The sequence below is a fragment of the Cnephaeus nilssonii genome (genome assembly GCF_951640355.1).
Source record: "Cnephaeus nilssonii genome assembly, chromosome: 3".
Taxonomy (NCBI): Eukaryota; Metazoa; Chordata; class Mammalia; order Chiroptera; family Vespertilionidae; genus Cnephaeus; species Cnephaeus nilssonii.
In genome coordinates this window covers 108,677,414-108,821,592 of record NC_137074.1, presented here as the reverse complement: position 1 = coordinate 108,821,592, position 144,179 = coordinate 108,677,414, and the positions used below count along the sequence as shown (strand labels likewise).

General features: G+C 38.9%; 1 protein-coding gene across 1 annotated transcript; it reads right to left on the bottom strand.

Annotated features, from left to right (window-relative positions):
• Positions 1-23,737: 23,737 nt before the first annotated feature.
• Positions 23,738-90,932, bottom strand: PLSCR5 (phospholipid scramblase family member 5; the record flags this gene model as incomplete). Its single annotated transcript, XM_079766347.1, has 7 exons — positions 23,738-23,776; positions 43,343-43,504; positions 54,329-54,490; positions 58,094-58,314; positions 59,252-59,294; positions 78,907-79,070; positions 90,647-90,932. 7 exons carry the CDS (start codon positions 90,930-90,932, stop codon positions 23,738-23,740), a joined length of 1,077 nt encoding a protein of 358 aa, XP_079622473.1.
• Positions 90,933-144,179: the final 53,247 nt, after the last annotated feature.

Genomic DNA, 144,179 nt, shown 5'->3' with positions numbered 1-144,179 from the left:
ATACAAAAGATCAACAAAACCGAGAGCTGGTTCTTTGAAAAGATAAACAAGATTGATGGACCTCTAGCCAGGCTCACCAAGAAGCAAAGAGAGAGGACCCAAATAAACAAAATCAGAAATGAAAGAGGTGAAATAACAACAGACCCCGCTGAGATAAAAGGATTGTTACAAAATACTACAAACAACTCTATTCCAACAAACTGGACAACCTGGACGAAATGGACATATTCCTAGAAAAATATAACCTTCCAAAAATCAATCAGGAAGAATCTAAACAGCTCAATAGGACAGTAACTATGGACGAAATTGAAGCAGTCATCAAAAAGCTTCCGGCAAACAAAAGCCCGGGGCCTGACCGCTTCACAAGAGAGTTTTACCAAACATTCAAGGAAGAACTAAAACCTATCCTCCTCAGATATTCAAAAAAATTCAAGAGGAAGGAACACTTCCAAGCTCCTTCTATGAAGCTAGCATCATCCTAATACCAAAACCAGATAAAGACAACACAATGAAAGAGAATTACAGACCAATATCCCTCATGAACATAGATGACAAAATCCTCAACAAAATTCTAGCAAATCAGCTCCAGCAGTACATCAGAAAGATCATACACCATGACCAAGTAGGATTTATCCCAGGAATACAAGAATGGTACAATATCCACAAATCAATAAATGTGATACATCACATAAACAAATTGAGAGATAAAAATCACAGTCATATCAATTGATACAGAAAAAGCATTTGACAAAATCCAACACCCTTTCTTGTTAAAAAGTCTCAACAAGGTGGGAATAGAAGGCTCAAACCTCAACATAATAAAAGCTATATATGATAAACCCACAGCATACATCATACTCAATGGACAAAAACTAAAAACATTTCCCCTAAGAACAGGAACAAGACAGGGTTGCCCACTCTCACCACTCCTGTTTGACATCGTACTGGAAGTATTAGCCATTGCAATTAGACAAGAAGAAGAAATAAAAGGCATCCATATTGGAAAAGAACAAGTACAGCTGTCTTTATTTTCAGACGACATGATATTGTACATAAAAAATCCAAAAGACTCCGTCAAAAAACTAATAGACTTAATAAATGAATTTGGCAATTTAGCAGTATACAAAATTAACGCCAAGAAATCTATGGCCTTTCTATACACCAATAGTGAAATTACAGACAGAGAGACTAAAAAGGCAATCCCATTTACCATAGCACCAAAAAAAAATTAAGATACCTAGGAATAAACTTAACTAAGGAGGTAAAAGACCTATACACGGAAAACTACAGGACACTGAAAAAAGAGATAGAGGAAGACGTAAACAGATGGAAGAACATACCATGTTCATGGATTGGTAGAATCAACATCATTAAAATGCCCATACTACCCAAAGCAATCTATAGATTCAATGCACTCCCTATTAAAATACCAACGGCATATTTCACAGACTTAGAAAGAACTCTCCAAAAATTCATCTGAAATAAAAAAAGACCCTGAATAGCCACAGCAATCCTGAGAAAGATTAAGAAAGTAGGAGGTATCTCAATACCATATTTCAAACTGTATTACAAAGCCACTATTCTCAAAACAGCCTGGTACTGGCACAAGAACAGACATATAGATCAGTGGAACAGAATAGAGAATCCAGATATTGACCCAAACCACTATGCTCAATTAATATTTGACAAAGGAGGCATGAACATACAATGGAATAAAGACAGTCTCTTCAAAAAATGGTGTTGGGAAAATTGGACAAATACATGCAAAAAAATGAAGCTCGATCACCAACTTACACCATACACAAAAATAAACTCAAAATGGATACAGGACTTAAACATAAGACGGGAAACCATAAAAATACTAGAGGAATCCACAGGCAGCAAAATCTCAGACATATGCCAAAAGAACTTCTTCACTGACACTGCCCCTAGGGCAATGGAAGCTAAAGAGAAAATAAACAAATGGGACTACATAAAAATAAAAAGCTTTTTTACAGCAAAAGAAACCATCAACAAAACAACAAGAAAGCCCACTGCATTTGAGAACATATTTGCCAATGCTATCAATGATAAAGGTTTAATCTCCAACATCTACAGGCAGCTTATACAACTTAATAAAAGGAAGATAAATGATCCAATAAAAAAATGGGGAATGGACCTAAATAGAATCTTTTCAAAAGAAGACAGAAGGAAGTTAAAGGGACACATGAAAACATGCTCAACGTCACTAATTATCCGAGAGATGCAAATCAAAACAACAATGCGGTACCATCTCACACCTGTCAGAATGGCTATCATCAACAAATCAACAAATGACAAGTGTTGGCAAAGATGCGGAGAAAAAGGAACCCTTGTGCACTGCTGGTGGGAATGCAGACTGGTGCAGCCACTGTGGAGAACAGTATGGAATTTCCTCAAAAAACTGAAAATGGAACTCCCAGGAATATACCCTAAGAAACTGGGAACACCCATAAGAAAGGATATATGCACCCTATGTTCATAGCAGCACAATTTACAATAGCTAAGATCTGGAAACAGCCTAGGTGCCCATCAGCAGATGAGTGGATCAGAAAACCATGGTACATCTACACAATGGAATATTATGCTGCCATAAAAAAGAAGGAATTCTTACCATTTGCAGCAACCTGGATGGAATTGGAGAACATTATGCTGAGTGAAATAAGCCAGTCAATGAAAGAAAAATACCATATGATCTCACTCATTTATGGATAATAAAGAACATTAGAAACTTGAACAAAAAGATAGATACAGTGGCAGTAAAGCATCAAACAGTGTGTCAAATTACAGCAGGAAGGTTAGGGAGAGGTGGGGGAGATAAGAGATCAACCGAAGGACTTGTATGCATGCATATTAACCTAACCAATGGACACAAAACTCTGGGGGGTGAGGGCATATATGGGAGTGGGATGGGGGGGGCAATGGTAAGATATGTATACATATAATAACTTAATAAAAAAAATGGAAAAAAAGAGTAATATGCAAATTAACCACCACTCCGCCACACCAACAAGTCACGCCCACAGCCATGCCCATAATCCAATCAGGAGTGAGTAACCCAACCAAGATGGCTGCGTTCACAAAGAGAGCAGGGGGGAGGCTTGGGTTTCCCTGGCAATGGAGGAAGCCAAGCTTTCCGCCTGCCCTGGCCAGCCCAGGCCTCCGCTTAAGGCTAGAAAGTTTCAATTATAGAAGATAAATAGATCCCCTGCTGTCATGGAGGGAGTAGAAGGCTTAGCTCCACTCCAGGCTACAAAGTTTCAATTGTAGAAGATAAATAAATACCAGATACCATGGCCTCCACTTGGGTCACCAGGGGGCATGGCCGGCCTGCAACCACCATAGGCCCCTCGGTCAGGCCACCCCATGCCCCAAGGGAATCCCCATCCTGATCTGGGACACCCTTCAGGGCAAACCAGCTGGCCCCCACCCATGCACCAGGCCTCTATCCTATCTAATAAAAGAGTAATATGCAGATTGACCATCACTCCAACACACAAGATGGCTGCCCCCATGTGGTCAAAGATCCTGCCCCCATGTGAACATAAGATGGCCACCACAAGATGGCCAGCAGGGGAGGGCAGTTGGGAGGGACCAGGCCTGCAATGGAGGGCAGTTGGGGGCAATCAGGCTGGCAGGGGAGCAGTTAGGCATCAATCAGGCTGGAATGGGAGTGGTTAAGGGGTGATCAGGCTGGCAGGCAGAAGCGGTTAGGGGCAATCAGGAATTCAGGCAGGTGAGAAGTTGAGAGCCAGAAGTCCTGGATTGTGAGAGGGATGTCCGACTGCCCGTTTAGGCCCGATCCCACCAGGATAGGGCTAAACGGGCAGTCAGACATCCCTCGAGGGGTCCCAGATTGGAGAGGGTGCAGGCTGGCCTGAGGGACACCCTCCACCCCCGCCATGCATGAATTTCGTGCACCGGGCCTCTAGTTTAAAATATAAGAACTGTTTAATATTTCTATTAGTTTTTCTATGTATTTTCTACAGCTAGCTTTAAACATACTTAAAAATATATTTTAAAACATTGAAAGCATTTGTGAATATGATATAGATGCTAAAATAAATACTGATATTATATTTATTATTTGATTATGCTGAAATTGAAAAGGGAATTAAAAAGTAGATTAAAATAGTCTTTATGATTTATTTATACAAGAAAATATTTTCTAAATCTTATATATTTGACAAAGTTAGAAAAATACTCCAATAAAATTTAAACATCTTTTTCAGGTTTATCTACTTCCCACTTAATCTGTTATCTAGAATAGTAACCAGAGAGACATCCACAAAAATGACATCAAAGATATAGTCAGTGGATGAAATATTTTAAGTTGTTTTTTATATGTTGTTTTTCCAAAAAAGAGATAGCACATAGCATTGATGAGAATATTACTAAGGGGATGAAAATACTTCTCTCCTAGTTTTCTGAATTCACATTCTATGTATTCTAGAAGTTTTCTTTTTACCATTTCTTGTCTACTTATATTCTCATAGGTAGGCAAAAACCTGATAGCTCTGTAAAATTTGTCAAGTTACTTTAACATTCTTGAGCATTGATTGCCTTATCTGTGCTTTTGGACTTACAATAATAATTTTGTTGTGTTGCATTGAAATTAAATGAGAATTGTATGTGAGATGTCTAGCATAATGCCTAAAATGTGCTCATAAATGTTAGCTTTTATATATTCACTAGAGGCCCAGTGCACGAAATTCGTGAGCGGGGGTGTGTCCCTCAGCCCAGCCTGCACCCTTTCCAATCTGGGACCCCGCAAGGGATGTCTGACTGCCCGGTAGGATCAGGCCTAAACGGGCAGTCGGACATCCCTCTCACAATCCAGGACAGCTGGCTCCCATGTTCGTCTGCCTGCCTTCCTGATTGCCCCTAACCGCTTCTGCCTGCCAGCCTGATCACCCCCTAACCACTCCCATTCCAGCCTGATTGATGCCTAACTGCTCCCCTGCCAGCCTGATTGCCCCTAACTGCCCTCCCCTGCAGGCCTGATCGCCCCCAACTGCCCTCCCCTGCTGGCCATCTAGTGGTGACCATCTTGTGTCCACATGGGGGCAGTTATCTTTGACCACATGGGGGCAGCCATCTTGTGTGTTGGAGTGATGGTCAATTTGCATATTACTCTTTTATTAGATAGGATTAAAAAAACCATTTCATCACATTTAGTTTTATTTCAGGCAAAATAACACATTTCCATACTTCAGATTTTTTATATTTCTATTGCAAGTGATCTTAAAAACCAGATATTTATAATTACATAAAAAATGCCCAGAAAATGCATTTCAATTATTTTGATAATACTTTTTTTGAATACAGTCATAAAAATACTGGTTCAGTTAGTAAATCCCAATATGGTTTTCTCCTTTTTCTAACAAAATTTTAATTATTTTCTTTTTAAAATAAACCATAGATTCCATAAATTACCTAATTTAAATTACTGAAATCTGTAATGCCTGAATTTAACACCTGGATAGTTGGATGAACTCTAATACATGCCACTAAGTACAATGCTCACATTTTGTGGCAAAAAATGTCCTAGTGTACGAAACAGACTAAGCCATTTGAATTTAGAGAATTTTTATTAGAAATAATTTTTTCTAGGATAATCAACATATTCCAACACAAAATATTACAAGAAAGAAAAATATTAAAGTTTATTAAAAGGAAAACTTGATAAACTTGAGAACTCAAAATATTATAAATAATTTATTTTCCTCCTAATTTTAACAATTAAAGACTCTGTGACAGAACTGTAAAAATTAAATTAGAGAAAATTGTGAAGTACTTAATTTTTATCTTAGTTCTTAGATTTATTCTCATTTTGATAAAAACCAGATGTATAATAAATGTAGTATATAGACTGAATTTATGAATCAAATTTTAGTAAACTGCCATTTATGCTGCCTGGGCCATACACTAATACTTCAGATTACTGCTCCTCTTTTGGAGAAAAATACTGATGATTTACCATAGGAGTTTTACTTTCCTTCCTCTAGGATATTATGAATAGGGAAAGATATTCAAGGCATTTTTTCCCAGTACCTATTGGTTTACTCAGACTTCATTACTGACTTCAATATAGTTTCTAATTAAATTTCAAAGTACAAAAACAAAGTACATATGTATGCCATTTGAAGAGCTTGGGACCTTTTAAGATTTTTAAATTCAATGGAAAGGATTAAGTTCTTTCATGTCCCTTTAAATTGCTGCCAGGCTTCAAAGGAATCAGTCTGTGGTAAGTGGCCTATTCAGGCACCATAAATGCTGGAGTCTTTCCGAAGCTACAAGAGTTCAGGAATCTGGAGAAGGGTGGTGTGTAAATTGAATAAAGAGGCTAGACATGAAATATAAATTTGGGAGACATGGGGGAACCAGGGGAGGCTTCACTTTCTAGTGAAGTGGGCGCTCTGAATGTCGGGACCCACAGCTTTTTATTTGTTGGGAAACACATTGGCCCTTTAAGAATGCAAACAAGTAAAGTTTGATAAACAAGAAAAGATTACCAGATTAAGGGAAATTCCTTCAGCTATTCTGCCAGCAGCAGGTAAACAGGAAAAGATTATCAGATTAGGGGAAATGCCTTCAGCTGTTCCAGCAGCAGGTAATAATATATGCAGATTTTCAGCCCTGCTAAAGCCCCAGGATCCATTAACCTTCTGATGAACTTCTTGCATAATTATGACCTGCTGGAATTAGCCTCCAGCATACATATATCCAGGAAAATAAGCTATTCTATTTCTTTAAAAAAATCTTCACCCAAGGATCTGGTATTATTTATTTTAAACCGAGTGGTAGTGATGTTGCAGAAGACCAAAGAAAACCAAGGATGCTTCAAAGAAGAGGAGGGACACTGTTTAATACACCGGCAGACTCAGGGAACAGCCATCCAAATCTGAGTGAAGAAACATGCATGGGGCTTTCCTTTATATGTCCCTGTGGTCTTTGTCCCGCAAATATGGATTATGCTTCCGGTCCTTTTCATGGGCCTTTCAAGAAAGCTCCCAGGTGTTGGGGGTCTCCAGGCCATATCTGATGGTCTGTTCTGGCACCAGCATTAATAACCCTCCCTCCGGGGCAGTGCACTGTTCACAGTAACAGGTTCTGCAAGACCAGTATCTGGGAAGGAGGTAGTGACTTTTTTATAGGTTTGTTAACGAAAAAAACCATTGAAACCTGTAAAGAATTTTAGTGAGTTTATTTGAGCCAAACTGTCGACATATGCCGGGAAGCAGAACCTCAATGAATTGAGATAATGCTTCGAAGAATGGTGGGTTACATCTGTATTTATACATTGCCATCAAAGGAGGGACATAGGTGGGCTACATGAAATTCATTGGATAAAGTCAAATGGTGGGAAACCCCTGGGATTGGATAAAAAGTAAAATGATGGACACACACTTAGGTGGGTACAGGAACAATTAACATGATAATGAAGGAATTTGAGGCATCTGTCCTGGCGCCTACCACATTTGGTTGTGCCCCAGGGGCTCCAGCAAAAGAAGGAAGTTACAAGTTACCCTGACATCTCACAGATATGTTATCTTAGAGGCAAAAAGGCAAATGGGCTCAGGAAAGATCTAAGTTGATCGTTGTCAGGGAAAATATCGGCCTAGGACATGACTGCCCACTATAACCTGTTTGTAGTTAAATATTTAATTTTCAGACCATCTTTTGTGGTTATTTTAGGTCTCTGAGTTTTCAAGACTGCCACACAGGCCTCCCCTGAGCTTGTCAGGTTAGCAGGTAGCTTCTTTCGTTCACAGGTTATCAGGAATGTACACTGAGCTTGCTGGCTTGGATTCAGATCACTAGCCCCAAATATCAGGGTTACATTGGAATTACCCCTTTTTAGCCTTCTCATCCCCCCGCCCCCCCCCACCGCCTTGTCCCACAAGCTTCTCTTAGCCTTGTGTTACAACGATTATGGGATGTTATGGTGAACATGGACGACGACCGCTCTTAACTGCTTCCAGATGAAAAGGGATGATGACAAAGGGGTCAGCATCCCGTGAGGGGTTTGTAGGGGATTCTGAAGTTTAAAGGCATTCCCATCCAGTTTGCAGGCAGGCAGAGGTCAGCAGCGGTCCCACACACATAGAATGTTCCTGCAGGGGAGCACCAGGGGTAGGTGGTGTTTTCAGCCTTGAGGGTAGAGTTGCATAGTTCATCTGGGAGGCAACCTGTTGGATGTTGGGCCTGGGTGAAAGATGAAACAGAGTGCTGGAGACCGTGGGATACCAGGATACAGACCAGGATACAGGCTTTATTGGAGATCACCCTGTCGGGCCATCTTCCAGAGGGGGAAAGGGGAGAGAGAGAGAGAGAGAGAGAGAGAGCGTGCCGGGGTGAGAGTGCCTTTTAAGGGGAGGAAAAGAGGGGACGGGGCTTAGGGCACTCAGCACACGCTGATTGGTGGTTTCATGTTAGGTACATGGTTAGGGGCCTAGGGATTTAGGAATTGGGGGCTTAGGGTATATGGCAGGTGCTGATTGGTGGTTCAATGTACAGTCCATATAAGGTGTTTAGGAATGTCCGGCTGCAGGTGGAGTTTACATCATACTCTTTCCATCAGTTGGGGGAAGGGAGGATCTATCACTGGGTACTTCTGAAACAAATAGGAGCAACATTAGTTAGCTGTACATTGGCCGCGACAGGTCCTATTATTTTTCCATCCAATACAATCCCTCCCCGCCCCCACGTGCATTTGGTAGTGGTCCCTATGGAAGGCAAGTATGTGCTAGTTAATATTAGTGGGAGCATGTTATTCCCTCTATTTCTGTTCAGTGAGGGTCCACAACAGAGAACCGCTAGGACAAAGAGCAGTATTATGGCTATTCCTGCAAGGCAGATGTAGCCAAGGATGGCATGACAAGCTGTAGTCCAACAATTCATGATGAGGCCTTTGTTTCCTTGCTGTGTGGGAAGCAGTAATTTTATGGTGCTTCTGTGTCCCAGCAAGAACAGATGAGTTCTCCTCAAGGTACTAGCCTCGGGTTCCGGCGGCACTCATAAAAAGACAAAATGAGAATTATTAAAAAGATAAAACCAATGATTATCCAGAAATACCAAAGCAGATAAGAAAGAGAGATTAGTGTTAGGGAGAATTCAGCAGGGAGTTTCTAAATTCCTTGGATCAGGTTAATCCGCCAGATCCGCTGTCTTCTTGAGAGTGATCCTCAGGGGGTGTTTCTGGTCAGAGGTCACCTTCCACTCAGGCTGGGCATCACTCGGCTGGTGGGCTGCCTTCACCTGGGATTGGTGGATCCAGGTGTTCAGTCCTGCAACTTTGAGAGCTGTGGGGGTGGTTAATATGACTGGATAGGGTCCCTTCCAGGTAGGCGTGAAGGGCTCCCTTTTCCAGTCCTTTACCCAAACCTGGTCTCCAGGTTTATAAGGATGTACGGCTGTTCCTAGAGAGATGGGTAGTTGGTCAGTAACCCATCTGTGTACCTCAAAGACAGTTTTTCCAAGTCCTTGTAGTTGTTTCTGGATTTCTAAGTTCCCTATTTCCCCCAAATCTCCCCTTGGCCAAATTAAGGGAGGGGGTCTACCATATAGAATTTCAAAGGGAGAGAAACCTATCCTGGCCCTTGGGGCACAGCAGACCTGCAGGAGTACAAGAGGCAAGATATATGTCCAGGGTAAGGTTGTCTCTTGGCATAGCTTAGCCATAGTCTGCTTTAGAGTCCAGTTCATGCATTCTACTTTCCCTGAACTCTGAGGCCTGTAGGCTGTGTGTAGGTTCCATTTAATTCCTAAAGCCTTAGCTACCTGTTGTACTATTTCTGCTACAAAGGCTGGGCCATTATCATACCCTATGGTCAGAGGCATTCCATACCGTGGAATTATGTCCTTTAGTAATGCCTTAGTGATTTCTCTCGCCTTTTCCGTGCGAGTGGGATATGCCTCGACCCAGCCTGAAAAGGTACAAACAAAAACTAGCAGGTATTTATTTCCTCTGCTAGGTCCTATTTCTGTAAAGTCTACTTCTAAGTCCTCAAAACAAGCTTACCCACAGCGCTGAACTCCTATCGGTCTCACAGGACCCTGTTTGGCATTGTTCTGAGCACAGAGAGGCAATGTTGAGAGACTGAGGCACACAAGGAGGGAATACGGGAAATTAGGTAGTATCTGCCTAACAAAGCTTCTGGGGCAGTCTTCCCTAAATGAGTAAGTTCATGCTGCTGGAGGACTACCTTATGGGCTAACTGTTCTGGGACATAGACCCTATGATCTGGGAGTATCCACCAGCCTTCCTTCGTTCTCTTGCCCCCTTCTTGCTGGGCCCATTCCCCTTCCTGAGGAGTGTATTTTGGAGGTTCAGGTAATTCGGGGCCAACATGATCCGTGACGGTGCCACTTGTTCTTGAGCAGCCAGCTTGGCTGCGGCGTCAGCACGATGGTTTCCTTCTGATACTGAGTCTTTCCCTTTCTGGTGACCTTTGCAATGGATGACGGCTATTTTCTTGGGCTCCCAGACTGCCTCTAGTAACTATAAAATCTCATTCTGATTTTTGATTCCTTTTCCTCCGGTTGTCAAGAGGCCCCTTTCCTTATATATGGCCCCATGGATATGCATGGTAGCAAAGGCATAGCGCGAGTCAGTGTAGATGTGGGCACGCTTATCCTTACTGAGTCTAAGGCTCTGGCAAGGGCCCAAAGTTCTGCCCTCTGTGCTGACCTTCCTTCAGGCAGGGCCTGTGCCTCGATTGTCTCAAAGTTTGATACCACTGCATATCCGGCTCATCTTTTCCTTTCATCTAAGAAGCTGCTGCCATCTGTGAACAATACCAAGCCCGGGTTTGGCAGGGGCCTATCCGTTAGATCTGGCCAGCTGGAATAAACCTCCTCTAGGACTTCGAGGCAATCATGCTCAGGGGCCCCCTCAGCAATGGGTAGAAAGGTGGCAGGATTAAGAGTTCTCACTGCTTCTAATTGTACACGCAGATTCTCACTTAACAGGCCTTGATACTGAGTCATTCAAGCATGATTCAGCCAGTGCTGCCCCGCTGCCCCCTTGATTCCATCAGGGTGACAACAGCATGAGGTACTTTTACATTTAAGTTTTGCCCTAAGGTAAGCTTATCTGCTTCCTTGACTAACAATGCAGTGGCTGCAAGGGCCCTGAGACATGGGGGCCACCCGGAGGCAACTGGGTCAATCTGCTTGGAGAGATAGGCTGCTGGTCTTTGCCAGGGTCCAAACTCCTGGGTTAGAACTCCTAGGGCTACCCCGCTGTTCTTGTGAACAAAGAGATTAAAGTCTCGTGTCACATCTGGTAGCCCTAGTGCTGGGGCCTCAGTGAGCTTTGCCTTTATGGTGATGAAGGCTTTCTCCTGTTTGGGACCCCAGTCGATGGGTGCTTTCTCTTCTCCCTTTAAAGCTTCATAGAGATGTTAAGCCAGGTCTGAAAACCCTGCGATCCAAATTCAACAGAACCCTGCCGCTCCCAGGAATTCCCGAATCTACCGCGGGGTGCTAGGGACTGGGATGGCACATACTGCCTGCTTTCTTTCAGTCCCTAGCCTACGTTACCCTTGGGTGATCCGAAAGCCTAGACCAGTGATGGCGAACCTATGACACACGTGTCAACACTGACACGCGTAGCCATTTCTGATGACACGAGGCCGCTGAGGCGGCCGCATGCCGAGGATGAAACATTTGCTGCTCCTGATGATGAAACATTTGCGAAATAATGTTTTTTCCTCAAAGTGACACACTACCCGAGTTATGCTCAGTTTTTTGGCGAAGTTTGACACACCAAGCTCAAAAGGTTGCCCATCACTGGCCTAGATACTTGACTTCTTTCTGACAAATCTGTGCTTTTTTCTTAGACACCCGATGACCTGTTTCAGTTAGTAGTCTCAGAAGGGCTCGTGTTCCCTCCCAGCACTGAGCTCCTGTGGATCTAGCCAGTAGGAGGTTGTCTACATACTGGAGTAGAACACACCCCAAGTCCAGTCCTGGGAACTTAGACAGATCAGAAGCTAGTGCTCCACTAAAAAGAGTAGGGGAGTTGTTGAACCCTTGTGGCAGTCTTGTCCAGGTGAACTGCTCCTTGGCCCCTGTAGTTGGGTTTTCCCATTCAAAAGCAAAAAGAGGCTGGCTGGAAGGAGCTAATCTAAGGCAGAAAAAGACATCTTTCAGATCTAGGCATGTAAACCATTCTGCCTCTGATGGAATGAGCCCCAGAAGAGTGTAGGGATTTGGCAGTGCTGAATGCAGAGTTATAACAGTCTCATTAACAGCCTGTAGATCCTGGACAGGGTGGTAGTCATTAGTCCCAGGCTTTTTGACAGGCAAGAGTGGTGTGTTCCATGGAGACCTGCATCGTTTAACAAGTCCCCACTGAAACAGCCGGTCTAAGTGGACCTGGATTCCTAGGCGTGCTTCTCTCGGAATTGGATATGGGCAGATTTTAACAGGCTGTGCCCCAGGCTTTAAGTCAATCAGCACTGGGGTGTGCAAGAAGGCCCCCAGGTGTTAGGGGTCTCCAGGCCATATCTGATGGTCAGGCCTGGTGCCAGCGTTAATAACCCTCCCTCTGGAGCAGTGCACTGTTCACAGTAACAGGTTGTGCAAGACCAGTATCTGGGAAGGAGGTAGCGACTTAATTATAGGTTATCAGGAATGTACACTGAGCTTGTTGGCTTGGATTCAGATCACTAGCCCCAAATATCAGGGTTACATTGGAATTAGCCCTTTTTAGCCTTCTCAGTGAGAAACACTGATGTAAGAGAAACATCATTAAGTTGCCTCCCATTCACGCCTTGACTGAGGATCAAACCCACAACCTCAGTATGTGCCCTGATCAAGAATTGAACCCACAACCTTTTGGTATACAGGACAATGCTCCAACCAACTGAGTCACCCAGGCAGGGTGAAGCTATTGTTTAAATCATGATATAGCACTAATACTTGGAAGACACCTGGGGCATGGCTGAATGGGAAAGTGTGGCCTAATTGCTGAAGAAGAGAGTCTGAACTCATTAGGCACATCCTGAATTCCTGGGGCTTCTTTATCTTGGTGATAGCCATAATGATTCTCACTTCTATACCTCTGTGCTGTACTCTTGACTGGGAATGTTCTCCCAGCCATTTCCTGGCTTTGACCTTACCTGGCCTGGGAAATACACACTTATCTCATATGTTATCTACTCTCTAAGGGTTCTAATCTCACACTCTAAATGCATTGAATGTTAGTTCTTCTTGTGCCTTGATGTACATTCTTTTATTATAGCAACTGTAACACTGGATTACACCTGTTTGGGTGAGTGACACAGCCATACTTTCAGTTTCCTACAACAGAAACTGAAATTTAAGTTCTTAATATATCTTGCATTTCAAATTCAATCAAGTGTCATGTTTTGTAAATTCCTCTTCCTATCTTGACTTGAATATATAGTTAGGGCTATATAGGATCTAGCCCCCAACTACTTTTCCTAGTACAATGCATGTTTCTTTTCTTCTTGCTTACTATACTCCAGTTCCTTAGCCTTTCTGTTTCTCAAACTTTCCCATTAGGCTCTTGATTTAGAACCCTTGCACTTCCTTTTCCATCTGCCTTTCCAAAATATTGTTATAAATTGCTACTTTCCTCCCTTTCTCTGGACAAATGTAACATCATCTCCATTTCTCTCTATTTCATTATACTGAAGTCATTTTATTTATAGTTTTGAGAATATAATGTTCTCTTGCTCCTAGTAAGAAATTGATTGTTTTCCATTAGAGCAACAAGTAACAATCAAAACCATTATTTTAAGCAGGTTTAATCACTCAGTGACTGATTACAAAAGTGCATACACTTCTGAATGAAATCTAGTAACATCCTTTGCAATTAACTTCAAAAAATCAGAAAATCACCTTTCCATATGCATCCAGGCCCAAGGGAGGGAGCCATAGCTGTGAATTGCAGATAGCTCTAAGCAGGTTGTCCAGGACCAGTCACAGACAGTGTCTGACATTGGCCTGCACTAGAGTCACTCCAAAGAGGCCCAAAATCAATACATCCAATTGGATCCTGCTCAGGCAACAACAAAGCAGGATCCAATAAGCTTCATAAGCAGCATATCCACAGCGAGATATTGGCAGGCACCAAATCCTATTGAGGTGAATTTTGTGTGATCAGCACCTCCACAGCAGCTTACATACTGTGTTTGAGGTTGAGCCTCACAGTTGGCCATCCTGAGGGTCAATACCATGCACAAATGAGCCAACAGACATCAAGACTCCATTATAACAGGAGGATGCACATAACATGTACAAAGGGCATTTCTAGAGCACCAGCTCAGGTGATCAGGGAGATTGCACCTCTGGTCTCACCAAAAACCTACTATATGAGGCCATAATATCAATACTGGGAGTCATAGTAGATCTACCTAATACATAGAAAGAAACACAAAGAGGCAACCAAAATGGGAAGACAAAGAAACAGGCCCCAAATGAAGAAACAAGAGATTTCTCCAGAAGAAAAGCTAATTGAAATGGATGTATATATAGAGTTCATATATAGAGTTCAGAGTAATGATCATAAGGAAGCTCAACAGCATAAAAAATAACATAGAAACCATAAAAAAGGACCAGTCAGAAATGAAGAATGCCATTTCTGAAATAAAAAATACACTGGAGGGAATAAGCAATAAGCTTGATGAAGCAGAGGTCATCAACTCAGTGACTTGGAAGACAAGGTAGAAAAAAACACAAAAACAGAGTAGCAGAAAGAAAAAAAATATTTAAAAATGAAGATTGTTTAAGGGACCTTTGGGACAACATGAAGTGTAACATCTATGTCATAAGGATACCAGAAGGAGAAGGAAGAGAGCAAGGTATCAAGAAAATATTTGAAGAAATAATGACTGAAAACTTCTCTAACTTGGTGATGGAGAAAGGCATGCAAGTCCAAGAAGTGCAGAGAGTCCCAAACAAGATGGACCCTAAAAGGCCCACACCAAGACACATCATAATAAAATGGGAAAAGTTAAAGACAAAGAAAAAAAATTTAAAAGCTTCAAGAAAAAGACAGTTACCTACAAGGGATCTCCTATAAGACCATCAGATGATTTCTCAACAGAAACATTTCAGACCTGAATGGACTGGTATAAAATGTTCAAAGTGATGACAAGCAAGGTTAAATAACCCAGGATATTTTACCCAGCAAGGCTATCATTTAAAATTGAGGGATAAAGAGCTTCCTAGGCAAGAAAAATCTAAAGGAGTATTTTACCACCAAACAAGTATTACAAGAAATGTTAAAGCGTTGCTTTAAGAAGAAAGAGAAGAAAAAGAAAAAAACCACAGAGGAATATAGTAAACAAAATACAATGGTCATAAATACATATCTATCAATAATAATTGTAAATGTAAATGGTGTCAATGCTTCAATCAAAAGATATAAGGTAGCTGGATGAATAAGAAAACAAGACCCATGTATATGCTGTCTTCAAGAGACCCACCTCAAAATTAAAGATACACATATACTTAAAGTAAAGGAATGTAAAAAATATTTCATGCAAATGAAAGGGATAAAAATCTGGGGTAGCAATACTTATATCTGACAAAATAGACTTTAAAACTAAGGCTACAGTATGAGATAAAGAAGGAAACTACATAATAATAAGGGATCAACCTAACAAAAGGATATAACCTTTGTAAACATTTATGTACCCAACATAGGAGCACCTAAATTTGTAAAGCAAATCTTGATGGACATAAAGGAATAGATTATTGAGTATAGTTATAGCCAGGGATTTTAATACCCCATTGACATCAATGGATAGATCTTCTAGGCAGAAAGTCAATAAGGAGATGGTGGCCTTAAATGAAATACTAGATCAAATGGATTTCATTGATATCTTCAGAGCATTTCACCACTAAGAAGTAGGATATATGTTCTTTTCAAACATTTTCTAAGATACACCATAGGTTAAGACACAAAACAAGTCTCAATAAACAAAAAAGATTGAAATCATATATAGCATCTTTTCTGACCATAATGCTATGAAACCTGAAATCAATCATAGGAATAAAAGAGAAAAATATGCAAATATATGGGAATTAAATAACATGTTTCTAAACAACAAATAAGTTAACAATAAGTTCAAAGAAGAAATCAAAAGATAACTTGAAATAAATGAAAATGATAACAAAACAACCCCAAGTCTGTGGGACACATGGAAAGCAGTCCCAACAGGGAAATTCATAGCATTATAGGCCTATCTCAGGAAGAACGAAAAGCTCTAATAAAAAAATCTAACTTTACACTTAAAGGAACTTGAAAAAGAACAACTAAATAAACCCAGAGTGAGTATAAGGAAGGAAATAATAAAAATCAGAGCAGAAATAAACAAAATAGAGTTAAAAAACACACAATTCACATATCAATGAAACCAAGAGCTGGTTCTTTAAAAGATAAACAAGATTGATGACACTTCAACCAGATTCATCAAGAAAAAAAGAGAGAAGACCCAAATAAATAAACTGAGAAATAAAAGAGGAAAAATAACAACTGTTACAAAGAAATACAAAGGATTGTAAGAAAATATTATGAACAGCTATATAACAACACATTGGACAATCAGGATGAAATTGGTAAATTCCTAGAAACTGAATCTTCCAAAACAGAATCAGGAAGAATCAGGGAATCTGAATAGACATATTACAACTAATGAAACTGAAGCAATAATAATAATAATAATAATAATAATAATAATAATAATAAAACAACCCTAACAAACAAAAGAACCCAATGGCTTCACAGGTGAATTTTACCAAACATTCTCAAACTATTCCAAAAAATTCAAGTGAAGGAAAGACTTCCAAGCTTATTTTATAATGCTAGCATTATCCTAATTACAAAACCAGATAAAGACACTACAAAGAAAATTATAAGCCAATAACACTGATGAACATAGATACTAAAATCCTCAACAAAATATTAGCAAACTGAATCCAGCAATACATAAAAAAGATATACACTAAGATCAAGTGGGATTTATCTCGGGATACAAGGTTGATACAATATCCACAAAATAATAAATGTGATACACCAAATGAACAAAATGAAGGATGACCATATGCTCACATCAATAGATGCAGAAATAGCATTTGATAAAATTCAGCACTCATTTCTGATAAAAACTCTCAGCAAAGTGACAATAGAGGGAACATACCTCTATTGTCTTACACGACAATACCACTGCCAACCTCATACTCAATGGGCAAAAACTACAAGGAGCCTTAACCTTTTGCACTCGGATGTCGAGTGTGACTCGACACGGTTAGCATTAGAATAAAGGAATCGAGAAAAAAGCAAGCGAGTGCAAAGGGTTAAGATCAAGAACAAGGCATGGATGTGCACTTTCACCATTTTTATTCAACACTAGTGGCCTGGTGCACGAAATTCATGCCTGGAGGAGTGGGAGGGTGACCCTCAGCTCAGCCTGCACCCTCTCCAATCTGGGACCCCTAAGGGATAACCGGCAGTTGGACATCCCTCTCACAATCCAGAACTGCTGGCTCCTAACCGCTCACCTGCCTGCCTGATTGCCCCTAACTTCTTCAGCCTGCCAGCCTGATTGTCCCTAACTGCTCCCCTGCTGGCTTGATTGCCCCTAACCACCTCTGCCTCGGCCCCGCATCCAGGACCCAGGATTCCCTCCTCCAGCCGAACACAGGCACCTGGGATCTGGTCTTCCCTCCCTCTGGTCAGCCACAGGCCCCTAGGCCAGCTGCAGCTGCAGGGGATGGTGGGAAGGTGGCTTCACCTGGGCTTCAGCCTCAAGTGCTGGTGGCCTGGGACCGTGGGGTGGGTGGCTTCTCCGTCTCCCAGGCCACAGCCAGCCACAGGTACTGGTGACCGGGTCTGTGGGGTGGGTGGCTTCTCCATCTACCAGGCTGTAGCCAGCCACAGTTGCTGGCACCTGGACCACAGGCGGGCGGCTTCTCCATCTTTCCTGAGATGCAGCGTAGGTGACTTCTCCAGCTGGCTGTGGCCTGGGATCATGGGGCAGGCGGCTTCTTCCTCTCCCGGGGGGCTGCAGCCAGCCTCAGGTGCTGGGGCCCAGTTTCTCTGTCTCCCTAGGACGTGGGGCAGGCGGACGTGAGGCTTCTGTTGCTGTCTGCAGCCTGGGATCAGGGGGCAGGTGGCTTCTTCCTCTCCCGGGCTGCAGCCAGCCTCAGGTGCTGGGGCCTGGTTTCTCTGTCTCCCCCAGGACGTGGGCAGGCGGATGTGAGGCTTCTGCTGCTGTCTGCAGCCTGGGATCATGGAGCAGGCAGATTCTTCGTCTCCTGGGCTTCAGCCAGCCTCAGGCACTGGCGCCTGACTTCTCCAACCCCCACAGGCCCGGAGCGACGGGGGGCGGGGCTGCCGCCATGTTTTCAGGTTAATTTGCATACTCACTCTGATTGGGTAGTAGCATAGCAGAGTGACGGTAATTTGCATGTTTCTCTTTTATTAGTGTAGATGATACAAGAAAAAGAAATAAAAAAACATCCAAATTGGAAAGAAATAAGTAAAGCTCTCATTATTTACAGAGGACATGATACTGTATATAGAGAAACTTGAAGATTGCACTGAAAATCTACTAGATTAATTCAGTAAAGTAGCAGGATACAAAATAAATATCCAGAAATTAGCTGCATTTTATACAATAATAATAAACTATCAGAATGGGAAAGTAATAAAACAATCCTATTGTTTCAAAAATAGTAAAATATCTAGGAATAAATTTAACAAGGATGTAAAAGACATGTACTCAGAAAATTATAAGACACTGAAGAAAGAAAATGAAAAATATACAGCTAATCTGCAGCATATCCCATGTTCATAGATAAGAAGCATTAACGTCATTAAAATGTCCATACTACCCAAAGCAATCTACAGATTCAACTCAATTCCTATCAAGATACCAATCATGTATTTCAGAGAACTAGAACAAGTCTTCCAAAAATTTATATGGAACCACAAAAGACCCCAAATAGCAACAGTGATCTTGAGAAAGAAGAACAAAGTTGGAGGAATCATGCTACCTGATATCAAACTATACTACATTGGCCATAGTAATGAAAACAGCATGATACTGGCATAAAAACAGACATATAGATCAATGGAACAGAATAGAGAGCCCAGAAATAAATCTATGCCTTTATAGTCAATTAATATTTGACAAAGGAGACAAAAACAAACAATAGACTAAAGATAGTCTATTATAAATGGTTCTGCTTTTATGCAAAAGCAGACATGTGCAAAATAATGAAACTAGACCACCTTCTTGCACCACACAAAGAATAAACTCAACATAGATCAAAGACTTAAATGTTAGACTTGAAACCATAAAAAGCCTAGAAGCAAATATAGGCAGTAAAATCTCTGATATTTCTCATAACAATATTTTTTTCTGATATATCTCCCTGGGCAAGGGAAACAAAAGAAAGTATAAACAAATGGTACTACATCAAACCAAAGAGTTTTTGCACAGCAAAGAAAACCATTAAAAAAATGAAAAGATAAGTTACTGAATGGGAGAATATATTCACCAATGATACATCAGATCAGGGGTTACTATACAAAATTTATAAAGAACTTATAAAACTCAACACCAAAGAAACAAACAATCCAATTTAAAAAAATGGGCAAAAGACCTGAATAGACATTTCTCCAAAGAGGACATACAGATGGCCAATAGACATATGAAAAGATGATCAATGTCACTAATTAACAGAGAAATGCAAGTTAAAACTATAATGAGATATCACCTCACACCTATTAGAATGGCTACCCTCAATAAATCAACAAACAATAAGTGTTGGTGAGGATGTGGAAAAAAGAGAACCCTAGTGCACTGTTTGTGGGAATGCAAATTGGTGAAGCCATGTGGAAAGCAGTATGTAGTTACCTCAAAAAAAAAAATTACCCATCAATTCCGCTTCTGGGAATTTAACCAAAGAAATCTGAAACACCAATTCTAATTGCACCCCTGTGTTCATCACAGTGTTATTTATAATAGTCAAGATTTGGAAGCAGCCCAAATGTCCACCAGTAGATGAGTGGATAAAACAGCTCTAGTACATTTACACAATGGAATACTACTCCACTGTAAAATGGAAGAAAAAAAAATTACCCTTTGGGATAGCATGGATGGAATTAGAGAACATTACGCTAAGTGAAATAAGCCAGTTAGAGAAAGTCAAATACTGTATGATTCATTCCTATGTAGAATTTAATGAACAAACTAAACTAACAAGGAAAATAGAGACAGACTCTTAGCTAGAGAGCAGGCAAACAGTTTTGGAGGATGGAGGTGGGGGTAGGAGGCAGGGAGGGTTTGAGCAAAAAAAGGAAAAAAAGAAAAACTCATGGGCACTGTCAGCAGTGTGGTGACTACAGGAGTGAGGGGGGTGGTGGAGGTGGGAGAGGTTATAGGTAGGGTAAGTGGTGATGCAAATAAAAATAAACAAAGAGAAAGAAAATCAGCAAATCTGCAACATATTCAGTCCAGCTAACAGATTTCTGACCAGCCAGTCTGCAACACTCATGTTTCCACAGCTAATGTCAACTCCTATTGCTTTGTTCACTGCTAGAACTTAATGCTTGATATAGGCACATAGAACATTATATGAACTTCAGAAATATTTATCAAATGAATTTTTAGATTAGGAATAATTTCCACTAAGCATAACATCCCACTGCCTGAAACACTGCTTGGTGCATAGAAGTAATTTCATAAAACATTAGTTAATGAATGAATGAGTGAAATCATTGTCCATGCATGTTTTAAAATAATTGCGAGGGATATCCTTGAAGTAAACCAGTGATTATTCAGATATCTGTGGGTTCATATAGATCTCATAAACTCATCTTTCTTTTCAGAAATACAAAGATGCCCACCTGCCTATTTGGGAGAGTTAAAAACATTACAAATTCAATATGTTTAAAACTGAACCCATGCTCTTTATTCTGTTTACTCCTGAACCAGATCCTCTTCTAATGTTCCTTATGTCATAAGGGATAGGTCAGAAATCCTCTTTCTCCCTTGAATTTCCATTTCCTACTCAGCATCAAGTAATGGTAATTTTGCCTCCTAAATATATTTTGAATATTCTCAGTTCTCTCCCTTTCCATGAGTGAGGAGACATTAATCCAAGCTACCATTAGTTGTCACTTAAATTACTTTAGTAACCTACTAATTGGTCCATAAGCATCCTCTCCAGCCTTCTTGCCACACTTACCTTTTACCAGTCTAGTCTCTCCTAATAAACTTTTATCAGATAATTTGCTAATAGAACAAAGTCTAAAATATTTAACATGGCCCACAGGCCCCATTCATTCTCATCTGGTACCACATTCTTCCTCACTTTCTGAACTTTATTCACTGGCCTTCTTCAAGTAACTTGAGATTGTCATGTCTCCTCTTCTCCCATCAGAGAACTTTTGCAAATGTTAGTACCTCAGTCTGAAACATTCTTCCTTCTGCTCCTACTTATTCTTTATATATTAAATCCCCATCAATATTTCATTCCCTGACCAAGTCAAATATCCCTATCTTAGCCCTTTGTCTATTTCCTTTAAACAATTCTCATGTTTGAAATCTTTTGTTTGTGTCATTATTGAATTAACAGCTATTCTTTAACTAAACTATAAGCTTTAAGAGGGGGAACTATACTTTTGGCATATAAAGAGGACTCAAAAATATTAAATTAATATAACAATGAATTAATGAATGAGTTAATGGGAAGCATTTGAATCTGGTTAGGTCTTCTCTACAGTAAAAGTGAACAGTTAGATCCTGCCTTCTGAGAGGGTAGTGGGGCAAAGGGAAAGCAATGATGCACAGAGAAGCCACCTCACTTAGCTGCATTCTTTTCATTGAAAATTTCACTGAACAATGAAAGTCTCTCTAGTCTCTCATGGACTCATGTTTGGTGGTAAAGCAAAAATTAGAACATAGAAGACATATAAAGGTCAATTTCACCTTTACTGAGGAAGGGGAAGATGGATTTGTCATAGTGTGCTAATTCAGGAGTAAAGTACTACAGCAGGTTTTACTTAATAAAATAGCCAATTTAAAAATGTTTGCCATAGTGTAAGAAGTATTTCTACCTTTAAGGAGTCTCTTTATCTTTAGATGTTATGTAGCTATTTTCACTTCATTTTAGGGTTCATTTGGATAGTTTTTAAAAATCCAAAAGAGATTGTAATTTTAAAATGCACCATGTATAAGTGGTATTTTTTCCTCCTATTCTTGCCTCGCTGTGAAAGTTTCAATCACTGCTGTTATGATATCAGCAACAAAAATGTTTCATCTTAGAACTCAAAAGTAAAAGACAAGAAGAAGATATGAAAACAGGATTATCCTTAGGAAAAACATTTGGGATCTGAGCAGGTCTTGCACATACTTCCAGATTTTCCTTTGTTTTCATATCATTCTGTTACCCCATCAGGAAATGTTATCTATTTTCCTCCATTTTATTAGTTAACTAGAGGCCCCGTGCATGAAATTTGCGCATGGGTAAGGTCCCTAGGCCTGGCCGGCGACCAGGGCTGATGTGGGGGGAGGGGGGGCGGCCACTAGCCAGGGCCTCTCCTCCCTGGCTGCTGGTTGCCAGCCGGACCTTCCTTCATTCCATGCCACCCCCTGGTGGTCAGTGCACATCATAACGAGTGATCAAACTCCTGAGAGGACACTTTGCATGTTAGCCTTTTATATATATAGATATGCATCAACTTTTAAAATGCCATTTCATTTAGCTTGTTATAAATTATCATAAATCACACACATTATGGTTAAAATAGATAAGGGGAATGGAGAAAATATTGGGTTCTTAACTATCAACACAGCTCTGCAAAGTAGCAAATGGAAGAACTGAGGAGGGTCAGAAAAACTACATGTTTATGTTTATTCCTAAGCATCTTAATTTTTTTGTTGAAATGGTAAATGGGATTTTTTTTTTCATTTCTCTTTCTGAGAGTTCATTATTGGTGTATAAAAATGCCAGAGATTTTTTGGTGTTAATTTTGTATCTTGTTACATTGCTGAATTCACTTATTAAATCTAGTAGTTTTTAATGAACTCTTTAGGGTTTTCTATGTACAATATGCCCTTAGAACAAATTGATTTCATCTATCTTCCTTCTCATCTTTAAACATATTATTTAACTAACTTTTAGCTTTTCCAAAATAAAGTCTTACTACAATAAGATTAATTAATGAAGTAAAAAAAAAAAAAAGACTACTTACAAAAAGAACATTTTAGAAATCCAGTTCTTTTGATTAGTAACCAGCTTTGGTACCAAAAAAAACTTCAAAGTGCTCTCTAAACATTGAATTTTCATCAGTGATACTGCAAGCCTTAGTTCTCATCTTTCATGCTTACTCATGCAATAACTTCAAAGGAATCAAATAAAAGGATGGTAATCTCTCAAAGCAACATTGTGCTAGGGCCAGTAATCTTGTTTTAAGCTATCATGCATTTACAACCAAATAATTGCTTCAATATACTATACTTTATTAAATATAATAATTAACATTTTGTTACAAATGAGTAAATACTCAAACCATTAAGAAATGAAATCCAAGCCCAAGGGTTTCTAAAAAATATGAAAAAGAATTAGGGTCAAATGTCAACATCTTCAAGAGAAATAGATAATTTAAACTTGCCTTTTACTTACAGAAATATGTTCTGCATATTTTATTGTTTTGTCATCTTGATTGTTATAATCCAGCCAGTGAATGTTCAAAGAACATAAAATCCTACAAATAAGTATACTGAGTATGAGCGATTAATTTACAAAAAGGCAATTATTTAAAACCAAGAGTTTCACATATAATCTTTGATCACATAAAGCAATTTATCTTTCCTAGTGGTACTCCAGTAACATGTGATTTATCAGTAGAAAAAAAAATCCTATCTAATAAAAGAGTAATATGCAAATTGACCGTACCAACAAGCCACACCCACAAGCCAATCAGGAGTGGGTATGCAAATTAACCCAACCAAGATGGCTGTGGCCACGGAGTGAGCAGGAGGCTTGGGTTTCCCCAGCAATGGAGGAAGCCAAGCTTCCTGCATACCCTGGCCGGCAAAGGCCTTCGCTCAAGCCTACAAAGTTTCAGTTATAGAAGATAAATAAATCCCAACAAAAATGGCTGTGGCCATGGAGCAAGCAGGAGGCATGGGCTTCCCAGGCGATGGAGGAAGCCAAGCTCCTGGCCTGCCCTGGCCTCTGCTGAAGGCTACAAAGTTTCAATTATAGAAGATAAATAAATCCCAGATACCAGGGCCTCCACTTGGGTCGCCGGGGGGCGTGGCCGGCCTGCAAACCACCACAGGCCCCTTGCCCAGGCCACCCCACGCCCCAAGGGGACCCTCACCCTGATCCAGGACACCCTTCAGGGCAAACAAGCTGGCCCCTACCCGTGCACCAGGCCTCTACCCTATCTAATAAAAGAGTAATATGTGAATTGACCATCACTCCAACACACAAGATGGCTGCACCCATGTGGTCAAAGATGGCTGCCTCCATGTGTACACAAGATGGCCACCACAAGATGGCCAGCAAGGGAGGGCAGTTGGGGGCGATCAGGCCAGCAAGGGAGGGCAGTTGGGGGTGATCAAGCCTGCAGGAGAGGGAAGTTAGGGTGACCAGGCCAGCAGAGGAGGGAAGTTGGGGGTGACCAGGCCTGCAGGGGAGGGCAGTTAGGGGCAATCAGGCTGGCAGGGGAGCAGTTAGGCATCAATCAGGCTGGCAGGGGAGTGGTTAGGGGGTGATCAGGCTGGCAGGCAGAAGCGGTTAGGGGCAATCAGGAAGGCAGGCAGGCGAGCAGTTGGGAGCCAGCAGTCCTGGATTGTGAGAGGGATGTCAGACTGCCTGTTTAGGCCCGATCCTACCATGAAGGATCCTACCGTGATCGGGCCTAAACGGGCAGTCAGACATCCCTCGAGGGGTCCCAGATTGGAGAGGGTGCAGGCTGGGCTGAGGGACACACACCCCCGTGCACGAATTTCATGCACTGGACCTCTAGTAAAAAATAATTTGTAAGCTTCATGACACTTGTATGTCTAATTTTTCAGAGCAAAAGTAAGTTGAAAACCTTATCTGAATCAGCATGGTATCATCAGTAAAAATTTGGGTGATCAAGACTTTGTAAAATTAGATTGTAGAGCATTCTGAGTCAGTGCAGAAAGCTGTAATAGACACTGACTTTTGTACAAGAATTAGTTATATCATCATCAACTTTGTGGTCAGTAACTATCATCTGAGGAAGTACTGAAAACTATACCAGAGGGAACTTTAGAGGCAAAAGGTTAGATCTATGGGTTGTGGAGTGGTAGCCTTGAACCACAGGAAAACAAAAATTACGATGTACTTAAGAATTTTGCTGTTCAGATCAAGGAATGTCCTCACACTAGCAGCTTTTAAAGGTCTCTTATAACAAGGTCATGAAATGGAGACAGCATTTAAAAATTAAAAACATAATTATTCCTATCAATTTATTTTTATAAGTCAGTAATTTATGTTGGTATTACAGGTGAGAAATTGTTTTAAAAGCTATGTTGGCAAAAAGTGTAAATGTTTTATAATATTATGGTAAAAAAGAAAAAAGGAAGGGAGCCATTGGATGTTCTCTGTAGTATCTTTCTCCCTCAAGACACTGGAGTTCAAAATTATCTTTTAGTTGATTGGGATATTATCTAGGTCGGTGCTTCTCCAACTTATAGTGTATAGAGAATTACTGATAGTACATTTTTGCCATCCCATCCACCAGTTACATATAAGAGGCGGTGGGGGCAGATTAAAGATGATCTTTTTTTTTGATATAAACATTAAGTATAATGATTATCAATAATGCCGAATTGAAGTTTTGGAAAGGGGGTATGTGTATGTGTGTGTTTGTGTTGTGTGTACACACATGCATGTGTGTATTTGGAGAGATTGGTTTTGAAGTGCTAAATGATCAAAATGGAAAAAGTGAGCAAGAAGTGGCAAATTAAAAAGCCTTGTCAAAGATTAAAGCCCTTAGGATCCAAGATGGTGGCTGACAGGACAGCAATGAGAAAGAGTGTGAGTGAGTGAGAGAGCAAAAGGGAAGTGTGTGGACATGTGGGGCGTATGTGTATGTGAGAGTGAGGGACAGTTATATTCTGCAGGACTTTTGGGGACTGGCGGACCAGGCTTCCCTAGCCGGGCAGCCTCTACTACCGCTGAAATCTCTCCTGGGGCAGCTGGCTCTGCTGCAGAGACTGCACCATGTTGAAGGGGAGAGCGGCTGTGGCTAGAAGCCCTCGGACACCACCCAGGACACTACCTTGGCTGCGAATCCATGAACACTGAGACTCCAGTGTCCTTGGTCATAGGCTACTAAAAAGTTTGTCCAGGGGGAGACAAAATGGCGGTGGAATAGGCAGATGGGTCTGGTGCCTTCTCATGGAATAGATAGAAGAAACACCTGAATCGAATAATATCCACCTGGAATTAGTGAATTAAACACAGATGGAGAGACAATCCATGGACAGAAAGGTCAGAGATAGCTGGGAGACCAACGGGATTGGGGATCTGGGCTGGAGGGAGAAATGCATGAAGCCGGGAATAGAGTGTCAGAGGGAGAATAGGCTGCACCAAGTCCACGTACATTAGGAACACGTGTAGTGCTCAACTGTAGAATGATGTCCACAGGGCTCCTGGCAGCAGGGGACTCTAGATCTAAGCCCACAGCTTTGGGAGGCTGCACCAGAAAGGAAGCCTGAAGTTCTGCATCGGTCGCACAGTGCCAGGGTGAGAGAGACATGCAGCAGCATGGTTGCTCTGTCTTTATAATTTCCTTGCTTTTACCAGCTAAACACAGGGTCTTTCAATCACAAACACTCACTTAGGCTGCAGTGCAGGGGAAGGTAGTTTTGTGGAAGCTGGGGAACAAAATAGGGAGAAGTGATCAGAAAGCCAGCTCTGGGACAATCAGATCCCTCCAACCCTGAACAGACATTTTTCTCCCAGAGGCCAGGCCCCTCCTAACAGCACAGATACACCCAGCCTTGAGCTCAGCAGGGAAACAAAAATTCAAAATACCCCCAGGGAGCCCTCTGGGACTGGGTTGAGGGGCCATTTGGTCCTGGAAACTAATACAGTGACACCGCTACCTAGATGCCATGTCAGAAATAGACTCTTGGGTAAATATGACTGAAAGCAGGTAGAAAAACAAAGCAGGCAGATTGATCCTGCCTGGCTGAAACCAAGGCAGTGGCATCTGACACAGAGGAGCGGTGGATTACTGGGAGCTTCAACATGGTGCTGAGAAGGAAGCTGAGACATGGCAGACAGAACAGTGGGGAGGGGTCTTAGACCAGCCCCCATGGGACATTAAATACTCAGCTAAAGTGAATGAACTTTATTACTTCACTTTTTTTTATCTTTTACTTAAGAAACTATTTTTTTTATTTTCTTTACTAGTAGCCCGTTTGCACGAAGATTCGTGCAATAGACCTTCTTTCACCTGGCTGCCTGCACCAGTTTTCTGCCGGCACCGGGGACCCAGGCCTTGGCTGTGGCCACCGCCTTCTGCCTTCTTTCAGGGTCGGGGCTTGGCCCCAGGCGGTGGCCTTGGGCTCAGCCGCACCCAACATCCCTGCTAGGGATCGCAGGAGCCGACCCCCAGTGGTTGCCTGCGATCCGTGCAGGCTCCCCGCTGGTGCCCAAGGCCGGGAAAGCCGCCCGAGGCTTTCCTGGCCTTGGGCTCGGCTGCACCCAGCATCCCTGCAACGGTTTCCTGGTGGGCGTGGCTGGTGGGCGTGGCTTGGTTGATGGGCGTGGCTTGGGCATAGCGAAGGTGTGGTCAATTTGCATATTTGTCTATTATAAGGTAAGATTTTACTTTTTAAATTATTTTTATTTATTATTATTATTACTACTAGAGTCCTGGTGCATGGATTCGTGCACCAGTGGAGTCCTTCAGCCTGGCCTGCAGGGATCAGGCTAAGGCTGGCATTCCAACATTCCCTGAGGGGTCCCAGGTGCAAGAGACCACTCTGAAAAGTAGCTGTCACTTGACAGCTCCTCTGTTGAGCATCTGCCCCCTGTTGGTCGGTGCACGTCATAGCTACCAGACAGTCGGCTGGTCAAACAGTCAGACAGTCACTTAGGCATATATATATATATATATATATATATATATATATATATATATAATATATATAATTTTTTAAATTTTTATTCTACATTCTATTTTTATTTTATTATTATTTTTATCATAATTTTACCCTATCTTATTTTTTTCCTTTATGCCAACCCTTTCTTCCTCACTTCCCTCTTTTTCATCTTGTTTCTCTTCTCCTGTTCCTGCATTAGTCTTTCTCTCTCCTTTCTTTTTACTTTTTAAAAATTTATCTTCTTTATCTGTTTTATTGATGCATTACTATTATAGTAGTCTCTGTTGGCTTACTCATATATCTAATTTCCTATCCCTGCTCCAAGTCCATGCACCCTTTCCTTTTCTCTTTCTTCACTAGCCAATTTCTTTTCTGGTTGTTGTTGTTTGTTTGATTGTTTGTTAGTTTGTTTTTGTTTTCTATTTTATGCTTTTTTTGTTTCATCTCCTTGCTTGTTTTCTTCTTCTGCTAAGAGAAGACCAGGCCCCTCTTATTTTCACTCACCAAACTCAGGCCTATCTGCTCCCTACTCTATTCTCCTTTTCCAAAAATAAAGAAATATATAGATAGATAGATGAAAGAAAGGGGAAATCTTTATTATTTATTGAGTATTTTGTTTTTTACTTTTCTTCTTATACACACATTCACTTTTTACCTCCTCTAAACTTAATTGTGGCCATTCCTCCATTCATTCAATTCTTTTACCTTACCTTCTGGAAATAAGCTCTGCCTCTTCAGATTCAGCTCCCCTTTTTTTCTGGATGTTTGCTGTTTGCATTTTTTGGTTTAGTTGTGTGGAGCTTTCCCCCCATATATGTATATATTTTTCCCCTTATTTTTTCATTTTTTCTTTTCTCTCTTACCTTTTTTCTTTTTCTCAATAACATTTTTGCATGCTTTTCTCTCCCCTAATTCTCTTTTCTCTGGTGGTCACCTAAATAGCAGTCCTAAATGACTCACTAGAGTAGGTGGACTTAATTGACATCTTCAGAACATTTCACCTCAAAGCTACAGAATATACATTCTTCTCAAGTGTTCATGAGCCATTTTCAAAGATAGACCACATACTGGGACACAGGAAAAGTCTCTTCAAATTCAAGAAGATAGAAATCATATCAAGCATCTTCTCAGACCACAATAGTATAAAATTAGAAGTCAACTAAAATAAAAACAATGAAAAAAATTAAACACTTGGGGGCTAAATAGCATGCTATTACACAATGATTGGGTTACCAAAACCATCAAAGAAAAAATGAAAAGCATCCTGGTAAGAAACGACAATGAAAACACAATAATACAAAATCTATGGGACACAGTGAAAACAGTCTTGAGAGGGAAGTTCATAGCTCTATAGGCCTACCTCAAAAAAAGAAAAGAAAAAATGGTAACAAATTATCTAACCCTACATCTCAAAGAATTAGAAAGAGATCAACAAGAAATGCACAGAATAAGCAGAAAGAAGGAAATAATAAAGATCAAAGAGGAAATAAATGACATAGAGACCCCCCCAAAAAACCCCAAAGAAACACACAACAAAAACAAACAAACAATAACAACAACAACAAAAAAATACACAACACAAAATATCAATAAAACCAAGAGCTGGTTCTTTGAAAGGATAAACAAGATTGATGAACCTGTAGCCAGGCACACCTAGAAGCAAAGAGAGAGGACCAAAATAAACAAAATCAGAAACAAAAGAGGCAAAGTAACAATGGACCCCAAAGAAATACAAAGGATTACGAAAAAATTCTATGAACAACTCTACTCCAACAAACTGGACAACCTAGAAGATATGGGCATATTCTTAGAAAAATACAAGCTCGCAAAACTCAATCAGGAAGAATGAAAAAACCTGAATAGGCTGATAACTACCAAAGAAATTGAAGCAGTAATCAAAAATCTTTCAGCAAACAAAAGTCCTGATCTGGACGGCTTTACAGGGGAGTTCTACCAAGCATTCAAAAAAGAACTAAAACATATCCTCCTCAGACTATTCCAAAAAAATTCAAGAGGAAGGTACACTTCCAAGCTCTTTCTATGAAGCCAGCGTTACCCTAGTTCCAAAACCAGATAAAGACACTACAAAGAAAGAGAACTACAGGCCAATATCTTTGATGAACATAGATGTTAAAGTCATCAACAAAATTCTAGCAAAGCAGATCCAGCATTATATTAGAAAGATCATACTCCATGACCAAGTGGGATTTATTACAGGGATGCAAGAATGCTACAAATTCCACAAATTAATAAATGTGATACATTCGAAAAACAAATTGAGAGACAAAAATCACATAATCATACCCATTGATGCAAAAAAAGCAATGGACCAAATCCAACACCCTTTCTGAATAATAACTCTCAGCAAAGTGGAAATAGAGGGATCATACCTCAACATAATAAAAGGCCTTCTATGGCAAACCTATAGTCAACATCATACTCAATGGGCAAAAACTAAATATATTTCCCCTTAGAACAGAAACAAGACAGGGATGCCCACTCTCACCACTCCTGTTCAATATAGTACTGGAAGTGCTAGTCATAGCAATCAGGCAAGAAGAAGAAATAAAAGGCATCCAAATTTGAAAAGAAGAAGAAAACTGTCATTATTTGCAGATGACATGATATTGTACGTAAAAAAACCCAAAGAATCCACCAAAAAACTACTATATTTAATAAATGAATTTGGCAATGTAGCAGGATACAAAATTAACACCCAGAAATCTATGGCTTTTTTATACAACAATAATGAACTCACAGAAAGAGAAACTAAAAGAACAATCCCATTCACCATTGCACCAAAAAAATTAAGATACCTAGGAATAAGGAGATAAAAGACAAATACTTGAGAAACTACAGGACATTGAAAAAAGATATAGAGGGAGACATAAACAAATGGAAGAACAAACCATGTTCATTGATTGGTAGAGTCAACATCATTAAAATGTTCATACTACCCAAAGCAATTTATAGATTCAATGCAATCCCCATTACAATAGCAATGGAATATTTCAAAGACCTAGAACAAACTCTCCAAAAATTCACCTGGAATAAAAAAGACCCCAAATAGCCACAGCAATCTTGAGAAAGAAGAACAAAGTTGGAGGGATCACAATACCAGATATCAAACTAATTACAAAGCCATGGTTCACAAAACTGCCTGGTTGTAGTGGGGTCTCTCTTTTCTGCTTGCAGTGTGGCTAGAGAGTGGTCCAGTTCCTGAGTAGGGGTGGCTGGGGATTGAGAAAAATGAAAGAAAGAGACAAGACACGGAGATAGAAGGAAAAAGCTGGAGCTGGGTGGGACCGCTGCCCTCTTCTGATGGAGAGACAGTGACCCAGAGCAGATGCAGTGTGTTTATTTTATACCCCCAAATACCAGGAAGATTTCCTATTCGTTCCTGGTGCTTGGCTGGATTTACATAAGAAAACCCACCCCCTGCACCTGGGCTGAAATGAAGGTCAAGCTGACAACACTTCTGCCTTTTGGCAGAATGTGTTTCTAGGGCGTGGCTTTGCCGACTGCCCTGGATTCAGCTGACAATTTAAAGAAATGCCCATGTGCCTTCCTAGGTGTTCTCTACACCTGGTATTGGCACAAGAACAGACATATAGACCAATGGAACAGAACAGATAACCCAGAAATAGACCTAAGCATTATGCTCAAATAATATTTGACAAAGGAGGAAAGAGCATACAATGAACTGATGACAGTCTCTTCAATAAATGGTGCTGGAATATTTGGTCAAATACATGTAAGACAATGAAACTAGATCACCAACTTACACCATCTAAAAAAACAAACTCAAAATGGTTAAAGGACTTAAATGTAAGTCGGGAAACCATAAAAATTTTAGAAGACTCCATAGTCAGCAAAATATCAGACATATTTAGTAGAAATATCTTTACTGATACAGCTCCTAGGGCAAGGGTAACTAAAGAGAAAATAAACAAATGGGACAACATCAAAATAAAAAGTTTCTGCACAGCAAAAGAAACCATCAACAAAACAACAAGAAAGCCCACTGCATTTGAGAACATATTTGCCAATGCTATTTCAGATAAGGGTTTAATCTCCAACATTTACAGGGAACTCATAGAACTTAACAAAAGAATGATAAACAATCCAATCAAAATATGGGCAAAGGACCTAAATAGATCCTTTTCAAAAGAGGACATACAGAAAGCAAGAGACATCTGAAAACATGCTCAAAGTCACTAATCATCCGAGAGATGCAAATCAAAACAACAATGCGGTACCACCTCACACCTGTCAGAATGGCTATCATCAACAAATCAACAAAGGACAAGTGCTGGCAAGGATGTGAAGAAAAAGGAACCCTCGTGCACTGCTGGTGGGAATGCAGACTGGTGCACCCACTGTAGAAAATAATACTCAGTTTCCCCAAAAAGTTAAGAATGGAACTCCCATTTGACCCAGTAATACCAATTCTAGGAATATATCCCAAGAAACCTGAAATACCAATCAGAAAGGATATATTCACCCCTATGTTCATAGCAGCACAATTTACTATAGCTAAGATCTGGAAACTGCCTTAGTGGCTATCAGCAGATGAGTGGATTAATAAACTGTGGTACATCAACACAATGGAATACTACGCTGCTATAAAAATGAAGGAACTTTTATCATTTGCCACAGCATGGATGGAACTGGAGAGCATTATGCTAAGTGAAATAAGCCAGTCAGAGAAAGATAAATATCACATGATCTCACTCACATGTGAGATATAATAATCAACATAAACAGATGAACAAAAATAGATTCAGAGACAAGGTAGCACCAAACAGACCATCCAACCTCAGAGAGAAGGCAGCGGAGGGGCGGGGAAGAGGGTTAGAGAGCAACCAAAGAACTTGTATGTATGCATATTAGCATAACCAATAGATGCAGACACTGGGGCGGTGGGAGCTTGCCCTCAGGGGTGGCTTGGGGGGGTCAATTGGGAAAAAAGGAGACATGTAATACTTTAAACAATAAATATATAAATAAAAAAAATAAAAAATAAAAAGCCCTGTCAAGTGGGAAGAGAAGAATAGGGAATGAAAGATATATTGGGTGTCAGGCAAGATTGGCTGGAATTTGTTATTTTTTTAGATAAAAATGGGAATTGAGGGTGACTACTTAGTAAGTATAAAAACATAGTGGTCTACATATAAAAATTCTACCTTCTTCCAATGGTAGGGAACCAATAAGTGAAGTTAAAGTAACTCCTCTTAAATTTCTGAAGAAAATACTCTATCTATAATAATAGGAGGCCTAATATGCTAATTAGACCAGATGTCCTTCCAGATGACCTTCCAGATGAAGTCAGGGTTGTGAGGGAAGCAGGGTCACAGGTGCCTGCCGGCTGCCAGAAGGAAGCCCGGGTCTCAGGTGTCAGAGGGAAGCGGTGCCAGCAGCCGGGGGAAGGAAGGCCTTCTCTTACACTAAATTCATGCATCGGGCCTCTAATATATATCTATATATCTATATATCTATATATCTATATATCTATATATCTATATATCTATATATCTATATATCTATATATCTATATATATAAATATCTATGTATATCTATTATTCTATATATATATCTATATATCTATTTATCTATCTATATTTCTATATATCCATATATCTATATATCTATATATGTCTATATCTAAAGATATTTATCTATATATCTACATCTACATCTATCTATCTATCTATCTATCTATCTATCTATCTATCTATCTATCTATATCTGTATCTATCTATATATATATATTAGAGGCCCGGTACATGAAATTTGTGCATGCGGGGGGGGGGGGGGGGCGGGGAGTGTCCCTCAGCCCAGCCTGCATTGTCTCCAATCTGGGACCCCTCAAGGGATGCCCGACTGCCTGTGTAGGCCCAGTCAGATATCCCTCTCACAATCTAGGACTGCTGGCTTCCAACCACTCGCCTGCCTGCCTGCCTGATTTCTCCTAACTGCTTCTGCCTGCCAGCCTGATCACCCCCTAACCACTCCCCTGCCAGCCTAATTGACGCCTAACTGCTCCCCTGCCAGCCCTATTGCCCTTAATTGCCCTCCCCTGCCGGCCCAGTCACCCCAAACTGCCCTCCCTTGTCAGCCTGGTCACCCCTAAATGCCTTCCCCTGCAGGTCTGGTCCCCCCCAACTGCCCTCCCCTGCAGGCCTCATTGCCCCCAACTGCCCTCCCTTGCAGGCCTGGTCCCTCCCAACTGCCCTCCCCTGCTGGCCTGATAGCCCACAACTGCCCTCCCCTGCTGGCCATCTTGTGGTGGCCATCTTGTGTATTGGAGTGATGGTCAATTTGCATATTACCCTGTTATTAGATAGGACATCTATATCTAATCTATACCCATATCATCTATAATCTATCTATATAAATTCATTAAATGAAGTCATTAGGGAATTATTTTTAGTTTATATATTTCCTAAGTGTCTTTAGAAGAGACTGAGAAAATAGGGCCTGTTATTTTTTACAGTAGCACACATTAATATAACCATACGATTTACATTCCTAAAACCCAGAACAACAACAAAATATGAGAGTTAGAATGTAGGATTATTTTATTTTTAAAATTTATCTTTATTATTGAAAGTATTATAGATTCCCCCCCATTGACCCCTTCAATCCTACATGTAGGTTTATTTTTATTTTATTTATTTTTGTTGGTTAGTTAATTCATTTATTATTTTTTTATTGTTTAAATTATTACATATGTCTCTTTATCCCCCATCCACCCCTCCATGGCCACTCCCACCCCACAGGACAAGCCCCCATCAACCCAGTGTCCATGTCCATTGGTTATGCTAATATGCATGCATACAAGTCCTTTGGATGATGTCTTAACCACCCCCCTCCCCTGCCTTCCCTCTGAGGTTTGCAGGTCTGTTCAGTGTTTCTCTGTCTCTGGACCTATTTTTGTTAATCAATTTATGTTGTTCACTAGAGGCTCAGTGCACAAAATTCATGCACTTGGCGGGGTTCCCTCAGCCTGGCCTGAGCCCTTTCACAGTACAGGAGCCCTTGGGGGATGTGCGACTGACATCCTTAGCACTGCCGTGGAGGTGGGAGAGGCTCCCACCACTGCAGCTGTGCTTGCCAGCCATGAGCCAGGCTTCTGGCTAAGCTGCACTCCCCCTGTGGGAGTGCACTGACCACCAGGGGGCAGCTCCTGCGTTGAGCATCTGCCCCCTGGTGGTCAGTGCACATCATAGTGAACAGTTGTTCTGCCATTCAGTCAATTTGAATATTAGCCTTTTATTATATAGGATGGTCTTTGGTTGATTACCTCCCACCCACCTACCCACGATTGTGGCTGGGGAGGGACGTGGGAGGTTGGCCAGCCGGAAAGGGACTGCAGGAGAGCTCAGGGCATGTCTGGCCTGTCTCGTACAATCCCAAGTGGCCGGTCCCCAGCAGCAATCTAACCTACTGGTCCAAGTGTCTGCCCCCTAGTGGTCAGTGCATGTCATAGCGAGCAGTTGAGTGGCCTTAACATATCATTAGCATATTACCCTTTGATTGCTTGAATGGATGACTGGACAACCAAAAACTTAGCATATTTGTCTTTTCTTATATCTATAATAATAATAAGAGCGTAATATGCTAATTAGACCAGACAGCCAAACAACCTTCTGGACATCATTCCAACGTCCTTCCAGATGAAGCTGCAGTGGAGTGGGTTGAGGCAGAGGTGGTTAGGGGCGATCAGGCAGGCAGGCGAGCAGTTAGGGGTGATCAGATAGGCAGGTGAGTGGTTAGGGAAAATCAGGCAGGCAGGTGAGCTGTTAGGGGCAATCAGACAGGCAGGCAGAGTGGTTAGGAGCCAGCGGTCCTGGATTGCAAGAGGGATGTCCAACTGCCAGTTAAGGCCCAATACCTGTGGACCTAAACTGGCAGTCAGATATCCCCCAATGGGCTCCAGTTTGCAAGAGGGTGCAGGCAGGACTGACGGACCTTCCTCCCATACACAAATTTTGTGCACCGGGCCTCTAGTAGGATTATATTCTATAAATGAATGAGATCATGCGATATTTATCTTTCTTCAACTGGCTTTTTTTGCTTAGCACAGTGGTCGGCAAACTGCAGCTCGTGAGCCACATGTGGCTTGTGAGCCGCTGTTTGCTGCTCTGTTGACTAATGAGTTTGCCTTCCACTGTCATGTACTACCCTTTACCTCTTTGCACACAATATGCCACAATTGCCTAATCCTCACAGCTTCCAACTACACGGTAACATTTTGTCTAGTAGTGGTCGGCAAACTCATTAGTCAACAGAGTGGCAAACTGCGGCTCGCGAGCCACATGTGGCTTGCAAGCCGCAGTTTGCCGACCACTGGGTTAGCATAATGCTCGCCAGGTCCATCCATGCTGTTGCAAATAGTAAAAGTTCCTTCTTTTTTATAGCAGAGTAGTATTCCATTCTGTAGATGTATCACAATTTTTTAATCCATCTGCAGATGGACACTTAGGTTGTTTCCAAATCTTGGCTATTGTGAATTGTGCTGCTATGAACATAGGAGTGCATATATCCTTTCTGATTGGTGTTTCTGTTTTCTTGAGATATTTTTCTAGAAGTGGGATTACTGGGTCAAATGGCAGTTCCATTTTTAACTTTTTGAGACAACACCATACTCTTTTCCACAGAAGGTGCACCAGTCTGCATTCCCACCAGCAGTTCACGAGGGTTCCTTTTTCTCCACATCCACGCCAGCACTTGTTTGTTGATTTGTTGATAATAGCCATTTTGACAGGTGTGAGATGTTACCTCATTGTTGTTTTGATTTGCATTTCTTTGATGACTAGTGACTTTGAGCATGTTTTCCTATGTCTCTTGGCCTTCTGTATGTCCTCTTTTGAAAATGACTATTTAGCGTCTTTGCCCATTTTTTGATTGGATTGTTTATCTTCGTTTTGTTAAGTTGTATGAGTTCCCTATAAATTTTGGAGATTAAATCCTATCAGAGATAACATTGGCAAATATGTCCTCCCATGCAGTGGGTTCCCTCCCTCCTTCCCTCCCTCCCTCCTCCCCTTCCTCCCTTCCTCCCTTCCTTCCTTCCTTCCTTCCTTCCTTCCTTCCTTCCTTCCTTCCTTCCTTCCTTCCTTCCTTCCTTCCTTCCTTCCTTCCTTGTCTTTCTTTCTTTGATGGTTGTTTCTATTGCTGTGCAGAAGTTTTTATTTTGATGTAGTCCAATTTGTTTATTTTCTCTTTAGTTTCCATTGCCCTAGGAGCTGTATCACTAAAGATATTGCTGCCTATGGAGTCTTCTAAGATTTTTATGGTTTCCCATCTTATGTTGAAGTCCTTTATCCACTTTGAATTTATTTTTGTGTATGGTGTAACTTGGTGGTCTAGTTTCATTTTTTTGCATGTATCTGACCAATTTTCCCAACACCATTTATTGAAGAGACAGTCTTGACTGCATTGTATGCTCTTGCCATCTTTGTCAAATATTATTTGAGCATAATGGCTTGGATGTATTTATGGGGTCTCTGTTCTGTTCCATTGATCTATATGCCTGTTCTTGTGCTAGTACCAGGCTCTTTTCATTATGGCGGGTTTGTAGTATAACTTGAAATCTCCTATTGTAATTCCTCCATCTTTTTTTTTCTACCTAAAATTGCTTCAGCCTATTTGGGGTCTTTTTTTCATTTCATTTAAATTTTTGGAGTTTTGTTCTAGGTCTGTGAAATATGCTGTTGGTATTTTAATAGGGATTACATTGAATCTGTAGATTGCCTTGGGTAGTATGGACAATTTAATGATGTTGATTCTACCAATCCATGAATACGGTATATTCTTCCACTTGTTTATATCTCCTTCTATCTCTTTTTTCAGTGTCCTGTAGTTTTCCAAGTACAGGTATTTGGCCTCCTTCGTTAAGTTTAGTCCTAACTGTTAATTTTTTTTGTTACAATGGTAAATGGGATTGTTTGTTTAGTTTCTCTTTCTGAGAATTCCTTATTGGTGTGTATACAAGCCATCAATTTTTGGGTGTTGATTTTGTATCCTGCTACATTGATAAATTCACTTATTAAATTTAATAGTTTTTTTGGTGGAGTCTTTAGGTTTTCTATGTACAATATCATGTCATCTGCTAATAATGAGAGTTTTACATCCTTCTTTCAAATTTGGATGCCTTTTATTTCTTCCTCTTGTCTGATCGCTGTGGCTAGCACTTCCAGTACTATGTTGAATAAGAGTGGTGAAAGCTGACATCCCTGTCTTATTCTGGTTCTTATGGGAAATGGTTTTAGCTTTTCCCCATTGAGTATGATGTTGGCTATAGGTTTGTCATATAACACTTTTATTATGTTCAGGTATGATCCCTCTATTCCCACTTTCCTGAGAGGTTCTTTTTAATAAAAAATGTGTGTTGGATTTTATCAAATATGCTCTTTTTCTGCTTCTCTTGATATGATCATGTGATTTTTGTCTTTCAATTTGTTTATGTGATGTATCATGTTTATTGATTTGAAAATATTATACCAGCCTTGCATCCCTGGAATAAGTCCCACTTGGTCATGGTGTATGATCGTTTTAATATATTGCTGGACATGATTTGCTAATATTTTGTTGAGGATTTTAGCATCTATGTTAATCAGAGATATTGGCTTGTAATTCTCTTTATCTGTAATTTCTTTATATGGTTTTGGAATAAGGATAGTGCTCACCTCATAAAAAGAGCTTGGAAGTGTTCCTTCTTCATGGATTTTCTGAAATAGGTTGAGGAGCATAGGTGTTCATTCTTTGAATATTTGGTAAAACTCCCCGGTAAAGCCATCTGGGCTTTACTTTTTGTTTGCTGGGAGGTTTTATTACTGTTTCTATTTTATCAGTGGTTATTGGCCTATTCATTTTTTCTGATTGCTCCTGATTCAGTTTTGGGACATTGTATTTTTCTAGAAATTTGTCATTTCATGGACATTGTCCAGCACGTTGGCATATAGTTGTTCATAGTATTTCCTTACAATCCTTTGTATTTCTGTGGTGTCAGTGGATACTTCTCCACTTTCACTTCTGATTTTACTTATTTGGGTCCTCGTTCTTTGTTTCTGTCAAGTCTAGTTAATGGTATATCAATTTTGTTTGTCCTTTCAAAGAACCAGCTCTTGGTTTCATTGAGTTTTTGTGTTTTTTGTTTGTTAAACAGTTTGTTTGTTTTTGTCTCTATGTTATTTACTTTGGCTATGTTTATTATTTCCTTCCCTTTACTTACTCTGGGCTTTTCTTGTTCTTTCTAGTTCTTTAATTTGTAAGGCTAGTTTGTTGTTTATTTTCCTGTTTTTTTGAGGTATGCCTGTAGTGCTTTGAACTTGCCTATTAGGACTGCTTTTGCTGTGTCCCAGACATTTTGGGTTGCTGTGTGTTCATTTTCATTTGTTTCCAGGAAGGTTTTTATTTATTTCTTGATCTCATTGGTAACCCATTCATTGTTTAATAACATGTTAGTTAGCCTTCATGTGTTTGAATGTTTTGGGGTACTTTTACTGTAGTTGATTTTAATTTCATTCCACTGTGATCTAAGAAGATGCTTGATATGATTTCAATCATCTTGAACTTATAGAAACTTGTTTTGTGTCCTGACATGTGGTCTATCTTTGTGAATGATCCATGTGCACTTGAGAAGAATGTATATTCTCCTGTGTTGGGATGAAATATTCTATCAATGTCCATTAAATTCATCTGATCCAGTGTGTCCTTTAGAGTCACTGTTAATAGGTTAAGTTTTTGTCTGGAATATCTATCCAGTGAAGTCAGCAGGGTGTTAAAGTCCCCTATTATGATTGTGTTTTTGTTGATCTCTCCATTAAAGTCCTCTAGAAGGTTTTTATATATTTAGAAACTCCTATATTGAGTGCATATATGTTTACCAGGGTTATATCCTCTTGTTGGATTTATCCCTTCAGTATTATGTAGTGACTTTGTTGTCTCTTGTGATGGCCTTCATTTTCAAGTCTATTTTGTCAGAAATGAGTATTGCTACTCCATTGTTTTTTCCTTTTCCATTTGCTTTGAAATTTTTAAAAATCCTATCACTCTCATCTTGTGTGTGTCTTTTGTTCTGAGGTGGGTCTCTTGTAGACAGCATATAGTTGGGTCATGTTTTTGTATCCATTCAGCTACCCTATTCCTTTGGATTGAATCATTTAATCAATTTATATTTAAAGTTATTATTGATAGGTACTTATTTATTGCCATTTTAATTCTGTATGCCTAGGATTCTCTCTCTGTTTCTTTTTATCATTACAGCAGTCCCTTTAGTATTTCTTGTTAAATGCTCGCTTGGTTGTGATACACTCCTTTAGCCATTTTTTTTTTTTTTGGTCTGGGAAGCTCTTTATTTTACCTTCTATTTTGAATGATAGCCTTGTTGGACATAGTAATCTTGGTTTCACATCTTTGCTTTCCACTATCTTGAGTACTTCATCTTATTCCCTTCTGGCCTATAGAGCAGTGGTTCTCAACCTTTCTAATGCCGCAACCCTTTTCTTAGGCTCTACAGCAGCGGTTCTCAACCTGTGGGTCGTGACCCAAAGGTTGAGAACTGCTAGCAGGGTTGCCTAAGACCATCGAAAAACACAGATATTTACATTACGCTTCATCAACAGTAGCAAAATTACAGTTATTAAGTAGCAACGAAAATAATTTTATGGTTGGGGGTCACCACAACATGAGGAACTGTTTAAAGGGTCATGGCATTAGAAAGGTTGAGAACCACTGCTATAGAGTTTGTGATGGGAAATTAGGTGTCAGCCTTATGGGAGCTCCTTTCTAGGTAACAGTTCTTTTTTCTCTTGCTGCTTTAAGATTCACTCTTTGTCTTTAATTTTTGGCATTTTAATTATGATTAAAATGTCTGGTCATGGGCCTGTTTGGGTTCTTCTTGCTTAGAGTTCTCTGTGCCGTCTGTACTTGTGTGAGTTTTTCCTTTACTAGTTTAGGGAAGTTTTCTGTCATTGTTTCTTCAAACACATTCTCTATCCATTACTCCCTTTCTGCCTCTTCTGGCACAATTATTATTTGAATATTGTTGTTTCATGTTGTCTCACAGCTCCCTTAACCCTTTGCACTCGCTTGCTTTTTTCTCAATTCCTTTATTCTACTTGGGATTTAATTTTTTAAATACCCCAGATTTTACAAAGCATGGCAGTAGAATAAAAAACCAGAGTTTCTTTTCATACAAACTTATTTATTTGGATTTTTTTGTATTTCAAATTATTGATACAGTCAAAGAGTATAAAAAGAGCTGCTATCGATGCTGTGTCGAGTCTCACTCGACATCCGAGTGCAAAAGGTTAAGCTGTACTCCTGTTTTTAAAATTTTTTTTTCTTCTTTTTGGTTCTCTGATTAAGTGATTTTTTTCAACCTTGTCTTCTAATTCGCTGATTTGGTCCTCAACTTCCCCTAATACGTTGTTTTTTCCTTCCATGTGTTCTTTATTTGTGTTATTTCAGTATTTATTTCTGACCTTTTTTTTTTTTTCAGAGTTACTCTATCTTTTTTCAAGCTGTTGAGTTTCTTTGCCATCAATAGTCTGAACTGTTTCAGATAAATTTCTTATCTCTGCTTCATTTATCTCTTCTTCTGGCGAATTCTGTTTTTCTTTCATTTGGATTTTTTCTTTGTCTCCTCATTTTGGCCTTGTTTGGGTTTGTGTTAGGTAGATCCTCTATGCCTCTCAATCTCTAGTGCAGGCAGTGTCAAATGCTGTTTCTGACTAATTAGACCAGGCAAAGACCACCTTGTCTACAGACTGATAAGATTTTGACTTGAATAGTCCCAGACAATTGTCCTCAGGTTAGGGGAGAGTTTTTTTCAACATGGTGGGATGGTTGCTTCTGCCTGGAGGCTAATTGTTATTTTTAGTCTCTTAAGTGACCTCAGGGCAAGGTGTTTTACAATAGGGTGGTTCAACTGTCTTCCCCCCAGGCAAAGCAAATGTCTGTGTGGGAAAGATATCCTCTGCTGTGTGAGGGAATGACTTAGCACTGGAAACTGGGGGCATCTGCCTTCTGTGCTCTAACCCCCACATCCCCAATTCTAGCATCTGCTCACACAGCTCCAGTCCACTCTGCTCTCCCTCTGCTGGAGCACAATGTGGGTGGTTCCACAGGGAATTTTTTGCATTGGCTCTTTAAGAGGGTTCCTGAAATTCCAGTTGTCTCTTCCTGGCAGACAACTACCCTGCTGCTTTTCACAGCCACATGTTTTGTGTGTACCCTTCTCAGGAGTGGTTCTCTCTGCTGGGGGGCCCATCTTGGGGATTAGACCCCAGAATTCTCAGTGGCAACCCCCAACAGCTGAGATATCTCTCCAGAAGGTCAGTTGCTTTCAGTGGGTGCCTGGCCAGCCCCTTTGTGCCTTTGCCCCTCCTACCAGGCTCTATGCAGTCTCTATGTTTGGTCCTTGTGTATCAGGGTTCTCTCCTGTGAGTATTCCATTGATTATTCTGGAAGTTTTCTGTATTTTAGTTGTAATTGCAGTTTGTTTCTGGGAGCATGTTCATGAAGCATCCATTTACTCTGCCACCATTTTTAATCTTCTGTAGGTTTATTTTTAAATTCCATGAGTTTTTGTTATTGCACTGAAAATGCTGGGAACAGGAGGGACATCGGAAACAGGGGACAGCCAATCCTTTGGCACAGGTATTATTAAATTTCTATTCTTCTATCCAAAACCAAAGAAGAAAAGGTTGCTAATTAAGTTGAAAGTTGGAAAGAAAGGATAAAGACATAATATCTTTATAACATGGAAAATCTGCCATATCCTATATCTATGTACACATCAGAAGGGCAGGAGTAGGGCTCTTTTCACATTCTGAACATCACCTAGTTCTTTGTTAAGCAATGAAGCTGTCCTGAACTTTATCCAAGGTAAATAATTGGGATACTTTTGTTTACATATTTTTCAGTGAAAGTGAAAATAAGCCAAAAAATCTAAATTGAATTTGAAAGAAAAGGGAAACTTAGGTTTTTAGGAAATATAAGAAGGTCTGCATGCTATAAATGCATTCTCATTCCTGAAGAATGTTGGTTCTAAACTAGCCTTCTATGTAAAGCTTAGTCCTGGGGGAGTGTGAAATTCTGTGTTTGTAATTGACAACTGAAAGAGAGAGAATAAGTCAGTTACACTCTTCAAGACCATACTTACAAAGAGAAAACAGGCACCAATCATGGCTGCTTTGACCCTCACATCTAAATCCGCAGGAACATGAATCCCAAAGTTGTCAGCGTTGGTGAAGACATTGTTTACAAACCCGGACCAGTACTTTGAAATCTTCCCAATTGTAAGATTTTCATTAATGGTCTTCACCTTTAAAAAGAAAATAAGAGGAAGGTAAATAGATGGTCTTATATTTCTTCACATACTTATTTCATGAGAGATTATTTATTTTATTCATCGTCTCTAAATGACAATATGATGTTACTCATTCCTTTATATAAGCACACGTTTATATATTTAACTTTCCATTTCACTCTTCAGGACGTTTGCTTTCCTGACAGTGTTCTAATTCATCATAAAATTTTGTTTTGTATACAGATGGAGAATGTTATAGCAATACACAATTAAGGCCAGCCGACCACAAGATGGCAGCAAGTACATAGTTTCAATTAGGTGGTCTAACCAAAAAGGTAATTCCTTTACTGGAGGTCCAAATTTTAAACCTCATTTCCTCAAAAAAAAAAAAAAAAAAAAAAAAAAAAAAAAAAAAGAAAGAAAGAGAGAAAGAAAGGGAAAAAGATAAAGGATTTAGAAGGAATTAGCTTCACTTCTAGGTGCAATTTGTTAACTTCTAAATTTTATTACTGATTTTATAAGTACAAACACATTTAAATTTTATTAGCCATTGCTTAATCTCATTTTTATATTACACTTAGACATTTACTAGCTAATTTATTTAATAACCAACCATAAGCACTATTTTTGCATTAAAAAGTCCTAATATACCACACAGGAAGTTCAAACTAATTTGACATAAAAAAATATCTATAGTCCTTTCCAGCTAGGCATTCACAATGAAACTTTATCAGCTATTCATTTGCTTGCCTTGTTTCCCATTCAAAGGCTGAAAGTGATTCAATATAAACTTTCATTTTCAGTATGTCAGTAGAAGGTAGAAAATAGAGAAAGTTACTTAGGACATCCCTATACCCAGAATACTAAAACACTTATAAGTTCTTGTTTGATCATAGGGCATGTTTTTATTTATTTATTTATTTATTTATTTATTTATTTATTTATTTAAAATAAATCTTTATTGTTCAGATTATTACAATTGTTACTCTTTTTTCCCCCCATAGCTCCCCTCCACCAGGTTCCTACCTCACCCTCTGCCCTTATCCGCCCCCCCCCCCCCAGTGTCCTCCTCCATAGGTGTACGCTTTTTGTTCAGTCTCTTCCCGCACCCCCCACTCCCCTTTTCCCCCGATAATTGTCAGTCCACTCCCTTTCTATGCCCCTGATTCTATTATATTAACCAGTTAGTACTGTTCATCAGATTTTTTATTCCCTTGGTTTTTAGATTCACTTGTTCATAGTTACCTATTTGTTGTTCATAATTTTTATCTTTATCTTCTTCCTCCTCTTCTTAAAGAATACCTTTCAACATTTCATATAATTCTGGTTTGGTGGTGATGAACTCCTTTAGCTTTTACTTATTTGTGAAGCTCTTTATCTGGCCTTCAATTCTGAATGATAGCTTTGCTGGGTAGAGTAATCTTGGTTGTAGGTTCTTGCAATTCATCACTTTGAATATTTCTTGCCATTCCCCTCTGGCCTGCATAGTTTCTGTTGAGAAATCAGCTGACAATCGTATGGGTGCTCCCTTATAGGTAACTAACTGTTTTTCTCTTGCTGCTTTTAATATTCTCTCTTTGTCTTTTGCTCTTGGAATTTTAATTATGATGTGTCTTGGTGTGGTCCTCTTTGGATTCCTTTTGTTTGGGGTTCTGTGTGCTTCCTGGACTTGTAAGTCTATTTCTTTCATCAGGTGGGGGAAGTTTTCTATCACTATTTCTTCAAATAGGTTTTCAGTATCTTGCTCTCTCTCTTCTTCTGGGACCCCCATAATTCTTATGTTGGTACGCTTGAAGTTGTCCCAGAGGCTTCTTACACTATTTTCAACTTTTTGTGTTCTTTTTGCTTTTTGCTTTTTCAGAGGAGTGATTTTTGCTTCTTGGTATTCCAAATCTTTGACTTGATTCTTGCGATCCTCTAGTCTGCTTTTAGGTTTCTGTATAATATTTTTTATTTCAGTCAGTGTATGCTTTATTTCTAGTTGATCCCTTTTCACGTCCTCGAGGTTCTCGTTTAATTTATCGGCATGTTTTTATACTTTATTCTTAGGAGAGCCATGCTAAGTCCTTTTGGAATGGCGTGGAGTTAAGAGATCTCCTTTTGCAAAATTTACATTGTATCCTATGTCAATGCTGTTAAACTGAATGTCCTAGGTGGTATACATGAATGAATAAAGAAAAAATTAACATACAGTTTAAATCAGACCATATCCTCTGCCTAAGGTGGAGAAACTAAGATAGTTCATATTGACATGCAACAACTTATTGTTTTTTAACATTCAATTTACATAAATACATTTATGTGAGAATATATTGTTCTATAAAACAAAGATAGCAAGTCTTATGAACATAACTTTTAAATTAGTGGTATTTTAATGTAATGTGCTTCTGAGATGAGATCTGAACTGGGGTATGTTACCACCAGTGCTATAGGATGTAATTTATGTGACTCTAAACTATATATGTTTGCTTTATACAATGGGTGCTATACTTCTACATAAATACAATTTTTGTAATATGTTTAAAAATTCCTTAGTGTTTCTGAAATTATGAGTTACTATAGGGATGTACAATATTGGTTTATTACATTATTTCACAAATATATTATTTTCTAAGTTTATTACAGAAATATTTCATGATTTGAACATTTTTTTATTAAGGTATTACATATGGGTCCATATCTCTCTATTGCTCCCCACCCCACTCCCAAACATTCCCTCACCCCCCAGGGTCTTGTGATCATTGGTTATGCTTATATGAATGCACAGAAATCCTTCGGTTGATCTCTTACCTCCCCGCCTCCCCAGCCTTCCTGCTGTAATTTGACAGTCTGTTCAATGATTCTTTGCCTCTGTATCTATCTTTTTGCTCATCAGGTTATAATGTTCTTTATTATCCATAAATGAGTGAGATCATGTGGTATTTTTCTTTCACTAACTGGCTTATTGCACTTAGCATAATGCTCTCCAGTTCCATCCATGCTGCTGCAAATGGTAAAAGTTCCTTCTTTTTTAAAGCAGCGCAGTATTCCATTGTGTAGATGTACCATAGTTTTCTAATACACTCATCTGCTGATGGGCACTTAGGCTGTTTTCAAATCTTACCTATTGTAAATTGTGCTGCTATGAACATTGTAGTGCATATATCCTTTCTGATTGGTGTTTCTAGTTTCTTGGGATATATACCTAGAAGTGGAATCACTAGGTCAAATGGGAGTTACATTTTTAGTTTGTTGAGGAAACTCCATACTGTTTTTCACAGTGGCTGCACCAGTCTGCATTCCCACCAGGAGTGCACAAGGATTCCTTTTTCTCTGCATCCTTGCCAACATTTGTCATTTGTTGATTTGTTGATGCTTGCCATTCTGACAGGTGTGAGATGGTACCTCATTGTCGTTTTGATTTGCATCTCTCAGATGATTAGTGACTTTGAGCCTGTTTTTATATGTCTCTTGGCCTTCCTATGTCCTCTTTCGAAAAGTATCTTTTAGGTCTGTTGCCCATTTTTTGATTGGGTTGTTTATCTTTCTTTTGTTAAGTTCTATGAGTTCCCTGTAAATGTTGGAGATTAAACCCTTATCGGAGATAACATTGGCAAATGTGTTCTCAAATGCAGTGGGCTTTCTTGTTGTTTTGTTGATGGTTTCTTTTGCTGTGCAGAAGCTTTTTATTTTCATGTAGTCCCATGTGTTTATTTTCTCTTTAGTTTCTATTGCCCTAGGAGCTGTATCGGTGAAGATATTGCTTTGGCATATGTCTGAGATTTTGCTGCCTGTGGATTCCTCTAATATTTTAAGGTTTTCCCGTCTTGCATTTAAGTCCTTAATCCAATTTGAGTTTCTTTTTGTGTATGGTGTAAGTTGGTGGTCTAGTATTATTTTTTTGAATGTATCTGTCCAATTTTCCCAACACCATTTATTGAAGAGACTGTCTTGACTCCGTTGTATGCTCTTGCTTCCTTTGTCAAATATTAATTGAGCATAGTAGTTTGGGTTGATTTCTGGGTTCTCTATTCTATTCCATTGGTCTATATGTCTGTTCTTATGCCAGTACCAGGCAGTTTTGAGAAGAGTGGCTTTGTAATACAGCTTCATATCTGGTATTGAGATCCCTCCTACATTGCTCTTCTTTCTCAGGATTGCTGCAGCTATTCGAGGTCTTTTTTTTATTCCAGATGAATTTTTGGAGAGTTCATTCTAGGTCTGTGAAATATGCTGTTGGTATTTTAATGGGGAGTGCATTGAATCTATAGATTGCTTTGGGTAGTATGGACATTTTAATGATGTTGATTCTACCAATCCATGAACACTGTATGCTCTTCCATCTATTTATGTCTTCCTCTATCTCTTTTTTCAATGTCCTGTAGTTTTCTGAGTAGAGGTCTTTTATCTCCTTAGTTAAGTTTATTCCTAGGAATCTTAATTTTTTTGGTGCAATGGTAAATGGTATTGTTTTCTTAGTCTCTTTTTCTTTAAGTTCACTGCTGGTGTATAGAAATGCCATAGATTTCTTGGCGTTAATTTTGTATCGTACTACATTGCCAAATTCGTTTATTTATTCTAGTAGTTTTTTTGATGGAGTCTTTAGGGTTTTCAATGTACAGTATCATGTCATCTGTGAATAAGGACAATTTTACTTCTTATTTTCCAATTTGGATACCCTTTATTTCTTCTTCTTGTCTGATTGCTGTGGCTGGCACTTCCAGTACTATGTTGAACAGGAGTGGTGAAAGTGGGCATCCCTGTCTTGTCCCTGTTCTTAGTGGAAATGGTTTTAGTTTTTGCCCATTGAGTATGATGTTGGCTGTTGGTTTGTCATATAAGGCTTTTATTATGTTGAGGTATGATCCCTCTATTCCCACTTTGCTCAGCGTTTTTATCAGAAAAGGGTGTTGGATTTTGTCAAATACCTTTTCTGCATCAATTGATATGATTATGTTGTTTTTGTCTCTCACTTCTTTTATGTGATGTATCACATTTATAGCTTTGTGGATATTGTACCATCCTTGCATCCCTGAGATAAATCCCACTTGGTCATGGTATATGATTTTTCTAATGTAATGCTGTATCTGCTTTGCTAGAAGTTTGTTGAGGATTTTAGCATCTATATTCATCAGGGATATTGGCCTGTAATTCTCTTTCTTTGTGGTGTCTTTATCTGGTTTTGGGATTAGGGTAATGCTGGCTTCATAGAAAGAGCTTGGAAATGTGCCTTCCTCTTGAATTTTTTGGAATAGTCTGAGAAGGATTGGTTTTAGTTCTTCTTTGAATGTTCAGTAAAACTCCCCTTTGAAGGCATCTGGTCCAGGGCTTTTGTTTGCTGGAAGATTTTTGATTACTCTTTCAATTTCATCAGTCGTTATCAGCCTATTCAGGTTTTTTGAATCTTCCTGATTGAATTTTGGAAGCTTGTATTTTTCTAAAAATGTGTCCATTTTGTCGAGGTTGTAGTTTGTTGGAGTAGAATTGTTCATAGTATTTTTTTACAATCCTTTTTAAATCTGTGGGGTCAGTTGTTACATCCCCTCTTTCATTTCTGATTTTGTTTATTTGGGCCCTCTCTCTTTGTTTATTGGTGAGTATGAATAGAGATTCACCAATCTTATTTATCCTTTAAAAGAACCAGCTCTTGGTTTCATTGTTCTTATGTATTGTTTTTTTGGTCTTTGTCATTTATTTCTGCTCTGTTCTTTATTGTCTTCTTCCTTCTGGTTACTGTGGGCTTTTCTTGTTGCTCTCTTTCTAGTTCTTTAAGTTGCAAGGTTAGATAACTTATTACCATTTTTTCTTGTTTTTTTGAGGTGGGCCTGTCAAGCTATGAACTTCCCTCTCAGGACGTCTTTCATTGTGTCCCTATGATTTTGGATTGATGTTTTTTCATTGTCATTCCTTTCCACGATGTTTTTAATTTCTTCTTTGATCTCTTTGGTAACCCAATCATTATTTAATAGCATGTTATTTCAGCCTCCAAGTGTTTGATTTTTTTTTCATTGTCTTAATTGTAGTTGATTTCTAGTTTTATGCCATTATGGTCTGAGAAGATGCTTGTTATGATTTCTATCTTCTTGAATTTGAAGAGACTTTGCTTGTGTCCTAATATTTGGTCTATCTTTGAAAATGTTCCATGTGCCCTGGTGAAGAATGTATATTATGTACCTTTGGGGTGAAATGTTCTGAATGTTTCAATTAAGTCCATCTGATCTAGTGAGTCATTTAGGATTGCTGTTTCTTTGCTGATTTTTTGTTTAGAGGATTTGTCCAGTTTGGTGTCAGTGGGGTATTTAAGTCCCCATACTATGATTTTATTGCTATCGATCTCTCCCTTGATATCTTGCAAAAGTTGTTTTATGTGTTTGGGTGCTCCTGTATTGGGTGCATATATGTTTACCAGAGTGATATCCTCTTGTTGAATTGCTCCTTTTAGTATTATGAAGTGGCTTTCCTTATCTCTTGTTATGGCCTTTACTTTGAGGTCTATTTTGTCAGATATAAGTATTGCAATCCCAGATTTTTTCTCATTTCCATTTGCCTGAAAATTTTTTTTCCATCTCTTCACTCTCAGTCTGTATGAATCCTTTGTTCTGAGGTGCATCTCTTGCAGACAGCATATATATGGGTCATGTTTTCTCATTAATTCAGCTACCCTATGTCTTTTGATTGGAGCATTTAGTCCATTTATGTTTAATGTTATCATTGATAAGTACTTGTTTGTCATCATTTTTATTCTTAATGTTTGTGTTTCTTCTTGCCTTTCTGTTTCTTCTTTTTACAGCAGTCCCTTTAGCATTTCTTGCATTGCTGGCTTGGTGGTAATAAAATCTCTTAGTCCTTTTTTGTCTGTGAAGCTCCTGATTCAACCTTCAATTTTGAATGATAGCCTTGCTGGGTATAGTATTCTTGGATTCAGTCCCTTGCTTTGCATCACTTTGTATATTTCATTCCATTCCCTTCTGGCCTGGTGTGTTTCTGTCGAAATATCTGTTGATATTCTAATGGGAGATCCATTGTAGGTATCTTTTTGTCTCTCTCTGGCAGCCTTTAAGATTCTTACTTTGTCATTGATGTTTGCCAATTTAATTATGATGTGTCTTGGTGTTGGTGTTTTGGGTTCATCTTGATTGGGACTCTATGTGCTTCTTGGACTTGCATGGTATTTTTCTTGCCAATATCAGGAAAGTTTTCTGTCATAATTTCCTCAAACAGACTTTCTATTCCTTGTTCAGTTTTCTCTCCTTCTGGCACCCCTATTATACGGATGTTGTTTGGTTTTGCATTGTCCCAAAGCTCCCTTAGGCTCTCTTCTTGCTTTTTAAGTTTTCTTTCCAGTTGTTGCTGTGTTTGTGTGTTTTTCCTACCTTGTCTTCTAATTCGCTGATGCGGTCTTCTAATTAGTCTTCTAATTCGCTGATGCGGTCCTCAGGCTCTTCTACTCTACTGGTTAAAACTTCCATTGTGTTCTTTATTGCAACTGTGTCATTCTTTATTTCCTCTTGGTTCCTTTTCATGTTGGTGACATTCTCATTCAGCTCCTTATAATTTTCATTGAGTTGTGTGTATTTGTCAACCAGCCATTTGAGCATCCTTATAACTATTTTTCTGAATTTTTTCTCTGACATGTTGCTTGCCTCTATTTCATTTAATTCCCTTTCTGGTGATTCCTCCTTTTCTTTCCTTTTGTGATTGTTCTTTTGTCTTCCCCCTTTTTTTTGCTGTAACATTTTAATTATTTCTGTTTCTTAGATCCAACTGCTTCACTACCTAGGTTCTTTTGGGGGTGGTACTAGAGGTGCAATCTCTCAAGTCTCCTGGGCTTGGTGATCTAGTGGAGCTCTCTACTTGAGCTATTTGGGTTCTCTTGATTTAGGTGGATCTTGAATGTTAGTTTCTTATTCATGGTGAATTCTTGTCTTGGGTTGGAAATGTGACTCACCCCCAGCTTCGTTGTGCACACTTTTTTGGATGTTATTGTGGTTCTGGCTCTTGTGGAAAAGGTTGTCTGAGGTCTCACTGGTATGTTATCACTGTGGGTTCCCAGAGTCCACAGCCTGCAAGGAAATGGTCTCAGGGCCTGAGGCTCAGGTACTGTGACTTTGGCCAGTGTGGTGTGGCTCCTGCTGGATTAGCATCACTCTGAAACTCAGTGTTAGGGGCACTGAGCCCATGACAGTGGGGGCTGGATGTCTCATAGTCTCTGGTTGAGACAGTGGGACTCTGGCCAATGTGGTTTCCCTCTCTGAATCATGAGGGCATTCAGGATCCTGTGGCTGGGGATGTCGGAATCTCAGGGTCTGTGGTTGAAATAATGTGATCTTGTCCAGTGGGGCAAGTCCTCAGTAATTCACCGATCTGTCCAGAGGTAAACAGCTGGGAGAGGGATGTCGTGGATCCTACTGAGGGAGCCATGCGCCCCTGGTTGGAGAGGCACATGCCCAGTGGCAGCACACAGAGGGGCTCAGGTGCCTTCTGCTGGGAGTGTGAGCTCAAGAGGCCCACACACTGGATCGGAGCGATGTGGTGTGCCACCCACCCTGTGGAAGGAAAAGTCCCGGTTTCTGCTTCAGGGGATGTGCAGCCTTGGTTGGATATGCCCGCCCAATGGCTCCTTACAGAGGTGCCCAGGAGCCGTCTGCTGGAGTAGTGGGCTCAGGGGGCGTATGTGCCAGAGCAGCACTACCATGGAGACTGGATGCCAGCAGCCAGGCTTCTGCCTTGTGGCCAATACAAGAAGCACCTGGGAGCCTCCTGCCAGGGCAGTGGGCTCAGGGGGCTTGCACACTGGATCAGTGCGACTGCAGTGATTGGAGGTCAGCAGCTGAGGAGTGGGAAGTCTGAGTTTCTGCTGCGAGGCCTTGAGCCTTTGGTTGGATACAAGTGCACCTAGAGGCAGCTCACAGAGGCAGCTCACCCAGGAGTCGCCAGTTGAGGCAGTGTCCTCAGGTGGCCTGTGTGCTGAAACCTCACGACGCGGTGTCTGATGTCTGTGGGTAGGCAGCTGGGAAGAGAAAAGTCCAAATTTCTACTGCCGGTGCTGTGCACCCTTGTTTGGTTATGTGCATGCCAATCTGGGGCTCAAGGAGGCACCCAGGAGCTGCCTGTAGGGGGAGCAGGCTCAGTAGGCCTATGTACTGGAAAGGCGCAACTACAGTGTCCAGAGGTCAGAAACCAGGGAGGGGCATGTCCCAATTTTTGCTGCCTTGTGCCCTTGGTTGAAATCGCGCGTGCCCAGCGAGGGCTCACAGAGGCATCCAGGAGCCATCTGTTGGGGTGGTGGGGCTCAGGAGGCCAGTGCACTGAAAAAGCACAACTGTGGTGCCTGGAGCAGCTGTGAATTGGGTAGACTCAGTTTTTGCTGTTGTGCTCTTGATTGAATTTGCATCTGCCCAGTGGTGGCTCATAGAGGTACCCCAGGGCTGTTTGCCAGGACTGTGCACTCAGAGAGGCCCTTGAGCTGAAGCTGCGTGACTGAGGTGTCTCTGGGTAGGCAGCCAGGTTTGGGGTAAATCCGAATTTCTACTACTGGGGGCCTTGTGCCCTTGGTTGGGTTTGTGTGCACCCAGTGCAGCTCATAGAGGCACCCAGGAGCCATTTGCTGGGGAGGTGCACTCAGCGTGGCCCTAGCATTGAAGCCGTGTGATCAAGGAGTCTGTGGGCAGGTATCCGGAAAAGGGGGGGACTCAGAATTTCTATTGCTGGGGCAGTGAGCCCTTGTTTGGATAAGAGCGTGCCCAGTGGGGGCTCACAGGTGTACCCAAGAGCTGCCTTTGTGGCCTCGGGCTCAGGAGGCCTGTGCGCTGCCAAAGTGCAACTGTGGTTTCCAGAGGTTGGCAGCTGTGAAGTGGGAAAACTCAGTTTTTGCTGCTGTGCCCTTGGTTGAATTTGCACACGCCCAGTGGTGGCTCACCGGGTATCTTGGGGCAGATTGCCAGGGCGGTGCACTCAGAGAGGCCCTTGCACTGAAGCTGTATGACTGAGGTGTCTGTGGGAAGGCAGCTGGGAGTGGGGGAAGTCCGAATTTCTACTGCAGGGGGCCTTATGCCCTTGGTTGGATTCGCTCACACCCAAGGGCGGCGCACTCAGGCACTCAGAGGGCCCCTGGAACTGAAGCCACGCAACTGAGATGACTGTGGGCAGGTATCCAGGAAGGAGGAATCCAGAGTTTCTACTGCCCAGGCAGTGGGCCCTTGTTTGGGTAAGAATGTGCCCCATGGCAGCACCCACTAGCGGCCTGTGGAGTGGTGGGTTCAGGCAGTCTGTGCACTTGAAAAGCATGACTATGGCACTGGAGAAGCAAGACTGTGGTGTCAGGAGTTAAGCTGCTGGGGAGGGGGAAGTTGCACTTACTGCTGTGGGAGCATGCACCCTTGGAGGTGGAGGTCCCAGGGTCTGTGGATCTGAGGGTAGGGCATCAGGATTTTGGCTGGAGTGGCTGCCGGGTTGCAGGCAGTGTCCAAGGCCTGTCTAGGTGGTGGTACTGATGAGTTCCTAGAAGAGTCAGCTCTCCCCTTCAAGATGGCATGGACTCCGTGCCCATGCCTGAGTCCCACAGTCTAGGGAGTGCCCGCAGCGGTGGTAGTCTCTCCCTGTCCAAGAGAGCCTGGTCTGCCAGCCCCTGCTGCTCTTGCCGGATTTAACTGTCACTCACTCACACACACACCACGCACATCCACACACTCTCCTTTCACCCCCTCACTCACTCACACACTCTCCCTCACCTCCGTCCTGCGTGCCGCCATCTTCCTCCAATCGGGAGAGGAACCCATGATTTGAACATTTAAAATAATTTAATTATGTTGCAACAAATCAGGATCTAAGCAAAAACTTCCTTCATTTTGTCTGTCATACCTCAAAATCCACATCACCAAAACAGCCACATGTTGCACAAGGACCAACAATTTTCAAAATATCTTCTTTGTTTGCATTTTGTATTGTGAATTTAGGCAGAAATGGGTCCCACTTCTGTGCAACATAACCAACTATAGTACCAGGAGGAGCTTGGATTTCTAACTGTAAGAAGAGATAATAATAAAATAAGATTTTCTAAGGTTATTGTATTTTAATTTTATTATAATGTAAATTTATTTCTAAACAATATACTTTTATGAAATTATTTTCACATTACACAAGTCATTTTAAATATCTGGTTCTAAGGAGCAAAGCAGTGTTTATTCATATTTTATAGAAACGAATATACTTATTGTATAGATATATGTTTGGTATTATGCACTAAAAGTCCATGTCTTTGATCTTACTTCCTAAAAAGAACCTATTCCAGAACTGTCTTTCAAACCTGGGACACTGTATTCTTTGCCATTTTTGTTCCTATTACAGCAGTTGGTCAAGCATGGAAAGTTGTTTCCCATGAGGGCCCTAATATCTATTCCCTTTCAGTTGTTACCACAACACACATTTATTTTTAATCCTCTTATCAATTATTAAGTATGCATATTTCTTCTCTTCAGATTGTCAACTTCCAGCTCCTCTGTGTCCTATTATAAGTAAATGTTTCTGCAGAGTTCAGTTATTACACACCTATATCATCACTGTTTAACTTTTTCCAAAGTGTTAAAAATGAGCAATTATTGCATTTCCCAAATAAAATCCTATGTATAATAAGCTGGAAGTGGGTACAAAAATGAAAATTGTTTGCTTTTAAATCCAACTACCTCTCCATCATTAGATCTCATTCTGTCTTTTCTTATTTATTGAGTTAATAGTCTTATGTACATGTCTATAGTGTTTTTGCATAGACAAAAGTAGTTTCAACAAGACTGCTTAGAATTACAATTGTTCTGGGATAACTTTAAAAGTTATTGGTTTGATTATGACAAAAATTTTAAAATTATTAATGGGTATCAAGATACAACTTATGTTTAATTTATGTGATATTGACTACTATAAAAATAAAACATCAATTATCAGAAATATTCTGTGATTATATTGACTATACCATGTTGGGGCATATTAGATCTTAAATATCCTCAGTAGGAGGATAGAAATTCTTGGGTTCATGTATAAGTACCTTAGCTATCTTATCACTTAGCCAGGTGATTAGCTATAAATAGTTGGAGAATTAATTGGAGAATAAACTTCCCTAATTATTCTTCTTTCATTAATCTTTATTTCTATTGTGCTAAATAGAGAATTTACACACTACTTTATTAAGGCACATAGGCTTGAATAAGAACACCTGGATCAAATCCCATTTATGATATTTTCTAGATATGTGATCATAGGTAAATCATCTCCAGTTTCTAAGCACCAGTTTGCTCAACTGCAAAATGTGGAGAGTAAAACCTATTCTTTCTAGCTCATAGAAATGTCATGATACTGAAGATGTCTAAGTAAGTAAATGTTCTTTATCACCTGCATTATGTCAATAAAAGCTATTATTACAGGTCCATTAAAGGGTAATGGACTCTATTATATCTATATATATAAAGAGCCAGGGTCAAAACATCCAAAATGACTGAAGGCTCCACCAAATGCCATCAGACCCTGCTCCTCTCTCTGGGCCTCACCAGCAGCCAGGCCTATCTCTCTCTCTTTCCCAAAGGTCAGCAGTTCAGCCTACTCGCCAGCAGCCTGGAGTGGCTGCCAATCAGCCCCGTCTCTATGATCAGGACCGGAGATAGGCCCGGAGATGCTGACTGGCATAGAAACTGACCAATCAGAACCAAATCTGGGTGAATTGCGAGGAGCCAATGACTTCCTAGGAGGCGGAGCTTTTGACGCTGACTGGCATAGAAATAGACCAATCAGAACCTACTCTGGGTGAACTGCAAAGGCAAAACCTAAGGTGGGGGCTAAGAAGGGGTTTTAAGGGCAAAAGCTTTTAGTGTAAGGTGTAAGAAAATGATTAAATTTTTTAATGACCGGTTTGGCAGTATAGTGCATATGGCTGGTTATCAGTCCAGATATAGGGATTATGTGTTTTTGTCTGCCAAGAGCATCTCCTCCTGCTGAAAAAGGCTTTCCCTAACCCCCATTTAACCAATCCTATCCTATATAATCTATCTATACTAATAAAAGGGTAATATGCTAATTAGACCAGATCGACCGGCCATCTTCCAGACATCCAACTTCCTTCTGGACAAAGCCATGGTGGTGGGGGCTGAGGCAGAGGCAGTTAGGGGCAATCAGGCCAGCAGGAGAGGGCAGTTGGGGGCACTATCAGGCCAGCAGGGGAGGGCAGTTAGGGGTGATCAGGCAGGCAGGCAGAGGCAGTTAGGGGTGATAAGGCAGGCAGGCAGAGAGGTTATGGGTGATCAGGCAGGCAGGGGGCAAGGTAGGGGCAATCAGGCTGGCAGGGGGCAAGGTAGGGGTGATCAGGCCAGCAGGCAGAGGCAGTTAGGGGTGATCAGGCAGGCAGGCAGAGGGGTTAGACGTGATCAGGCAGGCAGGAAGGCAGGCAAGTGGTTAAGATCCAGTTGTCCTGGATTGCGAGTGGGATCCCAGATTGGAGAGCATGAAGGTCGGGCTGAGGAACCCCCCTCCATGCATGAATTTCATGCACCAGGCCTCTAGTATTGAAATAAAATAATTGAATGATTCCTTCTAGAACAATAACATTGTCTTTTCCAAACCTTGATGTTTGTCATAAATGAGAGCATGCAATGTGACATCTGTACTAAATAATATTACCTAACCAAAAGAAATCACCTTAGAAGAGTTCAGTATCACTTAACACTTCCTGAATTTTGCTACAGTGAGAGAAGACAAAGGGACAAAGGGTAGATTTGCTTAATGGTGGAACTCATCCTCCTATCTAATAAAAGAGTAATATACAAATTGGCCATCACTCCAACACACAAGATGGCCACCTCCATGTGGTCAAAGATGGCCACCCCCATGTGGACACAAGGTGGCCGCCAACCAGATGGACGGTAGGGGAGGGCAGTTAGGGGTGACCGGGCCAGCAGAGGAGGGCAGTTGGGGGGGAACCAGGCCTGCAGGGGAGGGCAGTTTGGGGGGACCCAGACCTGCAGAGGAGTGCAGTTGGGGGTACCAGGCCCACAGGAGAGAGCTGTTGGGGGGGACCAGGCCAGCAGGGGAGGACAGTTAGGGGTGACCAGGCTGGCAGGGGAGGACAGTTAGGGGCAATCAGGACGGCAGGGGAGCAGTTAGGCATCGATCAGGCTGGCAGGGGAGTGGTTAGGGGGTGATCAGGCTGGCAGGCAGGTGAGCGGTTTGGAGCCAGCAGTTCTGGATTGTGAGAGGGATGTCCCATATTGGAGAGGGTGCAGGCTGGGCTGAGGGACACAAACCCCACCCCCGTGCATGAATTTCATGCACCGGGCCTCTAGTAGACTATATACAATTAAATGCTATTAACAAGAGTCAGGAAAGTATGTCTCATTTACATGATGCATGAGCTGTCTTCACCAATTAAGATCACAGAAGCCACTATCATTTTTGGTTGGAAAGGGAAAAATAATTAGTGAATTACCAAATTTTCAAGGTGTTCTGATTCTAAAGGAGTGATGTACTAATCCAAACAATTGAAAGGTTAATTGTCCCATAGTTCCAGATGAATGCCATTTATTAAAGAAATATTTGCTAATCTTTTCAAATGTGGAAGGGAAAAGCACACCAGAGCCAGTGACTGACCTCTTGTAGGTAGCAAGGGCACCAGCAGCTGTCACACCTCAAGGGCCTGTTTACTGTAATCACCTCTCGACCTGAGTTGTCCGTGATCCTCAGAGTGCAAGATCGAAGTGTGGAACAGAAAGTACGATTGAAGCAGATACTTTCCTCCACGGCAAAGTATATTCTTTGCCCCAAGCTGTTTTTAATCTCATATTTGTTCACAGTTTCAGTGCCAAGTATCACTGACAGAACAAAAAAGAAAATTCATCAAAATAATGCTGTGCTTAGTATCATGCCTTTAAATGAAAAACAAACAAACATAGTGACAGATTATTTATTAATAATGTTGTACCTTCTTTATGCAAATCTACATCCATGCTCTAAAACTTGAGGATTCTCCATGAAAGTTAAAGTAAACTCTGAGAACAGAGCTGTGTGCTGAATAAATTTTTATTCTAGATAAATGCTCTACTTGGAAACATGCAATACCACTTTCAACTAGGAAAGCAATGCTGTCAACAAGAACCGAATGCTGTACTCAAATAATAATTCGGTCATTGGTATGAAATTTATTGGGACAACTCATATGATACTAAGAATTTTGTCTAAAATCTATGTCAGGCAATATATCTACAGCTGTCTGTTATCCTGTTATCTATTTCAATTTTGACATCTTAGAAATAATATAATATGTTAAGAACAAAAAGTACTCAAGTAATTTGCAAGTTAGTCATACTCGTAAATTTGTTTATTGTTAAATAATTTGCCCATTTGATTAATCACCAATGAAATCTTAAAACAGTGGAATTTTGTTTTGATGAATTTTTTTAAAATTTAGTATCAAACTTGATTTGCATTTCTGGAATTATTAAGAAAAAATAAAAGTATTAGCAACCAGGGAAATGATCACATTTTTTAAAAATCATTTTAAGATTAAAAATAATGCTAGATTTCTAATGGCATATCACCAAAGACTTGGATAGTTTTATGCTTTTAGGTTTATTTTCATCAGCCTAATAATTTTACTTTCAATGTTTATTTTTAAAAAATAAAATAGTGCTATTTTTAAAACAGCTATTCTAAACATTTAACTTTATCCTTTATAAAGTATTTAGATATATAGGAACTTCTGAAACCTGAAATATTTTCCACAACTTTAATAGTAGAGGATACACTTACTTCCAAGAAGCTCCACCTGCTGGTGCACAACGATCAGGTCTAACTGTGAGGGCAACAGGACAGGGAAACATTACATCACAACACTGAAAACTTGTGGGGATATTCTTCTTCTTTTTTTATTTTTATTTTTTATTTGAGAAGCATATTTATTTTCACAAAAAAAGACCAAGAAACATGAAAATTGGCTATTTGTTTAAAAACTCAAAAAATATTCCACTTTATATGTTTTAAAGTTTATACAACTGGTCAAAAAAAATAAGCCTAACTAATTCAGGAATTGTAATCCCGCTATAAACACCTTAAAAAACAGAAAAAATATATGAAAATGTTCTTTTCAGATATTTGAAAACAGGCCTTACAGGACTGTGATACCTAAGAGAAGGAAAAAAATGAAGTAAATCTTACAACTGTCCTATATTTCTGCAGGAGTCTGTTTCCCAGCCCCAGCAAAGGCTGTGTAAAACCAGAGTCTAATAATCTCGGAGAGTTGAAGAGACAGCTTTTGGAATTCAGATAGGCTAAAGTAGCTATACTATTTTTTCTTTTGTGATTTTTATCTTTTCTTTCTTTTTTGTTTTTTATTGGTTAAGGTAGTTCATATGTGTCATTATCCCCCCATTTCCTCCCACCCCCCACTCATTCCCTCACACCCCTGTTGTTTGTGTCCATTGGTTAGGCTAATATGCATGTATACAACTCATTTGCTTGATCTCTCCCCCTTACCCTTACCCTTCCCTACCTTTCCTCTGAGGTTTGACAGTCTGATCGATGCCTCTCTGTCTCTGGATCTGTTTTTGTTCATCAGTTTATGTTGCTCATTATATTTTGTGGGGATATTCTTAACCTGTTTACTAGGCTACATAAAATTAGGTCTAACTGTTAAAGGTAACATGAAGGCCATGAAACATTATATCACAACATTTTGAAGACTTTTGGAGATATTATCAACCTGTTTACTAGAGTATATGAAATTAGATGATTTTCATGTTCTCTATTATCAAAACAGTTAAATACAACTCACATTTATTTTATTTACTTATTTATTTTTAAATATATATTTTTAATGATTTCAGAGAGGAAAGAAGAGGGAGAGAGAGATAGAAACATCCATGTCGAGACTCATTGATTGGCTGCCTCCTAAACTCCCCCTACTGAGCCTCAAGCCCGCAACTTGGGCATATACCCTGGCCTGAAATCGAACCATAACCTCCTGGTTCATAGGTCGATATTCAACCACTAAGCCATACTGGCCAGGCACAACTCACATTTTATATTAAAAAAGAAAGTAAAATGTTTTTTATTTAAGTGAAAATAAAAAATTGCAAGAACCTTGAAGATTCCAAGGCAGATTTGCCCAGAATATAAATAGAAACTATGCTTAACTATGCTCTCTTTCTGTGGTAATGGATAAAAGAGTACCTATTAAAATCAATACTTTGAGAAGATTTTTAAACAATATCTATGAATAATAATCCCTATGATGTTTTAAAAGTTGATTCCCCTTTTTTTATAAAAAAATGAAATAAAACAACAAGGATCTGAATGTCTGGCCACTCATTCTAACCCTGCCTAACTTTACTCCTAGTGGGTCATGCAGCAGCTCATTGCCCACAGTGATGATATATCCTTGTTACAGCAGAAAGAGCATATTGTGGAAAATTTTTTCACTCACACCTCCCTTTGGACTAGAAAAAAACAGAAATCCTGCTGATGTTGATAAAATATCAATTTAAGCAGAATAAAAGTTATGTCACTAAATGCATAACAGTAAAACTTTCCTTATGAAATTAGAAAAGAAGTCCATTTACAGTGATAAAGTATCCACACGAATGAGAAATTACTATGTTAAAAAGTAGCTAATACAAATTGTTTTTAAATAAAATAATAAAAATGTGCTTTTAGAATGAATGAATTACTTTGTATATATTTTAAATTTGACATTCAGTACTTGAAGTCAATATAAAATCTAATGCTGATAGTCTTTTCTTATGTTTAATTTTCTATGTTGCCTTTAAATGTACTCTATTCTCTTCCACATTAATAAACTCATATGTATCTGTTAAGTTGAAGTAGACACTACTAATATTTGGCATTGGGCATCACAAACTCAGAAAATTGGAAGTTACATTATTTTGTTTATTCTCCTTCTATATACTGATGTGGAGGTAAAGCTAATATTTATTTAATTCAAATATTGTTATTGATAAAAGTGTGCATGTGGCCTCTTAAGACTTATAACAAATATTTTCCAAAAATAATTTATGATTTTAAATATTCTAAAACCTATTTTAACAATTATGCAAATTAAAACATTAGAACCAACCAAATGGGAGAATGCATTTGTAAATAACAGCTCCAGCAAGGGGTTAACATAAAAAATATATAAAGAACCCTTACAACTCAACAATAAAAAGGATACCAAACAATTCAACTAAAAAAATAGGCAGAGGACCTGAACAGATACTTCTCCCAAGAAGACATAAAAATGGCCAACATATATGAAAAGACACTCAATTTCACTAACTATTAGGGAAAATGAAAATCAAAACTACAATGAGGTATCACCTCACATATGTTGAAATAGCTATTATCAAGAAGACAAGTAAGTGTTAGAGAAGTTGTAGAAAATAGGAGTCCTCATTCACTGCTAGTGGGAATGAAAACTGATACCGCCACTATGGAAAAGAGTATGGAGGTTCCTCAAAAACTTAACAGTAAAGTTACCATATCACCCAGCAAACCCCCTTCTGTGTATATGCACCCTTATGTTCATTGCAATATTATCACTGTGGCCAAGATATGGAAACAAACAAAATGTCCTTTGATAGATGATTAGATAAATAAGATGTGATATATATATGTGTGTGTATATATATATATATATATATATATATATACACACATATATATAATATACATATGATATATATATATACATATATATATGTGTGTGTGTGTGTGTGTGTATGTATGTATGTATGTATACACCCCCCCACACACACACACAATGGGGTACTACTCAGTCGTAAGAAAGATGAAAAACTGCCATTTGTGACAACATGTATGTACCTTGAGAATATCATGTTAAACAAAATAAGTCAGACAGAAAAAAATTAAGAACCATATGATTTCACTCACATGTGGGATATAAAACTGAAAGCAACAAATGAACAAATAAGACATACAAACAAACAAAAACTCATAGACATAGGTAACGGTATGGTAGATACCAAAAGGAAGAAGGGTAGGGGTATAGTAAAGGGTAGAGGAAAGAGATTTGCCTTTTAGTGGTGGGCACACAATGCAATATACAGATGATGTATCATAGAGTTGAAGCCTATATAATATTATTAATGTCACCTCAATAAATTTATTAAAAAATTATAATCAGTTTTTTTCTAGTGTACTATTGTTAGTTCTGGTCTCTTCTTTTGAGAAAAAAATGTAGGGCTTTGGGAGAAGAAGACATACGCCTAATAAAATTCTATCCATCATGATTTACCAGATGATATATGTAGAAGTAACTTAGGGATGTAGGAAGAACTATGAGGGCAAGACTAAGGTTTTGAATTTAGGAATTTTGAATATTAGTGTCATGGATCAAGTTTTAGTCTTGAAAATGAGAGGCCATCAATTAAGATCCGCTCTACAGAGAGAGACTACAAATGGCGGCAGAGAAAGTGGATGCTTCATGAACATGCTCCCAGAAACAAACTGAAACTACAAGTAAAATATAGAAAAACTTCCTGAATAATCAACAGAAGACTCACTGGAGAGAACCCTGATAACTGTGGACCAAAAGTGGAGACCGCATAGAGGCAGGAGGAAGGGGCAGAGGTGCAAAAGGGCAGGCAGGCTCCCACAGATAGCAACTGAAGTCTCAGAGAGATATCTCAGCTGTGAAGGGTTGCCCCTGAGAATTCTAGGATATAATCCTCAAGATGGGACCCCCAGCAGAGAGAACCACTCCTGAGAATGGTACCCATATAACAAGGGGCTCTGAATTTCCAGGAAGAGACAGCTGGAAATTCATGCACCCTCTTAAAGGGGCAAAGCACAAAATTCCCTGTGGAACCACCCACGTTGTGTTCCAGCAGAGGGAGGGCAGAGTGAACTGGAGCTGAGCAGAAGCTATGATTGGGGATGTGGGGGTTAGAGCACAGAAGGCAGATACCCCCAGTTTCCAGTACTGAGTCATTCCCTCACACAGCAGAGGTCATCTTTCCCACACAGACATTTGCCTTGCCTGAGGGGAGGGGGAGAAACAGTTGACTTACCCTATTGTAAAACACCTTGCCCTGAGGTCACTTAAGAGACTAAAAATAACAATTAGCCTCCAGGCAGAAGCAACCACCCCACCCTGTTGAAAAAAACTCTCGCCTCACCTGAGGACAATTGTCTGGGGCTATTCAAGTCAGAATCCTATCAGTCTGTAGACCAGGGGTCCTCAAACTTTTTAAACAGGGGGCCAGTTCACTGTCCCTCAGACTGTTGGAGGGCTGGACTATAGTTTAAAAAAAAAACTATGAACAAATTCCTATGCACACTGCATATATCTTATTTTGAAGTAAAAAACAAAATGGCAAAAACACCCGCATGTAGCCCGAGGGCCATAGTTTGAGGACGCCTGCTGTAGACAGAGGTGGTCTCTGGAGTTTTTGAGTCTTTGCTGGTCTAATTAGTCAGAAACAGCACTTGACATTGTCCTGCACTAGAGATTGAGAGGCATAGAAGATCGACCTAACACAAACCCAAACAGGGCCAAAATGAGGAGACAAAGAAAAAAAAAAAACCCAAATGAAAGAAAAACAGAATTCTCCAGAAGAAGAGATAAATGAAGCAGAGATAGAAAATTTATCTGAAACAGTTCAGACTAATGATGGCAAAGAAACTCAACAGCATGAAAAAAGATACAGTAACTATGAAAAAAGAACGGTCAGAAATAAAGGATGACATAACACAAATAAAGAACACATTGGAAGGAATACACAACATATTAAGGGAAGTTGAAAACCGAATCAGTAAATTAGAAGACAGGGTTGAAAAAATCACTCAATCAGAGAACTAAAAAGAAAAAAAAATAATTAAAAAACAGGAGGACAGCTTAAGGGAGCTGTGGAACAACATGAAACAACAATATTCAAATAGCAATTGTGCCAGAAGAGGCAGAAAGGGAATTAAGGGATAGAGAATGTGTTTGAAGAAACAATGACAGAAAACTTCCCTAAACTGGTAAAGGAAAAACTCACACAAAGAACAGAGGCACAGAGAACACCAAGGTAGAAGAACGCAAACTGGCCTACACCCAGACACATCATAATTAAAATTCCAAAAATTAAAGACAAAGAGCGAATCTTAAAGGCAGCAAGAGAAAAAAGAACTGTTACCTAGAAAGGAGCTCCCATAAGGCTGACACCTAATTTCTCATCAGAAACTCTACAGACTAGAAGGGTATGGCATGAAGTACTCAAGGTAATGGAAAGCAAGGATCTGAAACTAAGATTACTATATGCAGCAAGGCTATTATTCAAATAGAAAGTCAAATGAAGAGCTTCCCAAACCAAAAAAAAAAAAAAAAAAAAAGGCTAGAGTACATCCACACCAGGTCAACATTACAAGAAATGCTAAAGGAACTGCTGTGATGAGAAAAGAGAAAAAGAGAGATACTTAGACATACAGAATTAAAATAGCAGTAAATAAGTACTTATCACTAATAACTTTAAAAGTAAATGGATTAAATGATTCAATCAAAATGAATAGGGTAGCTGAATGGATACAAAAGCATGACCTAACTATATGCTATCTACAAAAGACCCACCTCAGAACAAAAGACACACACAAGATGAGAGAGATGGGATAAGAAAAAATTTTTGAAGCAAATGGAAAAGGGAAAAAAAAAATGAAGTAGCAATACTCATTTCTGACAAAATAGACTTCAAAATGAAGGCCATCACAAGAGACAACAAAGTCACTACATAATACTGAAGGGATCGATCCAACAAGAGGATATAACCCTGGTAAACATATCTGCACCTAATATAGAAGCTTCTAAATAAATAAAAATCCTTCTAGAGGAGTTTAATGGAGAGATCAACAAAAATACAGTCAAAGTAGGGTCCCAAGTTTGATTCTAGCTAATAAAAGGCTAATAGGCAAATTGTCCCCTCAGTAGTTTGACCGCTTGCTATGACATGCGCTGACCACGAGGGGGCAATGTTGAATGAAGGAAGGTCCCAGCTGGCAGCTGGCAGCCAGGAGATGAAGGACCCAGCCAGCAGCCAGAAGGCCCTGATTGGCCCTGATTGCCGTCAAGGCCTAGTGAAACTATCAGTGCACAAATTTTGTGCACCAGACCTCTAGTATTAGAAATAAACTACAATAAAAAGAATCACAAATGTTCAAACACTTGAAGGCTAAATCACATATTACTAAACAATTATTGGGTTAGCAACGAGATCAAAGAAGAAATAAAAACATCCTGGAAACAAATCACAATGAAAACACAACAATACAAAATCTATGGGACACAGGGAAAGCAGTTCTGAGAGGGAAGTTGATAACATTACAGGACTACCTAAAGAAAACACACAAACAAACAATAAAAATTGGTAATCAACCATCTAACTCTGCAACCTGAAGAATTAGAAAGAGAGCAACAAGAAAAGCCCAGAGTAAGGAGAAGGAAGGAAATAATAAAGATCAGAGTAGAAATAAATGACATAGAGACCCCCAAAATAAAATCAATGAAAACAAGAGCTGGTTCTTTGAAAGGATAAACAAGATTAATGAACCTCTAGCTAGGCTCACCAAGAAGCAAAGAGAGAGGACATATATAAACAAAATCAGAAATGAAAGAGGTGAAATAACAACAGATTCCACAGAAATATGAAGTCTCAAAAAATACTATGAGCAGCTCTATTCCAATAAACTAGTAAACCTAGAAGAAACTGACATATTCCTAGAAAAATATGACCTTCCAAAACTCAATCAGGGAGAATAAAAAAATCTGAATAGGCTGATAACTATGGGGGAAATTGAAGCAATAATAATAATAATAAAACTTCCAAAAAACAAAATCCCTGGACCAGATGGCTTCACAGGGTACTTTTATCAAACATTCAAATAAAAAATAAAACCTATCTCCCTTAGACTATTCCAAAAATTCAAGAATAGGGAACACTTTCAAGATCTTTCTAAGAAGCCAGAATTAACCTAATCCCAAAACCAAATAAAGATAATACAAGAAAGAGAATTTCAGGTCAATATTTTTCATGAACATAGATGCCAAAATTCTCAACAAAATTCTAGCAAACTGAATCTGGCATTACCTTAGAAAGAGCATACACCATGGCCAAGTGGGATTTATTATGAGGATGCAAGGATAGTACAATATCCGAAAATCAATAAACATGATACATCACATAAACAAATCGAGAGATAAAAGCCATATAATCATATCCATTGATGCAGAAAAAGCATTTGACAAAATCCAACACCCTTTCTTGATAAAAACTCTCAGCAAGGTGGGAATAGAAGGATCATACCTCAACATAATAAAAGCCATACATGACAAATAAACAGCCATCATCATACTCAATTTGCAAAAACCATTTCCCCTAAAAACAGGAAAAAGACAGGGATGTCCACTCTTACCACTCCTGTTCCACATAATACTGGAAGTGCTAGCCAAAGCAAATATACAAGAAGAAATAAAAGGCATACAAATTGGAAAGGAAGAAGTAAAATTGTCATTATTTGCAGATAACATGATATTGTACATAGAAAACCCTAAAGACTCCATATAAAAACTGCTACACATAAATTAACTTGACAATGTAGCAGGACACAAAATTAACACCCAGAAATCAATCTATGGCTTTTGTTTACACCAATAATTAGCTCACAGAAAGAGAAACTAAAAAAAAAAATCCCATTTACCATTGCAACAAAAAAATTAAGATATCTCGGAATAAATTTAACCAAGGAGGTAAAAAACCTGTACTCAGAACATTACAGGACACTGAAAAAAAAATACAGAGGAAGACATAAACATATGGAAGAATATACCATGTTCATAGATTGGTAAAATGAACATCATTAAAATGTCTATACTACCCAAAGCAATCTATAAATTCAATGCAGTCCCCATTAAAATACCAATGACATACTTCAAAGACCTAGAACAAACTCTCTAAAAATTCATCTGGAATTAAAAAAAGACCCCAAATAGCTGTAGCAATGTTGCTAAAGAAGAACAAAGTTGAAAGGATCACAATACCAGATATCAAGCTATACTACAAAGTCACTGTTCTCAAAACTTCCTGGTACTGGGATAGGAAAAAACTTGTAGACCAGTGGAACAGAACAGAGAACCCAGAAATTGACCCAAGCCATTATGCTCAATTAATATTTGACAAAGTGTCAAAAGCATACAATGGAGTCAAAACAGTCTCTTCAATAAATGGTACTGGGAAAATTTGACAGATACATGCAAAAAAAATGAAACTAGACCAACAATTTACACCACACACAAAAATAAACTCAAAATGGATAAAGAACTTAAACGTAAGACAGGAAACCATAAAATCTTAGAAGAAGCCATAGGCTGCAAAATATCAGACATTTTTCGTATCAATATCTTTACCAATACAGCTCCTAGGGCAAGGGAAACTAAGGAGAAAATAAACAAATGGGACTACATCAAAATAAAAAGCTTCTGCACATCAAAAGAAGCCATCAACAAAACAATAAGGAAGCCCACTGCATGGAAGAATATATTTGCCAAAGTTATCTCCAATAAGGGTTTAATCTCCAAAATTTACAAATTAACAAAAGGAAGATAAACAATCCAATTTAAAAAAATGGGTAAAGGACCTGAATAGACATTTTTCAAAAGAGTACATACCAAAGGCCAAGAGACATATGAAAACATGGTCAAAGTCACTAATCTTCTGAGAGGTGCAAATTTAAACAACAATGAGGTACCATCTCACACCTGTCAGAATGGCTATCATCAGGAAATCAACAAATGACAAGTGCTGGAGAGGATGCAGAGAAAAAGGAACACTCTTGCACTGCTGGTTGGAATGCAGATTGGTGCAGCCACTGTGGAAAACAGTATGGCATTTCCTCAAAATATTAAAAATGGAACTGCCATTTGACCCAGTAATTTCACTTCTAGGAATATATCCCAGGAAACCAGTAACACCAATCAGAAAGGGTACATGCACCCCTATGTTCATAGCAGCACAATTTACAATAGCTAATATTTGGAAACAGCCTAAATGCCGATGAGCAGATGAGTGGATTAGAAAAATGTGGTACATCTACATGATGGAATACTAGGCTGCTATAAAAAGAAGGAACTTTTACCATTTGCAACAGCATGGGTGAACCTGGAGAGCATTCTGGTAAGCGAAATAAGCCAGTCAGAGAAATATAAATATCACATGATCTCACTCATTTCTGGAATATAAAGAACATTATAAACTGATGAACAAAAATAGATACAGAGAGAAAGAAGTATAGAACAGACTGTCAAACTACAGCGGGATGGTAGAGGAGGGTTGGAGGGGGTGGGAAAGAGATCAACCGAAGGATTTGTATGCATGCATATAAGCTTAACTGATGTGCCCAGACACTGGGGCGGGATGTGAGGGCATGTGCCCAGGAGAAGGGGTGGCTGGGGTGAGGTCAATGGGGTAAAAAGGGGACAGATGTCCTACTATTTGTAATACTTTAAACCCGCGGTCAGCAAATTGCGGCTCGCAAGCCACATGCAGCTCTTTGGCCCCTTGAGTGTGGCTCTTCCACAAAATACCATGGCCTGGGCGAGTCTATTTTGAAGATGTGGCATTAGAAGAAGTTTAAGTTTAAAAAATTTGGCTCTTAAAAGAAATTTCAATCATTATACTGTTGATATTTGGCTCTGTTGACTAATGAGTTTGCCAACCATTACTTTAAACAATATAAAATCCACAAAATAAATAAAACTCATTGATGTATAAATGTTGGCCTGTTGCCAGTCTGTAGAAAAGCTTTCTGTATTAAACACTGCAATGAATTAAATTTTAAAAAAAGAAACAAAGAGAGAGGACCCAAATAAATAAAACCAGAAATGAAAGTGTAGATGTAAGCACTGACAACACAGAATTACATAGGATTGTAAAGAAATACTATGAACAACTATATGCCAACAATTTGGACAATGTGGATGAAATGGACAAATTCCTCGAAAAATGCAATCTCCCAAAACTGAAACAGGAAGAAGCAGAAAACCTGAATAGGCTAATAACAACTGATGATATAGAAGAATTAATAAAAAAAAAACTCCCAACCAATAAAAGCCCATGTTCAGATGGCTTCACATGGGAGTTTTACCAAACATTCAAAGAAGAACTAATACTTATACTTCTCAAACTATTCAAAACAATCTAAGAGGAAGGAACACTTCCAAGCTCTTTTTATGAGGCTAGCACTACCCTAATTCCAAAACCAAAGACACTAAAAAGAAAGAGAATTACAGGCCAATATCCCCAATGAACATACATGCTAAAGTCTATGAAATCAATGGAATACTAGCAAATTTTATTCAGCATCTATAATAATAAAAGCATATTATGCTAATTAGACCGGACAGCCAAACGACCTTCCAGACGTCGTTCTGGATGTCCTTCCGGATGCAACTGTGGCAGTGGGGGCTGAGGCAGAGGTGGTTAGGGGCAATCAGGCAGGCTGGCAGAGGGGTTAAGGGCCATCAGGCAGGCAGGCAGAGTGATTAGGGGCCATCAGGCAGGCAGGCTAGCGGTTAGGAGCCAGCGGTTCCAGATTACAAGAGGGTGTAGGCTGGGCTGAGGGACTCCCCCTCCTCTGTGCACAAATTTCGTGCGCCAGGCCTCTAGTTATATTATAAAGATCATACACTATGACCAAGCTGGAGTTATTCCGGGGATGCAAAGATGGTACAATATTCACAAATCAATAAACGTGATACATCACATAAACAAATTGAAAGACAAAAATCATATGATCAGATCAATAGATGCAGAAAAAGCATTAGACAAAAATCCAACATCCATTTTTGATAAAAATTCTCAGCAAAGTGGGAATAGAGGGAGCATATCTCAACAGAGGGAGTATATGGGAAACCTACAGCAAACATCATGCTCAATGGGCAAAAACTAAAACCATTTCCCCTAAAAATAGGAACAAGACAGGGATATCTGCTTTCACCACTCTTATTTAACACTAGAGGCCCGGTGCACGAAATTCATGCACAGGGGGGTGGGTCCCCTCAGCCCAGCCTGGACCTTCTCCAATCCGGGACCCCTCGGGGGATGTCCAACTTGCCGGTTTCAGCCCAAACCCAGGAATCGGGCCGAAACTGGCAGTAGGACATCCCTCTTACAATCCGGAACCAATGGCTCCTAACTGCTCACCTGCCTGCCTGCCTGATTGCCCCTAACTACCTCTGCTTGCTAGCCTGGTTGCCCCTAACTGTCGGCCCAGTTGTCCCTAGTGTAAGGTGACCAGATTTTAACATTGGTAAAGCGGGACACCATTGACCAGGGAGCGGGGGGTGGTGGTGGTTCTTGATTAAAAATTTGGTCTATACGGAGCAACAAAAATTTTCATAGAACACAAAAATAGTATTGTAATATATTTTTTTAAATTTCAACATAAGTACAATTTACAAATATAATAAATAAAAAATTATGTATAGTATTATTTTATTCTTTGGCATATTTCTCATTTGAGTGAATTTTTTTTAGTAGATTGCTGTCGTTGTTTAAAAGGTCATGAATTTGCCATAATGTAAGTCGTAAGTGTCACTTTCAAGGCCGGCACTAGACTTTTTGCGGCCATTATAAAATATAAATAATACGAGTACTGTCTGCTAAATTCAAGAAAATTTATGTATTTATGAAATAAATAAATAAATTACTTACCTAAATTATCTGAATAGCTGATTTGTAATGACATCACTTGTTTAACTAGCTTACTAGCACGCAGTACGATGTGTATCGTCTGAGAGACAGTTACAAAATGTTTTTGTCGTTGCCAATCCCAAAAAATGCCATTGTTCATTAAGTCCAAACAATGGTGGTTGAATTCTAACAACTGATCAATAATGCGAACTTTGATAAGCAGTTCTCAATAATCCGTTCTCAACAATTATTTGTTATTACTAAAGTTTAACATTATAAAATTAACAAAAATAATATAAAACTCATATCCTGGCTAAATAGCCACATGGCCGCCGAAAACCGTATATTCCCTTCCCGTTCTCCCGCTGTTCCCTAGCTTGTCATGCATTCTTTCCAAAAATCGGGACTTTTTAAAAACGCTGCGGGACGCGGGACAAATTGTTAAAAATCGGGACTGTCCCGCCAAAAGCGGGACATCTGGTCACCTTACAGGGCCCCCCCTGCTGGCCTGGTAGCCCCCAACTGCCCCCCTGCCAGCCAGGTCACCCCCAACTGTCCCCCCGCTGGCCTGGTTGCCCCCAACAGCCCCCTCCACTGGCCTTGTTGCCCTCAACTGCCCCCCCCCCACTGGCCTGGTTGCCCCTCACTGCTGTCCCCTCCAGCCTGGTTGCCCTCCAACTGCCCCCCTTGCTGGCCTGGTTGCCCCTCACTGTCCCTCTCTGCTGGCTGGTCGCCTCTCACTGCCCCCCCTGCTGGCCTCGTCACCCCCAAATGACCCCCTGCCGGCCTGGTCACCACCAACTGGATCCCCACTGGCCTGGTTGCCCCCAACTATCCCCCCTGTTGGCCTGGTTGCCCCTAGCTTCCCCCTCTGCTGGCCTGGTTGCCCCATGCAACTTTCTGGCCAGTCGTTTGGTTGTCCCTAGCTAAACCCCTGCCAGCCTTGTTGCCCCAAGCAGCCTGCTGTTTGGTTGTTACTGTGAGGGTGTAGTAACCAATTTGCATATTACCCTTTTATTAGTATAGATTAGAAGCCCAGTGCACAAAATTTGTGTACTTGGGTGGTCTCTCAGCCCGGGCAGCACCCTCTTGCAGTCCGGGAGCCCTTGGGGGATGTAAATTGGCAGTTGGACATCCTTAATGCTGCCGCAGAGGCAGGCGAGGCTCCCATCACTGCCACTGCGCTCACCAGCCATGAGCCCTGCCTCTGGCTGAGCGGTGCTGCCCGTATTGGAACACACTGACCACCAGGGGACAGCTCCTGCATTGAGCATCTGCACCCTGGTGGTCAGTGTTTGTCATAGCGACCGGTTGTTCCATTGTTTGGTCAATTTGCATATTAGCCTTTTATTATATAGGATAGTCCTGGAAGTCTTGCCACAGCGATCAGACAAGAGGAATAAATGAAAAGCATCCAGATTGGAAAGGAGGATGTAATACTGTCATTATTTGCAAATGACATGATATTATACATAGAAAACCCTAAAAACTCCACCAAAATAGTAGTAGATTTATTAAATGAATTTAGCAATGCAGCAGGATACAAAATCAACACCCCAAAATTGATGGATTTTTTTATACATCAACAATAAATTCTCAGAAAAAGAAACTAAACAAGCAATCCAATTTATCATTGCAGCAAAAAATTAACATAATTAGGAATAAACTTAACCAAGGAGGCAAAAGACCTGTATTCAGAAAACTACAGGATATTGAAAAAGAGATAGAAGAATATATAGACAAGTGGAAGAATATACTGTCTTCATGGATTAGTAGGATCAACATCATTAAAATTTCCGTACTACTCAAGTCAATCTACAGATTCAATGCAATCCCTATTAAAAAATACCAACAGCATATTTCATAGACATAGCACAAATTCTCCAAAAATTTATATGGAACCCAGAAAGACCCTGAATAGCCACAGCAATCTTAAGAAAGAAGAACAAAGTTGGAGAAATCATAATACCAGATTTCAAGTTATACTACAAACTCACCATAATCAAAACAGCCTAGTACTGGCACAAGAATAGGCATAGAGATCAATAGAGATCAATGGAGATCAATAGAACAGAATAGAGACCCCTTAAATTGACCCAAGTCATTATACCCAATTAATATTTGACAAAGATGGCAAGAGTATACAATGGAGTGAAGACAGTCTGTTCAATAAATGGTGTTGGGAAAATTACACAGATACATGCAGAAAATTGAAACTATACCACCAACTTACACCATACACAAGAATAAACTCAAAATAAATAAAAGACTTAAATGTAAGTTGGGAAACCATAAAAATCCTAGAAGAAACCATAGACAGCAAAATCTCAGACATCTCTCATAGCAATACATTTATGGATAAATCTCCTAGGGCCATGGTTGGCAAACTGTGGCTCGCGAGCCACATGCGGATCTTTGGCCCCTTGAGTGTGGCTCTTCCACAAAATACCACGGCCTGGGCAAGTCTATTTTGAAGAAGTGGCATTAGAAGAAGTTTAAGTTTAAAAAATTTGGCTCTCAAAATAAATTTCAATCGTTGTTCTGTTGATATTTGGCTCTGTTGACTAATGAGTTTGCCAACCACTGTCCTAGGGCAAAGAAAACTAAGGATAAAATAAACAAATGGGACTACATGAAAATAAATATCTTCTGCCTTGCAAAAAAAAAAATCAACAAAATGAAAAGAGAGCCCAGTGTATGGGAGAATAGGGAGAACATATTGTCAATGCTACATCTTTAAAGGGTTAATATCCAAAATATATAAGGAACTCATACAATTTAACAAAAGGAAGGCAAGCAATCCAATTAAAAAATGGGCAAAGGTCCTAAATAGGCACTTCTCTGAAGAGGACATACAGATGGTCAAAAGTCATATGAAAAAAATCCTCAAAGTCACTGATCATCAGAGAAATGCAAATCAAAACAACAATGAGTTATCACCTCACACCTGTCAGAATGGCTACTATCAACAAATTAAGAAATGGCAAGTTTGGCGAGGATGTGGAGAAAAGTGAACCCTTATTCACTGCTGGTAGAAATGTAGACTGGTACAGCCATTATAGAATACAGTATTGAGTTTCCTCAAAAATTAAATAGAGAACTGCCTTTTGACGTAGTGATCTCACTACTAGGAATATATCCTAACAAACCTGAAATACCAGTCAGAAAGTATGTATGCATCCCTATGTTCATAGCAGCATAATTTACAATAGCTAAGATCTGGAAACAGTCCAAGTGCCCATCAGTAGATGAGCAGATAAAAAAGCTGGGTAACATTTATACTATGAAATACTATGCAGCAGTAAAAAAGAAAATATCTTACCATTTGAGACAGCATGGAGGGACCTGGAGAGTATCATGCTAAGTGAAGTAAGTCAGTCAGAGAAAGATAAGTATCACATGATCTCACTCATATGTGGACTCTAAGTAACAAAATAAATTGATGAATGGAGTGGATCCAATGACATGGAAGCATGGAACAGAGTGCAGAATCTCAGAGGGAAGGCAGGGGAGGAAAGGTGGTGGGTAATCAACCAAGGATCTTGTGTGCATATATGTGTAGCTCATAGACACAGACAATGGACAGTGAGGGCCTGAGGTTAGGGGGTGGAGTGGGCTGGTGGGGGATAATGGGGAAGAAAAGGGACATATGTAATACTTTTAACCATAAATAATTATTAAAATAATAAAAGATCAGCTCTACAATGGAAAGGGAAATTGTATCTCTGTAATATCTAATAATAGCAGTTGTTTGTTTAATGACTTCTCTGTAGTAGTCACTGTGCTAAATATTTTGACATAGTGTCTGATTTAATTCTCAGAAGAACTCAGAGGTAGATATCATTATGTTTTACATATGCAGAAACAATCCCAGATAGATTAAGTAGTTTGTCAAAGAATTGCAGTTTGCAAATTGTTAAGCCAGGACTTGAACCCTGGCTGTACTGTAGCCAATTTTGATATGCTTTCCAGTCTGTTACACTGGCATCACTAAACTAATTTTAGAACCTGAGAAAAGCAATTCTTTAGTGATACTATTGAACTTTTGAATACCTTTCTTCCATATTTTCTCTTCTCTTATATTCACCCCATCTTCTGTAATAGCATTTTACTTGATTTGATCTATCTTTGTGAGAAAATCTCCTACATTTGAGGGTCTCATTTTGGTTGTTCTTGTAGTTTCCTTTATTCCTAGGCCATGTATCAACCATGGTCCAAATGAGCCCTTTCCATATATTGCTATTAATATATAAACTGGGAGTTGTTGGAAAGTGTAAACTTTAAACTTAATTGAATCATATATTCAGGTGTCAGGGCAAGTCAAGTACTCCTGAAGTATGAAAGTTATAGAATGGACATCTAATGACAGAATTGAATATATAGCTTAATAATAAATTCTTCTCCATAATTCTTCAGGTTTACAAGTCTCAGCAATTGCATTTAATATATGTACAGTTGACTCTTGAACAAACCATGTTTGAATTGTATGGATCCACTTATGTGCATATTTTTTTCCATTAAATACTATTAATATATTTTCTCTTCCTTATGATTTTCTTAACATTTCTTTACCTCTAGCTTACTTTATTATAAAATACAGTTTATAGTACATATAACATACAAAATTTTTGTTAATTGAGTATGTTATCAGTAAGGCTTCCAGTCAATAATAAGCTATAATAGTAGTTAAGTTTGGAGAAAGTCAAAAGTTTTACATGAATTTTTGACTATTCAGGGGATCAGTGTCCCTAACCTATGCATTGTTCAAGGCTCAACTCTACTTCAAAATAAACTGAATCTTTACATTTTTTTGTAGACTATAACTCACTACTCTTACTTCTAGGTAAATAAATTATAATAATTATCCTTTGACACTTGTAGAATAAAATATCTTTGACTATTTTGAACATGTTAATCTAATCTGGAAGGAGAAGCTTTATATCATTCTTAGGTTTAACCTACATGAAAAAAATATGCATCTACAAATATGCATATATACACATGTGTACACACATACACATACACACACACACACACACACACACACCTGGGAATTTATTTACAAATTGTAAATGAAAAAAGGATTTTCAATAGTGATTGAATGAACTTGATTAAAAGAGAATAGATGACTTTTAAAAATTTTACTTTGATTTTTTAAATTTAGATAATTTTGTATATTTTTGTGTATTTTCCTGTTTATTTATAGAAAAATGTACTATTTTCAAACATCATAATTTTACTTAATTCTTACATTTTTTAGATAAAAGTTAATGCATTCTATGCCTCTTACAGACTTGTGGTATAAAGCTTTTAAAATGGTCATTCATTCTGTTAAAAATACACTGCTTTAAAAACAAATATGTATTCTTTTAGTGTAAAATGAATAAACCATCTTTATCTTTGAAATAAAATATTCACCAATTTGTGGTATATTTTTGTATTCTGTAAAATATTACCAAAGGTATATTCTTGGAAAATTGACTTTTTGTTTTAGAACTGAAGCCTATGAGCTTATACCTCTATTTATTGAATGTGAAAAAAAAATGTATTCATGTCAAGCGTCTTGCTCTAGGTGTGTCATCATTAATGGATGGGAGAAGAATATGTGATGACCGTATGTGATAATCAAACCTCAGCCCTCTGTTACTGGTCTATCACTCTTATCCTTGCCAAAACCTTGTCTGACAAAGTTCCCAAACAGCTTGCAGCAGTTAATCAACTCAAGTCAGCTATTCCAGCTGATCCTTTCTGCAGATGGAAGATGGTGGGTTAGCTTCCCCAGCTCTTTTACATATCTCCCTGAGCTCAACAGTCTCTAAAGTACATTTGTCTGCCAGTGGGTTTCTGGAGAAAGCATCTGCAATAATAAACATTTTCCCAGGAACATATGCTGCATGCAGCTTAAATCTATCAGGCATAACAGAAATCTCTTGTACCTTAAGGGAATTAACACAGATTTGACTTTGCTAAAGGAGATAAACTTTATACTTTGAAAGAATGCCAAACAAGCAGAAAATTGCAGCAGATGTGCTGACATCTCAATATCAGTGTAGGTGTATTTCTAATCTTTTGTAGGATAAAATACCCAAACAACAACTGTACATAGATAATTGCTCTTCATGTGCCACATAATTCTGATGATATTTCTTTACTGATTTACTATATGGCTTGAATCAATGCTTACACTCCAATGATGACTAATGACTATATATAATAAAATGATTTTTCAAGCAAATTGGCTTGAAGATGCAATAATGTCAAAGACAATATTATCAACTTGGTATTTGACAAAGGAGGCAAGAGCATACCTTGGAGTCAAGACAGTCTCTTCATTAAATTGTGTTGGGAAAATTGGACAGATACATGCAAAAAAATGAAACTAGACCACCAACTTACACCATACACAAAAATTAACTCAAAATGGATAAAGGACTTAAATGTAAGATGGGAAACCATAAAAATCTTAGAGGAATCCACAGGCAGCAAAATCTCAGACATATGCCAAAGCAATATCTTCACTGATACAGCTCCTAGAGCAATGGAAACTAAGGAGAAAATAAACTAATGGGACTACATGAAAATAAAAAGGTTCTTCACAGCCAAAGAAACCATCAACAAAAGAACAAGAAAGCCCACTGAATGGGAGAACATATTTGCCAATGTTATCTCCGATAAGGGTTCAATCTCCAACATTTACAGGGAACTCGTAGAACTTAACAAAAGGAAGATAAACAACCCAATCAAAATATGGGCAATGGACCTAAATAGACACTTTTTGAAAGAGGACTTTCAGAAAGCCAAGAGTCATATGAAAACATGCTCAAAGTCACTAATCATCTGAGAGATGCAAATCAAAACAACAATGCGGTTACCATCTCACACCTGTCAGAATGACTATCATCAACAAATCAACAAAGGACAAGTGCTGGCAAGGATGTGGAGAAAAAGGAATCCTTGTGCACTGCTGGTGGGAATGCAAACAGGTGCAGCCACTGTGGAGAACAGTATGGAGTTTCCTCAAAAAACTAAAAATGGAACTTCCATTTGACCCAGTGTTACCAGGTCTAGGAATATATCCCAAGAAACTAAAAACACCAATCAGAAAGTATACATGCACCCGTATGTTCATAGCAGCATAATTTATAATAGCTAAGATTTGGAAATATCCATCCACCTTTTGATATTCAGTTGAAAACACTGAACTCTCAGATCATTGTAGAAGCCTCTCTTCAGGCATAACAACTTTTTTTCCCTTTATGCACATGTTGCAGTTGTGTGCTTATCTGGCTTTGGTACATAGCCTGGTGCTTCTTGTCAAAATTTTTTGTCTTGCCAAATAGAGTCTAGGTTTTATGTTTTCTATGTGCCTTGATTTTAGCAAGTACTCAATAAATATTCTTTAATTAAATAGCTGTAGGTGTTGAGACATACATATTAGACAATTCTTTGAGGATCAATTTGCTGATACTTTGAGCAATGAGGATAAATGTGCTCTTGTTACTCTGTCAAATAAATAAGGAAACTAAAAGTGGTAATAAATGAAACATAAATTTCTTCCCTCAAAATAGAAATAAATAAAAATAAAATATTATAATTTGATGGTTCATTATACTATTCTTAATTCAGTGAGTTATTTGTTGAAGTCCTCCAACCTTGGTTGAAAAGCAAGAAATCACATTTGTATTCATTTCAAGGGGAAACATATAGAAATAGAGAAATGACAAACACCTGGCTTAAATAATCTAGACCAGGAGGGAGGCTGCCTGGTTGAGGGTGACCTGGCTGCCACACTTGGCTGTCTGGATTGGAAGGTGAGACATAAAGGGTGTGGTCTATGTCTGAAGCTCCAGGAAGAAAACCAGGCAGGCCTCTACTTCTTTGGTTCTGTGTATCTGCAAGAGAATGAAAGTCCCAGCTTACATTTAAATTCAGACAATTACATTTAGTCTTTCTTATAACATTTGTTACTTCTTAATTCAGTGGATAGATTCTCTCCTGCTGCCCCTTACTTCATGTTTTTTTGGGGATGCTTTTTTGTTGTCTAAAGTTTTACATATGTCACCTTTTTCCCAGATTGACATCCCGCCCCCCTCCACGTCCCCATGGGAATTCCCACCCCTGAGGGCAAGCTCCTACCGCCCCAGTGCCTATGTCCATTGTTTATGCTAATATGCATGCATACAAGTCCTTTGGTTGATCTCTAACCCCCCCACCCCCACCTCCCTTGCCATTTGCTCTGGATCTATTTTTGTTCATTAGTTTATGTTGATCATTATATCCTACATATGAGTGACCATGTGATATTTATCTTTCTCTGATTGGCTTATTTCACTTAACATAATGCTCTCCAGGTCCATCCATGCTTTTGCAAATGGTAAGAACTCCTTTTTTTTTTTTTTACCGTAGCGTAGTATTCCATTGTGTAGATGTACCACAGTTTTTCAAACCATTCATCTGCTGATGGGCACTTAGGTTGTTTCCAAATCTTAGCTATTGTAAATTGTGCTGCTATAAACATAGTGGCGCATATATCCTTTCTGATTGGTGTTTCTGGTTTCTTGGGATATAGTCCTAGAAGTGGGATTACTGGGTCAAATGCGAGTTCCCTTTTTAACTTTTTTGAGGAAGTTCCATACTGTCTTCCACAGGGGCTGGACCAGTTTGCATTCCCACCAGCAGTGCATGAGGGTTCCTTTTTCTCCACATCCTTGCCAGCACTTGTCCTTTGTTGATTTGTTGATGATAGCCATTCTGACAGGTGTGAGATGGTATCTCATGGTTGTTTTGATTTGTATCTCTTGGATGATTAGTGACTTTGAGCATGTTTTCATATGTCTCATAGCCAGAAAAGTGTCCTCTTTCAAAAAGTGTCCTCTTTCAAAAAGTGTCTATTTAAGTTTTTTGCCCATTTTTTGATTGGATTGTTTATCATTCTTTTGTTAAGTTGTATGCATTCCCTGTACATTTTGGAGATTAAACCCTTATTTGAAATAGCATTGGCAAATATAGTCTCCCATAAAGTGGGCTTTATTTCATTTTTTCCTTTTCACTCTCACTACCACTTGCTCCCTAAAACAGAGAAAATCAATGTAGAAGATTGCTAGCAATAGATGTGAGAAAAATGGATAATTGGGGCAAAGTACATGATTTTTTAAAATGTATTTTTGAAGGCATTAAAGACTTCTGTTCAAAGAGCTAAAAAATTATGAACTACAAATGAAATGGGAATGGTAAAAGGAACCAAGTATTTTCTACTTTTAAAAGAATAACCTTAGAAATAGGTTTTGAATCATATTATGACTTTCAAGGCACATTCTTTCTTCCCCAAATATTATGAGGGTGTCTCATAATTTGAAGAATACTTTGTGTCCTTATCAATCATACTGCGATGACTAAATTTAATTCAGTGCTTCTTATCCTTTAGCCAGCACCTGAACCACCTGGAGAACTTGTGATAAGGTATCTGGGCCCCACTCCAGAGTTTCTGATTTAGTAGTTGGGGTGGGGCTTGAAAATTTACATTTTTAATAAGCTCCCAGATAAGCTAATGCTGCTGGTCTGATGATATACTTTGAGAACTAATTGTTTAATTCTATATACTATGAGAATATTCATAACTAATTTATGGGCTTCTTAAAGACAATATAATATCTAACATTAACTTAGTACTCAGTATTTTGTATAAAAACATTAAAAATTAAAATATATATTTTTTCTTGATTTAAAGAGAAAGACACATAAATTTGTTATTCCACCTATTGATGCATTCCTTGATTGATTCATGTATGTGCCTTGATTGAGGATTGAACTTGCAAACTAAACTATCCAGCCAGGACTAAAAATTTTTCTTTCACAATATGAATCACTTTGTAGCTCACCTAATATTGCAAAAGAAAAAATAATTACAGATTTCTATAATGTTTGGATATTTTTTAGACAATTACCTGTTTTTTATATTATTCCCAGGTAAAAATGTTGCTTTTTCAATAATATCTTAGATTGAAATTTCGAGATTGCTATTTCCCCTGTATTAATCTGGAGCCTGTGCCAAATTGTGCATAAGCCCTAATAAGAGATGCATGCAATAGCATTCTTCTTTGTTAAAGAATAGAAATAATTCTTTCTATGATTATTTTTCCTTTTTCTATCATATGCCTGCCATTTGGATACCTCCCTCAATAGATACCAATTATTTTAAAAAAAAATTATCAGTGTTTTTACTTCTCATTTATTAATCCATTAATTAACAAGTTATCACATGTGCATTAATTTAGTTTATCAATACTATGCAGTTTTAGAATGAGTGTAGGTGTGGATTAAGATTCATGACTAACAAGGTCGGAATAGAAAAATCATACCTCAAAATAATAAAATCCATATATGACAAACCCACAGCCAACATCATACCCAATGGACAAAAACAAACCATTTACCCTAAGAACAGGAAAAAGACATGGATGCTCACTCTCACCACTCCTGTTTGACAGAGTACTGGAAATACTAGCCATTGTGATCAGACAAGAAGAAGAAATAAAAGGCATCCAAATTGGAAAAGAAGAAGTAAAATTGTCCTTATTCACAGATGACATGATATTGTACATAAAAAACCGTAAAGACTCCATCAAAAAATTATTGGACTTAATAAATTCGGAAATGTAGAGGGTACAAAATTAATGCCAAGAAATCTATGGCATTTCTATACACCAATAATGAACTTATAGAAAGAGAGACTAGGGGAGAAAGCAAGATGGCGGCATAGGTAAACACTTAAACTGCTGCCTCGCACAACAATTTCAAAACTACAACTAAAAGACAAAATGGACATCATCCAGAACCACAGGAAGGCTGGCTGAGTGGAAATTCTACAACTAGAAGGAAAGAGAAAAGCACACTGAGACTCACAGGAGCTGCAGGAGGCAAAGGTATTGAGATGCGTGCATGGAGACGACTGGCAACTGAGTGCGTGGCAAGCTGAGCATAGAGGCTTTTGCAAGTCTTGTCTCATAAGGGTGTTTCCAGCACAGAAGTTCTCCCAGTGTAGACACAGCTGATCCTCACAGCCAATTGGCCTGGTGGTCAATTCTTCCCAGTGATACCAACAACAACCAAGGCTTAATTACAACAAGACTGTGCACACAGCCTACAAAGGGGTGCACCAAGAGTGTCCACCTCAGGTAACTGGGGAGGCTGAGCCACTGGGCCCTAAAGGACACCTAGCACACAAAGCCACTCTATCTACTCAGGGAAGCAGCCAAAATGCAGAGACAAAGAAACAGGTCACAAATGAAAGAAATGGAGGAAAGCAAGTGACTGGATATAGAGTTCAAAACCATGGTTATAAGGTTTTTCTAGAAAAGGCTGATAAATTTAGCGAGACTCTCGAGGATATGAAAAAGGATCAACTAGAAATTAAGCATACACTGACTGAAATAAAACATATTATACAGAGATATAGCAGCAGACTAGAGGATTGCAAGAATCAAGTCAAAGATTTGAATACAAAGAAGCAAAAAACACCCAACCGGAAAGCAAAAAGAAAAAAGAATCCAAAAATATGAAGATAGTGTAAGGATCCTCTGGGACAACTTTAAGTGTACCAACATCAGAATTATGGGGGTGCCAGAAGAAGAGAGAGAGAGCAAGATATTGAAAACCTATTTGAAGAAATAATGACCAAAAACTTCCCCCACCTGGTCAAAGAAATAGACTTACAAGTCCAGGAAGTGCAGAAAACCCCAAACAAAAGGAATCCAAAGAGGACCACACCAAGACACATCATAATTAAATTGCCAAGAGCAAAAGTAAAAGATTGAATATTAAAAGCAGCAAGAGAAAAACAGTTAGTTACCTAAAAGGGAGCACCCATCCAATTGTCAGCTGATTTCTCAACAGAAACTATGCAGGCCAGAAGGGAGTGGCAAGAAATATTCAAAATGGTGAATAGAAGTACCTACAACCAAGGTTACTCTACCCAGCAAAGCTATCATTCAGAATTGAAGATCCAATAAAGAGCTTCACAGATAAGAAAAAGCTAAAGGAGTTCATCACCACCAAACCAGTATTGTATGAAATGCTGAAAGGTATTCTTTAAGAAGAAGAAGAAGAAAAAGGTAAAGATAAAAATTATGAACAACAAATACATATCTATCAACAAGTGAATCTAAAAATCAAGTGAATAAAAAAATCTGATGAACAGAATAAACTGGTGAATATAATAGAATCAGGGGCATAGAAAGGGAGTGGACTGACAATTCTTGGGGGTGAAGGGGTGTCGGGGGTGCTGGAAGAGACTGCACAAAAATCATACACCTAGGGATGAGGACAGTGGCGGCGGGGGGGCGGTAAGGCCAGAGGGTGGGGTGGGAACCGGGTGGAGGGGAGCTATCAGGGAAAAAAGAGATTATTGTAATAATCTGAACAATTATGATTTATTAAATTAAAAAAAGAAAGAGAGACTAAAAAAGCAATCCCATTTACCATCACACCAAAAAAATTAAGATACCTAGGAATAAACTTACCTAAGGAGGTAAAAGACCTATATGAGGAAAACTATAGGACACTGTGAAAAGAGATAGAGGAAGACATAAACAGATGGGAAAACATACCGTGTTCATGGATTGGTAGAATCAACATCATCAAAATATCATACCACCCCAAGCAATCTATAGATTCAATGCAATCCCCATTAAAATACCAACGGCATATTTCACAGACCTAGAATGAACTTTCCAAAAATTCATCTGGAATAAAAAATAAAAAGAACCCAAATAGCTGCAGCAATCCTGAGAAAGAAGAACAAAGTATGTGAGATTTCAATACCAGATATCAAGCTGTATTACAAAGCCACTGTTCTCAAAACAGCCTGATACTGGGACAAGAACAGACATATAGATCAATGGAATAGAATAGAGAACCCCAAAATCAACCCAAACCACTATGCTTAATTAATATTCGACAAAGGAGGCATGAACATACAATGGAGTCAAGACAGTCTCTTCAATAAGTGGTGTTTGGGAAACTGGACAGATACATAAAAAAATGAAACTAGACCACCAACTTAAACCATACACAAAAATTAACTCAAAATGGATAAAGAGACTTAAACATAAGATGGGAAACCATTAAAATCTTAGAGGAATCCACAGGCAGCAAAATCTCAGACATATGCCAAAGGAACTTCTTCACTGATACTGCTCCTAGGACAATGGAAACTAAAGAGAAAAATAAACAAATGGGACTACATCAAAATAAAAAGCTTTTGCACAGCAAAAGAAACCATCAACAAAACAACAAGAAAGCCCACTGCATGGGAGAACATATTTGCCAATGTTATCAACGATAAGGCTTTAATCTCCAAGATTTACAGGGAACTCATAGAACTTAACAAAAGGAAGATATACAACCCAATCAAAAAATGGGCAACAGACCTAAATAGATACTTTTCAAAAGAGGACATAGGAGGGCCAAGAGACATATGAAAACATGTTCAAAGTCACTAATCATCCAAAAGATGCAAATCAAAACAACAATGCGGTACCATCTCACACCTGTCAGAATGGCTATCTTTAACAAGTCAATAAAGGACAAGTGCTGGAGAGGATGCGGAGAAAAAGGAACCTTTGTGCACTGCTGGTGGGATTGCAGTCTGGTGCAGCCACTGTGGAGAACGGTATGGAGTTTCCTCAAAAACTAAAGATGGAACTTCCATTTGACCCAGTGATCCCACTCTTAGGAATATATCCCAAGAAACTAAAACACCAATTAGAAAGGATATATGCACCCCTATGTTTATAGCAGCACAATTCACCATAGCTAAGATTTGGAAACAGCCTAAGTGCCCATCAGCAGATGAGTGGATTGAAAAATTGTGGTACATCTACACAATGGAATACTACACTGTGGTAAAAGAAAAGGACCTCTTACCATTTGCAAAAGCATGGATGGACCTGGGGAGCATTATGTTAAGTGAAATAAGCCAATCAGAGAAAGATAAATATCACATGATATCACTCATTTATGGCATATAATGAACAACATAAACTGATGAACAAAAACAGATCCAGAGACAGAGAAATATCAATCAGACCATCAAACCTCCGAGGGAAGGTAGGGGAGGGTGGTGGTAAGGGGGTGAGATCAACCAAAGAACTTGTATGTATGCACAGAAGCTTAACCAGTGGACACAGACAACAAGGGGGTGAGGGCATGAATTGGGGGGATGGGGGTAATGGGGATATAAGGAAACATGTAATACCTTAATCAATAAAGAAATTAAAAAAAGAATTAGATACATGTATCACCAAAAAAAAAAAAAAAGATTCATGACCTTTCACATACTAGAGGGGCCATTATAAAGACAAATATTTCTGACTATTCTAAAGACAGATGAATAGAAAGGACAAAGAAAATGGTTCTGGTTTACTATAAGAAAGAAATTTGTTCCAATTGCACAAAGATTTGAACAAGTATCCTTATACATATACTAAAGTTAGTGTGACATCTATGTAATTCACAATAAATTAGAATGATTTCTCTTCACTGACATTCAAATTCATGTAAGTTGTGTCTGTGTATGCGGAGGGGGTGTTTTCTGAATCTTTTGTATCTCTAAAAAATAAATTTGGAAAAGGATTGAATTGCCTTTGGAGATACTAAGTTCCTCATTTATGAGAGAATTCAACTTTATCCAGGATGAACACATTGGGATTTTTTTTAAAAATTCACAAAAAACTGGTAAAGAAATTAGGCATCAAAGAAATGTTCCTTTGAACACTGACATAAACTGTTTCTAGTAATGGGAGGTCATTAAAGCTCTGTGTAGGTATGGCATTAAAGAGGAACAATAGCAGATTATTCCTTTATTTATTTATTTACTTAACCTTAAGGTAGCAAAAATAGACAAAGACAGCTGTTTGTATTGCTCTGTGGCATTTAGAATTTGGACAAGCATCAGGGTTAAGACCATATGGAAACAAACTTTTTTTCATTTTGCCCTACTAAAATAGAGCTCCATACCACATAGCACTTTGCTTCCCAAAAGGACCCCATACTGAACTTCTCTCAGATCTGGGCAGACACAGACGATAGAGGCCTTAGAACTGACTCCTCTTCCACTTGAGAAGGAGCTTGAAAGGGATCCTAAGTGGTAACCTGAGAGGAAGACTACGTAGCACTACATCACATTTGGGAGAGGAGTTAATGGTTAGTGTAGTAATAACTGTTTAAAAATAACAGGCAACAAACATCTTTTCTTCAGTATTAGTGCCAAAGCCCTGTTGCCATTGACTTTTAGGGAAACACATGGGTAAAATCGTGATCTAGGGACAAGTAGTTCATGATGATAAAATTAAGAATAGAGTGTTTTGGGAGTTTCCAGTCACTAGCGATGTACCTTAACTCCCAAAAAGCTCTAGTTACACAAATACATCTTATTTAAAAACCATACAGCTTAAGTTGGATGCTCATTATGTACTTTACTGTTCTCATGTTATCCTTTAATTAAAAAACACACATGTAGGAATCAATTTCTAATAATAGCTGGTAGAAGATTGTTAGATTCTCTCTGTCAATGTTACTATTAAAAAAGGTCAGCAAATTACTCTAATTTTATCATGTAATCTATGTCTGCTGTAACAAAATGTAGTAGGTTATTGAGAGTCTGTCAAGTGGCTCTACATTCCTGACCCGGGTCTGTATAGTTTCTTAGACCTCACAGCAGGTCCAGAGGAATTAATACACATGGGCCCATAGCAGATCATGTCCAAAGTCTTTATTCATTAGTAGCTCCAGTAGCTGGAGACTGTTGGGGTCCCTATTCTGAGATCACTTGCTTCATCTTCTGGGATTGCAGTTTACATTGGAGCAGCCTTTAGAGAGATCATTTATCAGGTTTGATCATCCTGGAAAATCCATTTTTCTCAAACTTAAAGTTTCATACCAACCTGTTTTTAAATTGTGTTTACTTACCCTAACAGGGGGCTTCAGACTACACAAATATTTCTTCAGTTCTAATGACATCTAGTATTCAGACTGTCCTTTGATTTAGTGATGCCAATTGAACTGCCTACAAAATGTGTGAAATGTCCAATAAGCCTGTATTCCCTGGGAAAATTATAATTGCCAATATAGTTTCATGAGCCAGAGAACATTCATGATATTACAAATAATGTCTTTAAACATATCTGAAGAAAACTTTCCACAAAACTGTTTAAGTAAATAATGATGATAATTTAACTTGCCACCTCAAACATGATTTCTAAATCTAAAGAATGCTTCATTTTTATTCCCTTTAAGCAGTTTAGGGGTTCTAACAGGTATTTTACCCACTCCACAGGCTATTTTGAGTTGGTTGCAGGAATTTTAGTTTTCTACTAGAAGTTTTACCTCTAAGTTTAGTGTTGAGCACTTATCATTAATGAACTTCACTGCTTTCTTGGTAGGTTAATCATATTCTGATCATAGTATTGCTTTCTAGTTACAAGTTTCTTCAAAGACTCAGACCACCTGATAAAGAAACTCCTTTGAATTTCCATCTGGCTTTGAATTTCTATCTACTATTTTAAAAATGTATAACTAGCTCATAAATATTTCAAGTACTCTGCAACTCTTTACCTTTGAGGCTATAGTTTTGTAACTCTTATTTTATAAAGTGATGAAGTGTTTTGAACTAAGTGTTAGTGTTAATCTTAAATGAAAGAACAGACATGCCAAGATATTTTTGTTTGTCTTCAGTGTAAAAATGAAGCGCACATATTAAAATGAATGGTTTTGATGTCTCAAGCCTATATTTTATAATTCGTTTGAGCTTTTTCAATGATACTCAGGGTCTAGCATACATTAAAATAAAAAGTTACATTGTTTGTTCCATATTAAATAGCATCCGATGTGTATTTTGATGAAAGAAGCAAAGAAGCCTGCACATTTCTTTGAATGGATCATTAATTTAATTTAGGATATGTTACCCTACTTGTAACTAGGTTTGGTTTCCACCAATTATTAATCATAGTTCTTCATGATAAAACTTTTTATTATAGCTTAGAGTTTAATGGCTTGTTCTGATGATGGAATGAAAGCACATTGCAATTTCATTTTTATATAATTTCACAAGTGTTTTTAGTAAGGTTGCAATTCATTACCTTAAAAAACAATGATATCTCTTGTCTTTTTGGGAAGTTCTTTAAAGTAAGAAAAGTTAAATAACACTAATGATATTTATACAATTTCAAGGATTTGAGGAAAAACTTACCAGCTCCCTCCTCCAGTACCTAATTAACCTGTTTGCTTAAGTTAGTTATTTTTTGTGTATATATATATATATATAATTTACTATCAAAGACATTTTGAAAGAATTTTTGATTTGTAATTCAGAAATATTTAGTTCTAGTCCATTAAATTTTTAAAATTTACTGATAACACATGTTGAATTCATTATAATAAATGACTGTATCACCTATTTTCAACAACAAATGGAAAATTTTTAAACACTGAACTGTACTTTAACACTTTTTAACTTACGTGTGAAAAGTTTTCTTCAAATCCTTTTAAACTTGGAAGATCAACCTGTCCTTGTGTTTAGCATTAAATATTTCCATTCTAAATTTTGCTATGAAGCTTTTCATATCATTTCACTGTTTATATTCATGATATTTAACACATTGTTTACAGCTTAACTTTCACATTCTATCAGATAGAGTGTGCTTTTTATTTATATAATGCAATATGCTCCTTGGAGTTAAAATTTAAAAAAATAAAGTATCAATCTCTAGACTTTGAGTCATAATATGAAGAAAAATTTATTAGCTGGCTATATTGCTCTTACCTTTAGAGGCCATGAAGATTTCTGAGTCACGTCTTCAAAGACAGCCAGGTGAAAAGAAAAGGCTTTTCTTGTTGCAGCAAGGAGAGGAAACACGGCATGAATAAAACTTCAGAAGGTGTCTGTCTGCTCCATGTCAACTTACAAATAACAGAGGAAAGGAATGCCTCATTCAGCCTCCAGAGAGCTGTATTTTATCACTTTGAACAACAGGGGAAGAAGAAGCCACCACCAAAGGTAAACACTACTCAGAAACCATCATATTACTTGGTGGCTGAAGGAACAATTTAAAAATAATGAAAACCAGAAAAGAAAATATATATCACTCATTTCAAAAGTCTTGTTTCCACTTAGTTGTTTTTGTGTTCCTTGGAGTATATACTTTTGCTTTCACTATACATTAGATATATTCTATTTTTCTGATTTCTATAAATCTCCTGTGCCAGAGTCATGATAAAATATTCTATCATGTATAACTTTCTGACAGTTCTAAGTACAATATTTTATATTTTGAAAATGTTTGAACATGAACTTTCTTGTTTTTCTTTTGAGATTTCTACCCACTCTCTCCCCCAAAACAAATAAAAAGAGCATGTAAACCCTTCTATTTATGTACATAAATAAATCTTTATTTTCATTTTTTAATTGAATGAGAGAAATTTGGAAATATAAACCTTTGATAACCTTGCAGTTCATTGGAACATACAGGTGATATTTAACTGCACTGCATACAGAGGGGGAAAAAGCACTGAAACCAGGCAGCTCACATTTCTAAATGCAGCTGATCAGGTCAACATGGAAATTTTGCTCACCAAGTCAATTGCCCTGGATAGCACAATTTGCAAAAGTTGAAGTTGCATGATATACTGCATTATCAGCAACAATCTCTACTTCTAAAAATAGTTAAGCAGCCTGAGACAGCATAAAGAATGATGAAAAATTATAAAGTCAGCCTCACAGGTTATAGATAGCCAAAAGTTTAGGTTTTTCTTATTTGGCAAAGAGAGATTTCTTTTTACTATTGTTTTGAAGTGTTTGGGGTTAAAAAGAGTTGCCATTATTTGAATTGTAGAAAAATTATATAAACATGATCAGTATTTTTAAATTAAATGATATGTTTGCTAAATTTCTTAATGTTTGTCATGGGCATTTGGAAACACTTTATTCTAAAAAAAACCTAAATTGTTGTCAACACTATCAAACCTGGCATTTTAAATTATGGTCATAATTGACAAGTTAATTTTCACTTTCTCTAGAGCATCAATTTGAAATTAAAAAATAAAAGTCTAAGTGAATTAAACATATATTTTGACTTGTACAAAGCTAACCATCTATGTATTTGTATTGGCCCTATGACTGACTGATGGAATCTTTGAATATTTAATCTGCAACAGAGACTTCCCAGGCCATCTAACTTGGTGAAGTTTAGACACTGCCCACTTCTTTTTTCATGCTTTCTCCCTAAGTTCTGCCAAAGACCCAGCAGATACCAACCTGAGGTTTCATCTCCCCTTCCCTCCACTCTTTTCTGTTTGCCAGCCTTTCTCCAGGTCATACTCAAAAACCTTCCTTAAAGGATCTCTCGGATGTTCCTGTGTCCTGTTAATGTGTGCTCCTGCAGCCAGGCGATGTTTCTCCAGGAGCTGGCCTCACCTCGTCTCCTGCTGCTGTTGCTGCTGCCCTTCACCTTCAAGGTGCACTCAGTCCTCCTCTCCAAACATCTCCCGCCTCCAAAGAAGAACCAGGACCACCATTTATCACTCAAAATGGTCACTGCATCCTCATCTCCCACTCTGAAGCACTTGGCTTTTTCCAGCAGCGACAGCATCAGTTTCACTCTGCCATCAGGTTGCAGGTTTCTGCTCCGCTCCCTTGATTCCAGGAAATATACCAATACAACTATGTTTGACAGACATAACCCAAGGCTTGAAGGTAACATAGTTGGAATGCAGTACTAGAAAAAAGACTTACAAGTGAATATCGGCACACAGGGGTCTCAGGAAAGGTAACAACCCTCTCTCTCCTGAGCCTCTGCTCTGCTGCTTGGCATGCTCATTCCTCCGGATGTTCTGCTTTGCCTGTCCTTGTCCCTCTTGAAAGAGGGGCCTCTGTATTCTCACTGTCTTTCCGATTTTGCCAAGAGGAAATAGAAAACAAAATCGCATCATAATCTCACCACCATTGACCCCTGCCCATGGCCTTTTTGCAGGGCATGCCATCACTATTTTTGAAGGTCTGTCCATTTAATATTACATCATTAAACAGAACTTCCCTATTATTTAATTATTTAACAGCTAGATATTTGAATTAAATTTTCATGACAGAAAGGCTCACCAATTTAGTCTTTTTTAGTACAAAGGAAGAGACTGCCAGTTTATTTAAATCTAGAGTGATGCCTGTATTAAACAAAACAAGAACAGCAATGTGTTCCAGTTTGCATCTTCTGGGGCAAGGATGGGGAATGGAGTAAAATGCTAGCCTACAGGTCAGGGACAGGACTGAGGACCAAAGACTGATGAACTAGTTTTAGGAATATTTATATAGTTTTATGGTTAGTCTGCCCTTGGTTTTACTATACAATTGTGTGTTCCTAAAAATCATATATACATATACATACATATATAAATAAATAAATATATATATATATATATATATATATATATCCATATGTAATCAAATATATATGGAATGGGAGAGAATTATTTATTTTTCTTGAGTTATATAAATATTATTTTGGTAAAATTCTAAAAAACATTTTATTCACTTGAAATTAAATTTTTAAAAATTTATGGTAATGCATAAAATTATATTTATTTTTAGCAACTGCATGTTATTACATTTTATGGATATAATAAATACAATTTTTTAATTCTTTCCCTTTAAATGGACATTTGGATTATTTCTGTTTGTAAGGCATTGGTTCTTATGCACATGTGTAGCTGTCCTTTGAAAGTATATGTCTGGAAAGAAAAATGCCAACTTATGGGGTATGAAGTTCTTTATCTTTACCAGATATTATCAAATAGATCTTCAAAGGGCTTGTGCCAATTTACAAGCAACAGTAATAGATAAGCATTCTCTTTTTCACATTTCCCTTTCAAAACAGGCTTGGTTGATAGAGTGAGAAATCAACAAGGGATACCCAGATATCAATTTATGAGAAGGCAGCATCCAGGGGTCTTTTGTTTGTTTTCATCTCTTCCTATCATGCTATATCACGTCAGAATAACTAACAGTAACTTTTATAAATATCTGGTTTAAAAAGTAATGCTATAGGTAGGAAGTGGTTCACAAATGGACTATAATTTAGTAATAAAATAGCTCCTTTCATTCGGTGAATCTAATGGCCCGACCTCCTAAAATGTGAACCACAGACATGCAGTATGTATAAATCTTACCTCTGAATTTATAGTTTCTTGCATTAAATTTGTTATGAAACAAAGCCGGATATGTATAAAGAAATGAATGAAGAAAATAAAACAAATCTAGGGAGATATATTATTTTTATTTTTTCTTTATTGATTAAGGTATTACATATGTGTCCTTATCCTCCCATTGCCCCCCCCCCACACACACTCATGCCCTCACCCCCCTGGTGTCTATGCCCATTGGTTAGGCTTATATGCATGCATATAAGTCCTTTGGTTATAACTACATCATTAGATATGAAATAGCCAATCCCTTAATGTAGATGTGGAAGTTTCTTCCCTGGGAATGTGCAACTCTTATTTAGGCAACCATTTCTCACACTGTGCAAACTGCCTATCAGAATGCATTTTTTTAAACTATTTTATTCAAACCTACTAGAGGCCCAGTGCATGAAATTTGTGCACTCGGGGGCAGGGGGCCCCTCAGCCTGGCCTGTGCCCTCTTGCAGTCCGGAGTCCGGGAGCCCTCGGGGGATGTCTAACTGAAGCTGGCAGTCGAACATCCTTAGTGCTGCTTTAGAGGCAGGAGAGCAGCGCTCCCCCTGTGGGAGCACACTGACCACCAGGGGGAAGCTCCTGTGTTGAGTGTCTGTGTGCAGCATAGCGACTGGTCATTCTGCCATTGGCCGAAACCGTCTCTCCGACACCTCCCGAGGGGTCCCAGATTGCGAGAGGGCACAGGCCAGGCCAAGGGCCCCATCTGGTGTATGATCAGGGCCAGGGAGGGACCTGGGAGGTTGGCCAGGTGGGGAGGGACCGTGGGAGGGCTCCAAGGTGTGTCTGGCCCATCTCACTTTAGTCCTGATCGGCCAGACCCCAGCAGCAAGATAACCTATCGATCGGAGCGTCTGCCACCTGGTGGTCAGTGCATGTCATAGCGATTGGTTGACCAGCCGACTGTCTGCCCCTTGGTGGTCAGTGCATGTCATAGCGAGCAGTTGAGCAGCCTTAGCATATCATTAGCATATTACACTTTGATTGGTTGAATGGCCAACTGGACGACCGGACACTTAGCATATTAGGCTTTTATTAATAGGATTCTTTTGATACAGTGCTTCATTCATTCATTCAATAAGCATGTATTAACTTTTTACTATAAGCATAGCATTATAGAGCATACTGAGATATAATGATACAACCTCCACCCTGGGGGAACATGTACTCCAGAGGAGTATCACAATAAAGGGATGCAATATTTTTATTTTTAAAAACTAAATTACAATCTCTTAAGAATGCAATAATGTAAGTCATTCTCTCTTTGTAAAGCAAAACTAATTAAGATCAGTAGTTCATCTTTCAAATGAGCAAACTTTGTTTCACACATACATGTCTAATTTTCCTTTCTTCTGTTTCTTTAAACAGGAAAATAACTATTAAGATATTCTTTCTTAAATAATGAAAGGATAGTAAGCCAGATCATGCTTCTTAGCTGTTAGAAAGAGATGAATTTCTTACTCTTCTTTTTCTGCCTATTTAACAAGATATTGATTTAAAAAAATTGAAAAAAGGAAAATAATCCTGGATACAGAGAAAAAGAATCTGGGGAATTAAGACAAACTGGTTCTGGAGCAAATATATCAATAGTGGTTCCCATTTTCCAGGATAATATGGAAAAGACTCCTAATTAGAGTCCTGTGTACAGACCCAAGGGACAATGGTATCCCATAATCAGTACTTGTAAAGCCCAATGCATATGCAAAAGTTTAGTTTATATATGAAAGTTCTTTTTAAATTTTCAGCCTTATACATTTTCTTTAGGTAAGACACTAAGTTTAATGGAATTCTTGGAAGTAATCTGTCTTTACAGTGCTCTGTCTTCTGGCATTTGCCTGATCTATTATGCATAATGTAAACATTTTTTATGGCTCCTAATGATATTTTCCTTTAAAGTGTCTAAAAGAAGAGGGAATATTCTGAGAGGTCTGACTTATTCCAAGCTATATTACTAAAAAAAGTGACATAAATTATTTGCAAAAAACATTACAGACATATGATATATCAACAACTCTTTATTTAGATGTGCTACAGGGTATAGAACATTATGTGCATATCCAAGAAGAGAGGAGAGAGAAGGAGAGGGAGATATGATATCTATTTATCTATCTATCTATCTATCTATCTATCTATCTATCTATCCATCTATCTATCTATCTATCATCTATCTTTTCTATAAATTTGACTTAAAATCCTTTTGATTTTTGTCCAAATGATTTTCCTTTGGCTTATTTTGACACCATAAGATTATTCATGGGTGCTTTATCAGCATTATAAATGAAAAATAATTTTTAAAGTAAAAATTTTAAAGCAATTAAGGCTTGATGTAATTTACTTATAGGATGTTTCGTACAGGATATTACTCTATTAATCTTTTTTAATTTAATTATTATGAGGCTTTTATAAAAATTTTTTAATGCAGTCTTGATAACCTTTTATTTTTACACAGAAATATGTCTGCTTTGGATTCATTGCATGTTAAGCAATTTTACCATGAAATGAACTACCAATAGAAATTTTGGTTAATACTTTAGGAACAGCTTTTTGTACAATTAGATTTTTTTTTTTAATATTCACTTATTTCATTTAGATAATTTAAATTAATCTGAAAACTTGACTATTTTACTGTCAAATTTAATACTCTAACAACAATCTTAGTTTACCCTGTAAATATTAATGGAAAGGATTATTTGCATCCTTGAGAAAGCTCTGAGCATTCCTGGATTTAGGCTGGATTTAGATATAGGGCAGCTGCCATCGGCCAACTCTCTGTTGCCTGGGTCCCAATCCAAGCTGGGCTAAGTCTCTTTGTTATCTGGGTCTCTTTCTGATCTGAGCTGGGCCAAGTCTCTGTATGTTACCTGGGTCCCGATTTGAGCTGGCATGGGAAGCGTGAAGCAGCCATGGGGCAGGAGAACTCCCTCAGAAGGGGCGAGTGTTCAAGCCCCCGCAATGTTGGGGGGGGTGAGGATCTGTGCCCCACCTCTGTTGACCCCCAAGTTCTCTTCTGATGGCCCCTCTGCGACTGTGCCTGTCTTAGGTTGTTCCTTCCCTGAGGAATCTTACCCATCTCTGGCTAACCAGCCATCCTCCGGGGCCAAGCAGGGTGATGTGAGGTTCAGTTCTGTCTCCTTGGTAGCCTATGCCCCTATGGCCTCCATGCCCAGCACCTGCCTTGGGATCCCCTCGCCTGCTGGGGGGGGGGGCCCGGCACTGATCACATATCTTGGGGAACCCAGGTTTCTTCTCCAGGGAGGGCCCAGCTCACGCCATTGGGCGAGAGGCAGATCCATGGTACCAGCCACCACGAGGCTTCAACCTCGGCATGAACAGAAAGCTCAGGCAACAGCTGTGGGCAATTGGATTGTGAGAAGAGGGTCCCTCTTGGCAAAAGGGCAAGAGAGGCCAATATAGAATGCTCAAGTACCTTCCCAAGGGGCCTTCCACACAGTGGAAAGGATGAAATCCTTTCATGTCCTTAATAAATTGCTGCCAAACATTCAAAAAATTAGATTTTTACATTTGTTTGGGATAATTGTACAATATGCTGTTGTAAAATATCAAAAATTATAATGAAATTGTAGAATAATATCATGTAAGGATATCCTTTGCTCTAGGCCATGGCAATTCAATTTCAAACTGGCTGTCAATTTCTTTTTGTATAGAAAAGGTCTTAATCAGTTAAAGTCCCCTAATAGTTTCTGAAAGTCATTTAAAGTCTTAAGACAATCTTTTCTTATCTCCACCTTCGGAGACCTAATGCATTGGTTATCAATTACAATCCCTATGATATTTGAAGGAAACCTCTCTTTATTTCTTTCCAAAATAATTTTCAGGCTATAAAGTCTCATTTAAGAATCTTTGTCTTTCTTTTTACAACATACAACCTTCTATCCCAGGCCATGTCACATGAAACACTTTTCTTAAGGTTATGGTGACCACTAGTATGGATTAGATTTAATATTTTAATAACAATCCTCAGTTTATCCTGTAATAACAGTGAAAGAGATTTCAACATTTTCAAATTTCTCCTTTCTATAAGCTAGAAATTTATTTTTTAACCCTACGAGACCTGAGGCCCTGAACCTAACTGTGCCCTATAGCTGGGCTCCTGAACATTAAAGAGAAAAAATCAACATGATATAGAAAAAGGTTAGTTACATGCAAACAAGTGGTTAAAATAAGATGAAACTTGGAGACATTGTAGAAAATAGTTACTAGGCAAAGTACAGAAAATTAGGTAAAGCAGTATAGCGGCAGATTCGGAAATTACCGAAAAATCGGTACAGCGGTCTGGTAGCCTTAAGAGTATTCCGATTAGCTAATTTGCATATACAGAGGGATAATGGGAAGCCTTCAGTAACTTTCTTAGAAGACTTATTTAAATTGCTTACAAAGACATTGGCTTATTTAAAGGAAGGGGGTTGGCCTTTGTTATTTCAAGATGGCAGGCAGTAAGCCACGTGGCCAGAGGGGCAGGCAAGATGGCGGCTGTCTCACAAGCCTCAAATGTTGCCCCACCTCTAGCTTAATTAAAAATGTGGGTGGTTACAATGGTGGCTTCCAATCTGTTCCTAGATTTTATTTGGATTCAATTATTTAAACATTGGCTTCTTATGTAACTTAATTTATGTGAGACATTGATTATATTTTAAAAAGCTAATTTATAAAGCAACTTAAGTAGGTATCTTTAATTAAAAAAACAAAGAAACCTATTCAGTAAAACTTATAGGTTTGATACTTTATTGGTCTTAACCAAAACCATAAACACTGTCCCACTTCCAGCCCATACAAAAATGCAGGCTTCTTGAGGCTTTTGTCTTTCTATGAAATTCTACTTCTGTTGAAAATTTTGGCTATATTTAAGAAATATATTGTTTTTGCCCTTCTTACAGGCAAAAACTTTCATAACATTTAATATATATGTATGTAAGTAAAATATATTAGTTAATTTTAATTTGATAAAGCTTTCCATGTGATTTCAAGTATCAATCGGTTTAATTAAAAAAATATTTCTTTTAAGAGAGAATAGACTTTTGAAATACACTTCAGGGCCTGTGAAATGTTCAAAGGTCACTCTCAAAACCTTGAAATAACTTGGAAAGATCAAATATATATATATTTATATATATGTTTAAAGATTATATACTTAAATTATCTTAAAGAATATCAATTAAATTTAAACTGTATCACAGAATTAATTCTTTTTTAAATCAGACCAATAAGTAACATTTTTTGAATTCTTAATTATTTAAGAGAAAACACATTTTATTTTCTCAAAAACACATTTTACTATACTCTAGGCATTTAGTTACCACAATTATGTAAGTTCTCCCAATTCAATCTGAACCTTAAACTTTCAGAGTTTGTAAGTCAAACATTTAGCAATTCTTTATTAATAACCCTTTATATTTTTAAGAATTAATTTTAAAATCTAATAATTAACTTTAAACCATGTTTTTTTCTGCCCGGGGAAACTGAGAAGCAAACATGTAGGTATTAAAAAATGACTACTGGTGGAAAGCTGATTTTAAAGGAGCCACTTTTTCAGGAAAAAAACCTTTTGTCCTAGCCACTTGACCTGTTCTGGGAAGGTCGGCTAGCAAAGGGTGTAGCCATTGAAATGCAAATTAACATTCTTTTAAGATGGCTGCTGGTGGGAACCAGCCTACCTGCACACTAGGGGAAGGGCGTGTCCACCCCTTCCTCCATAAAAAAGAGGGTGTAGCTTAAAAACCTTTTAATGGAGAGAAAAGAGACCTTAAACTTTCAGAGCTTTAAATCTTAGGTAGCAAAATTAAATACTTAGCATTTCTCAAATCAATAATACTTTTACATTTTTAAGGATACATTTTAAATAAAATATAAGGCATGTTCAATTAATAGATTAACTTATATCATCTAGACTTCATACTAGGCATACTTAGATCAACATTTCAGTATTATCAATTTCAATACATTTAGATAATTTAAATTTATCATTTGATTTAGTAAACTTCCAAGTTCTTTTAAATTTCCAGCTGATAGGCTTGGCCCAGCCACTAAATTTCAAAACGGTCACAATTTTCCTGTTGGGGAAGTCAAGAAGCAAACTCTCAGCCATTCATATGTAAACTTGACTATCTACTTCCTGTTGTTTATTTACTTCTGGTGGGAAATTTTAAAAGAGCTACTTTAGATGCCTTGGGAAACTAGCCTGTATTTCTTTCTCTGGTTCATCTTCGCCATTTTTAAGGCCAAAACAGTCTCGGGTTTTTATTCTGTACACAGCAAAAGGTCAAGTTCAGCTCAAAACTATGCACACTCATTTTTAAACTGGCCTTTTCCCTTTACATGTGCACAGAAATCCCGGATGCATTTATGAATTTGTAAAAGCTTTAAGTCATTAGCTGGAAAATAAGTAAAGATGGCGAAGATGAGGCCTCTCAAAGTGGCTTTCTTGGGGAGTGGCATCCATATTGGATCGCCACGTGTCTCCCTTCCCCCACCTCCTTGTTTCTTAGGGGGAAGATTCAGTAATGGTCTGGCATCTACTGTTTTTATTTTATTTACTTTTTCAATTTTTATTTATTTTTATTTTTAAGGAAAGAAAAAGATTTTTTAAGATAAAGAATTATTGGCAGTTGCTGAAAAGTTCCTTTTATTCTTTTTTACTTGGTTACAAGTAGTTTACACGTGGAGGCAGAAGAGGTGCAGATGGTATTCTTAGAGACTTGCACCCTTCCACTGCAGGCTGTAAGGCCATGGCTGTACCCCACTTAAGACATTCTTAAACTCTCCTGTGCTGAATCAAGGCCATCACCAATTAAAATAGGAATTTTCTCTGGACTTTTTGCTGAGTATTGGTCACACAACTGCTTTCTAACCTTTTCCCAGGTTTCATCAACAAAACTTAAGAAAGAAATCAAGAATTTGACTACGCTTAACAGAAAATCTTTGAGATCTGAGCATAGTTAAAGCATTTTTGAAGATTACCCATGTTTAACACCCGCTAATTCATATCAATTCACAACAATACACTCCCCTTACCATATTCCGTTAAATCTGTGGTGCGCACGCTTGTGGGAGTGACCCCCTAGCTTCCTTTCCTCCGTACTCAGCCCCTGACGTTGGGCGCCATATGTAGTGGTATTTCTCTCTTTTCCGTGTCATCACGGAAAAGGTACTGGTCCGGTTGCTGAGTGGAGGATCTGGGGATTAAGAAATTAAAGAAAGAAAGAGACCAAGAGACAGAAATAGATTCATGAAGCTTGGGCTGGGTGGGACGCCATGGAGAGGCTCTGATGGAGAGGCTGCAACGATGACGACGACCCGAGCCATGCAGCGCGTTTATTTAATAGGCCTAGATTTACATATCTAATCTCGCCCCTGCCTACACCTGAGCTGCTATGAAGTCAGAACTGATTAACATGTCCAGCCTTATTGGGGAAGCATGTTCCCAGGGTGTGACTTGGCCTACACCCTGAGTTCAGCTGACGATAATTAAGGAAAATGCCCATGTGTCTTCCCATGCGGCCCTCTACACAGTGGGGTTATGGGAGGTGGTTAAATTGAGGCTGGCCTCCTTCACCAGCAGCTTGGTGTTCACCAAGTTCACATCAGCATGATTAGAAGCGTCTTTGAGGAGGCTGACAATGGCTGCAGGGCTCAGACAGTTCCCGGCATTCTTCAGGGATAAGCCCTGCGTTACCACCTGGATGGTTCCTTTGGGGGACCATGCCCAGGCTCACATCAGAGTCCCCAGAGCTTCTGCCAGACCGATCCAAGGTTTGGTGTGCGGAGAGAAGGTGCTGGTAAGGGTCTGAGCATTCACGACCCCCAGCGAGGGCTCTCTCCTTCACCATGTCCACCAATGACAGCGATCTCCTCCCCGCAGCAGCTCTGAGCCTCCTTGGTGTTGGTGCCCAGGTGGAGGTAGCTGATGATGTTCTCATGGTCCACCAAGGTGCGGTCCTGAGGCGGCTCTTCCATGAACACGACCAGCATTGTGCCTGTGCACTGCCCCGACTGCAGGGCCCAGAGTAGGGTGCCCTCATCCATAACCCCTCCATGGGTGCAGTTCACCACGTGCATGCCCTTCTTGCACAGGGTGAAGGTGCTGTCGTTCTTCAGGCCTGTCGTGGAGGGCAGGAGAGGGGTGTGCACAGTGATGAAATCACAGAGGGGCCAGATCTCCTCCAGGGGCAGCTGCTGAATGCTGAAGGAGGCCGAGACCTCTCGTGAGATGATGGGCCGTACCCTACAGTCTTCATCCTGAAGGACTGTGTCCGGATGGCCACCTGTCTCTGGATCTTCCCCAGGCCAAGAATTCCAGGGTCTTTCCATTCAACTCGGTTCCCATGAACTTCTTTCGGTCCCATTTGCCATCCTTCATCGAAGCCGTCGCCTGGGGAATCTGCCTGGCCAGACACATGATCATCCCACAGGTGAGCTCCGCAGCACTGAGTCTGTTCCCATTGGGAGTGTTCATGACCAGGATGCCCTTCCTCGTGGCAGCCTCCAGATCCACTTTGTCCATGCCAGGGCTGGCCCTGCCCACCATCTGGAGCTTCTCTGCTGCGTTGATGACATCGCGGTCACCTTGGTGGCTGAGCAGAGGATAAGGCCTTTGCAGTCCTGCAGCTCGGCTATCAGCTCCTCTTTGCTCAGGTTCCGCTTCTCCACCACCTGCAGCCCTCCATCTTGCAGGATCTTCTGGCAGCAAGGGTCCAAGCTGTCACTGATGAGCACTTTCTGTAGATTTGCAAAGCCATTGCTGGAGCTGGATCCATTTGCAAAGCCATTGCCGGCCTCAGGATCGACCACTCTCCCTGGACAGAAGCACCTCTAAGCCCCCAGATTTGGTTCTGATTGGTCAGTTTCTATGCCAGTCAGTGTCTCTGGGCCTATCAACAGGGTCTGATCAGAAAGGCAGGGCTGATCAGCAGCCCCAGTGGAGTCCTGGAGAGAAATGGAGGCATGGCTGCTGAACCAGACTGGGAAAGAAAGAGAAAGGCAAGTGCTGGTCAAAAACTGCCACAGAGGCAATGGATCAGTCCCTGATTCTCTCTTCAGGCCTCTCTCTGGCCCTGATTTGTAGCCTCCTCAGCAATCAGTGCTGGGGCATCAGGCCTTCAGCCTGCAGTGGAAGCAGTCATGACTTCCAGTCTGGTTGAGCTTCGGTCATAATGGTGTTATACCCTGGCTCTTTATTATAGAGATAATAAAAGAGTAATATGCTAATTAGACCAGACATCCTTCCAGATGACCTTCTGGACAAAGCCACAGCAGCGGGGGTGAGACAGAGGCAGCTGCTTCAGCAGCAGGGGCCAAGCCCCTTGCACAAATTTTGTGCATCAGGCCTCTAGTTTAGTTTATAAGCAAATGTCTGAACTGAGAAAAATGAATAAGACTTAGGATCTTGTTCCTAACTTTAAGGTAAAGTCAGTAGTGATTTGCACAAGGTATACTATTATGTTTTTGGCATAACTGTAATAATTCTGTGTTTCCTTAAAGTGAAGTCCATTTATGTATTGTATATTTTTTTATTTTGAAATATGTTTAGTTATGTTTTTCTCAAGTTACTAAATAGATTCTAGTGTACTGTTGTCAATAGAAATATATTTTGAGCATATATGTAATTTGAAATTTTCTAGTAGCCACATTAGGATATAAACAGAAAACAATTAATTTAAATAATATATTTTATTTAACTATTTCCAACATATTACAATTTCAAAATGTGGCACTAGCCAATTTTCAAATAATCTACTTATTTGTGGCTAGTGGCTGCTGTTTTGAGTATGTAAATCCTAGTATATTAATCTAGCAGGCTGGTGACAGATTAAAGATTGTTTGTTAATCTTATGTTTTCCATTACATATATGTCTTTCCAAATAATTTTGAACTTCAATATTTTATTTATTTTTAAATAAAATTAACAGCATTTATATGTAAAATAACTTGAAATTATAGTGGAAATAACAAATTGAAAGTAAAAAATTATCTTTTCCCCACATCAGTTCCTTTCCCCTCAGATGATTATTGTTCACTCTAGTGTATATATTTTCAGGTAAAAAGTATACCTAGACACATAATATGAAAATATATATTTAAAATTTGCACATTTATGAATTCATTATTTCTTTCCTTTTTTTTGAATTTTTGGGCTGACATTGGTTAATAAAACCATACATGTGTCAAGTGTACAACTCAACAAAACATCATCTGCATACTGCATCATGTTTTCACTACCCAAAGTAAAGTTTCTTTCTGCCTCCATCTGTCTCCCATTTACCCTCTTCTACCTTTCTCACCCCATGTTCCCTCTAGCAATCACCATATTTTTGTCCTTAGCTATGTGTTTTTTTCTTCTTCTTAATCCCTCACCTTTTTCACCCAGCCCTACAGCCCTTCTCCCCTATGAAAGCTGTCAGTCTGTTACATGTATCTATGATTCTATTTTGTTAGCATATTTTGTTCAGTAGATTCCACATGAAATAGATTCCATGCTGTGGCAAAAGATAAGACTTCCGCCCTGGCTGGTTTGGCTCAGTGGATGGAGCATCAGTCTGCGGACTGAAAGGTCCCAGGTTCGATTCCGGTCAAGGGCATGTACTTTGGTTGTGGGCACATCCCCAATAGGGGTGTGCAGGAGGCAGCGTATTGATGTTTCTCTCTCATCGATGTTTCTAACTCTCTATCCCTCTCCCTTCCTCTCTGTAAAAAATCAATAAAATATATTTTTTAAAAAAGAGAAGACTTTCTTTTTTTAATGGGTGAGTAGTATTCCAATGCACAAATGTAACACAGCTTTTTTTTTTTTTTTTTAATCCATTTATCTATTGATGGGTACTGAGGCTTATTTCACATCTTGGCTATTGTAAATAATGCTGTAATGAACATAGGAAGCATATTATTTCAAATCAGTGTTTCTGATTTCTTCAGATGTATTCCCAGAAGTGGAATTGTGAGGTCCAAGGAAGTTTCATTTTTAATTTTTTGAGGAAACTCCACACTGTTTTCCACAGTGGCTGCACCAGTCTGCAGTCCCACCAGTAGAGCGGGAAGGTTCCCTTTTCTTCACATCTTCAGCAACACTTGTTGCTTGTTGATTAATTGATGTTAGCCATTCTGGCAGGTGTGAGGTGGTATTTCATTGTGGTTTTCATTTGCATTTCCCTGTTGAGATGAGCATATTTTCATATGTTTATTGGCCATCTGTATGTCCTCTTTAGAGAAGTGTCTATTCAGGTCCTTAGCTCAGTTTTTTAATTGAGTTGTTTCTTGGTGTTGAGTTTTATTTATTTATTTATTTTTATTATATTTTTTGGGGGGGGATGTGTCTTCATCCAGCACTTCTTTTTTTTAAAAATAATATTTATATATGTATTTATTTATTATATTTTAAAATAATTCTTTATTGTTGAAAGTATTACATATGTCCCCTTAGTCCCTCATTGACCCCCTTCAGCCTCCCTGCCATTCCACCTGCCCAAGGCCCTCAGCACCCTATTGTCTATGTCCATGGGTTATGCATATATGTATTCAAGGTTCTTGGTTGATTACCTCCCACCCATCCATCCTTCCCCACCTTCCCTCTGATATTGAACACTCTGTTCCATGCTTCCATGTCTCTGGATCCATTGTGTTCATCTATTTATTTTGTTACTTAGATTCCACATTTGAATGAGATCAAGTGATACTTATCTTTCTTTGACTGACTTATTTCACTTAGCATGATACACTCCAGGTCCCTCCATGCTGTCACAAAGGGTAAGATAGTCGTCTTTTTTACTGCTGCATAGTATTCCATGGTATAAATGTACCATAGCTTTTTTATCCACTCATCTACGGATGGGAAATTGGGCTGTTTCCAGATCTTAGCTATTGTAAATTGTGCTGGTATGAACATAGGGGTGCATTTCTTATTGGTGTGTCAGGTCTCTTAGGATATATTCCTAGGAATGGGATTACTGGGTCAAATGGAAGTTCCATAGTTAATTTTTTGAGGCAACTCCATACTGTTTTCCATAATGGCTGCATCAGTCTGCATTCCCATCAGTAGTGTACTAGGGTTCCCTTTTCTACATATACTTGCCAGCACTTGTCATTTGTTGATTTGTTGATGATAGCCATTCTGACAGATGTGTGGTGATGCCTCATTGTCATTTTAATTTACACCTCTCTGATGATAGTAACTTTGAGCATTTTTTCATATGTCTGTTGTCCATCTGTATCTCCTCTTTTGGAGCAGTGTCTATTTAGGTTCTTTCCCATTTAAAAAAATAAATTATTTATTGTTGAAAGTATTAAATATGTCTACTTTTTACCCCATTGACTCTCCCTGGCCGATCCTGTCCCCCAAGCACATGCCGTCCCCCTGCTATGTCTGTGTCCATTGTTTATGCTTATTTGCATGCATACAAGTCCTTTGGTTGATCACTTATTCCCCCACCCCTTGTATCCTCCTATACCAGTGATGGCGAACCTATGACACGTGTGTCAGCACTGACACGCGTAGCCATTTCTGATGACACGCGGCCGCTGAGGCGGCCGCATGCCGAGGATGAAACATTTGCTGCTCCTGAGGATGAAACATTTGCGAAATAATGTTTTTTCCTCAAAGTGACACACTACCCGAGTTATGCTCAGTTTTTTGGCGAAGTTTGACACACCAAGCTCAAAAGGTTGCCCATCACTGTCCTATACATTCCCTCTGACATTTGATGATCTGTTCCATGTTTCTATGTCTCTGGATCTACTTTTGTTAATCAGTTTTTGTTGTTCATTATATTCCACAAATGAATGAGATCATGTGATATTTATCTTTCCAGATTGGCTTATTTCGCTTAGCATAAGGCTCTCCAGGTCCATCCATGTTATTGGAAATAGTAAGAGTTCTTTATTTTTTTTACATCAGCATAGTATTCCATTGTGTAGATGTACCACAGTTTTTTTAATCCACTTATCTGCAGATGGGCTCTTAGGCTGTTTCCAAATCTTAGCTATTGTAAATTATGCTGCTATGAACATAGGGGTGCTTATATTCTTTCTGATTGGTGTTTCTAATTTCTTGGGACATATTCCTAAAAGTGGTCAAATGGGAGTTCCATTTTTAATTTTTTGAGGAAATGCTATACTGTTTTCCACAGTGGATGCACCAGTCTGCATTCCCACCAGCAGTGCATGAGGGTTCCCTTTTCTACATATCCTTCCCAGAACTTGTCGTTTGTTGATTTGTTGATGATAGCCATTCTGACAAGTGTGTGGTGATACCTCATTGTCATTTTGATTTGCATCTCTCAGAAGATTAGTGACTTTGATAATTTTTTCATATGCTTCTTGACCTTCTGTATATCCTCTTTCAAAAAGTGTCTATTTAGGTCCTTTACCCATTTTTTGATTGGATTGTTTATCTTCCTTTTGTTAAGTTGTATGAGTTCCCTATAAATTTTGGAGTTTAAACCATTATAAGATGTAACATTGGCAAATATGTTCTCCCATGCAGTGGGCTTTCTTGTGGTTTTGTTGATGGTTTCTTTTGCTGTGCAGAAACGTTTTATTTTTATGTAATCCCATTTGTTTATTTTTTCCTTAGTTTCCATTGTCCCAGGAGATGTATCAGCAAAGATATTGCTACAACATATGTCTGATATTTTGCTGCCTTTGGATTCTTTTTAGAGTTTTATGATTTCCCATCTTACGTTGAAGTTTTTTATCCATTTTGGGTTCATTTTTGTGTATGGTGTCAGTTGGTGGTTTAGTTTCATTTTTTTTGCATGTATCTGATCAATTTTCCCAACACCATTTATTGAAGAAACGGTCTTGACTGCATTTTGTCAAATATTAACTGAGAATAACAGCTTGGGTCAATTGATGGGTTCTCTGTTCTGTTCCATTGGTCTATATGTCTGTTTTTGTGCCAGTACCAGGCTGTTTTAAGAACAGTGCCTTTGTAATATAGCTTGATATCTGGTATTGTGATCCCTCCAACTCTGTTCTTTCTCAGGATTGCTATGGCCATTCAGGGTCTTTTTTTATTCCATATAAATTTTTGGAGAGTTTGTTCTAAGTCTGTGAAATATGCCATTGGTATTTTAACAGAGATTGCATTTAATCTATAGATCGCTTTGGGTAGTATGGGCATTTTAATGATTTTGATTCTACCAATGCATGAACATGGTATATTCCTTCACTTGTCTATATCTTCTTCTGTCACTTTTTTCAACATCCTGTTGTTTTCTGAATATAGGTCTTTTGCCTCCTTGGTTAAGTTTATTCCTAAGTATGTTAATTTTTTTGTTGCAATGGTAAATGGTGTTGTTTGTTTAGTTTCTCTTTCTGAGAATTCACTATCTAAATATATAAAAGCCTAAGAGACTGTCCAATAGTTTGACCATTCGCCCTGTAGCTATGACATGCAATGACCACCAGGGAGCAGACGCTTCAACCAGTAGAGGAGGGAGCCTGATTCCTTGCGAAATTGGCCCTGGGTTAGGTTGCTGCTGGGGCACTGTTGGCCCCAAATCTGGTTCACCTGCACCCTGCACCCAGAGAGGAGGGAGGAGGGAGCTGGTGGACATCAAGGTCCTGGGGGCTGGGCCTGCAGGAGGGTTCTCACAATCCAGGACACCTTGGGGGATGTCGGAGAGCTGGTTTTGACCAGATCCCCACAGGCCAGGCTGAGGGAACCCACTGGTGCACGAATCCATGCACTGGGCCTCTAGTTGGTATATATATATATAAAAAACACACATTGACTTTGGGATGTTGGTTTTGTACCCTGCTACACTGATTATTAAATATCATTGTTTTTGGTGAAGTCTTTAGAGTTTTGTACGTACAATATCATGTCATCTGAGAATAATGAGAGTTTTACATCCTCCTTTCCAATTTGGATGCCTTTTATTTCTTCTTGTCTGATTGCTGTGGCTAGAACTTCCAGTACTATCCTCTCTAATAAAATGGTAATATGCAAATTAACCATCACTCCACTACACAAGCCATGCCCACCAGCCAACCCACGCCCACCAGCCAATCAGGGTGAGTATGCAAATTAACCCCAATCCAAGATGGCTACAGCCACAGAGAGCAAGGTTTCCCAGGTAACAGAGCAAGCCAAACTTTCCATAGCCATTGCAGGCCTAAGCCTCCACTCAAGCTACAAAGTTTCAATTATAGAAGGTAAACAAATTCAAACAAATGGCGGCAGAATGGAGCTTGAGAGAGCAGGCCAGGGTTGCCGGCGGCAACAGGGGAAGCAAAGCTTTCCGCACACCCTGGCCGGGCTCACCCGCTTAAGGCTACAAAGTTTCAATTGTAGAAGGTGAATTAACTGCCACAGCAATGGCTGCCGCCCCAGAAATGGCTGCCGCCCTAGGCTAGAAAGTTTCAATTGTAGAAGGAAAATAAATTCCAGATACCAGGGCCTCCCCTTGGGTTGCCAGGGGGTGTGGCCAGCCTGCAAACCACCACAGGCCCCTCGCTCAGGCTGCCCCACACCCCAAGGGAACCCCCACCTTTATCTGTGACACCCTTCAGGGCAAACCAGCTGGCCCCCACCTGTGCACCAGGCCTCTATCCTATCTAATAAAAGAGTAATATACAGATTGATCATCACTGCAACACACAATATAGCTGCCCCCATGTGGTCAAAGATCCTGCCGCCATGTGGACACAAGATGGCCACCACAAGATGGCCAACAGGAGAGGGCAGTTGGGAGGCACCCGGCCTGCAAGGGAGGGCAGTTGAGAGGGACCAGGCTTGCAAGGGAGGGCAGTTGAAGGTGATCAACCTTGCAGGAGAGGGCAGTTAGGGGTGACCAGGCTGGCAGAGGAGGGAAGTTGGGGGCAAACAGGCTGGCAGGGGAGCAGTTAAGCATCAACCAGGCTGGCAGCAGAGTGGTTAGGGGGTGATCAAGCTTGCAGGCAGAAGCGGTTAGGGGCAATCAGGAAGGCAGGCAGGCAAGCAGTTGGGAGCCAGCAGTCCTGGATTGTGAGAGGGATGTCCGACTGCCCGTTTAGGCCCGATCCCGGGATCGGGCCTAAACGGGCAGTCGGACATCCCTCCAGGAGTCCCAGATTAGAGAGGGTACAGGCTGGGCTGAGGGACAACCCCCCGCCGTGCACGAATTTCGTGCACCGGGCTTCTAGTGTTGAATAAGAATGGTGAAAGCACACATCCCTGTCTTGTTCCTGTTGTTAGGGAAAAATGTTTTTGTTCCCATTGAGTATGATGTTCACTGTAGGTTTGTTATATATGGACTTTATCATGTTGAGGTATAATTCCTCTATTCCCACTTTTCTGAGTTTTTATCAAATATGGTTATTATTGTACCAGTTTGGCATACCTGGAATAAATCCCACTTGGTCATAGAGTATGACCTTTTAAATATATTGCTGGATCCTATTTGCTAATATTTTGTTGAGGATTTTAGCATCTATGTTTATTAAGGATATTGGCCTGTAATTCTCTTTCTTTGTAGTGTCTTCATCTGTTTCTGGAATTAGGGTAGTTCTGGCCTCATAAAAAGAGCTTGGAGGTGTTCCTTCCTCTTCGATTTTTTTGGAATACTTTGAGGAGTATAGTAACAGTTCTTTGAATCTTTGGTTAAACTCCCCTATGAAGCCATATGTACTGGCTTCTGTTTGCTGGGAGTTTTTTGAATACTGCTTCTATTTTGTCAGTTATTATTAGACTATTCAAGTTTTCTGCTTCTTCCTGTTTCAGTTTTAGAAGATTTATTTTTCTAAAAATTTGTCCACTTCATCAACTTTGTCCAGCTTGTTGTCATATAGTTGTCTGTGGGAGCCCACCAGCCCTTTCATGTGTCCTCCCCTCCTATCAGTCTGTATGCGGTCTCCACTTCCAGTCATCAGTTATCACAGTTCTTTCCAGTGAGTCTTCTGTTGATTATTCAGTAAGTTTTTCTGTATTTTAGTTGTAATTCCACTTTGGTCTTTGGAGTGTGTCCCTGCAACGTTTATTTACTCTACCAGCATTTTTAATTTCTCAGCATTTCTAATATGCTCCTAAATTTTTGATACTAATGCTACTGGTTCTGAAGATCACATTTTGAGGAACAAGACTTTAGAATAATCTGCACTACTTCCCACTAGATCTCTCTCTCTCTCTCTCTCTCTCTCTCTCTCTCTCTCTCTCTCTAGCTTACTCTACTCCTACCATATTGGAATTTACCCACCTCAGGGCTTGGCAATGGCCTTTCTGTCTGCTTGGAATGACCTTCCTTGAGATCTCTTGGTGTTGAGTTTTAATATCTCTTTATGAAATTTGGAAATTAACCCCTTATCAGATGTATCATTGGCAAATTTGTTCTCACATTCAGTGGTTGCCTTTTGATTTTGTTAATGGTTTCCTTTGTTGTGCAAAAAATTTTTAGTTTTATGCACTCTCATCTTTTTTCTTTTGCTTCCCTTGCCTGAGGCAATATCCTATATAATAAAGAGCTAATATGCTAATTAGACCAGATGGTGGAATAACCTTCTGGAACAACCATTGGGCTGGGGGTGGGGCCACTAAACCTGCACCACCAGGCCAGCCATGGTGGCCCCAGAGCCCCTCCCTTCCTCAGAGGCCATGGGAGAGGTGGCAGTGTGGGCCTGGTCCTGGTCCCAGCAGCGCCCCTTCCACAGAGGCCATGGGAGACGGGGCGGTGCGGTCCTGGTCCGGTGCTGTGCCTTCCAAAGAGGCGGGAGGGGGTGCAACTGCGGCACCTCAATCTCCCATGGCCCCTCCCCTGGCCAGTCTGGCCCCCATTTGGGTCCCCCCTCCAGTGGACGGGGGGGGGGGCAGCGCTAAGGAGCAGCAAGCTTGGCTTCTGGTTGAGCGGTGCTCCTTACACCCCCCATACGCCCAACACAGCCGAAGCTGGGCTCCTGGCTGGCGAGTGCTGCGGCAGTGGTAGGAGCCTCTCCCACCTTTGTGGCAGGTGGGCAATAAGAGGCGAGGGGTCCTGGACCATGAGAGCACGAGACTGCGAGAGGGATGTCTGAATGCTGGCTTAGGCCCAATTGCCCAGGGAGTGGGCCTAAGCCAGCAGGTAGACATCCCTGAGGGGTCCTGGACTACAAGAGGCCACAAGGCCGGGCTGAGGGATCACCCTCCCCCCCCCCCCAGTGCATGAATTTTTTGCACTGGGTCTCTAGTATCAGAAATAAAATATTACTACAAGAAATATCAGAAATTTTATTGCTTATGTTTCTTTTAGGATTTTTATGGTTTCACAACTTACATTTAAGTATTTTATCTATTTTGTGTTTATTCTTGTGTATGTTGTAAGAAGATAGTCTTGTTTCATTTTTTTACATGTATGTTGTAAGAAGATAGTCTTGTTTCATTTTTTCTACATGTATACATCCAATTTTCCCAACACCATTTATTGAATAGACTATCTTTACCACATTGTATGTTCTTGCCTCCTTTGTCAAATATTAATTAACCATAAAGGCATGGGTTTATTAGTGGGCTATCTATTCTGTCCCATTTACCTATATGCTTATTTTTATACCAGTAACATGCTTTTCTGATTATTGTGGCATTATAATATAGTTTGATATCAGGTACTATGATATCTCCAACTTGTTGTTCTTTCTCAAGATTGCTGAGGCTTTTCAGAATCTTTTGTGGTTTTATATAAACTTTTGAAATATTTGTTCTTGTTCTGTGAGATATGCCATTGGTAACTTGATAGGATTTGCATTTAATGTATAGATTTCTTCAGGTAATATGGACATTTTAATGATGTTAATTCTTTCTATCCATGAGTATAGTATATGCTTTCAATTACTTATATCTTCCTCAATTTCTTTCTTTAGTATCCCATAATTTTCTGAGTACAAGACTTTTACCTCCTTGGTTAATTTTATTCCTAGATACCTTATTATTTTTTGTTGCATATTAAAATGGGATTGTTTTATTAGTTTCTCATCTGATCATTCATTATTGATGTATAAAAATGCCACCAATTTCTGAATATTAATTTGGTATTATGCTACATTACCAAATTCATTTCCCAGTTCTAGGAGTTTTTGGTGGAGTATTTAGAGTTTTCTATGTACAGTATCATGTCATCTGCAAATAATTATCCTTTGACCTCTTCTTTTACAAATTGGATGCCTTTTATTTCTTCTTTGTGTCTAATCACTGAGGCTACTACTTCCAGTAGTATGTTGAGTAAGAGTGGTGAATTCAGACATACCTGTCTTGTTTCTCATCTTAAGGGAAATGTTTTTAGTTTCCTCCCATTGAGTATGATGTTGGCTGTGGGTTTGTCATATATGGCCTTTATTATGTTGAGGTATGTTCCCTCTATTGCCACTTTTGCTGAGAGTTTTTATCATAAATGGGTGCTAGATTTTGTCAACCATTTTTTCTAAATCTATTGATATGCTCATGTCATATTTATCCTTCATTTTGTTTATGTGGTATATCACATTTATTGATTTGCAAATATTGTAGCCTCCTTGCATCTCAGGAATAAATCCACTTAATCATGATTTAGGACCTTGGTAATGTACTGCTGGATTTGCTAATATTTTGTTGAGGATTTTAGCATGTATGCTCATCAAGGATATTGGGTTATAATTATATTTCTTTGCAGTGTCTTTAGCTGATTTTGGAATTAGAATAATTCTGGCATGTAAAATGAGTTTGAGACTCTTCCCTGCTATTGAGTTTTTGGTAATAGCTTGAGAAGAATAAGTGTTTGTTCTTCTTAGATTGTTTGGTAAAATTCAACTGTGAATTCATCTGGTCTAGGACTTGTGTTTGCTGGGAGTTTTTTGATTACTGCATCAATTTTGCCTAGAAACATACAATCTTCCAAAACTGAATCAGGATGAATAAGAGAATCAGATTAGTATATTCAGATTCTCTGATTCATCCTGATTCAGTTTTGGGAGATTGTATATTTTTAGGAATTTATCCATTTTATGCATATTGTTCAATTTGCTGGCATATTGTTATTCATTATATTTTCTTACAATCTTTTTTACTTCTGATTTTACTTATTTGGATCCTCTCTCCTTTTCTTGAGGAGTCTGGTTAAAAGTTTGTCAATCTTATTTACCTTTCCAAACAACCAGCTCTTGGTTTTGCTGATATTTTTATTATTGTTTTAGACTTCATTTTGTTAATTTCTGCTCTCATATTTTTTATTTCCTTTCTTCTACTCACTTAGGGTTGTTTGTTGTTCTTTTTGAAGTGCTTTTAAGTGTAAATTTTTATTGTTTATTTGACATTTTTCTTGCTTCTTAAGGAAAGCCTGTAATATTATGTATTTCCCTGTTAGGACTGTTTTCTCGGTGTCTGATAGATATTGGATTGTTATGTTTTCATTTGTTTCAAGGTATCTTTTTTAAAAAATAAATCTTTATTGTTTGAACTATTACAGTAGTTCCTCTTTTTTCCCCCCATAGCTCCCCTCCACCAGGTTCCCACCCCACCCTCTGCCCTTACCCCCTGCCCCCACTGTCCTCTTCCATAGGTGTATGATTTTTGTCCAGTCTTTTCCCGCACCCCCACCACCCCTTTCCCCGCAAGGACTGTCAGTCCACTCCCTTTCTATGCCCCTGAATCTATTATATTCACCAGTTTATTCTGTTCATCAGATTTTTTATTCACTTGATTTTTAGATTCACTTGTTGATAGATATGTATTTGTTGTTCATAATTTTTATCTTTACCTTTTTCTTCTACTTCCTCGTCTTAAAGAATACCTTTCAGCATTTCATATAATACTGGTTTGGTGGTGATGAACTCCTTTAGCTTTTTCTTATCTGTGAAGCTCTTTATCTGACTTTCAATTCTAAATGATAGCTTTGCTGGGTAGAGTAATCTTGGTTGTAGGTTCTTGCTGTTCATCACTTTGAATACTTCTTGCCACTCCCTTCTGGCCTGTATAGTTTCTGTTGAGAAATCAGCTGACAATCATATGGGTACTCCCTTGTAGGTAACTAACTGTTTTTCTCTTGCTGCTTTTAATATTCTCTCTTTGTCTTTTGCTCTTGGCATTTTAATTATGATGTGTCTTGGTGTGGTCCTCTTTGGATTCATTTTGTTTGGGGTTCTCTGCACTTCCTGGACTTGTAAGTCTATTTCTTTGACCAGGTGGGGGAAGTTTTTGGTCATTATTTCTTCAAATAGGTTTTCAATATCTTGCTCCCTCTCTTCTTCTGCAACCCCATAATTCGGATGTTGGTACCCTTGAAGTTGTCCCAGAGGCTCCTTACACTGTTGTCATATTTTTGGATTCTTTTTTCTTTTTTCTTTCTGGTTGGGTGTTTTTTGCTTGTTTGTATTTCAAATCTTTGACTTGATTCTTGCAGTCCTCTAGTCTGCTGTTGGATCTCTGTATATTATTATTTATTTCAGTCAGTGTATGCTTAATTTCTAGTTGGTCCTTTTTTATATCCTCAAGGGTCTCACTAAATTTATTGGCGGTTTCTAGAAAATTCTAGAAAAACCTTATAACTGTGGTTTTGAACTCTATATCCAATAGTTTGCTTTCCTCCATTTCTTTCATTTGTGACCTGTTTCTTTGTCTCCACATTTTGGCTGCTTTCCTGTGTTGACAGAGTGGCTTTGTGTGCTAGGTGTCTTTTAGGGCCCAGTGGCTCAGCCTCCCCAGTTACCTGAGGTGGACACCCTTGGTGCACCCCTTTGTGGGCAGTGTGTACAGTCTTGTTGTAGTTAAACCTTGATTGTTGTTGGTATCACTGGGAGGAATTGATCTCCAAGCCAATTGGCTGTGAGGATCAGCTGTGTCTACAATGGGAGAACTTCTGTGCTGGAGACATCCTTATGAGGCAAGACTTGCTTCAGTGGGGCTTTGATGCTCATTGAGTCTGTGCCCTGAGTGTGTCCCTTATGGATTTGAGGGTTGTAATCTGGATGGTCCCACTCTGACCACTGGGTACACTGGCTCTTAGATCTCCAAGGAGTTGCTAATTTAGCCTCTGCCTGTGGCCACCCAGCAGGAACTATGGAGAAATCTAAAGATTCCTCTTCTTTGTTTGGGTTTTGGTGGTGCCCAGATGAGGCCCAGCTGTGAAACAATGCAAGCTGCTGTGGGGCCTTGGGCCTTCATTTGGATGTTCTGGGTCTCTCTGACTCAGCTGCAGTTTGTTAGGTAATTTTATATTTCAAAGGACCAGGCCATTCATATGCAAAAGCTTCTGCACACAGCTTGGGTCGGGGGGGGGTGTCTCAGGAAGGAGCAAACAGCAATGGCTGACCATCAGCCCTGCCCTAAGAGGCCCCCAGGTCTCAGTGCCCCTTGGTAATTGCTGTAAGCACCTCTGAGAGAAAGCCACCCTTGAGTTCCACCAGATGTCAGACAGTCCAGTTTCTCCCTGTATGAATCTGGTTCCCCAGAGTCTTGCCCGGAACTGGAGTTCAGAGCAGTCAGGAGCTTGTGTCTCCCTCTGGATTGAAAAATACAGCTGTGTACTCAGTTGCCAGCCCTCTCTGTGTGCGTGCCTCTGTACCTCTGCCTTTAATTCCCCACCTCCTCTGAGTCTCACTGTGCTTTTCTCTTTCCTTCTAGTTGTAGAGTTTCCACTCAGCCAGCCTTCCTGTGTTTCTGGATGATGTCCGTTTTGTCTTTTAGTTGTAGTTTTGAAGTGGTTGTGTGAGGCAGCAAGTTCAGGTGTTTACTTATGCCGCCATCTTGGTTTCTCTCTCTCAAGGTATCTTTTGATTTTTCCCTTACTTCATTGTTAGCACATTCATTGTTTAGTGACATGTTATTTAGCATCCATATCTTTGTGTATTTTTCAATTTTTTTCTTGTGATTGATTTCTAGTTTCATACCAATATGGTGAGAGAAGATGCTTGATATGATTTCAATCTTCTTACATTTATTGAGATTTGTTTTGTGTTCTAATATGTTGTCTATGCTAGAAAATGTTCCATGTGCACTTGAAAAGAATGTATATTGTGCTGTTTGGGGGTGAAATACTCTGATGATATAAATTAAATCCATCTGATATGGTGTGTCATTTAAGGCAACTATTTCCTTGTTGATTTTTCTCTATGGAAGATCTATCCATTGATGTCAAAGGGGGTGTTAAAATCTCCTACTATGACTGTGTTACTTTTTTTTTTCCCTTTATGTCTATCAATATGTAGGTGCTCCTCTGTTGGATTCATTAATGTTTACAAGGGTTATATTCTTTATTTGGATTGCTCCCTTTATCATTATGTAATGTTGGCTCTGTCTCTTATGATAGCCTTTGTTTAAAAGTCAAGTTTGTCAGACATAAGTATTGTTATTTCAGGGATTTTTTAAAGTATCAATTTGCTTGAAATATTTTTACCCATTCCTTTACTTTTAGTCTGTGTGTATCTTTCCTCCCCCCGCCCCCCGGCCGAGGTGAGTGTCTTGCAGGAAGGATATATATGGGTCTTTCATTTTTTAAATATATATATATATTTGTTTTACTTTGGGTCTTGCTTTCTTATTCAGCTGTGCTATGTTTTCTGAATAGAGCATTTAAGCTATTTATATTTAAAATAATTATTGGGAGAGAGTAAAAATGATGGCCAAATAGATAGATGGGTCCTGCATCTTGTCCCAGAGCAGATAGAAGGAGCAACTAAATCAAATAACATCCAACGGGAATTGGTGAATCAGATATAGCTTATGAGACAATTCACAGACAGAAAAGGCAGAGGATGCCAGGAGAATGGTAGGATTTGGGAACTGGGCTCAAGAGAGATGGATGACCACCAGACAGAGAGGGTCAGAAGGAATAAATGCTTCACTGCATCAAGTCTTCATTCCTGTGGGGCAGGCGAAACATATGACTCTGGAAGGGAAGTCTACAGGGCTGCTGGCAGCTGGGGAATCTAGATCTAAGTCCACAGCCACAAGATGCTGTGCCCAGCAAGGTGCCCTGAAAAGCTGCCTGAGCCTTGCAGTGCTAGAGGGAGAGAAACTCACAGTCATGTGGTTGTTTTGCCTCTGTTTTGTATTTGCTTTTATTTGCTAAACCCAGTACATAGGACCTTTCTATTAGAAACACTCACTTGAGTGCAGTTAGAGGTGCCAATTTGTGGAGGCTGGGGAGAGGCTGTGGAGGAGAGAAGGACAGTGAGAGGTGACCAGAAATCCAGCACTGAGACATTCAGGGCCCTTCAAACCCAAGAAGCCATTTTTCTCATGAAAAGTCAGCCCCTCCTAGCAGTATCAAGGCAGCTATTACAACCACACCCAGCTTACACTTTGAGTTTTACAAAGGAAACAAAAACACTGACTAATCCCAAAGAGCCTCAAGTACTGGATTGAAGAGGGGCCTTTCAGTCCTAGAAAGCAACACAGCATACCCCCACTTAAAGTCCTGTGAAAAACAGATGCTGGAGTAATTAAGGGCTAAGGTTCTTATTTTGTCATTGGTGTTTACCAATCCTACCTAATAATAGAGTAATATGCAAATTGACCGTACCTTCGCTATGCCCACGATTGGCCAGGAGGTGCGGGGAGGTGGGACTCGGGGTGGCCGGGGTGGCCGATTGGGCCGGCAGGACGCTGAGCTCGTGGCAATTCAACAAGAAGATATAACTCTGGTAAAAATATGTGCACCTAATACAGGAGCACCCTAATACATAAAACAAATTCTGGAGGATATCAAGGGAGAGATTGACAGCAATACAGTCATAGTAGGGGACGTTAATACTCACTAACACTACTGGATAAATCCTCTAAAAAAAATCAGCAAAGAAACACCAATCCTAAATGACTCAATAGATCAGGTCGAATTAATTGACATCTTCAGAACATTTCACCTCAAAGCCACAGAATATACATTCTTCTCAAGTGTAAATGGGTCATTTTCTAAGATAGACCACATATTGGGACACAGGGAAAGTCTCTTCAAATTCAAGAAGACATAAATCGTATCAAGCATCTTCTCAGATCACGGTGGCATAAAATTATAAATCAAGTACAATAAAAACAATAAAGAAACCCAAGCACCTGGACACTAAATAACATGGTATTAAACAATGATTGGGTTACCAAAGAGATCAAAGAAGAAATACAAAGTACACTGGAAACAAATGACAATGAAAAAACAACAATCCAAACTCTATGGAACACAGAGAAAGCAGTCTTGAGAGGAAAGTTCATTGCTCTACATGCCTACCTCAATAAACAAGAAATAATGGTAATAAATTATCTAACGCTACAATTAAAAGAGTTAGAAAGTAACGAGAAACCCCAGTGAAAGCAAAAGGAAGTAAATAATTAAGATCAGAGAGGAAATAAATAATTAAGATCAGAGAGACCAAAAACAACAGAAAAGATAAACAAAACCAAGAGCTGATTTTTTTAAAGGATAAACAAGATCAAGAAACCTCTAGCTAGGCTCACCAAAAAGCAAAGAGAGAGGACCCAAATAAACAAAATCAGATATGTAACAGGTGACTGACATAACAACCAATCCCACAAAAATACAAAGGATTATGAAAAAATACAATGAACAACTCTATTCCAACCAAATGGACAACCTAGACGAAATGTACATTTTCTTAGAAAAATACAAGCTCCCAAAACTCAATCAGGAAGAATGAAAAAACCTGAATAGGCCAATAACTACCAAAGAAATTGAAGCAGTGATCAAAAATCTTCCAGCAAACAAAATGCCTGGTCCGGTCGGCTTTACAGGGGAGAACTACCAAGAATTCAAAGAAGAAATAAAACCTATCCTCCTCAGACTATTCCAAAAAATTCAAGAGGAAGGTACACTTCCAAGCTTTTTCTATGATGCCAGCATTACCCTAATTCCAAAACCAGATAAAGACGCCACAAAAAAGAGCACTATAGGCCAATATTCTTGATGAACATAGATGCTAAAGTCGTCAACAAAATTCTAGCAAATTGGATTCAGCATTATATTAGAAAGATCATACACCATGACCAAGCTGGAGTTATTCCGGGGATGCAAGTATAGTACAATATCTGCAAATCAATAAATGTGATACATCACATAATCAAAGTGAGAGACAAAAATCACATAATCATATCAAATGATTGCAGAAAAAGCATTTGAAAAAATCCAACATCCTTTCTTGATTAAAAACTCTCAGCAAAGTGGAAATATACCTCAATATAATAAAAGCCTTATATGACAAACCTAAAGCCAACATCATACTAAATGGGGAAAAAACAATCTCATTTCCCCTAAGAAGTGGAACAAGACAGGGATGTCCGCTTTCACCACTCTTATTCAACATAGTACTGGAAGTGCTAGCCATAGTGGACAGACAAAAAGAAGAAATAAAAGGCATGCAAATTGGAAAAGAAGAAGTTAAACTGTCTTATTTGCAGATGACATGATACTTTACATAGAAAAACCCCAAAACTCCATTAAAAAACTGCTAAACCTAATAAATGAATTCAGCAGTGTAGCAGGGTACAAAATTAACACCCAGAAATCTAAAAAATAATGAGCTCACAGAAAGAGAAACTAAAACAAAACAAAAAACACACAAACAAACAAACAAACAAAAAATCACATTTACCATTGCACCAAAAAATTAAGATACCTAGAAATAATCTTCACATAGGAGGTAAAAGACAGTTACTCAGAAAACTACAAGACATTGAAAAAAGAGATAGAGTCAGACATAAACAGATGGAAGAACATACCATGTTTATGAATTGGTAGACTCAACATCATTAAAATGTCCATACTACCCCAAACAATCTATAGATTCAATGCACTCCCCATTAAAATACCAACGGCATATTTCAAAGACCTAGAACAAACTCTCCAAAAATTCATCTGGAATAAAAAAAGACCCAAATAGCCACAGCAATCCTGAGAAAGAAGAACAAGTTTGGAGGGATCACAATACCACATATCAAGCTATATTACCAAGCCACGGTTCTCAAAACTGCCTGGTACTGGCACAAGAACAGACATATAGACCAATGGAACAGAACAGAGAACCCAGAAATCAACCCTAGCCATTATGATCAATTATTATTTGTCAAAGGAGACAAGAGCATACAATGGTGTCAAGACAGTCTCTTCAATAAATGGTGCTGGCAAATTTGGTCAGATACATGTAAAATAATGAAACTAGATCATCAACTTACACCATACACAAAAACAAACTCAAACTGGCTAATGGACTTAAATGTAAGATGGGAAACCATAAAAATCCTATAAGACTCCATAGGCAGCAAGATAGCAGACATATGTCGTAGCAATATCTTTACTGATACAGCTCCTAGGGCAATGGAGACTAAGGAGAAAATAAAAATATGGGACTGCATCAAAATAAAAAGCTGTTGCACTGCAAAAGAAACCATCAACAAAACAACAAGAATGACCATTGCATGGGAGAACGTATTTGCCAATGCTATTTCAGATAAGGGTTTAATCTCCAAAATTTACAGATAACTCATACAACTTAACAAAAGGAAGATAAATGATCCAATAAAAAAGTAGACAAAGGACCTAAATAGATACTTTTCAAAAGAGGACATACAGAAGGCCAAGAGACATATGAAAACATACTCAAACTCATTAATCATCTGAGTGATGCAAATCAAAACAACAATGAAACCTCTAGCCAGGCAAAGAATGGCTATCATCAACAAAACAACAAACGACAAGTGCAGGTGAGAATGTGGAGAAAAAGGAACTTAGTGCACTGCTGGTGGGAATGCAGACTGGTGCAGCCCACTGTGGAAAACAGTATGAAGTTTCCTCAAAAAGTTAAAAATGGAACTCCCATTTGACCCAGTAATCCCACTTCTAGGACTATATCCCAAGAACCAGAAACACCAATCAAAAAGGATATATGCATCCCTAAGTTTTTAGCAGCACAATTTACAATAGCTAAGATTTGGAAACAGCCTCAGTGCCCATCAGCAGATGAGTGGATTAAAAAATTGTGGTACATCTACACAATGGAATACTGTGCTGCTGTAAAAAAGAAAGAAATCGTATTATTTTCAATAGCATGGATGGACCTTGTGAGACTTATACTAAGTGAAATAAGCCAGTTGGAGAAAGATAAACATCACATGATCTCATCTATTTGTGTAATATAATGAACAACAAAAACTGATGAACATAAATAGATCCAGAGACATAGAAACATTGAACAGACCATTTAACCTCAGAGGGAAGGTAAGGGAATGGAAACTAAGGCAGGGTGAGGGTAAGAGATCAACCAAAGGACTTGTATGCATGGACACAGACAGTAGTGAGGTGAGGGCATGTACTAGGGGGTGGTGGGATCAACGGGGGAGAGAACAATAGGGAAAAAAGGAGACATATAAAATACTTTAAACAATAAAAAATTTAAATTGCAAATATAAAGTAATTATCCATAGGTATGTACTTATTGCCATTTTATTCTTTCTACTGTGTCCTTCTGGTTTTTTGTGCGTGTGTTTTTTGTTTGTTTTGTTTTTGCTCCTTATACTTCTTAACACAGGCCCTTTAATATTTGTGGTAATACAGGTTTGGTGGTAACCATTTGCTTTAGCTGTTTCTTGTTTGGAAAGCTCATTATTTCTTCTTTAATTTTAAATTTTATAGTCTTGCTAGGTGGAGTAGTCTTGGTTGTAGGTCATTACTTTTCAACATTTTGAATATTATGCCAATGCCTTCTGGCCTAAAATGTTTGTTGAGAAATCAGCTCACAACCTTATGGGCACTCCCTTGGAGGTAACTCATTGCCTTTCACTTGTGGCTTTTAAGATTTTCTCCTTAACCTTTGCCATTTTAATTATGATTTGTCTTGATCTGGGTTCTTTGAGGTCATCTTGATGGCAACTCTGTGCACTTCTTGGACTTGTGTTTCTTTTTCCTTCACAAGTTAGGGATGTTTTGAGTCTTTATTTCTTAAAACTAGAGGCCCGGTGCACGAAATTCGTGCACAGAGGGGAGGGATGTGCCTCAGCCCAGCCTGCATGCTCTCCAATCTGGGACCGCTTGAGGGATGTCTGACGGCCCATTTAGGCCCGATCTTGGTGGGATCAAGCCTAAATGGGCCGTCAGACATCCCTCTCACAATCCAGGACTGCTGGCTCCCAACTGCTCGCCTGCCTGCCTGCCTGATTGTCCCTAACCGCTTCTGCCTGCCAGCCTGATCATACCCTAACCATTCCCCTGCCAGCCTGATCAACACCTAACTGCTCCCCTGCTGGCCTGTTCACCCCTAACTTCCCTCCCTTGCCAACCTGGTCGCCCCTAACTGCTCTCTCCTACAGGCCTGGCCCCCCCCAACTGCCCTCCCCTGCAGGCCTGGTCACCCCTAACTGCCCTCCCCTGAAGGCCTGGTCCCCCTAACTGCCCTCCCATGCAGGCCTGGGTCCCCCCCAACTGTCCTCCCCTGCAGGCCTGGTTGCCCCAACTGTGCTCCCCTGCCAGCCATCTTGTGGCAGCCATCTTGTGTCCACATGGGGGCAGCTATCTTTGACCACATGGGGGCAGCCATCTTGTGTGTTGGAGTGATGGTCAATTTGCATATTACCTCTTTATTAGATAGGATATTTCCTCAATCCCTTGCTCTCTTCTCCTTCTGGGACACTTATGATGCAGAAATGTTTATGCTTCATGTTGTTCCTAAGGTCCTATAAACTATACTCATTTTTTTAAAAAAAATATATTTTCATTGATTTCAGAGAGGAAGGAAGAGAAGAGAGATATAGAAACATCAATGATGACAGAGTCATTGATTCACTGCCTCCTGCACTCCCCCCCCCCCCCTTTGGATCAAGCCCACAACTCAAGCATGTGCCCTCACTGGAAATTGAATCATGGCCTCCTGGGTCATAGGTCGATGCTCAACCACTGAGCCAACCTGGCCAGGCTATTATCATTTTAAAAAAATGAGCTTTTCTTTCTGCTGCTCTGATTGGGTATCTTTTTCCATGTTGTTTTCCAAATAGCTAATTCAATTTTTTGCTTAAGCTAACTTACTATTTATTCCTTCCAGTATATTCTTGATGTCAGATATGGTAATATTCATTGCCAATTGGTTATTTTCATGGTTCATATGTACATTTTCATGCTGAGTTAGTTCTCACTAAGTTCATTGAGCATCCTTATAACCATTACTTTGAACTCTACTGGCTGCCTTTTAGTCTTGGCCACTGGTATATCTGGTAAATTGCTTGCCTCCATTTCATTTAACTCTTTTTATGGAGATTTTTCCTGTTTTTTTTTCATTTTGGCTTGTTTCTTTTACTCCCCATTTTGGCTCCCACTTTGTATTTGTTTGTATGTTTTTTATAGATCTGCTATGACTCCCAGTATTCATATGATGGCCTTACATAGTAGATATCCTATAGCACCCAGTGGCAGAGTCACCTTGATCACTGATCTGAGTACTCTAGGAATGTTCCTTGTGTGGGTTATGTGGGCCCTTCTATTGTAATTGAGTCTTGATTGCTATTGGCCCCTAGGGATCAACCCCTAGATTATCTTACTATGAGCTTCAACCTTAATCCTGGTATGCAAACTGCTGTGCAGGTTTTGACCACACAAAGTGGAATTCGTTTCAACAGGGTTTAGTGCCTGCTGAGATCTCCCCTTGGATATGCTCTTTGTGAAGTAATTGGATCCTGCTCCAATGTTGTCTCAAGCTGGCCATTGGATGTTTTTGTTCTGGACGTATTGGGAGAGACTCTGGTGCAGGCCAGTATCAGACACTGTCTGTGTCTGGTCCTCAGCAACTTGTTTGGAGCTACAAGTGATCCACTATTTGTGGTTGCCTCTGTTGGGCTTAAGTGTGCATGGGAAGGACCAAGCTATGTACCAAGGCTGGCTTTTATCAGCACTGGGTCTGAGGGCAGGTCAACAAAAGTCCTAAAGTACCCCAATGTTATCTTCATCCACCTGCCTCACCCTGCTGGCTGCCTTTTAGTCTTAGCCACTGAAACAGTCTCTGGTAGGGGAGGTGTCATTCAGGCTTCAGGGAAGGTTTTGGGTGTGGTCCCCACCCCAGAGACACACTACTTAGTCTGTCTTAGATTTTGCCCTGACCTAGGCATGGCAGCAACACTAGGAGTCAGAGGCCTCCAGGGACTGGAGATTGGGTCTGCAGGAAGATGGAAGGTGTTTCTATTGGATCTCTCATGTGGGGGGAGTGCCAGTAAGGTTCATGGGAAAGTGTGACAACTCAGTCACTGACACCCCCTGAGTTTGTCAAGCCCTGTACAGCCTGGTCAAGGCAGCTGACTTCTCAGTATGGCTTAGGTTTTGCAGTGTAGAGATGAAAAGGGCCAGAAGGTGGGCAATTTCTTCTTCACAGGCTGATGCAGCAAGGAGGGAAGTGCTCCACCCAAGAAAGATGGGTACTATAGTATTAGAGAAAGACTCAGCACAGGGATTCTGGCGTCAGTCACTCCAGCTCCCTTCCCAGAGCCACAATCATACTCTCCTCAGGCAACTCTAGTCTACTCTGTTCTCCCTCTGATGGAGCCCAGTGTAAATGGCTATGAATGAAATTTTGTGCATTGGCCCTTTAAGAGGCTTCATGTGTCTCTAGCAAACAGAAATCCCATTGTTTTTCACAGCTGGATGTTATGTGAACGCCTCTTCCCAGCTCTGGTGGTCTGAGCTGGGGAGCCAGGCTTGGTGTTTAGGCAGCACACTTCTCAGGGGGAATCCCCCACAGCTGAGTTATCCCTCTGGATCCTCAGTCGCTGCTGGAGGGAGTGAGGTCAGCCCTTTTCACTTCTCTGTCTACCAGTTTTGATGTGGCCTCTTCTGTAAATCCTTGGTTATAAGACTCCTCTTCACCTAGTCTTCAGTGGGTTATTCTGGATAATTTTTCTATAATTTAGTTGTAATTTCAGTATGGTCTTGGGAAGGGATGAATGGAGTTTCCACCTACTGTGCTACCATTTTGAAATAGTCTCATAAGACTTCTTTTAGAAGCACATATTTTTGATACACACATTAATTAATTTTTAATAAGGAAATTAAAAAAAACACTTTTTTTCTGTTCCATTAATTGTGTTCTCTACTCCAGATACAAGAATTATCTTGGGTTTCATACTTATTACTGCTCTGTATCTATCTTCTTTCTAATTGCTTTTATAACTTTCTCCTGTTTCTCTGCATTTATATTATTATCTCAAGACTCTCTATGTTATTTTATCCATTTTACCTATGCTACTTAGTATAATCTAATCACCTGAGTTATTGTAATTTTTATCTTAGTTCTGTAATGTTGTTTTTGACCCTTCATTTAGTCCTTAGCTCTGCATTTTTATTTTATTCAGCTATTTTATTATTGTAAAGTTAGTATATTGATACCTTGAATTTGTGTTTTCTTTATATTTTTCTTTGGGAAGAAACAGATTGACATTTTTTCTTAGGTATTTTTTTTTTTTCTTCAAGAGTTGATTTTTATTTTACTTTTGTATGCTATTATTTCTACCTCTCTCCATTTCAGATAACTTCTTTCATTTCTCTCTTCCTTTCATCTCTTTTCCTCTCCTTCATTCCTTCTTTTTTATTTCAATGGTATCTTTTTTCAGTGCTAACATGCTTCTTTCTTTCATGCATCTCTATCAAAGCTTTCTAATTCCTTTGATGCTGTGTGATTAAATCCTCCATTCCTTTTCCAACTTGATACAAAATTCATAGAGCTCCAGTTTAACATCTTGGTTTTTCACAATCTATTCTTTTATTGTGCCTAAGACCAGGAAGGTCAAGAGAAGAATTTAATCTGGGCTCTATGAGATCCTAACTATAGGATTTGGTCTTTGTACTTCTTTTTCATTTTTTTTAATGTGAAATATTTTGTGTAATTTTCAATGTTCTAAATAGACTGTGTATCTTGTTTCTTTTCTGTGGTGGATACACTTTTTATTTAAAATTAAGTGGAAATCTTAGTTTAGCTTCTGAGATTATTAGTCTACATAGTTCTCTTGTCATTGCTTCCAGACACCATTTTCATATTTTCCCCAAGCACTGGAACACAAACACATAGGAAAACATTGTTTTGCCCATAGGATTTTTAGATTGACTAGTCTACTGACTTTGTGGGTTAGAGTATGAAAGGTCGGGGCTTTGCAACCTCTGAGCAGGTCTAAGGCTGCTCACAAGGTGTCTAGTCCCATGGTCATTAGAATACCCATTTACCTACACCTTGTTCTCTCTCAGAAGATCTGCCTTGCTTTTTAATTTAATTTTCTTTGACTGCTATGCCTTCCAGCTGGAGATAGTTAACTCTGGGAAAGATTGCTCATTCTGTCTTTCCTTTAAACATTCTTACTGCTGGAAAATCTAAATGAAGAATCTTAGACATTTTTCCTGCTTCTCAAGAGGCTCTATCTAGAGGAGGGTGGGAGGCTATCTAGAGCTTTGTCCATATTTTTCCTAGCCTGCCTACACATCTCTTCAGTTTGCTTTTTAAATTGGGAAAAATAATTTAAAATCATAGGATTTAAGGCACAGAAAGAGCTCTTAAACTTGTGTAGTATCGTGATTACTAACCAGTAGCTTGATAATCAGCTGCAGTGTTATTTTTGATAGTAGGTACTGGTAGTTACTTAAGAAGAAGAAAAGCAGATTGCAAATAAAATGATATGCCTAAGTATATGCAACTAGATATGTCTCCTGACTGGATTTTTAATTCTCTTATTACTGTATTTCTATTATACCTTTTTGTTTTACAGTTTGCCTATTAAACCCCATAAACAGATCAGAGACATTAAAAATATTTTGGTCTTTTAGGTCATTCACAATTTAAGTTGACTAGTATTTTTTCAAGCTAAGTTTTAAAAGTTATTTATTAAAAAATCTAACATATTTTGGCCAGTTAATTAGCATCAACAATTTTGATTTGCATATTCATGCTGTTATAAATTCTATCCAGTTTTTAACAAAGGAGCAAGATGAGATTTCATTAAATTTCAAAGGCCTGTCTTGTTCTGACCATCAATGTGCTATTATTACACTTAATTTCTCATTTCTCATGAGTGTAATCTTCTTCTTTGTTTAATCCCTTGTCATTTTCCAAATTATCATTTTTGAGACTCTACCAATCAGTGGAAATTGTGATTCTTTGAGTCTTGGCTGTATTCTTTGTAACCATGGAAACCAAATCAAACTGTTATGAAGGTAACCTTCCTGAAGCCATTATTTCACTCTCATTATCACTTAGGATTAATAAATTCATTGCAAGTTTGACATAAATAATGGTGTATTTGTATATAATATATGGATTAGTGAATAATTATTTTCAATCCTCTTATTGTAAATTATATATAACTGAATTTATTTTTCAAGGTGGAGGAACAAGCACACTCATGTACAATATTTTGAGACATTGATTAAGGTCTGTAAAAATAATTAATTGGACCTTGATGCTGAGAATATTTGCCTTTGGTGGAACACATTTTTTAGCTTAAAATTACTTGTTTTGGGGACAGATGGGATGAAAAAAGGAGAAGAGACTAGCCAAAGAACATATATGCATACCCCATGGACACAGACAACAATGTGGTTATAGCCAGAGGGAGAAAAGGTTGGGGTCCAGGAGGAGGGGGCAAAGGAGGGGAAAATGGGGGGCATCTGTAATAATGTCAACAATTAAAAAAAAAAACTTGTCTTAAAAATTTACTAGTCTTCTTCCCACCCAACTTATTTCTGTAATATTGTATGCCATAATATTTATTATAAATGTTATTGGTTTTCAATTTGCATGATCAACCAATGGAAAAAGAAAACATGGAAGACATGGTTATAGATAAATAACAGAAGGTGTATTATAGAAAACTTGAAAATATAAACCAATGTAGTGAAAGTGTGAATTTGTTAAATAGCTAATCTAATATTGTTGACAGACAATAGGTACTGTTTAAATTGTTAAATCAGGAATCTGAAGCATAATCATATTTTAAAATAGTCTTATTTTCAGATATTTATAGTATTTTGATATTTGACTACTTTAAGGTATCTTAAAATCCATCAAGATGTTACAGATCCCAAAACTTTAGCATCTGAGAATTCCTTTGAATTCCATTTTCTACAGTCCTGATTTAGAATATTTATACCCCTGGTTGGGGAAAATCAATAAAATTATTCTTAAGAATAGTAACTTTAAAATAAATATTTTTAAAGATCTTGGCATTCCTACAGCCCTTGTTTCACTTAAAAAAGGGAATATTTGAAGGAGGAAAAAGAGAAAGAAGAAAATGCACATAGATGCCCTTAACATCTTTTGCATCAGATGCTATGAGAGAGAATTAAATGTATATTTAATTCAATTTAGTTAGTCACAACACATTGATAAGGTGAGTAATTTTCTTTGTCTTACAACTGATCTGAATGTCTTCTACAAAAATTGGTTTCAATCGTGTTCTTTGCTATTCAATTGAAGGTGCTTATGAGCCATAAAATAACCAAAGCTATTACAGGAAAAGAATGCAAGAAGGTAACAAACTAGATCACTGAATTTTAAAATGTGTCTTAGTAATTCCTCATGTTCCAGGAAGAGGATTCAGGGGCTTCTGAGGTGTCGGGGGCAACCCAAGCCTCGGGCCTAACTAAGGATGTGCAGGGAGATTTTGGACTCCTTTCCTTCTTCAAACAGAGAAATGCTGCTTTGATCTGCTTTCAACATTTTCTTAAGAAAAAAACTGGTCTAGATATTCTAAAGGTTGTATGATCAGTTTTTAAATATTTTTTCAAAATCATCTCTAACATATAAGTGGCATAAAGCTTTCAAGGGATATTACAGTAAAGTAGAAATGAAGTAATAATCAGCTTGCTATCCACATAAACACGAATATTGCCTATTTTGTTCCACAAAGGTTCATTAACTTATTTAAAGCCAGACACTTCATTAAACAAACATGTGATTAGATACAAACAGTTCTTTCAGAAAGTGAAAGTGAGAAACACTAGAATGTGACTTCTAGGCTAAAATTTCTTCTCACGTTCCTTCTTGTTCCTTCTTAAGACCTGGCATTTGGCTCTTCTTCTGGGGCTCTCTTTTTGATTGCCATCTTACATTTATCAAGGTAACAGTTTTGAGGAATTTATTGAGTTAGTAAGCAACTGTAAGGTGTCCATTTATTGTGTGAGAATTTTGTCTCGATGCCAATGCAGAATGTAGAAGGTATCTGTAATTTTGCCCAGGCAGGTGGAAGGGTGAACCCTGCCTATCCAGTTACACAGAAAGCCTTAAGTGACCCTGCCAGCAAGATGTCTTGATGAAATAGTGAAGAAAAAATTCAAAACAGTTTTTCCTTCATATAACCATATTCATTACATAGATTTTAATGGAAAATTTACATATAACCCTGTGCTACTTTAAAGTGTCCAAAGTGTTGATTTGATACATTTATATATTGCAATATGATGACTATCATAGCATTAGCTAACACCTGGATCATGTCACAGAATTATCATTTCTTTTTTGATGGGGACAATTAAGATATAGTCTCTTAACAATGTTGAAGATTATTAATCAGTGTTTTTGACTTTAATGACCATGCTGTGCATTAGATCTGCAGAACTGATTTATCTACGAGTTGCAGGTTTGTGCCCTTAAACAACATCTCCCCAATTTCCCTAATCCCTGGTCCCTGGTGACCACCACTGTATTCTATGTCTTCATGAGTTTGGCTTTTTTCAGATTCTACAGATAAGTGATATCATACAGTATTTATCTATCTCTACATGATTTAATTCACTTAGCATAATGCCCCCAATGTCCATCCAAGTTGCTACAGATGACAGAATTCCCAAAAAGCTTTTTCTTTTGTTTGCAACTAAAATGGAATTCCCAAAGTAGGAGTCTCTGGGGAATCTCACAGAAGCCCACCATATCCCTCTTCTTAGTGTGCCAGGGGAGGGCACAGCATTAAGTAATTTACTAGTTTAAAGTAAACAAAGAAAAAAGCTGTATTTGAGAGTTTTAAAAATTGGTATACATAGCAAAAATTGGGGTGAAGCACAGGAGCTCTTATATATTTTATTCTTTGGCTGATTTAATTCATTTATATTTGAAAATATTAGCATACAAGAGAACTCACAGAATGAAACTATTTAAGTCAAATCGAAACAAACAAAAAATGGCAAAAAAGGAATATGAAAACTCTATTAGAATTTGACTGCAAGCAAATTGAGAAGGCTCATATATCATCTTTGTTTAATTTTCCCCCTAATATTTTCTTTTCTTCATAACCAAGAAAAATCTGAAAAATGTTACATTGGCCTTTCTAAGTTGCTACTCAGAAGGCTAATTAAAGTAAGATAAAAAACAAATGCTAGGGATGCATGCAGGGTTTAGGTGCTTCATGCCCTTATCCCTCAGCACATTTTACAAGTAATTGGGACAAGTGAACCTAGAGGAAATGTGATTCCACCCACCATTTCTATTAACTCATTGTAATGTTTAATTGACCTCCCTTTACTGGCAGCAAGTTCTTAAATCTGTGGGAAGTTCTTTGTGCAGCAATTTAAATATCACATGAAAGAAAATCTGGAGAACTGTTTATCTTATTGTGTCTGTGTTAATTGAAAAGCCCAAGCCTTTGTCTCTTTCCTTTGACTGGAACCTTCCTGAAATATATGTCAATATTTGACTTCTCAGCTTGTTCTGCCCACACATTACCTGCCATTCTCTACTCTGACAAGTTTACTCAGTTTGGGCTTCCTAATTCAAAGGCCTATCACTTCTCTGAAATAGCAGTTTCCAAGGTAACATATGACAACTCCCTTGTTTCGAAACACTTTCCTTTTTTGACTTATTTGACATTCTTTCCTCCTGTTTTTTCTTTTTGCTTTTATGACTCTGAAGGCTTTTTTTAGTATTTACCTAACTTTTTTTAAATTTTATTTTATTGTTTAAAGTCTTACGAATAGTAGTACATATGTCTTCTTTTTTTCCCCATTGACCTTCCCCCAGCCTCCCATACCCGCCACACACATGCCTGTGGGAATCCCTTGTCACGTCCCGCGTGTTTCAGAGATCCCGTTCAGGTCCGGTTTCTGGAGAAGGCCGCAATCAAAATGAAGAGAAGCTAGAAAAGAATCAATTTGGGAAAATGGGGGGCCAGGCCAGGTGGGAGTCCACCTCTAGTGGGAGGACTGCTCGCTGCTCTGGCCTTTGCCATCCCTTTTATTGGGATTCTGAGATACACCCATATCCTTTAGGCAGGAAATTACAACAAAAGACAATCAGCAAAAATTTACATATGATTAACAGGTGAGAGTTGATTTAACTACCAATGTCTCAACTAAACAATGAGTGACTAGCTCTGACCATTCAGAGCGATTAAGGTTGACTAAAGCATTCTGGATTCCCTTTTCACATTTAACTTCCAATGTCTCAATGTTCGGTTTCCGGCATCTCCCCCCAATTTCTCCCTTAAAAAATCTTGCATTTACAGACCAGAAATAAACATATAAGAACAAAATGTTTGAGTCCCAGTTTCAATGTCCAAAAGTTCCTGAGTCCAAAGTTTCAATGTCCAAAAGTTCCTCAAGTGTACATGTCAGCAACGATATCTGGATGGTGGACAAATGGTGGCGATGCAGGTCCGACCTCTGGTTTGGACCTGGGCAACCTGCAGCGATGTACATCTGCTGACTGCTAGCATGGCAAGGCGTCATCAGCGTCCTCCATCTCAGGACTATTTCTCCTCTTGTCTTCATGGCTGGAGCACTCCTGTTAATTCCTCTCTATTACAGGAATCCACATGGTCTTGGAGTTGTTTTCTGAAAATATACAAACATATTCTCGACCAAAAGTTAATAAAGGAATCTTTTCTATAAATTTTTCTTGGGATCCTATTATTTTTTGCCCAAACAATTTTCCTTTGGCTATTTTGACACCATGTATGTTTTTCATGGGTGTCCTGCTGTATGAAAATTAATTTTCAAAGTAAAATTTTTCAAGAAGTAATTTACTTACAGGATATTTTTTCCTTACATGGTACTTTTCCACTATCCCCCCTTCTTTTTTATTTAATTTTTTAGGTGGCTTTAGGAAAATTTTTATAATGCAGTCTTGATAACTTTACATTTTTGCACAAAAATATGACTGCTTTAGGTTCATTGCATGTTAAGTAATTTTACCATGAAATGAACTACCAATAGAAATTTTGGTTAATACTTTAGGAACAGCTTTTTGTACAATTAAATTTCCTTAAATATTCACTTATTTCATTTAGCCAATTTAAATTAATCTGAAAACTTGACTATTTTACTGTCAAATTTAATACTCTAACAACAATCTTAGTTTACCCTGTAAGTATTAATGGAAAGGATTATTTGCATCCTTGAGAAAGCCCTGATCATTCCTGGATTTAGGCTGGATTTTGATATAGGTCAGCTGCCATTGGCCATCTCTCTGTTGCCTGGGTCTCAATCTAAGCTGGGCCAAGTCTCTGTTATGTTACCTGGGTCCCAATCTGAGCTGGCATGGGAAGCGCGAAGCAGCCATGGGGCAGGAGACCTCCCTCAGAAGGGGCGAGTGTTCAAGCCTCTGCAATGTTGGGGGGGTGAGGTTCTGTGCCCCACCTCTGTTGACCCCCAAGTTCTCTCCTGATGGCCCCTCTGCGACTGTGCCTGTCTTAGGTTGTTCCTCCCTTGAGGAATCTTACCCGTCTTTGACTAACCAGCCATCCTCCGGGGCCAAGCAGGGTGATGTGAGATTCAGTTCTGTCTCCTTGGTAGCCTATCCCCCTGTGGCCTCCATGCCCAGCACCTGCCTTGGGATCCCCTCGCCATCTGGCGGGGCCCCAGCATTGATCACAGATCTTGGGGTACCCAGGTTTCTTCTCCAGGGAGAGCCCAGCTCACGCCATTGTGCAAGAGACAGATCCATGGTACCAGCCACCACAAGGCTTCAACCTCAGCATGAACTGAAAACTCAGGCAACAGTTGTGGGCAATTGGATTGTGAGAAGAGGGTCTTCTTGGCAAAAAGGGCAAGAAGGACCAATATAGAATGCTCAAGTGCCTTCCCAGGGGGCCTTCCACATAGTGTTAGGGATTAAATCCTTTCATGTCCTTATTAAATTCTTGCCAAACATTCAAAAAAAATTAGATTTTTAAGTTTGTTTGGGATAATTGTACAATATGCTGTTGTAAACATCAAAAATTATAATGACACTAGAAGCCCGTTGCACGAAGTTTCGTGCAATAGACTTTTCCTTCACCTGGCTGCCGGCACCAGCCCTCCGCCAGCAGCAGTGTTCCTCTGGCCACCCGCCGATCAGAGCGCCTCCATCAGCGCGATCGGCCACCCCGAGAGGAACTCCCTGCCCTCCCCGCCATGTCTTCTGTTCATTGGTTATGCTTATATGCATGCATACAAGTCCTTCAGTTGATCTCTTACCTCTACTCCCCCCCACCCCCCAGAACCCTCTCCAGCCTTCCCGCTGTAGTTTGACAGTCTGTTTCATACTTCTTTGCCTCTATCTATTTTTGTTCATCAGTTTATAATGTTCTTTATAATCCACAAATGAGTGAGATATTGTGGTATTTTTCTTTCACTGACTGGCTTATTTCACTTAGCATAATGCTCTCAAGTTCCATCCATGCTGTTGCAAATGGTAAGAATTCCTTCTTTTTTACAGCAGTGTAGTATTTCATTATGTAGATGTACCACAGTTTTCTAATCCACTCATCTGCTGATGGGCACTGAGGCTGTTTCCAAATCTTAGCTATTGTAAATTGTGATGCTATGAACATAGGGGTGCATATATCCTTTCTGAATGGTGTTTCTGTTTTCTTGGGGTATATTCCTAGAAGTGGGATCACTGGGTCAAATGGGAGTTCCATTTTTAATTTTTTTGAGGAAACTCCATACTGTTCTCCACAGTGGCTGTGCCAGTCTGCATTCCCACCAGCAGTGAAGGAAGGTTCCTTTTTCTCCGCATCCTCTCCAGCCCTTGTCATTTGATGATAACTGTTTGTTGATGATAACCATTCTGACAGGTGTGAGATGGTACCTCATTGTTGTTTTGATTTGCATCTCTCGGATGATTAATGACTTTGAGCATGTTTTCATATGTCTCTTGGCTTTCTGAATGTCCTCTTTCGAAAAGTGTCTATTTAGGTTCTTTCCCCATTTTTTCATTAGATTGTTTATCTTCCTTTTGGTTAAGTTGTATGAATTCCCTGTAAATTTTGGAGATTAGACCCTTAACAGAGATAACATGGGAAAATATGTTCTCCCATGTAGTGGGCTTTCTTGTTGTTTTGTTGATCATTTCTTTTGCTGTGCAGAAGCTTTTTATTTTGATGTGGTCCCATTTGTTTATTTCCTCCTTAGTTTCCATTGCCCTAGGAGCTTTATTGGTAAAGATATTGCTAAGACAAATGTCTATTTTGGTGACTGTGGCTTCTTTTAAGAGTTTTATGGTTTACCCATCTTATGTTTAAGTCCTTTATCCATTTAGAGTTTATTATTGTATATGGTGTAAGTTGGTAGTCTAGTTTCATTTTTTTGTAATTATCTGTCCAATTTTCCCAACACCATTTATTGAAGAGACTGTCTTGACTCTGTTGTATGCTCTTGCTTCCTTTGTCAAATATTAAATGAGCATAATGGCTTTTGTCAATTTCTGGGTTCTCTGTTTGGTTCCACTGGTCTATATGTCTGTTCTTGTGCCAGTACCTGGCAGTTTTGAGAACAGTGGCTTTGTAGTGTAGCTTGATATCTGGTATTGTGATTCCTCCTACATTGTTCTTCTTTCTCAAGATTACTGAGGCTATTTGGGGTCTTTTTTTATTCCAGATGAATTTTTGGAGAGTTTGTTCTAGGTTTTTGAAGTGTTCTGTTGGTATTTTAATGGCGATTTCATTGAATTTATAGATTTCTTTGGGTAGTATGGACATTTTAATAATGTTGATTCTACCAATCTATGAATATGGTATATTCTTCCATTTGTTCCTATCTTCTTTTATCTCTTTTTCAGCATCCTGAAATTTTCTGAGTACAGGTCCTTTACATTCTTGGTTAAATTTATTCCTATGTATTTTAATTTTTTGTTGCAGTGGTAAATGGGATTGATTTTTTAGTTACTCTTTCTGTGAGTTCATTATTGGTATATAGAAAAGCCATAGACTTCTGGGTGTTAATTTTGTATCCCGCTACATTGCCTAATTTACTTATTAAGTCTAGTAGTTTTTGGATGGAAACTTTGGGGTTTTCTATGTACAATATCATGTCATCCGCAAATAAGGACAGTTTTACTTCATTTCCAATTTGGATGCCTTTTATTTCTTCTTCTTATTGAATCTCAATGACTAGTACTTCCAGTACTATGTTGAACAGGAGTGGTGAGAGTGGGCATCGCTGTCTTGTTCCTGTTCTTAGGGGAAATGGTTTTAGTTTTTCCCCTTTGAGTATGATGTTGGCTGTGGGTTTGTTATATATGGCTTTTATTATGTTGAGGTATTATCCTTCTATTCTCACCTTGCTGAGTGTTTTTGTCAAGAAAGGGTGTTGGATTTTGTCAAATGCTTTTTTTTTTGCATCAATGGAAATGATTATATGGTTTTTATCTCTCTGTTTATGTGGGATATCACATTTATTGATTTGCAGATATTGTGCTATCCTTGTATCCTCAGAATATATCTCACTTGGTCATGGTGTATGATCTTTCTAATGTAATGTAGGATTCGATTTGCTAGAATTTTGTTGAGAATTTTGGCATCTATGTTCATGAGGGATATTGGCCTGTAATTCTCTTTCTTTGTATTATCTTTACCTGGTTTTGGGATTATGGTAATGCTGGCTTCAGAGAAAGAACTTAGACGTGTTCCTTTCTCTTGAATCTTTTGGAATAGTCTGAGGGAGATAGGTTTTATTTCTTCTTTGAATGTTTGGTAAAAATTCCCTGTAAAGCCATCTAGTCTAAGGCTTTTGTGTGTTAGAAGTTTTTTGACTATTGCTTCAATTTCCTCCATAGATATCTGCCTATCCAGATGTTTTGATTCATCCTGGTTGAATTTTGGAAGGTCAAATTTTTCTAGGAATATGTCCATTTCTTCTATGTTGACCAGTTTGTTGGAGTAGAGTTACTTATAGTATTTTTTTGTTATTCTTCATATTTCTGTGGGGTCTGTTGTTATTTCACCTTTCATTTCTGATTTTGTTTATTTGGGTCCTCTCTCTTTGCTTCTTGGTGAGCCTAGCCAGAGGTTCATCAATCTTGTTTATCCTTTCAAACAACCAGGTCTTGGTTTCATTGATCTTTTGTATTATTTTTTGGTCTCTATGTCATTTATTTCTGCTCTGATCTTTATAATTTCCTTCATTCTGCTCACTCTGGGCTTTTCTTTTTGCTCTCTTTCTACTTCTTCAAGTTGCAGATTTAGATGGTTTATTACCAGTTTTTCTTGTTGTTGTTGTTGTTTTTTTAGGTAGGCCTGTAATGCTATGAACTTCCCTCTCAGGACTGCTTTCACTGTGCCTCTAACATTTTGGATTGTTGTGTTTTCATTGTCATTTGTTTCCAGGATGTTTTTTATTTCTTTTTTCATCTCTTGGTAACCCACTCATTGTTTAATAGTATGCTATTCAGCCTCCAAGTGTTTGAATTTTTGTGATTGTTTTTATTGTAGTTGATTTCTAGTTTTATGCCATTGTGATCTGAGAAAATGCTTGATATGATTTCAATCTTTTTTGAATTTGGAGAGTCTTTTCCTCTGACACAATATGTGGTTTAACTTTGAAAATGTCCCATGTGCACTTGAGAAGAATGAAATTCCATGGATTTGAGGTGAACTGTCTGAAAATGTCAATTAAATCCATCTGATCTAGTGTGTCATTTAGGATTGCTGTTTTGTTACTGATTTTTTTGTCTAGAGGACTTATCCAGTGATGTTAATGGGGTATTAAATCCCCTACTATGATTGTGTCACTGTCAGTGTCTCCCCTGATATCTTCCAGAAGTTTTTTTATGTATTTGGGTGCTCCTGCATTCAGTGCATATATGTTTACCAGATTTATATCCTCTTGTGGTATCGATTCCTTTAGAATTATGAAGTGGCCTTCTTTGTCTCTTGTTATGATCTTCAATTTGAGGTCTATTTTGTCAGATATAAGTATTGCTACCCCAGCTTTTTTTTTTTTCATTTCCATTTGCCTGATAGATATTTTTCTATTCCTTCACTTTCAGTCTGTGTGAGTCCCTTGTCCTGTGGTGGGTCTCCTGTAGACAGCATATATATGGGTCATGTTTTCTTATACATTCAGTCACTTGATGTCTTTTGATTGGAGCATTTAATCTATTTACATTTAATGTTATTATTGATCGGTATTTGTAGCCATTTCTGTGCTTTATGCCTGTGGTCTTTCCTCCCTTTCTATTTCTTCTTTTTACAGCATTCCCTTTAGCAATTCTTGCATTGCTGGCTTGGTAGTGATAAACTCCCTTAGCATTTTTTTGTTTTTTTGTCTGTGAAGCTCTTAATTTCCCCTTCAATTTTGATTTATAGTCTTGCTGGATAGAGTATTCTTGGATTCAGTCCTTTACTTTGCATTAATTTGTATACTTCATTCCATTCCCTTCTAGCTTGGTGTGTTTCTGTTGAGAAATCATTTGATAATCTGACGGGGGATCTTTTGTAGGTTAGTCTTTGTCTCTCTCTTGCAGTCTTTAAGATTCTCTCCTTGTCATTAACATTTGCCATTGTAATTATGACATGTCTTGGTGTGGGTCTTTTGGGATTCATCTTGCTTGGGACTCTGTACTTGTGCAACTTTTTTCTTCCCCATATCAGGGAAGTTTTCTGTCATTATTTCTTCAAATAGATTTTCTAATCCTTGCTGCTCTTCTTGTCCTTCTGGCACCCCTATTATATGTATGTTACTTGGTTTCATATTGTCCCAAATCTCCCTTAGGCTCTCCTCCTGCTTTTTAAATTTTTTCTCCAGTTGGTGTGCAGATTGGGCTTGTTTCTCTACCTTATCTTCTAACTCACTAATTCGGTCCTCCGCTTCTTCTAGTTTACTGTTGAAACCTTCCATAGTGTTTTTGATTGTAGCTATATCAATTTTGATTTCTTCCTGGTTTTTGCATAGGTTGTTAATTTTCTCATCCATCTGGTTTATGAACGGTATGACCATTACTCTGAATTCTTTTTCTGTCATTTTTCATGCCTCAGTTTCACTTATTTCCTGTCTCAGTGATTCCTCTTTTTCTTTCCTCTGGGGGTTGTTTAATTGTCTTCCCATTCTAACTATCACCAGATGGTCCAAATGCTGAGTTGTGGGGGCCTGAGCCATGTGCAGTGGGAGTGTTGCACCATCCATGTGTCACTGAAGAGCTCTGACACTGAGATGTGTGGCTGCTGTGGGTTGGTGGGAGCCACGCACACTGAGAATCAGAGCCACCAGTACTCAGTGTGGCTTCATGCATGCAACTAGCTTCATGCATGTGCTGTGCTAAAAAAAAAGTCCCTATAGGTATATGCCAAAAATCAGAGTCCCCTAATGTGTGCCAGGAGTCAGAGACTCAGTGTGCACATGCTGAGAATTGAGTATTGGAGTCTAGGTAGCTTAGTGCAGCCTCATGCTATGAATCGGGGTCCCTGTGTGCGTGTGTGTCCAGAATTGGAATCACAGATGCTTAGTGTGCATGCACTGAGAATCAGGGATCCCATGTGTGCACGATGAGAAACAGAATTCCCATGTGTGTGCGCCGAGAGTCAAGTCACTGGTGCTCAGTGCTGCCTGTCGGGCAGAGAATCAGGGTTCCCAGGCTGCTTGGGGGGCTGGGTTGCACAGCCGCCCTGTGTCAGCAGGAGGCCCACTCCTGCACCACGGGGTACAGACTCCCTGTGTGTGCACACCCAGAGTCAAAGTTAAGTTGCACAGCTGCCCTGTGTCAGCAGGAAGCCTGCTCGTGTGGAATGGGTCTGGCAGGTCTTATGCCGATGCAGTAGGCTGGCGGGGAGGGAGTTGAGCTCTGACTCAGAGTAATCTGCAGCCATGATGTCTAGAGTCTTGGTGTCCATGGGTCTGAAGGTCTTTGTTCCAAGTGGTTGTAGAGTCCAGGCTTGCATCTGAGACCAGATTGGGTGGTGTTGAGGCTAGGGTCCTAGTCTCAAGTAGTCCTCTTATTTACCTAACTTTTAATTTGGGTGTTACTTATGCTTAACCCCTGGTTCTCTCTTTTTTCCCTCTCTTTCTCTCATTTTATGTTCTCTCCTTGAATAATCTTATCTACATGGTGATTCTAATCTCTATTAACTCCAAAATCCATAGCAGTCAATACTTCTCTTCTGGTATTTAGGTTTTTACAACAGAAATTTTATTTAAAACCATGTAAATAATTACCCATATTGATAACTCAAAAAGCTCTATGCATGTACACACATACAGCCACTACCACCACCACCAACAACTTTATTATAAGTCAAATTTTCTCTGTTATTTGCTTTTTACTGGCCAGTTATCATGCTGAACATAGGAATTCAAATCAAATCAAATACACACATGACCCTTCACGGGTTCTAGGTCCACCTCTTAAGGGCTATTGTGTCATTTGGCTTATACCATGCTGTGCTGTACCTGTCTGTTTCCTCATATACATCTCTCATACACAGTGTTAAAAGGATAGGGACTCCTTCTATTCTGTTTATGTTTCTTTCTAATTCAGTATCATTTTGTTGACTTAAATAAATGGATCATCCCAAGAGCTGTATATGCACATAAATATTATATGCATTTTATGTAAAATTAAATTAAATTCTTATTTTTTCTCTTGTGTTTCATTTTTATACTTTTGTGACTATTCTCCTAACAGGTCAAGAACATTTCATTTATTCTTTTAAAATATGTATTTTATATTTATGAACAAAATGCAAGACCTTATGTAAAATGCAGGTGACTTTTAGTGAATGTATGGAATAAAGAAATTTATTTAAAGACATACAGCTTCAAACATTAAAAAAATACCATTAAAATCATCTGGAAATTTTTTTTGGTACTGTTCCACTAGGATATGAGAAAAGTGACAATTTATTGCATCTTTTTATTTAGAAATTTCACTTTGTAATTTCATTGGGTTTATTATGGAAATGAAAAAAAACATATATGTTGATATTAGCTTACACATCACAGTGAAAATCTTGATAATAATTTATAAGGTCTTTTACCTGTGTTAGGATGTAGGGGAGGAAAAATAATTTTTCCTCTTATTGGCTGGACTAATGATCAAATTTACATGAGACAGATAGGATAAAATGATCAAATTTATTGCATACTAGAGGCCCAGTGCACGAAATTCATTCATGGGTGTGTGTGTTCCTTAGCCCAGCCTGCACCCTCTCCAATTCGGGACCCCTTGAGGGATGTCTGACTGCCCGTTTAGGCCTGATTCCACCGGTCCTCCCCTGCCCGCCTGGTCACCCCTAACTGCCCTCCCCTGCTGGCCTGGTTGCCCCCAACTGCCCTCCCCTGCAGGCCTGGTCCCCCACAACTGCCCTCCCCTGCAGGCCTGGTCACCCCTAACTGCCCTCCCCTGCAGTCCTGGTCCCCCCCAACTGCCCTCCTCTGCTGGCCATCTTGTGACAGCCATCTTGTGTCCACATGGGCGCAGCCATCTTTGACCACATGGGGGCAGCCATCTTGTGTGTTGGAGTGATGTTCAATTTGCATATTACCTCTTTATTATATAGGATGTGCATTTGGGGATTCTTTAAGAATATGAGACCATCTTGAACTAAGGAGAAGGGGTGGGGTGGTGGCTGTGGTTGGTACTTCAAAGGGAAGGAAGGCAATTCACATAGATATGGAAAGGCAAATATTTGGTAAACAAATGTTTGCTGAGCCATCTTCAAAAATGAAACCCAGAGAAGACTTTCATCAAATGGGCCTTGCTGGGTTCCTTTTGTCTATCACACTCTATTAAACTGTAGTTATTGATGATGATAACTCCCTTCCTAGAGCAGGTCCTCTGTCTAAATTCTTTCAGGCAGTTAGGGAAAAAGTGAAAGGTGGTTTTTGTTTTTTTGTGTTTTTTTTTTTTCTGTTTCTTAAAATAACCACCTTAAAATAATCAATATCCCAAAGAGGTATATTTTGGGGTGGCAAGCTTTGCTCCTCCACAAGGGTAAGGGCATTCTGTAGTCTTTGACATTGCATAAAAATATTGGTATATGTACATAAGTTAATTTTATGGGATAGGCTCTGTAGCTTTTATGAAATTCTTAGAGGAGTCTGTTTTTCCCAAAATGTTAAGAACCGTAATGACATACACTTTGCTGTATATTATATCTGAAAATTATTAATGAGAAATAAGTTTTTAAAGAAGACCTTCAGCCCAAACCAAATATTTTTGTTTTTGAAATTTATACTACACAGAAATGCTAGTTCTCCTGATGCTGACCCAGCAAATGGCATTTCTATTTGTATCTAAATAGATTCATTTCCAATTTGGAGAATAGCCTATGTTCCATTACCATGCAGCCCACAACATGCTTGAGGTTGCTAATTATGGTGCAAATTGTGGTGGTATTTCTGGTGACCTGAACATGTGTTCAATAGAAACAGAAATGAGACCCTCGATTCATTTTACATGGGCCGGAAAACATCTGCCAGATGTTTATAGCTTTCAGTAACTATTAAACTGGAGCACATTTGAACAAATGGCTTAGATATATAGTGTTTTAAAGCTTATTCTGAAATTTCTAACACATCCATGGAGATTAGTCTTAATGAAAAACTGCATTAACCTATCTCATGTATTGTGATTATCCTGAAATGGATAATTCCCTCTCACTTTCTCCAAAGTCAATCTAACAATGTCTTTATCCATTTTTATATAATGCTAACAAAGCATCTAGAAGATTTGTTGATATAAAGAAATCTATTAGAACATTAAAATTAATTTCAATCCCTGAGATAACTTCAATTAAATATCTTATTTTAATTAACAAAATGTAATTCTCTTCTATTAATTAGCCTGCTGAAGGAGTAAATTTGAGATGAATTTAATTTTAACAAAGTATTTATCTTTTGAAAAAATATACTTTATTGATTTTTTTTTTTTTTTTTTTTTTTTACAGAGAGGAAGGGAGAAGGATAGGGAGTTAGAAACATTGATGAGAAACATTGATCAGCTGCCTCCTGCACACCCCCAACTGGGGATGTGTCTGTAACCAAGGTACATGCCCCTGACCAGAATCAAACCGGGAACCCTTCAGTCCACAGGCCGACACTCTATCCACTGAGCTAAACCGGGTAGGGCCAAAGTATTTATCTTTTGAAATAATAAAAAGAGCACTAACAATCTCAATCTAATTTGTTTTATACTTGTAATAACAGTCTTAAAATTACATTTAGAAAAGTAATATAACTAATATTTATTATTTTAAATTTAAAGCTTTATTTTGGGTGTACATATTTCTTATAAGGCTTGTTATTAGTGGTACCATAGTTCTAACATTGTATCTTTTGAAGATTATTAATGTGAGCACAAATTCATTTAATTTGTTATATTATTAAACTTTCTGTTGAATATAAACTTCATATTTATCTCACTCCCTGTGTTTTTCTCCCAATTTATGAAAGTATCTTGGTATGCTGTAGAGTATAACTGGGAGACAAGCAAGGTAGAATCTGTAACTAATTCTGCATAGTATTATATTTTACACTACATTTCTGTTATTGGTATATCCTTGTATTTTGAAGCAAATCATAAATATAGCTAAAACATTTTAAGCAACAATAAAATTAACAGATTAAATTAAAGGTGCATCTAATATATTAAGAATACTACTATAATAAAGCATGTTGGACAATTTTAAATAATTTTGTCTATGTCAAGCTACAGATGATGGCTTCAGGTGATATAAGATTAGGGGAACTGGATTGTAAAAGCCTAAACTGCATTGTTTTTCATTTACATATTTGTTTTATTGTAAACATTATAGAATTATTCTCAAATAGAACACTGGGAAATGGAATATTTTTCAATCAATACCAAAATACAAGGGGAAAAAAAAAACACCCGGATTTTGTATATGGTTTCTGTTCACTTACACACTAAAGGGTTAGATAATGGATAATTTAGGCTTTTGGGGCCAAGAGGCAGAATTGAGAATATTATGGAGGTCATTACATAATAAGTGAGAAAATAAAATTCTACAAATCTTTTTTTGGTGAAATACAAAATATAATAATTGAAAACAATTTTTGCTAATAAGGTTTACTAATGAGAAGAATAGAATATTCCTTTAGGAATATTTCACTTAATTGTGGTTCAAAGTTAGTGTTTCCTATAATCAAAATCAATTGCAAATATTCTTCTGTCAATGCTGATTTGTAATGAGATTTTATGTATTTCTTCGTAATATCTTTTCACGGAAATAGGTACTACCAAATACTGATATTAACCCAGGAGCATATGGAAGACATTTGTAGAATTGTTAGATTCTTCTCTTGATATTTGTCTTTTAGCATGTCATTATATTTCAGATTGTTTATTTCCAATTGAAGGTGAAGTGGGAGCTCCTCACTTACCCAGGTAAATAAATTTTGAAATATGGAAATTTCCTTTGAACTTAAAATTATTAGAACTTTGTTGGAGCTTGAAAAGTATATCTCCTGCAAAATTGAGTGGTAATAGCAGTTTTTCTTTTTAATCTTAATTTTGACAATGTAGGAAATATATAAAGCAGCTTGACAAGTATATATTCACAGCTTACTTATGATTCAAACAATCATAATCATAGTTATAATCAAAAGACTTTTATGCAGTATATGTTTTGCATATAAATATATTATCAGTACTTAAAATTAATTTTATCTATATTTTTAGATAAAATTAATTAAGGAACATGATCAAATCTACAACAATAGGAAATTCCTAAGTTCATCCAGGGTTCAAAAATAGTAGTTGGGGTTGGTTCTTCTTGACCCCAAAAGTTTTCATTTTGGCTCTAACCTCAAAAAATAGTAATAAAATGTCACTGCTAAACTGTAGAATTGTTTTGTGGTAAAGCAAGTCAGGGTAGTCAGCTTGTATTGCTGACAAAATTCACAGAACTGATTATGATTACATCCATGACACCCAATGAAAATCACTGTTGACACTACTGATAGTGGCTCAGCCAATATAAAGTCTTTTATTCTTGCTGCACTTATTAACAATAAGTAACTGTGTTAGTTTTGAGCCTTTAAAAATGTTTTTTAATTGATTTTTAGAGAGAGAGGAAGCAAGAGTGATGGAGAGATAGAAACATCAACGAGAAACATCATCAATCAGCTGCCTCCTGCACTCTCCCTACTGGGGATCAAACCTGCAGCCACGGCATGCGCCCTGACCAGGAATCTAACAGGTTATTACTTGGTTCATGGGTCAAAGCTCATCCACTGGGCCAAACCAGCCAGGCAGTTTTGAACCTTTAAGAGGCAGACACCAAGGTGGGATTATATGTGTAAGAGATCTATGGCAGGAAACATCTAAGATGGACAATTGAGAAAGGCTGGAGGAGGTGGGAGAATCTTTAGACTACAGCAATTCTGACTCTTGAGGAGAAGGAGGTTTTACATTGCACGTTAAAGAAAGTCTTGGCTGACAGGAAGAAAAATGGTGGCCAAACAGACAGACGTGTCCTGCACCTTGTCCCAGAGCAGATAGAAGGAGCTACTAAATCGAATAACATCCACCCTGAATAGGTAAATTAGACACAACAGGTGAGAAAATTTGCAGCTGGGAAGAGCAGAGGACACCTGGAGAATGGTAGGATCAGGGAATGGGGTAAGAGAGAGACATGTGACCACCAGGCCAAGAGGGTCAGAAGAAAGCTG